This window comes from Bos grunniens, chromosome 15, assembly GCF_055505025.1.
Source record: "Bos grunniens cultivar Pamir isolate PY7600 chromosome 15, Bosgru_T2T1.0, whole genome shotgun sequence".
In the NCBI taxonomy this organism is placed as follows: domain Eukaryota; kingdom Metazoa; phylum Chordata; class Mammalia; order Artiodactyla; family Bovidae; genus Bos; species Bos grunniens.
Window position 1 is genome coordinate 43,894,558 of NC_141179.1, and position 144,179 is coordinate 44,038,736.

Genomic DNA, 144,179 nt, shown 5'->3' on the forward strand with positions numbered 1-144,179 from the left:
TAGAATAGCTAACACAATCTCAAAAAAGGAGAATAAAGTAGGAGGACTCACTCTGTCCCATTTCAAGACTTATTATATAGCTACAATAATCAAGACTGTGATATTGGCAGAGGGACAGATACATAGATCAGTGGAACAGAATAGAGAATACAGGAGGAGAACCACACAAACATGCCCAACTGATTTTTGACAAAGGTGTAAAATCAACTCAATGGAAGAAAGATAACCTTTTAAACAAATGATGTTGGAGCAATTTGGACATTCATGGGCAAAAAAAAAAAAAACACCTCTAAATAAACCTCAAAACAGAAATTAACTCTAATTAAATAACTTGAATGTAAAATGTAACATTAAAACTTAGAAAAGAATATAAGAAAGTCTTTGTTGCCCAAAACTAGGCAAGATTCTTAGACTTGAGAGCAGAAGCATGATACATAAAAAGAAGAACTGATAGATTGTAGTTCAATTTTTTAAATGTTTACAAAAGATCTTTGTATGAGGATGACAAGACAAGCTACAGAATTGGAGAAAAATTTGCACGCCACATATCCGAAATAGCCTTGATATCTAGAATGTATGCTGCTGCTGCTGCTCCTGCTGCTTCTAAGTTGCTTCAGTTGTGTCCGACTCTGTGTGACCCCATAGACGGCAGCCCACCAGGCTCCCCCGTCCCTGGGATTCTCCAGGCAAGAACACTGGAGTGGGTTGCCATTTCCTTCACCAATGCATGAAAGTGAAAAGTGAAAGTGGAGTCACTCAGTCGTCTCCAACTCTTAGCGACCCCATGGACTGCAGCCTACCAGGCTCCTCCATCCATGGGATTTTCCATGCCAGAGTACTGGAGTGGGAAGCAAACCCAAAAATCCAATTAGAAAATGGGTGAAAGATATGAACTAATATTTGGTCAGAAATGATATACAGATGACAAATAAGCACATGAAAAGATATTCAACAGTGCTCGCTTAGCCAGCGCATATACTAAAATTGGAACGATACAGAGAAGATTAGCATGGCCCCTGTGCAAGGATGTGCAAATTTGTGAGGCGTTCCATATTTTTGTAAAGTAATTAGCCTCCAATTAAAATAAATAAATTAATATTTAAAAAGATATTCAACACAGTCAATCATTAGAGGACTACAAATTGAGCCACAATGAGGTATTCTTACACAACTATCTGAGTGACTAAATGAAAAATAGTGGTGATACTAAATATTGACAGGGATGTGGAGAAGCTAGATCATTTGTTTATACATTGCTGGTGGAACTGTTAAACAGTATACTAATCTGGAAAACAGTTTTGGAATTTCTTAAACATGGAACTATCATCAGTTCAGTTCAATCGCTCAGTCATGTCCAACTCTTTACGACCCCATGGACTGCAGCACGCCAGGCTTCCCTGTTCATCACCAACTCCTGGAGCTTGCTCAAACTCATGTCCATCAATTCAGTGATGCCATCCAACCATCTAATCTTCTGTTGTCCACTTCTCCTGCCTTCAATCTTTCCCAGCATCAGGGTCTTTTTCAATGAGTCAGTTTTTTGCATCAGGTGGCCAAAGTATTAGAGCTTCAGCTTCAGCATCAGTCCTTCCAATGAATATTCAGGACTGATTTCCTTCAGGATTGACTGGTTGGATCTCCTTGCTGCCCAAGGGACTCTTAAGAGTCTTCTCTGACACCACAGTTCAAAAACATAAATTCTTTGGCGCTGAGCTTTCTTTATGGTCCAACTCTCATATCTGTATGTGACTACGGGAAAAACCATAGCTTTGACTAGATGGACCTTTGTCAGCAAAATAATGTCTCTGCTGTTTATGTTGGTCATAGCTTTTCTTCCAAGGAGCAAGTGCCTTATAATTTCATGGCAGCAGTCATCATCTACAGTGATTTTGGAGCCCCCAATAATAGTCTCTCACTGTTTCCATTGTCTCCCCATCTATTTGCCATGAAGTAACAGGACCAGTTGCCATGATCTTAGTTTTTGAATGCTGAGTTTTAAACCAGCTTTTTCACTCTGGTCTATCATTTTCATCATGAGGCTCTTCAGTTCCTCTTCACTTTCTGCCATAAGGGTGGTGTCATCTGCGTATCTGAGATTATTGATATTTCTCTTGGCAATCTTGAGTGCAGCTTGTGCTTCATCCAGCCTGGCATTTTGCATGGTGCATATAAGTTAAATAAGCAGGGTGACCATATACAGCCTTGACATATTCTTTTCCCAATTTGGAATCAGTCTGTTTCATTTCCAGTTCTAACTGTTGCTTCTTGACCTGCATATAGATTTCTCACCAGGCAGGTAAGATGGTCTGGTATTTCCCTCTCTTGAGGAATTTTCCCGTTTGTTGTAATCTACATAGTCAAACGATGGTTTGTGATCTACACAGTCACACAATGGTGTGATCACTCACCCAGAGCCAGACATCCTGGAAGTAGAAGTCAAGTGGGCCTTATGAAGCATTACTATGAACAAAGCTAGTGGAGGTGATGGAATTCCAGATGAGCTATTTCAAATCCTAAAAGATGATGCTGTGAAAGTGCTGCACTCAATATACCAGCAAATTTGGAAAACTCAGCAGTGGCCACAGGACCGGAAAAGGTCAGTTTTCATTCCAATCCCAAAGAAGTGCAATGCTAGAGATTGTTCAAGCTACCGCACAATTGCACTCATCTCACATGCTAGCAAAGTAATACTCAAAATTCTCCAATCCAGGCTTCAATAGTATGTGAACCGAGGACTTCCAGATGTTCAAGCTGGATTTAGAAAAGGCAAAGAAACTAGAGATCAAATTGCCACCATCTGTTGGCAATTTGCAAGAGATTTCCAGTAAAACATCTACTTCTGCTGTATTGATTACACCAAAGCGTTTGATTGTAGATCACAACAAACTGTGGAAAATTCTTTAAGGGATGGGAATATCAAACCACCTTACCTGCCTCCTGAGAAATCTGTATGCAGGTCAAGAAGCAACAATTAGAACTGGAAATGAAACAGACTGATTCCAAATTGGGAAAAGAATATGTCAAGGCTGTATATGGTCACCCTGCTTATTTAACTAATATGCAGAGTACATCATGCAAAATGCCGGGCTGGATGAAGCACAAGCTGGAATCAAGATTTCCAGGAGAAATATCAATAAACTCAGAAAAGCAGATGACACCACCCTTATGGCAGAAAGTGAAGAGGAACTGATGAGCCTCTTGATGAAAGTGAAAGACCAGAGTGAAAGATCTGGCTTAAAACTCAACATTCAAAAAACTAAGATCATGGCAACTGGTCCCATTCTTCATGGCAAATAGATGGGGAGACAATGGGAACAGTTTAATTTTCTTAATTTTCTTGGACTCCAAAATCACTGCAGATGGCGACTGCAGCCATGAAATTAAGACACTTGCTCCTTGGAAGAAAAGCTATGACCAACATAGACAGCATATTAAAAAGCAGAGACATTACTTTGCCAGCAAAGGTCCATCTAGTCAAAGCTATGGTTTTTCCAGTAGTCATGTATAGATATGAGAGTTGGACCATAAAGAAAACTGGGTGCCGAAGAATTGATGCTTTTGAACTATGGTGTCAGAGAAGACTCGAGAATCCCTTGGGCAGCAAGGAGATCCAACCAGTCAATCCTGAAGGAAATCAGTCCTGAATATTCACTGGAAGGACTGATGCTGAAGCTGAAGCTCTAATACTTTGGCCACCTGATGCGAAAAACTGACTCATTGGAAAAGACCTTGATGCTGGGAAAGATTGAAGGCAGGAGGAGAAGGGGATGACAGAGGATGAGATGGTCGGATGGCATCACTGAGTCAATGGACATGAGTTTGTGCAAGCTCTGGGAGTTGGTGATGGACAGGGAAACCTGGCATGGTGCAGTCCATTGGGTCACAAAGGGTTGGACATGAGTGAGCAACTGAGCTGAACATAGTCAAAGGCTTTGGCATAATCAATAATGCAGAAGTAGATGTTTTTCTGGAATTTTCTTGCTTTTTCAATGATCCAGTGGATGTTGGCTATTTGATCTCTAGTTCCTCTGCCTTTTCTAAATCCAGCTTGAGCATCTGGAAGCTCTTGGTTCACGTACTATTGAAGCCTGGCTTGGAGAATTTTGAGGATTACTTTGCTAGCATGTGAGATAAATGTAATTGTGCAGTAGTTTGAACATTCTTTGGCATTGCCTTTCTTTGGGATTGGAATGAATACTGGCCTTTTCCAGTCCTGTGGCCATTGCTGAGTTTTCCAAATTTTCTGGCATATTGAGTGCAGCACTTTAACAGCATCATCTTTTAGGATTTGAAATAGCTTTTAGGATTGGAATATCATATAATCCAATAACTGAGCTCCTAGGCCTTTTTCCCAGAGAAATGCAGACTGTTCACAAAGAAATTTGCATATGAATGTTTATAACAGCTTTTTTCATAATAAAATTGTTTCCTAACTGGAAACAATGCAAATGTCCTTTAATGGGTGAACTATTAAACTGTGTCCCATCTATACCATGGAATATTTCTTGGCAATAATAAAGAATGAGTTATTGATTCATGAATCACCTGAATTAATCTCCAGAGAGCTATACTAAGTGAAAGAAAGCCAGTCACAATATAATAGATATGATACATCTCTGTAACATCCTAAAAATGACAAAATTATAGACATGGATAGATACTAGTGGTTGCCAGAGACTAAGGAAAGGGTAGATGTAGGACAGGAATGGGTGTGGCTATAAAAGGATCATATTAGAAATTGCTGTAGCATGAAAGTGTTCTGTGTCTTGACAGTAACAATGTTGATATTCTGGTTGTGGTATTGCTTTGCAAGGTACTGCCTTTGGAGGGAACTGGGTAAAAAGTAAATGAAATCTCTCCATATTATTTTTTAAGTGAAAGGTGCTCAGTTATGTCCGACTTTTTGCGACCCCATGGACTGTAGCTGGCTGGGCTTCTCTGTCCATGAAATTCTCCAGGCAAGAATACTGGAGTGGATTGCCGTTCCCTTCTTCAGGGGATCTTCCCAACCCAGGGATCAAACCCAGGTCTGCCGCATTGCAGGCAGATTCTTTACCATCTGAGCCACCAGGAAAGCCCCATTATTTTTTAAAGCAACACATAAATCTACAATTATCTCAGAAAAAATGCTTAATTAAAAAACAAACAAAATGCAGTACATTGTTAAAAAACCAAAACCAAAATGATGGAACTTTCATGGTGGTCCAGCGCTTAGGATTCCATGCTTTCACTGCCAAGGGCTGAGGTTCAATCCCTGGTCCACAAACTAAGATCCCATAAGCCACACAGCTTGGCCAAAAAAAAAACAAAAACAAAACCTAACAAGCAAATTATATAAATGTGTTGGAAACAGAAAAAAGTCAAAGGCCAAAAGAAAACAAACAAAAAACAAAAAAGAATAACAGTACAAATTAATGAAATAAAGAACAAAAAGGCAATAGAGAAGATTAACAAAATAAAAATTAGTACTTTGAAGATTAAGTTACACGTTTGACAAGACTGATCAAAGCAAAAAAGGAAAATGTGCAAATAAATAAAATACAGACAAGAAAAATGGCTGTATGTACAACAGAAACTTTTTATATTTCTGAATTAAATATATATTGAAAAATCTAGATGAAATGGATAGATTCTTGGAAAAACTTCAAAAATATACAATGGGGACTTCCCTGGTGGTCCAGTGGTAAAGAATTGCCTTTCAATGTGTGGGACATGGGTTCAATCCCTGGTCGGGGAACTTAGAGCCCATATGCCATGGGGCAACTAAGCTGGCATGAAACTCAACTAAAAAAAATACAGTGCCACAACTGGCAGAAGAAAAGACAGAAAACCATACAGACCAAAATGTATTAAAAGAAATTTCAAAGAGAATCAGACACATAGGTCTCAAAACCCAGGTGTTTCTCAGATAAGTTCTAACAAATTTTGAAGGAACAGTTTATTCCTATCTTATACAAGCTTTTCTAGAGGGTAGAAAAAGATAGAAAACCTTCCAGTTCAATGTGCAAGCCTTTTATAATTTTGATTCCCAAACCTGGTGAGACTAATTCAGGTAAAACAAAATTATAGACATTTTTTATGAACACAGATGCAAAAATTCTAAATATTGTATATCTAAATCCAACTCTTATATTTAAAAAATACATTGAGAATGAATAGAATTTATTCTCAGAGTATAGTGATAGTTCAACATAGGAAAAATTTATCAGGGTAATTTGCTATATTAAGAGGAGAAAACTATATATTATCTTGATAGCTACAGAAAATTTTTTTTATAAAGTTCAATATCTATATATGATAAAATTATAATTTTTATAATTACAAATCAGTAATAAAAGATTATTTCTTTAATTTGATAAATTGTTTACCAAAACCTTATAACAAATGCTATTCTTTTTTTTTAAGATTTTTTTTTGATGTGGACCATCCTTAAAGTCTTTATTGAATTTGTTACAATATTGCTTTAGTTTTATGCTTTGGTTTTTGTCCTCAAAGCATGTGGGATCCTAGCTCCACACCAGGGATTGAACTTACACCTCCTGCATTGGAGAACAAAGTCCTAACCACTGGACTACCAGGGAAGTCCTCCAAATGTCATTCTTAATAGAAAATTTTAGATGCGTTCTCTTTAAGACTTTATTTGGGAACCAAAATAAAGATTCCCACTATGATTGCTACAATTTGATGTGGTACTGAAAGTCTTGGCCTAATGCTATAAGGAAAGACTAAGAAATATTAGGTGTAAAGAAGGGAAAGATATAACTGTCATTATTTGGAATTGCTACAATCATTGACTTTAAAACAGCAGAATAAACAAAACAACTGAAGCTAAAATGAGGCTGTAGCTGGCTTGTCAGACACAAGTAAATGGCATACTGGTTAATAGAATCTGCCCTGTTAAAAGATTATCTTTGGACTCTCAGCCTTAAACCACAAGACAGCCTCCTCCATGAGGAAATTTTGTACAGCTGCTAAAGGAATAAATATTCTCAATGTGCTGCTGCTGCTGCTGGGTCGCTTCAGCCGTGTCCGACTCTGTGCGACCCCATAGACAGCAGCCCACCAGGCTCCCCCGTCCCTGGGATTCTCCAGGCAAGAACACTGGAGTGGGTTGCCATTTCCTTCTCCAATTCTCAATGTAGTTAGGTCTATTTACTCCTAACTAACCATGAGTATTTTGAGGACAAGAACTTTGCTGTTGAGAGGGAAAGTTGATGAAGTCCCAATCAACTGGTATTCCTTCAAGAATGGAGATATAAACTTCCAGCTGGAAAATAAATGAGTCATCTGCCAGGAGGAAATATATAGCATGCGGAACACAGTCAATAATATTGTAAAAATGTTGTATATGGCAAAAAGTAATTAGACTGATCACATTGGTCATTTTGCAATGTATGGAAATATTGAATCACTATGTTGTACACCTGGAACTGACATAGTGTTGTAGGACAATTATACTTGAGTTAAAAAAAATAACCATGATCAAATGGATGTGGAGGCAGGGAAGTCTGCCAAATTCCTGTTAGCAGCATCCTGTTCCTAAACATAATTAGATAAAGTTGTGGGAAAAAGTTGCATTGAAGTCTCACTCAGCTATAGTGTCTGTATTCCAGATCCCAAGTCCAGCTCAAATGCCATCAGACAAGACAGAAATCACCAAAGCATAACAAAAATGTGATGCTATCTCTGAGGGTGGAATTGTGGGTCATTTTGTTTTCTTCCTTATACTCTTATGTATGAATTACTTGTATAATAAAGAATGGCATTAAAAAAAACAACAACAACAAAAATGAAAACAGAGTCATCGATATGGAGATAAAAACAGGTGGTTGCCTAAGGAGAGCAGGGCTTGTAGAGGCAAAATAGTGGAAGGGGATTAACAGGTACAAACCTCCCATTATAAAATATAAGCCACAGGGATGTAATACATAGCATAAAGAATATGATCAATAACATTTTAATAACTATGTTTGGGGAAAGATGGGTACTAAACTTATCATGGTAATTATTTCATAATGCACACAAATGTCAAATCCTGTGTAGTACACCTGAAACTTACATAGTATTGTACATCAGCTATATTTCCATAAAAAAGAAAACAAAATGCAGAACTCCTTTTTCAAAAAGCAGAAAAGAAATAGTGCTATTAAAAGTACTAAAATGTAGAGGTTTTTCCTTCCTTCCAGGATCTTCTTGATGTGTCCTGGCGTTTTTATTTAATGTTGGTCTGCTGCTGCTGCTAAGTTGCTTCAGTCGTGTCCGACTCTGTGCGACCCCATAGACTTCAGCCTACCAGGCTCCTCCGTCCATGGGATTTTCCAGGCAAGAGTACTGAAGGCAACTGGAGTTGCCTTCTCCCAATGTTGGTCTAAGCAAAGAAAAATTAAAATAGTAAATTATGAGCTTGAATTTTATATTTGATTTTATATTGTGCAGTGGCAGTTTTAAATGCAAATATCAGAGGGTTTTACTGCATGTAGAATTGCCGAAATTATATAGTTCTGCTTTGAAACTCACATACGCGTATGCATTTCATTCTTACATGAATAGTGGAAATACTGCAAAAAGTAACTCAACAGATTTTATTTCACTTCTTGATGAGCACATGTTCTACCAATATTCTTTGACTTACTGATAAATGAGAAAGGCCTGAAAGGAAAAGAATTATGGGTTGCCCTGTTTTTCCCTTTCCTTTTATGTCGCCAGTTTTGGCAAGTCATCAGTTACTACAAGGAAGTCACATAAATAAGAATATGCTAGGGTTCTTCCATTGTCTGCATTTTTTTATCTTGTTTTAAGTATTGTTTTATTTTCTTAACTAATAAACAAAAATTAGATTTTGAATATAAATTAAAATTCTTGTTTTTCCAAGTGAAAATGCTGATGCTAGCTAAAGTTGATAATATAAGAAAGCAGTAGAAGTAGATTGCTTAGAATTATGGTAGCAACCACCAGAGGAAATAGCAATCAGGAGGACTAGGAATGAGACGGTAGACTTTTCCTTACGTAGAACTAGGCAGCAGAGTCTCTTAAGATGACTTGGGCTTACATACAGTATGATATGTAAAGCACATCAGGATTTTAAATGCCTTCAAGAGTTTAGTAAATCATCTTAAGTAAAGCCAGGCACATAAAACAAAAACCCAGAAGAACCAATTGTATATATTAGCTGGGTACCCAGTAACTGAAAATTGTTTGTTTGTTTGTTTTTAAACAAACAACTTTTATCCTCAAGTGGAAAGTTCGGTTCAGTTCAGTCACTCAGTCGTGTCTGACTCTTTGTGACCCCATGAACCGCAGCACGCCAGGCCTCCCTGTTCATCACCAACTCCAAGAGTCCACCCAAACCCATGTCCATTGAGTCGGAGATGCCATCCAACCATCTCATCCTTTGTCGTCCCTTTCTTCTCCTGCCCTCAATCTTTCCCAGCATCAGAGTCTTTTCCAATGAGTCAGCTCTTTGGATCAGGTGGCCAAAGTATTGGAGTTTCAGCTTCAACATCAGTCCTTCCAAAGTGGAAAGTAGCCACGTTCAAATGAGTGAAGAGATAAGTAAAAAGGAATAAAACTGTATTAAAAGTAAATGAATGTAGCATATAACACGCACAGATGGCACATGGTGCCAGTTTTATTTGCAGATAGTATTCCAAAGTTCACAAGTTACACCGTTGCCACAGCCTTGGCTAAATCTTGAACTAGTGCAGAATTCAGCTGTGCTGATCATGCTTAGATGTGGCATACTTGTTCTTAATAGTCATGTGCTTTGTAAGCCCACGATTCACCATGACCGTATTTTTGCCAGGTGTTGCATAACAACAAGAAGGGATTCTTCAGTGTATGACAGGTAATGCTGTAGAGATGGTGTCCATTCACCATTATCAAGAATTTTCAGTGCTAAGCAAAAAGCTCCTGCTGCAATCAGAGGAGGAAAGTACTCCATATCACAGTCCAGCATAGTTAGTTCCATCAGATATTTGGCCAGAGTATGTAGCTCAACATTAACCTCTCCAATCTTAGATGCTCTCTGAAGGAAATGCAGGGGTAGATGGTGACCCTGACTAAAATTTACAGCTCTTAGAATCTTCATTTCTATCTGTCTGATTTGGAACTTGGTGTAAGTGTTGTCAGTCACAAAGGCAAAGTCACCGATTTCTGGAGGGTACGTTTCCTCACATTTGCTTGGAACAAACATGACAGTGACTCCAGCCAGCTGCAGCATCTTCTTGGGCACACAATTATCCTGCATGAACCGATCAATTTTGGAACAGTCATGTACCTGTTCTCCTGCAGTAACCTGAATTTCATTTGAACATGCACTAGCCAGTCAATTAGGATGGCTCTCATGTTTCCAGTGACTTCACGACCCATTGGGTATTTTGGTTTGACTGCTTGCTCTTCCTCAAGTTGTCTCAGATAACCATAGATGTCTTTTACATATTCACTACAGAGGTTTGGATCCACTCCGTCTTCTGCATCCACATCACTCACTGCAAGAATTACATCCAAGGAAGCCTGACACAGATATTCTTCTGCAGGGGCACAGCCAGATGTTTCCATGGGGCTTGGAGACGGAGTATCAACCAAAATGGGCTCAGGGGAAAGTTTCTCTTCCTTAACAGGCTCTGATTCTGTCTCCGGCCTCAGCTGGGGCTCCGGCATATGTACAGGAGCCTTTTCCAGAGGTTTTGCTACTTTTTTAGCAGTAACTTTTCCTGCAGCTAAAATTTTTGCTTCCTTTTTCAAGGGCAGTTTGGCCTGTGGCTGTTTACTGACTTTGTTACGGATGTCTCCAAGAGCTGTTCGGGGCCTCAGCCCAGGCTTAGAGGTTGCAGCAGTAGCCACAGACAAGCGCTTTGCCCCTGCCATATTGATTTTCAGCTTATTTTCAGCATTAGTCTTTGTGTTCCTGGTGATCCGAAGCACCATGGCTTCTTCTGCAACAGGCAGCACTCAGTGAGGGGAAGGAGAGCACTGGAGCCCCAGACCAGCCTGGAACTTGATGGTTGCACCACAGGCCAACCCACTGTCTGCATTTTAAAAGGTTTTTTGTATTTTGCTATGGTGTGTCTTCATTGTCACACGTGGGCTTTCTCTTGTTGCGGTGTGCAGGCTTCTCATTGCAGTGGTTTCTCTAGTTGGGGAAGAAGGATTCTAGGCATGACGGTTTCAGTGGCTGCAGTAGGTGGACTCAGTAGTTGGCGGCACATGGGCTTAGCAGCTCCTCAGCATGTGGGATCTTCCCAGACCAGGGATGGAACCTGTGTCCCTTGCATTGCAAGGGGGATTCTTAACCACTGGGCCATCAGAGAAGCCCTGCATTTCTTAGAATGCCATTGCCTTCTTTCTGTGTTAGAAGCAAGTTCCGGTTTGAACAGAAAGCACACCCTGTCAGGACAGTCAGCACTCCTGCTTATGCAGTTGTAGACATCATGAGTTTGCCTTGTACTGGCTTTGAGTCTCGTGAAGTAAGGGGCATCATAGGTCCATCGGAATTCACCACCTGTGTAGTACTGCAGAGGTTGTACAGGAGTGAGACAGCAAGGAACACCATCTGCTCATAAAGTTACTAAGAATTTTAAGGCAATTCTCTGGCGGTCCAGTGACTTGGCGCACTCACTTCTAGGACCCAATTCCATCCCTGGTCCTGGAATTAAAACACCAATACAGTATACTAACACATATATATGGAATTTAGAATGATGGTAACAATAACCCTGTATATGAGACAGCAAAAGAGACACTGATGTATAGAACAGTCTTTTGGACTCTCTGGGAGAGGGAGAGAGTGGGATGATTTGGGAGAATGGCATTGAAACATGTATAATATTATATATGAAACAAGTCGCCAGTCCGGGTTTGATGCACGATACTGGATGCTTGGGGCTGGTGCACTGGGACGACCCAGAGGGATGGTATGGGGAGGGAGGAGGGTTCAGGATGGGGAACACGTGTATACCTGTGGCGGATTCATGTTAATATATGGCAAAATCAATACAATATTGTAAAGTTAAATAATAAAATAAAATAAAAAAAAAAAGATCTAGCAAGCTCCTTGGAACAACTAAATAAATAAATAAATAAAAATTTAATGCTGGCAACAACCCAGCATTAAATCAAGTTCTCAATACAGAGTCCTGTGCATAGGACGTACATACACCCATGGAGGTGGCCCTGGGTATAATAGAAGGTGGTAAGAATGGTTGTAGACTCCAATTACTACATCCAGTATAGTGCACTTGTAAACAGGTGAGTAAGGAATGTGGATGGAAGGTGAGGGGGAAGAAAGAGCAGAGGAACGGAAAGAAGCCAAGAGAGACACAGAGAGAGAGAGAAAAAGAGAGAGAAACTGGTGTTGACTTTCTAGTTCTGTGAGGCCCAGTTCTACTTCGTGTATCCTGCTGTTTACCAGCACTACATTGGGCAATGCAAAGAAAATGGAGCCCCACTGGTAGTTCATGCATGATTTGGGGTGAACTAGAAAAAGATGCCCCTTTCTTAAGATACTTTACTGCCATCTGTTGGGAAACTGTCATAATAACTATGTGAATGAATAGTGACCACAATGAATCCTATCTCTTGGGCAGAGCTCAGTCTGTGTACTTGTGAATGGTAGCCCTGCCTGTTACCCTCAGGGTCCCCAGGAGTCAGAGGCACGAATGGGGATAACTTACAACCTGAGCTTGGCAAACTTAGTGGGTAGCAGGCAGCAGGCCTGCCCACACGTGGGTTGAGACAACAGGCCAAGTGGTGGCCCAGGCACACCTCTGAATAGCAGCTTCAGAGACATTCAGTTGAGAATCAAAACCGGTTCTTCACTTTATATCACCTTGCCCCTAGGAGCTTATGAAAATTATCTTGGTGAGGGCTTTTGGCCAATTCCAACATTTGAGAAAGTTTAATGGAGGAGATTGGAGAAGGAAATGGCAACCCACTCCAGTACTCTTGCCTGGAAAGTCCCATGGATGGAAGAGCCTGGTAGGCTGCAGTCCATGGGGTCGCTAAGAGTCAGACACGACTGAGCAACTTCCCTTTCACTTATCATTTTCATGCACTAGAGAAGGAAATGGCAACCCACTCCAGTGTTCTTGCCTGGAGAATCCCAGGGATGGGGGAGCCTGGTGGGCTGCCGTCTATGGGATCACACAGAGTCGGACATGACTGAAGTGACTTAGCAGCAGCAGTGGAGGAGAATAATATTTTTATTTAGGAGAAGCCTGTGCAGGCTAAAAAACCCCACCAAGCTTCCTTTTCTTTTGCTTTTGGCTAGAATTACATTAACTTGTTGTGGTCTACACATCTTGTGTTAATTAAAAGGTCTGAAATAAGATTAATGTATCTTTTATTAATAAAAAATGGGAAAACTATCTAGGCAGTTTTTTTCAGAGGTATCTTTCTAATTATAGGGTATCTGAGGTGGGAAGGCAATAAAAGGACTCTGAAAGTTGCAGCTATTAGAAACTGTATTTCTCTGTAAAACTGGGTAAGCCAAAGACTTGAGAGAATGAGAAATCTGCCGAGGTCACTTCATCCGAGCACATTGTATAGTGGGGATTCTAACCTGGGTTTCCTGGTTCCTGAGTGTCGTTCACTGAGTATTTCCAGTCCCCAGGAGCGGCATCTGCATCTTTCTTTCTCCTCCTCCTCTTCCTGAAATTTCATGAACTTTTATTCAGGCTCAGAAAAAATCCAAACCATTTCTTTAACATTTGCTAAAATCTATTGAACATTGTGAGTGTATTGCATTGAATAGTAATTATTAATAATTCTTTTGCAAGCTCCACAGTTACCAGCAACCCAATAATATCTCTTCTTTGTCCACAGAGTACATTAAACTGTACTCTTAAAAGAGAACATCTCGGAAATTCCCTGGCCATCCAGTGGTTAGGACTCAGCGCTTCCACTGCAAGGGGCATGGGTTCGATCCCTGGTTGGGGAACTAAGACCTGGTATACTATGTGGGACAGCCAAAAAAAAAAAAAGGAACATTTTCTTATGTGTGAATAAAAACAAAGAGGTTCCCAAATATAACCTAGGACATAATTCTGTGAACTTTTTTAGAAATTCAGTTTGATTATAGTTAATACTTGATGTGTTAAAAAGTTTTGTGCTGTTTAAGTCTGTCAATTCATTATTATAAATTTGATCATTTCAACAATTAAATTTCATTAATTTTTCTATATGTAATTACTCTTTTTTGTCTGCCATACTAAAGACAAATTGATATAAACTAGCAAATTAATACTGTGACACTGGTTTTGATCATAGCTGAAAAAATACTAAATTATTCAATTGTCAATTGTACAGACTTTTTCCTATTTTTTAATTAAGATATGATTTAAAGTAAAATTCACTTTTTTGGTGTACAATTCTGTAAGTTTTGACAAACATACACAATTATGTAACCACCATCACAATTAAGATATATAACAATTTCACCACCTCCCCCTCCAAAATCTTTGCGAGCTCAGCCAGTTAAATATATCTTCCTCGTGGGATCTGGTCCAAAGGCCTTTCACTTCCCCTCAGCAGACCATCTGGCCTTTCTCAGAAAGCTCTTGGCTCTCGAGTTGATGGGAATAGTAAGGGGCTGTGTTCACAGCCAGGGGATGCAGCACATATAAGGTCATCTACCCAGACTCTCAGGCTTTCCTGGTGGCTCAGATGGTAAAGAATCTGCCCGCAGTGCAGGAGACCCGGGTTTGACCCCTGGGTCAGGAAGATCCCCTGGAGTAAGGAATGGCTACCCACTCCAGTATTCTTGCCTGGAGAATTCCATGGGCTGAGGAGACACATGGGCTAAAGTCTATGGGATTGCAGCTGGACACGACTGAATGACTAACACTTAGACGTTTACCCAGGCTCTCAAAAGATTCTCAACCCAGGAGGATAGAAGGGACAAGGGGACAGAAGGGACCACCAGTGAATCACTCCTAGGTTTGTCAAGAGCCTCTGCTTATCTGGTCTAGCAACTCGTTCAGCCTTCTCAGATATACACAACACACACACACACGCACATACTCACACACTACACACACATACAATTATTGATGCATGCAAATATGAAGATACATCTAAAATATTTAAGTGCCTATATATACATGGTCAACTCTGTATACAAATGTTCACTCACATATAAGTAAACAGACACATACATAGATAAACACATGCACACGATCATGCACAACTTCTGGGAATGTTGCACCATTGTGAACATTATCGGCAATTTGCTCTTCCTGTTGCTCAACTTTATACCTCCTCAGGCCATGGGGCAGGAGATGCTGCTTGCTGCTGACTCTTCTTTGGGGCTTCTTGGTTGCTGTGAGTTATAGTGGCTAAATGTGATATCTGGTTTTCAACCAATTTAGAGCTCTTGCGTCAACAAGTGACATGAGGAGCCTGATGCTGGTCATGAATGAAGTACTGGGGGCTGGTGGGACAGCAGGGCATGGATCAGTGTACAGAGGGACCTGACTGCCTGAGATGTTGTGAGTCTGTCACTCTATACCCAGCAGTGTTTGCATTTTCTTGTGTTAAGAAAGCCTGTATTGGGACTTCCCTGGTGGTCCAGGGCCTAAGACTCTGAGCTCCCAACACAGGAGATCCAGGTTCGATCCCTGGTCCAGGGAACTAGATCCCACATGCAGCAACGGAGAGTTCACAGACCACAACTAAAGACCCGATAGGGCACAGTGAAAATTGAAGATCCTGCGTGCTGCAACTAAAAGCCAGCATAGCCAAATACATAACGTTTTTTTTAAGGAAGAAAGCCTGTATTATGAAGCTTGCATTTTTTTGTATAATCAGTGGGATTCATTTCAGTTTGTACATGGTGAACTCTTCATTGAACATTGCAGAGGAGGGGTTTTGAGCACCTGTGAGTTCACCCGAAGGCCTTTCTTGAATGCTGTACTGTGAACTGGGAGTGGGCAGGTTCAAGCCACCCCTCAAGCCCAACCCACTGATCTGCCCCTACCCTCATCCCATTTAAGGGATCAACTCATTCCCCTTAGGGAGTGAGCAAGGGCCCCTATTACCTTGTACTACAGCAGGAGTCCCAATAAAGCCTTGCCTGAATATCTCATCTGGCTTCTTATCAACTTCTATCTGTTAAAGCGTCCAAGGGTCTGTTACCCTGGGTGGGTAACAGAGGAGGAGCCACAAATGAGTGATTAACTCTGGGCTTTCCAAATGAGGATTGGTTATGGGTACTTCATCCCAAGTGGGGTGACTGCTGGGAATGTAGTGAGTAGTAAATCTTGACTGGAGATAGATGGTGTGAAGGGGGATGCTGGAAGAATAATAAGGTGGGTGGGTTGAGCCTGGATCATACAAAGCCTTAGCAGTCACACTAGAAAGACTTTGTGCCCTACCAAGGATTCTGACTGGACGGGTGTAGCATGACCAGAGCCATGTCTCCAGAGGATTAATCTTGCTGTGTGAGTAGGGGGCAGTGGAGGAAGGGGATAGCATTTTTAAAAGTTTTAATATTGTCTGTTTTTGAGTAAATAATGCATTCTTATGGTTCAAAAGTCAAAAAGTAAAAAACAATGTATAATGAAATATTTCCCCTCTAGATCCCTGTGAGTTTCCATTTCTAGAACAATACATTTTAACAAAATTATTTATTCTTCCAAAAATAGTATATGCATATACAAGAAAGAATAAAGTACATATTTCTTTTATTCTTTTTACACAGATGATAGCACAATACACACACATTCTTTTTTATGTGTATCACTTTAATTCACACAACAAACATATGAGACAAATAACATTATTGTTTTCCTTTTACAGATGAAAAAAATTAAGGCTCAGAGAGGTTAAGAAATTTACCTAAAAATACAGATTTCATAAATGGTAAAGCTGAGATTTGAACCTTGGGTGTCTGACTTCAGAGATCTGTTTAGAGCTCCTCTCAAAGCTCTTCTTTAATAAGTCAGTTTGCTTCTTCTACATTTTATTTATTTTTATTTTTTGAAGAAGAGTTAATGTAAAAATCATGAAAGTTATAAGTGTACAATATAGTGATTCACAATTTTTCACATTCTCATGTCATTTATATTTATATTAAATATTAGCTGTATTCCCTTGCACAATATATCCTTGTAGAGTATTTTCTTGGAGAAGGCAATGGCACCCCACTCCAGTACTCTTGCCTGGAAAACCTCATTAACGGAAGGGCCTGGTAGGCTGCAGTCCATGGGGTCGCTAGGAGTCGGACACGACTGAGCGACTTCACTTTCACTTTTCACTTTCATGCATTGGAGAAGGAAATGGCAACCCACTCCAGTGTTCTTGCCTGGAGAATCCCAGGGATGGGGGAGCCTGGTGGGCTGCTGTCTACGGGGTGGCACAGAGTCGGACACGACTGAAGCGACCCAGCAGCAGCAGCAGCAGCGTATTTTCTACCTAATATTTTGTGTCTTTTAATCCTCTACCTGTATATTGTTTTCTTCCACATTTTAATTGTATCTTTAGCTCATATCTACCTTTTCATTTTTAAAAACCAGTGTCCAAGAAATAAGTTCAGAATAACTGAAGAATTGTGCGTTACTTTGAAATTATTTATTTATTTTTGGCTGCTCTAGGTCTTCGTTGCTTTGCTGGGGCTTTCTCTAGTTTCAGCGAGCAGGGGCTACTCTTTGTTGAGTGCACAGGCTTTTCACTATGGTGGCTTCTCTTGCTGCGGAGCACAGGCTCTAGGCCTAGCGGTTCAGTAGCTGTGGCTTGGGTGCTCTAGGGGCTTTGTTGCTCCGCAGCAGGTGGAATTTTCTTGTACTAGGGATTGAACCTGTGTTTCATGCATTGGCAGGCAGATTCCTATCCACTGTACCACCAGAGAAGTCTACCTTGAAGTTTTATTTTATTTTTACTGTGTAATTTTTTTCTTAATTTCAGAAATTGTGATAAAATACACATAAAATTTATCATTTTAATCATGTTTAAGTGTACAGTTCAAAGGCATTAAGTGCATTCATAATGTTGTGCCACCACCATCATCATCCATGACTCTTTTCATGTGCAAAATAGGTACTCTATGCCAATTAAGCAAAAACTCCTCATTCCTCTCCCCCTGCCTCAGCCCCTGACAACCACCATTCTTTTTCTGTGTCTATGACTTTGACTCTTCTAGGTACTAAATAAGTGGAATCACACAGTACTTGTCTTTTTGTGACTGGCTTATTTCACTCAGCATGATGTCCTCAAGCCTCACTTGTGTTGTAGCATATGTCAAAATTTCCTTCCTTCTTCAAGCTGAATAATATTCCACTGTATCTATATACCACATTTTCCTTATCTAGTCACCTACTGAGAGACACTTATGTTACTTCCATGTTTTAACTACTATACGCAGTTTTGCACCTTGCTTTTTACATTAGCAAAGCAACTTGTATTTTTTTCTGTATCAGTATCTAATGAGTCTCCTTTTTTTCTTGTCTTTTCTTTTATCCTTTCTTCTTGTTTTGTTTTACAGGTGCATATTTCAGTATTTGTACAAGCTGTAGTTTCTTTAACCTGTTCCCTAAAGCTGCATATTAAGATTGTTTCCAGTTGGTTTTGTTTGTTTTCTTTTGTCTTGTTTTGCTCTTACAAACAATCAGATCAGATCAGATCAGATCAGTCGCTCAGTTGCGTCCGACTCCTTGTGACCCCATGAATCGCAGCACGCCAGGCCTCCCTGTCCATCACCAACTCCCGGAGTTCACCCAGACCCACGTCCATCGAGTGCGCCATCCAGCCATCTCATCCTCTGTCGTCCCCTTCTCCTCCTGCCCCCAATCCCTCCCAGCATCAGAGTCTTTTCCAATGAGTCAACTCTTCGCATGAGGTGGCCAAAGTACTGGAGTTTCAGCTTTAGCATCATTCCTTCCAAAGAAATCCCAGGGCTGATCTCCTTTAGAATGGACTGGTTGGATCTCCTTGCAGTCCAAGGGACTCTCAAGAGTCTTCTCCAACACCACAGTTCAAAAGCATCAATTCTTCAGTGCTCAGCCTTCTTCACAGTCCAACTCTCACATCCATACATGACCACAGGAAAAACCATAGCCTTGACTAGACAAACCTTTGTTGGCAAAGTAACGTCTCTGCTTTTGAATATGCTATCTAGGTTGGTCATAACTTTCCTTCCAAGGAGTAAGCGTCTTTTAATTTCATGGCTGCAGTCACCATCCACAGTGATTTTGGAGCCCAGAAAAATAAAGTCTGACACTGTTTCCACTGTTTCCCCATCTATTTCCCATGAAGCGGTGGGACCGGATGCCATGATCTTCGTTTTCTGAATGTTGAGCTTTAAGCCAACTTTTTCACTCTCCACTTTCACTTTCATCAAGAGGCTTTTGAGTTCCTCTTCACTTTCTGCCATAAGGGTGGTGTCATCTGCATATCTGAGGTTATTGATATTTCTCCCAGCAATCTTGATTCCAGTTTGTGTTTCTTCCAGTCCAGCGTTTCTCATGATGTACTCTGCATATAAGTTAAATAAACAGGGTGACAATATACAGCCTTGACGAACTCCTTTTCCTATTTGGAACCAGTCTGTTGTTCCATGTCCAGTTCTAACTGTTGCTTCCTGACCTGCATATAAATTTCTCAAGAGGCAGATCAGGTGGTCTGGTATTCCCATCTCTTGAAGAATTTTCCACAGTTTATTGTGATCCACACAGTCAAAGGCTTTGGCATAGTCAATAAAGCAGAAATAGATGTTTTTCTGGAACTCTCTTGCTTTTTCTATGATCCAGCGGATGTTGGCAATTTGATCTCTGGTTCCTCTGCCTTTTCTAAAACCAGCTTGCACATCAGGAAGTTCACAGTTCACATATTGTTGAAGCCTGGCTTGGAGAATTTTGAGCATTACTTCACTAGCGTGTGAGATGAGTGCAATTGTGTGGTAGTTTGAGCATTCTTTGGCATTGCCTTTCTTTGGGATTGGAATGAAAACTGACCTTTTCCAGTCCTGTGGCCACTGCTGAGTTTTCCAAATTTGCTGGCATATTGAGTGCAGCACTTTCACAGCATCATCTTTCAGGATTTGGAATAGCTCAACTGGAATTCCATCACCTCCACTAGCTTTGTTCGTAGTGATGCTTTCTAAGGCCCACTTGACTTCACATTCCAGGATGTCTGGCTCTAGGTGAGTGCTCACACCATCGTGATTATCTGGGTCATAAAGATCTTTTTTGTACAGTTCTTCTGTGTATTCTTGCCATCTCTTCTTAATATCTTCTGCTTCTGTTAGGTCCATACCATTTCTGTCCTTTATCGAGCTCATCTTTAAATGAAATGTTCCTTTGGTATCTCTGATTTTCTTGAAGAGATCCCTAGTCTTTCCCATTCTGTTGTTTTCCTCTATTTCTTTGCATTGATCGCTGAAGAAGGCTTTCTTATCTCTTCTTGCTATTCTTTGGAACTCTGCATTCAGATGTTTATATCTTTCCTTTTCTCCTTTGCTTTTCGCTTCTCTTCTTTTCACAGCAATTTGTAAGGCCTCCCCAGACAGCCATTTTGCTTTTTTGCATTTCTTTTCCATGGGGATGGTCTTGATCCCTGTCTCCTGTACAATGTCACGAACCTCATTCCATAGTTCATCAGGCACTCTGCCTATCAGATCTAGGCCCTTAAATCTATTTCTCACTTCCACTGTATAATCATAATACTGCAATGCAAATATATATAATTTTGCAGTTAGTGTTGATCCAAGATATACCAATGACCTCATTCCAGCTTTTGAAGGAAGGTTCGTGTCTGTAAGCGGACCTGTGTGGACCATTCCTAGGGGCTCACTTCTCTGCTCTTGAACTGATCTATTGGGATCACATCCTCCTTCCCTCTCTTTACTTTGGTGCTTCTATGTAAGGTACAAACTTGCAAGATTAGTTCTGCTATTCCTACATTTCTCTAGGGAAGAACTGACACCCATGGGAGTTATAAGGCAAGTAACCCTGTGTATTTCAAACTGATATTTTGGAAATGTTTATTGACTATGTATTAAGCAAAGGGAAATAAACTGACTTAATAAAATTACTTACTTTTTTCTTTATATTAAAAATAATGGATTTATTATCGTAGCTATCATTATATTTTATACAGTATGAATTTGTGTTTTTCCTCAGTTTTTCCACTATTGATATCATTATCCAGCAATACTAACTAAACGTATGGGTAACTTATAAGATATAGTTACAAAGTGTTGGATCGGTCAAAATGTTCATTCAGATTTTCCCAATAGATGTTATTGAAAACTCAAATAAACTTTTTGACTAACCCAATATTTTTCAAACCATGCTTAGTGATTTTCTGGAATTCACATAACCAAGACGTTTCACACTTTCAGAAACCTGTTCTTTCTCCAGCTTCCTTTGATAACTTTCTGAACCAAACAAGGGTTAAAAGTAGACAACTTTCTATGCTTTACTTTGTTAAAATTTTCAAAAGCAATAGATTTTCTAATGGATATGATGTGGTATGTGTGCATATGTGTGTGTCTGTGTGTTTGTGTGCATGTGGTATAAGTGTGAGGAGGGAGGGAAAGAGAGAGAGAGAGGAACGAGTGTGAAGTTTTTGAAATGAACTGAAAGCATGAGGTTGCCAATTACTGAGATAGGGAAAGCGTATGGAAGGGGCATCGTATTATGGGTGTAAATTAGAAATTTGATTTGGAATATGTTAACTTTGAGATGTCTCTTAGCAACTTTCAGATTTATATGATAGAAATCGGTTGGATATACAAATCTTGAGTTCAGGACAAGTTCTAGACAGAGTTAATGTATATAAAATGCTTAAAATGGTACCTTTTGTTGTTCAGTGGCCTAGCCGTATCCAACTCTTTGCAACCTCGTGGACTGCAGCATGCCAAGCTCCTCTGTCTCTCACTATTTCCTGGCATTTGCTCAAACTCATGTCTATTGATGATATCAATATTGATACATTTAATAGCATAAATGATGCTATCTAACTATCTCATCCTCTGCCGCCCCCTTCCCCTTATGCCTTCAATCTTTCCCAGTATAAAGGCCTCTTCCAATGAATTGGCTCTTCGCCTCAGATGGCCAAAGTATTGGACCTTCAGCTTCAGCATCAGTCCTTCCAGTGAATATTCAGGGTGGAGTTCCTTTAGGATTGGCTAGTTTGATCTCCTTGCTATCCAAAGGACTCTCAGGAGTCTCTCCAACAGCACAATTCCAAAGCATCAGTTCTTCGGTGCTCAGTCTTCTTTATGATCCAACTCTCACATTCATACATGACTACTGGGAAAACTATAGCTTTGACTATACCTTTGTCAGCAAAGTGATGTCTCTGCTTTTTAATACACTGTTTAGATTTGTCATAGCTTCCTTCCAAAGAGCAAGTATCTTTTAATTTCATGGCTGCAGTCACCATCCACAGTGATTTTGGAAAGTGAAAGTGTAGTCGCTCAGTCATGTCCTACTCTTTGCTACCCCATGGACAAGAGCCCACTAGGCTCCTCTGTCCATGGAATTCTCCAGGCAAGAATACTGGAGTGGGTTGCCATTCCCTTCTCCAGGGGATCTTCCTAACCCAGAGATTGAACCCAGGTCTCCCACATTGCAGGCAGATTCTTTACCATCTGAGCCACCAGGGAAGCACAAGCAAAAGTGATTTTGGAGCCCAAGAAAATAAAGTCTATCACTGTTTCAATTGTTTCCCCATCTATTTGCCATTAAATGATGGGACCGGATGCTATGATCTTAGTTTTACGAATGTTGACTTTTAAGCCAGCTTTTTCATTCTCCACTTTCACCTTCATCAAGAGGCTCTTTACTTCCTCTTCACTTTATGCCATTAGAGTGGTATCATCTGCATATTTGAGATTGTTGATATTTCTCCTGGCAATCTTAATTCCAGCTTGTGAGTCATCAGCTCAGCATTTCGAATGATGTACTCTGCATTTAAGTTAAATAAACAGGGTGACAATATACAGCCTTGATGTATTCCTTTCCCAAATTGGAACCAGTCTGTTGTTCCATGTCTGGTTCTCACTGTTGCTTCTTTACTTGCATGCATCAGGAGGCAGGTGGTCTGGTATTTCCATCTCTTTAAGAATTTTCCACAGTTTATTGTGATCCACATTGTGGATCTCCAGTGATTTTTCATTTTATTCAGAGACAAAGGTAAAATGTTTACAATGTGCCTACAAGGCTCTCTGTAATCTGTTTCCCCCACCCCAATGTCTTCTACTTGAGTGATGGTAATGCTGGTTGCCATAACAAAAAACAACACATTACCAGTGGCTTAACACAACTGAAGTCTATTTTCTGTTCACCAAACAGTCCTATGGGGGTATTCTTGGTCAGCGAGAGCCTTTCCTCCATGTAGTTGATTCAGAGATCCAGGTTTCTCTGTCTTCTGTTTTGCCATTCCTTAGAACCTCCAAATTCTTTACTTCTAGCTGGTGGAAGGCAAAAAAGAGAGACAGAAAAAGTCTCATTTGTTTCTTAAAATTTTAATTAATTAGTTAATCTCATTTGCTTCTTTTTAAAAATTTTTTTTTTTGACATATAGTTGATTTACAATGTTCTGCCAATGTCTTCTATACAGCAAAGTGACTCAGTTATACGCCATGTAGACATTCTTTTTAAAAATATTATTATTCTTTTTTAGTATAGTTTATCACAAGCTGGAATCAAGATTGCTGGGAGAAATATCAAGAACCTCAGATATGCAGATGATACCACCCTTATGGCAGAAAACGAAGAGGAACTAAAAAGCCTCTTGATGAAAGAGGAGACTGAAAAAGTTGGCTTAAAGCTCAACATTCAGAAAACGAAGATCATGGCATCCCGTCCCATCACTTCATGGGAAATAGATGGGGAAACAGTGGAAACAGTGTCAGACTTTATTTTTCTGGGCTCCAAAATCACTGTGGATGGTGACTGCAGCCATGAATTTAAAAGACGCTTACTCCTTGGAAGGAAAGTTATGACCAACCTCCTGCTGCTGCAGCTAAGTCGCTTCAGTCGTGTCCGACTCTGTGCGACCCCATAGACTGCAGCCTACCAGGCTCCTCCGTCCATGGGATTCTCCAGGCAAGAACACTGGAGTGGGTTGCCATGCCCTTCTCCAGGGGATCTTCTCAACCCAGGGATCGAACCCAGGTCTCCTGCATTGCAGAATGCTTTCCCATCTGAGTCACCAGAGAAGTCTAGGAGTATTTCCTGTATTTACCTTCCCTCAGATGTTGACTTGCTCTCTCCCAGATCCTTGGTGCTGAAATGGGGGCTCCAAGTTGCTGCTTATTAAGAGTATGTTATGAGGACTTCCCTGGTGGTCCAGTGGTTAAGAATCCATCTTGCAATGCAGGGGACATGGGTCAGATCCCTGATCAGGGAACTAAGATCTCACATGCCATGGACCAACTAAGCCCGAGCCACAACTACTGAGCCTATGTGTCACGAAGATCCTGTATGCTATGACTAAGACCCAGTGCAGCCAAATACATAAATAAATATTAGAAAGAAACATTGGTTTAAGAAGAAAAGAGTATATTATGTTCCAGACATTTAAATTCCTTTCTTCCTTCATTAAAAAAATTAAGAATCTTGAAAGCAATCTTGTGGGGGTAAGAATGATTATTCCCATTTCAGAGAAGTTAACTGATGTACCTCTGCTCACATAACTAGCAAGAGTGGAAGTGAGGATTTAATCTAAAACAAGAGCACACAGCTCTGTTGTTTTCCTCTGAATCTGGAAGAAGCAATCACTCTGCCAAACATATTTCCTACTGGAAGGAGATCACTTTACAGTTGAATATTCTGGGCCTCTGAGCAGTTACATTTCCCAGGGCAAATTAATATAGTCTTTTGTTTCTAACTTGTTTTATGAGTTCAGTTAGTGTGAGAGGTCTCCTAGCACCTGATCACCCTGGACACATTGAATAAAAAGTTTCTGGACTTCAAACTGAGAATAATCAAGGCCTTTTTAAGTCTCTTCTTCCACATGACTCCCAGAGTGAACATTCTAAGATGTAAATCAGATCTTGTCACGCCTCAGCTTAAACTCCTCCAGTTTACCATTCCTCTGACACAGGGTAAATTCTTTAGCCTGGCATTTGAAGCCTTTCCTGCTTTGTTCCTCCTCTCTCCCTGGTTTCATCTTTTAATTCTGTCTTCCAGAGAAATGAATTACAACTTGTTGCTCCTATGTAACCATTTCAACCTGTCACTCCCTGTGTGTTGTTGCACATGCTATCTGAAACATCTTTCTCTCCCTGTTTCACTTGAGATATTTCTTTTGGTCCTTTGGAACTCAGGTCGGATTATATCTCCTCCTGGAAGCCTTTCCTGACCATCACCCATCCTGGAAGGATGCCCCTTTTCCATGCATTGTAACCATTTAGCTCTCTGAGCCTCCTCTCCTGTCTCTGTGTCCCCAGCATGCAAGACAGGGTGAGGCACCACCCTCAATGCACTTTGTAAAGCTATCTTTTCTGCACTTTTTTTCTTACTGGTTCAGGCAGGTTACATACAAAGAGGATCAGGTGCTATGGTTCCAAGTGATGTTGGCTGTGACCTCCAAGTCACCCTGCCCGCAGGAACCAATACTTGAGAGAGGTACCCAGGAGAGAACTCAGGGTGAGCCTTTGGGGAAGCCAGCTGCCTTCTCAGGCCTTTAGCAGCAGCCTGTCAGAACAGTCCCTAGGCACACCTCTTGTTGGAATAATAATATAATCTCTAATATTTATTGAGTGCCTTCTACTTCCAGACACTATTCTGATCACTTAACCCGTATGAGCATTCATTTTATGTAATCACAAGAAACACGATTGCTGGCACCTGGAAACTGCCCAAGGTCACACAGTAAATGATAAAGTCAGGTTTCAAATCTGAGCACTGTTTCTAGAGCCTACTAGAAGTAACCACTATACACATTGCCTTCTTGATTTCTGATCTCCTGTTTTCTGCTTAGATTCTGTGGGAAATCAAATCGGAGGGTCCCAATCCAAGTACCAGGAAGCAAGTTTCTCTCCTGGTCCCCCACTTCTCTCAGGAGAACTTGCTTAGGGATGGAACTGAGAATTGTCAGAAGCAGAAGGGGAGCTCGCAGTAACAGGGGCCTCTGGAGGCTCTAGGAGAGAGAAGGGCACAACCATGTGCAAGGGAAAAGGCCTGCTTGGAATCGGGGTGAGAGGGCAGGGACTGATCAGAAGCTCAGGATTCAACTCCAGGCTTTGTCTTTCAGAGTAACCTTGGGGAAAGGCCTCGCTTCTTTCTGAGCCTCAGTTTCCCCATTTATAAGCCAAGTGTAAATACAGAGCAGGCTGATTCACATCTGGCGAAGGAGGAGACATCACCAGCTCTACTAGAGAAAAAGCCAGCCATGGACGTCAGGGAGCGGGGCTGGGGAGAAGGCTATCTGCGGTTTAGGCCGGTGGGCTTCCTAGAGTTAGGATGAGCTGGGCTTCCTAGCTCAATCTTAAAACCTATTCCCATGACAGCTCGTCGGGCCTTTAGTGGGAGGCGGGGGTGGGGGCGGAGCATGGGCCAGGGGCCAGGCTCTGAAGGATGCGTCCACTCATCCCGCACCTCCGCTGCCCTTCCTAACGGAGTCGCAGCCCCGAGGGGGTGGCGGATGCGGGCGATCCAGCAGTTGCCTGCCGCGCTGCGGCGACAGCCTTGGAAGCCGCAGCCCGCCAGGCCAGAAGAGCATCACGTCATCCTTTCGGCGAGGAGCCCGCCCCCTCCCCAACGGCGCCTGCGCAGGCGGGAGGGAGCCGCGGTAGGGGTTCTCCTCAGCGCTTTCCGCCCTTCGAGCTCGCTCCGGCCGCGGCGCTCTCGGCTGGCGACAGCGGCCGCGAAGCGGAGGGGAAGGAGTCCAGGATGCGGCGCGGGGCGGCCCGGTGCCCCCCTGCCCCGTCACGGCAGCCGCGGCGGCCGCGGGGACCGGGCCAAGGCCGGGGGCGGCGGCCGGAGCCGCGGTAGCGGCGGCGGCGGCGGGAGGGGCGGCCTGAGGGCGGGCGGGCGCCCGGGTGCGGGGGCTCGACGCTCCGCACGGCCCGGCCCGGCTCGGCCCCGGCGCCATGAGCGGCGGCGGCGGCGGCGGCGGAGGGGGCTCGGCGCCCAGTCGCTTCGCCGACTACTTTGTCATCTGCGGGCTGGACACCGAGACCGGGCTGGAGCCGGACGAGCTGTCGGGTGAGTGAGCGCTGAGTCCGGGGCCGCTTCCCCGCGTCCGCGTCCGCGTCCGCGGCCGCCGGCGACCCCCGAGAAATCCTCCCTCACCCTGGCTTTGTCCCGGGAGACGGGCGAGGGGCGAGCGCGGGGAAGGGGGCGTGGGGCTGAGGAGGGGAAACGGGCAGAGGGGCCCTGAGCCATAACGGGTCCGAACGGTCCCTGCTCCCCGCCGCTCTTGTGGCCAGGTCCTCGCGGCTGAGGGAAGGATTGTGTTCTCAGTTCGGTGAAGGTTGACTGACTTAGTGTAAAATAAAAGGGAAGCTTGTTCTCGAACACCCGTTAGGGAGGGAAGAAGGCATCCCACTCCTGGTGAAAGTAAGTTCCACCCAGACTTTAAAAAAGAAAGGAAAACAAAAACTTGGTGAGTTTTATTTGGCCTCCTCCCAGGAAACCTGTGATCGCAGTTCTTCAAAACATTTCTAACCCAGCCCTGGGCTAGGCCCCCTGAGTTGATGGGACGTGAAGTAATAAAGTGAACTTGGGCCACACCAAGGAGGGCGAGAACTCCCTTCGTTCTGGAAAGGGTTCGTAACCCGGGGCCGTGCCGTTTTTTTTTTTAAATTGAAAATAATTTATGCCCTTTATGAGACCAGCGTCATCGGTGAATAAGAGGGCAGCAGCCTACTTGGAGAGCCTGGGTTGCGTAGTGATGCTTCTCAAGTCATCTTTCAAAGGGAAGTGGTGGGGAAGTGAAGATAAGGCCCAGATCAGATCTGGCACTAATTGCACATGAGTGTCAGAATTGTAAAATCCCGTGAATTCCACTGCACCGGTGTCAGAGTTGTAAAGTCCCCGCGAATTCACCACTGCACCGTCATTGGTTTTGGAAAAGTTTTCGTCTGGAGTGTCCAGTTTGCAGGTTTTATGTAGGTGGAGGTTTGTTGAATCATCCTGATTTGGATGAGGGAGATTCCTTTTTACTGTTCTGTCATGATGTGTTTAGAGTTTTTCTCCTGAAAGCGAATATCCTGTTGACTAATTTTCCTTTGCTTCAGAGATGACAGGACAAGTTTTGTGTGTCCCCCCACCAACCAGAAAAATTTCAGTGTTTCTTATGAAAAAAAATTAGATGCATGCATCAAAATGGACTGTCTTTTTAAAAAATGATAAATCGATGACCTTTAACAAGGTCAGAGCAAATACACTACTTCCTCAAATTAATAGCAGGTGGAGAAAAAAATCATGAAGCAGTAATACAATTAGTACTTGGTTGGGGTAGTTTTAAGTTCTCTTTTTTAGGTCTTTGAATTCCTGTAATCTGAGGCTAACTTTTCATCTGTGTTTCCTATTTGTTAAATTTATGACTTTGAGATATAGTTGTTGGAATTCAGTTCATGGTACTGGAGCTGGAAGGATCTCAGAGAAGAAAATGAGCCCACGAAGGACAGTAAATTGCCTCACTTTGATCCAGTGCCCCTCTTGTACCATAAACTGCATTTCATTGCTTGGCTGGGATTTTAGAAAACACTAACATGTTGACAAAAAGACTTAAAATGATACAGTTCTCCTCAGTAAAAGAAACTTTAAATTGGTGAAATAAACCAGTGTTATTTTTATGCTGTGCTTTTGAGTGTCTATTTGATTTTCAAAAATAAAGAAAATGATTTGCAGATGATAAAGCTTATGAGTCGAATTGGGAATGATTTGATTTGTTAGAACATGGGTTTTGGGGTTAAACATTCTCACTCTGCTATTGACTATCTCTGTGACTGGAGGCCAAGTTATATAACTGCTGGGGTCCTCATCTCTAAAAAAGAGAATTTAAATAAAAAGTGTCTTATCAAGTAGACTCTCAAAAGTGTTAGTTCTCTTTTAGTGAATATCTGTTAATTATCTGGCTTTTCAGGAAGCTAAAATTGTATCCTTGTGAAAGCTTATTGAGAGAATAAAGAGGGGGATGAGATGTATAAAATGTGTAAAGAGGGGTATTTTTCTTTTTAAATATGGTTGCAGTAGTGGAATGCCAAGGCTGTTTATTCAGTAGGTGGCCTTTGCTAGAATAAGCACTGATTGAAGGAATTTTTTTTTTTCTTCATTTCATTTCTGGTAGGTTCATAGGGGAATCTGGACCCCAAAGGGAATCTTTAAGGAAAACAAAACAATACAAATAGCTCTATGCGGGTCAGTGTTGAAGCTCTCCAGGGTGTATTTTCTCTCTGCCTTATAGCTCCCAAACTGATGATGTCATAGTAAAGGAAACTACAGAAAATTGTGAGTTGCACCCAGATTCCCTAGGGAGGTACTGAGGAGTCTATGTTATCTTCAAAACTTCAGATAGATTCTATACTCTTAGTAAGTGAATCCAGAACAAACAGATCAAAGATGCTGTATTCTTCTAGCTTTATGGAGAAAGATTAACATTCCTTCTTTTCTGTTTACAGCAATAACCATAGAACTTGCACTGTCAAAAAAACACTTTGATCATTTAATTTTATATGAAGTTTCTCCCTGTCACCTCTTCCCCTTTCTTGTGGACTTAAGCATTTAGGCAAGTTATGTAGTCACCTGTTGTGCAGGAACTGAAGAAGATATGAAAATTTATTTTGTTTCTCTTTGAGTTCGTTGAGGAATTACTTTGGGCAGAAGGAAAGAAAGGTAATCTGTTGGTGAAGCACAGGTCTAGCCAACTGGAAGAAATGGTATCTGCTTGTTTGGGTTTTGAGTTTGTCAAGGAGATAAGGAATTCTGGAAGGAACATTTTTGATTTTGATTTTACGAAACGTTGACCCATTTTGTTGGCCTGTTCTAAGTGGGGAGGCAGATGGTCGTAGATTCCAGTCTCTCTTTCTACCTGTTTGATAGATGGGTGTTCTGGACATCTTCATTTTTGCTTTTTCTTCTATGATCACCACCAGGTGACAGCAGCAGCAGGTTTACCAGGATATGGGACTCTTGAGTTAACTTTCCCTATCTCTGTCTTAGAGTTAAGTTTCCTATATGCTTATAACCTATTTCTTTCTTTGGAATCCTTATATTCCTTTTCACTGACCTGCACCCAGCATTGAGATATGAGTATCCTAGGTTCATGAATCTGCTACTCCAGTTTCTTAGGCTCTGAGTAGTGGGTCTTGCCAAGAATTAAAGAGAGGGCTTGGGAACATAGATGGGATACTAGCCAGTGTCCTGTATGAACCTACTTAGAATACAGACAGTACCCTGAAATCATCTTTTAATATCATCATTAAAAGAGAAAAAATGGCTCACTGTCCAGGAAAGCCAGAGGACTGGACAGATCTTACTGCTCCTTAACTGTATTGGGCAGTGAAGTTAGAACAACAGAATCATGGAATGTCAAACATGGAAGCACCTTTTTTTTTTTTTTTTTAATATGTATTTATTTGGCTGCATCAGGTTAGTTGTGGCATGCAGGATCATCATTGCATTATGTGAGATTTTTGTTGCTGTGCTGTGCAGACTCTCTAGTTGTGGCACGTGGGCTCAGTAGTTGTGGTGCATGGGCTTAGTTGCTCCAAGGCATGTGGGACTTTAGTATTGAATGGCGAATGCATAACCACTGGACCACCAGAGAAGTCCTTGGAAGCACTCTTAGAGATTATATAACCTGATTTTTACTGATGAGGAAACAGGTCCTGAGAAAGTTGGGGAATATTTATCTCACTTGCTACATTTTATCCTTTTTTCTTCTCTTAGAGTGGTGTTTTGTATGCTTTGCAGGAATTTGATGGGTGGTAGGGAGACAGTAAAACGTTTGGCAGGAGCAGACATATGATTGTTTTTTTCTAGGGCAGGTTTCTGTTTCATGTTAAGCAAGGATACTGTGTGATTAACAAGAAAGAGATGTTTTTTTTTTTGTTTTTTTTTTTTTAGTTTTTTCTTTTGATGTAACTTCACACCAAACGTTGTCATTCAGTACCAAGAACTTTAGTGCATCCTTTTTCCGGACTCAGTGTTAACATTTTGCTCCATTTGCCTTATCACTTAGTATGCATCACCTTTCTCTTTCTAATATATAATAATGTCTTTATTGAGATATGTCTTCTATTTAAAATACACAATTCTGTGTTTTTTAGTATATTCACAGAGTTTTACAATCATTACTACAATCAATTTTAGAATATTTTCATCACTTGCCCTTCAAACCTATATCCACTAGCAGTTACTACCTGTATCCTTCCAACTCCCTAACACCCTAGCTGTAAACACCCACTATTCTACTATTTTTTTGTGGGGGGAAACCTTTTATTTTTTTTTATCACCAAATCAGTACTAGTTCACATCATTATTCACGTCCATAGTATAAGAAAGATATAATCTCTTCTTGTAAAAATAGTAGTTAACATTTTAATATAGATTCTTCTAGACCTTTTATTAAAATGAAAGGTACTCTTATTATTGTAATTATAATTTTGTAAAAACAAGTGCTGATGAGTTTGAGAAAGAAGAGAGTTTGAGGGCCGTAGGTTGTTGGACAGGGAGGCCTGGTGTGCTGGGATTCATGGGGTCGCAAAGAGTCGGACACGACTGAGCGACTGATCTGATCTGATCTGAATCTATCTTTGATCTTTATGGATTTGTCTATTTTGGACATTTCATACTATGGAATCATATAATATATGGTCTTTTGTGACTGGCTTCTTTCACTTAGCATGTTTTCAAGGTTCATCTATGTTGTAACATGTATCCATACATTGTTTCTTTTTATGGCAGAATGATATTGTATAGATACACCACCTTTTGCTTATCATAAGTTGATGTACATTTGGGTTATTTATATACTTTTCATTTATTACAGATAATGGTATTGTGAACGTTTGTGTATGTATATTTTCATTTCTCTTAGGTATATGCCTAGGAGTGGAATGGCTGGGTTAATGGCCAGTGTTTAACCTTTTGAGAAATTGCGGACTGTTTTCTAAAACAGCTGCACTATTTTACATTCCCACTAGTGGTGTTTGAGGGTTACACTCTCTGTATCCTCACCAGCACTTACTATCTTTTTGATCATGGGTGGCCTAAGGGGTGTGAAGTGGTACCACAGTGTGGTTTTGATTTGCATATTCCTGGATGACTCAAGGATATTTTACTTAGAAGAAAAAAAAAAAGCTTATCTCTTCTCAGAGATGGAGTATAAAAACTTTGATGAGCCAGTTTCAAACAGGTAGTCGGTTTGAACTAACCTTAGATTTTATTTTCCTCTACCAGTCTGGTCAGTTCTGGGCAGATTCTCTCAGATTCTCTTTATAAAATGGTCATTCTTCTGAAGCTCAGACTCTTAGCTGAAGCAAAACTCAAATCCTGATGGCTTACTTCAGGGATTTGTGGATACTTTCAGGGGTAAGGGTAGGAGGAGGAGAGTTCTTAAGTTGGTTCATGTGTTTCCTTTTATAAGGTAGAGCAAATAAGTCAGGAGGAGAGAGGAACGCACAGAAAACAATTACACAGCCCCAAGGCAATTTAGAATTATATGCTAAATTTAGTTGGAGAGACTGTGTTCTTAACAGAAGAGCACCTACTTCACACACCCTTAGGTAGGGAGGATCACATTGAAGGTAAGTGGGTTTCACTTTAATAACACTAGGGCTCTGCTCCTCTTTTCTTAGGAGGAAATCCTGAGTAACTGTCTGGTGTTTAAACCAAATTCGTAGACTCTGTTTAGCCCTTCCTTCCTTTCATAGTAGATTATAGATAAAGTTTTTCTAGCCTCGGTCCTCCTTTGGTAATGCCATTTCCAGTCCTGTATCCTTTTATAAGTCTAGTCCTATATCCTTTTTTATATCCTTGTTTTTTTTTGGCTGACTGGTGGAAGATGGATTTGACTCAGCTCCTCAATTCCTATTGCCATCCTTGGGTTTGAATTATTGTCAGGTAGTCTTAGAAGTCTCCCAGGAACCTGGGTACACAGGAGGGGAGCTATACTTGACATGTTTTAGGTTACTGCTGGATAGGCATAGGACCTAGTCGAAGAGAGAAAGCCTTGCCTTTTGGAAGCTGGTGTCTTCTTGTGGAATTCATTGATAATACATAGGCTATTGCTACTAAATTTTTAGATTTAGTTCTCAAAAGTTTTTAGGTGAGGCAGTGGTTAAATGTCTGTGTTCCACATGTTTTGTGATGACTGATTTTAGTTTGGAGTATGTAACCCTGGATGTTGGAGTCCTGTCATGGTGGAAAATGAGGGCCTGCGCTGGCTCTCAAGCTATTTTCAGTGTGCTTCCTAGGAGTCGGCTATGGCTCCAGGAAGTTAGATGAGAGTGGCTATTGTTTAGACCATCAAGTTTTCAAATATTACACTTAGGATATTTGCTTGATTGTCATCCATGGGATCTATCATAGTTTCCTGTTAAAGAAAGCCAGGTTAGTAATTTGTTTGCTTTGTTCATTAGTGTGATGGGCATTTCAGGTCAAAACTTTGCTAGGCCATCTGTGATATACTCAATGGACTGACCTAGCTGCATTAATCTAAAATGTTTTCATGGAGTGCTGAGGGGCCTTGAGCAGGGAGAATATGTGTGGAGGTTCCTCTTATTAAGCTTCATCCCTCTGTGAGTGTGAGTCCAATTCCTTGTTTTCTAAACTACTCCTAGTTGGCAAAACATAATATGAGTATGAATTCGTTTATCTCGGTCATAGAATCAAAAACTGTCAGAGCCAGATCTGAGGTAGTCCGGCTCCCACTTTTGACATATGGTAATGATTAATATTTATAAATGACATAATAGTTTTTAAACACTTTTTAATGTTTTCAGCCCCATTTGAGAATATATTTTTTGGTCCACTGTTCCCCAGCAGTTTAGAAAGAACTGTTAGAATCCAGGTCTTTTTTCTGCTTCTCACCATTGATGAGATTACTCCTTTTTTTTTTGCCATGCCAAGTGGCTTGTAGGATCTTACCTGGGGTTTGACCAGGGATCAAACCTCCCGCCTTGGCAGTGAAAGTACAGGGTCCTTACCACTGGACCATCAAGGAATTCCTGAGATTATTATTTTGAAATGATAGATTTGTCAATACTTAAGAAATGACTTAAGTATTAATACTAGACCACCTTACCTGCCTCCTGAGAAATCTGTATGCAGGTCAAGAAGCAACAGTTAGAACTGTGCATGGAACAACAGACTGGTTCCAAATTGAGAAAGAAGTATGTCAAGGCTGTATATTGTTACCCTACTTACTTAACTTATATGCAGAGTATATCTTGCAAAATGCTGGGCTGGATGAAGCACAAGCTGGAATCAAAATTGCCGGGAGAAATACCAATAACCTCAGACGTGCAGTTGATACCACCCTTATGGCAGAAAGGAAAGAACTAAAGAGCCTTTTGATGAAAGTGAGAGAGGAGAGTGAAAAAGTTGGCTTAAAACTCAACATTCAGAAAACTAAGATCATAGCATCTGGTCCCATCACTTCATGGCAAATAGATGGGGAAACATGGAAACAGTGACAGACTTTATTTTCTTGGACTCCAAAATCACTACAGATGCCATGAAATTAAAAGACGCTTGCTCCTTGGAAGAAAAGCTGTGACCAACCTGGACAGCACATTCAAAAGCAGAGACATTACTTTGCCAACAAAAGTCTGTCTAGTCAAAGCTATGGTTTTTCCAGTAGTCATGTATGGATGTGAGAGTTGGACTATAACGCAAGCTGAGTTCCTGAGAACTGATGCTTTGGAACTGTGGTGTTGGAGAAGACTCTTGAGAGTCCCTTGGACTGCAAGGAAATCCAACCAGTCCATCCTAACGGAAATTGGTCCTGACTATTCATTGGAAGGACTGATGCTGAAGCTGAAACTCCAATACTTTGGCCACCTGATGCGAAGAGCTGCTTCACAGGAAAAGACCCTGATGCTGGGAAAGATAAAAGGCAGGAGGAGAAGGGGATGACAGAGGATGAGGTGGTTGAATGGTATCACTGACTCGATGGACATGAGTTTGAGCAAGCTCCGGGAGTTGGTGATGGACAGGGAGGCCTGGCGTGCTGCAGTCCATGGGGTCACAAAGAGTTGGACACAACTAAGTGACTGATGTACTCCTTTTCCTATTTGGAACCAGTCTGGTGTTCCATGTCTGGTATTCCCATCTCTTTCAGAATTTTCCACAGTTTATTGTGATCCACACAGTCAAAGGCTTTGGCATAGTCAATAAAGCAGAAATAGATGTTTTTCTGGAACTCTCTTGCTTTTTCCATGATTCAGCGGATATTGGCAATTTGATCTCTGGTTCCTCTGCCTTTTGTAAAACCAGCTTGAACATCAGGAAGTTCACGGTTTACGTATTGCTAAAGCCTGGCTTGGAGAATTTTGAGCATTACATTACTAGCATGTGAGATGAGTGCAATTGTGCGGTAGTTTGAGCATTCTTTGGCATTGCCTTTCTTTGGGATTGGAATGAAAACTGACCTTTTCCAGTCCTGTGGCCACTGCTGAGTTTTCCAAATTTGCTGGCATATTGAGCGTAGCACTTTCACAGCATCATCTTTCAGGATTTGAAAGAGCTCAACTGGAGTTCTATCAGCTCCAATAGCTTTGTTCGTAGTGATGCTTTCTAAGGCCCACTTGACTTCACATTCCAGGATATCTGGCTCTAGGTGAGCGCTCACACCATCGTGATTATCTGGGTCGTGAAAATCTTTTTTGTACAGTTCTTCTGTGTATTCTTGCCACCTCTTCTTAATATCTTCTGCTTCTGTTAGGTCCATACCATTTCTGCCCTTCATCGAGCCCATCTTTGCTTGAAATGTTCCCTTGGTATCTCTAATTTTCTTGAAGAGATCTCTAGTCTTTCCCATTCTGTTGTTTTCCTCTATTTCTTTGCATTGATCGCTGAGGAAGGTTTTCTTATCTCTTCTTGCTGTTCTTTGGAACTCTGCATTCAGATGCTTATATCTTTCCTTTTCCCCTTTGCTTTTCACTTCTCTTCTTTTCACAGCTATTTGTAAGGCCTCCTCAGACAGCCATTTTACTTTTTTGCATTTCTTTTCCATGAAGATGGTCTTGATCCCTGTCCCCTGTACAATGTCATGAACCTCCGTCCATAGTTCATCAGGCACTCTATCTATCAGATCTAGTCCCTTAAATCTATTTCTCACTTCCACTGTATAATCATAAGGGATTTGATTTAGGTCAGGCTATGGTTTTTCCAGTGGTCACGTATGGATGTGAGAGTTGGACTGTGAAGAAAGCTGAGCGCTGAAGAATTGATGCTTTTGAACTGTGGTGTTGGAGAAGACTCTTGAGAGTCCCTTGGACTGCAAGGAGATCCAACCAGTCCATTCTAAAGGAGATCAGCTCTGGGTGTTCTTTGGAAGGAATGATGCTAAAGCTGAAACTCCAGTACTTTGGCCAACCTCATGCAAAGAGTTGACTCATTGGAGAGGACTCTGATGCTGGGAGGGATCAGGGGCAGGAGGAGAAGGGGACGACAGAGGATGAGATGGCTGTATGGCATCACCGGCTCGATGGACGTGTTCTGAATGAACTCTGGGAGATGGTGATGGACAGGGAGGCCTGGCGTGCTGCGATTCATGGGGTCTCAAAGAGCCAGATATGACTGAGTGACTGAACTGAACTGAACTGAGTGACTGAACTGAACTGACTGAAGCAATAACTTAATCATTGACTGGCAGAACTGTTGTGTGGCCTCTTTGATTCAGTCCCCAAACCACAATGCAGTAGAGGAGCTCTGTTAGGAGAGGAGTCAGGTCACTTGTTTTTTGAATTGTTGTGGCTGGTTGGTATTTTATATGTATATATTTTTTCCTATCTCTCCATTCTTATCAGTTCTGGAAATGTTTTTTTTTTTAAGACCAAATAGTTATTGGGGCTTTGTTTCTAAGAAGCTCTCTTTTGTAAGTCTGTTTCAGGATGTTTTATGCTTTTTGTCTGAAGTTAGTTTTCTTTGAAAAGAAAAAAAAAAAAAGTTTTCATTTGCTAACCTCAGAAATCCTTCCCTGTAGCCTGCAGTTTGCATCTTTTTCTGGTTGTCGTTGGGTGCTATCTGTGACTTCTTTTTTTAAAAAATAATTTTGTTTATTTTTGGTTGTGCTGGGTCTTTGTTGCTGCGAGGGCTTTTCTTCAGTTGTGGCGAGTGGGGGGGCTACTCTAGTTGCAGTCCATGGGCTTCTCATTGCAGTGGCTTCTGTGTTGAGGATCTTGGGCTCTCGGGTGCACGGGCTTCAGTAGTTGTGGCACATGGACTCCATAGTTGTGGCTCCCGGGCTCTAGAGTACAGGCTCAATAGTTGCAGTGCAGGGGCTTAGCTGGTCTCCACAGCATGTGGCATCTTCCCCGATCTTGGTTCAATCCCGTGTCCCGTGCATTGGCAGACAGATTCTTTACCACTGAACCACCAGGGAATCCCTGGACTTCTGATTTACCATATTCTTTATAATGAAAGGATATGGAAAGCAACTAAGAAACTTTTAGGATTTTTAAAGTCAGAAAGACAGAAGAAAATGATTTAGAAATAACAATCATAAACCACATGGATAAACCCAATTTACAACAACTTTGAATCTACATTAGAATTACTTTTCCAGGAATGTCAGAAGAATTCCTTTCTCAGTTGTGTCATCTCTGGTGTCCTTTTCCCCCTTGTTTTTTGTAGTTGTAAAATAGCTTTTTAACAGTGTCATGAAGATAGGTATTAATTATTGCTATACTGTTGAAGAAAACCAAAGGTTTTATTGTGAGTATGTTAGATGTCTCTTTTCTTCTTTCCCCAGAGTCTTTATTTGACAATGACCATTACATTAAAATTTTTTCCTGATTATAAAGACCATAGGTCTTTATACAAATTAAAACATGTTATAACTTCACTTGTCCTAGAGTCAGGTAGACAAATTTCTTAGCTTTGCTAGAAGACCATGCTTTATCTAGTAGGTATTTGGTAAATATTTGTATTAATTATGAAAAGATAAAGCCTGCTTATTCAGGCTTTCAAAGAATTGTATGTAACCATGCTTTTTTTTTCCTGATAAGGCATAGTACTTAACTTTTTAAAACTTAAATAAGTCAGACTTCCACAGCTTTTCCAAGTGCTGAGTAATAAAAATGTGGAGGTTTGTAGAAGAGTAGCAATGATTGTTTTCCCATACTCAAAAAGCTAAGGGTCAGTGGCAGATTTGGAGTTAAAATGCTGATAGGAGAGGTGTTTTGTATTGCTGCTGCTGCTGCTGCTAAGTTGCTTCAGTTGTGTCAGACCCTGTGCGACCCCATGGATGGCAGCCCACCAGGCTCCCCCATTCCTGGGATTCTCCAGGCAAGGGTACTGGAGTGGGTTGCCATTTCCTTCTCCAGTTTTGTATTGCACTGTGATTATTTTGTAATTTTTAATAGAGCTAAATTTTATAATAGTTTGGATGAACTTTTTTTTTTTTTTTTTTAAGTGAATCCGTACAGTTTTAGTTATTTAACCAGTCCTATTGACAAGTTGACTTAGGATCACAGTCTCTTCTTGGGAAAAACAAAACAAAAACCTTGAAGTATCACCTGCCAAATTAACCAGTTGTGCTTAATTCTAAGATTCTGTATGTTCAAATGGTTTTTAATCCTTTTCTTTGCTAAATAATTATCTAGGATTCATCCTTTACGCCCACTGTGAAACATTCTTTTTGGTGCAGTTTTATTGTTTGAAAAGTTGATATTTAAGCATTTGTAGTTTTATCTTCTAGAAGTATGTTCAGTGTTTTGTGGAGGATTGTTGATCTGCTGGTCTAGCTCTGTTGGTTGCTCAGCTCAGTTGGTAGTGAATGTGATGAATTTAATGAGGCCAGGGTCATTGAATCAATCTTCCTAAGGACCAGTTAGCTTTGTTCTACCCATTTTTATGCTACCTTCTGCTGATCATCCCACTCACAAGTACACTGGGTCATGGGGAACACAGTCAGCTCCATGCCTAATAATTAAATTAACAGATATTATTTATTGAATAGATTTCATTGCTATGTACCACAAGACATTATCCTCGCTTTACAGTTTACGAAAGCACTGGTAAGTACTGAGCCCACACTTCAGAGCCCAGGAGCCTCAACTACTGAGCCAGTGTGCCGCAGTTGCTGGAGCTGGTCCGCCTACAGCTCTGGGTCTGCTACAGGAGAAGTCACTGGAGTGAGAATCTCCTGCACCACAACTAGAGAACCCCATGTGCAGCAACGAAGACCCAGTGCAGCCAAAAATAGCTAACTAAGTAAATAAACAAGTGTGTTAAAAATGAAGTGAAAGTAAAAGAGATATTGCCAAATCACCTTCCTCAAAAGGTTAGACTCTGTGCTCAAGTCACTCAGTCATGTCAGACTCTTTGTGACCCTACAGTTTTTAAGATGCTACCCATTTTTTTCTCTACATCTGTAATGGAATATTAGCTGCTTTTCTAAAGTGTTTTCAATCTTCTAGGAAGAAAATGTCTGCTTTAATCTAAATTTAATTATTTGTGAGGCTGAACATCTTTTCATATAGTTCATGTACATTTGTATATTTCTTCAGTGAATTACCTGTTTAGTCCTTTGTTCATGATTTCTGTTGTGTTTTTTTCTCATTGACTTGCATAAACTGTCTTTTGGAATATGTTGATTGTTAGGAAATATTTCAAAAACACTTGCAGTGAAAAAATATATGGACACTAATATAGATTTATAAAATTGAGATCATAAGAGAAAAAAATGTTTCCTGCTTTTTAAATTTACTATTATATGTTGATCGTTTTTCCATATTTTTAAGTGTGTCTTGAATATTTTTCCATGTCATTAAATATTCTTCTTAAACATGATTTTAATTATTATTTGTTTTTAACAAATGAAATTGTTACTTGGTTTTATTTTTAATTTGTTATCCAGAGTATGAGTGAACTATACAATTTTTAATGATTAACTGGAACTTGGGTGGTTTGTTTCAGAGAAGGCAATGGCACCCCACTCCAGTACTCTTGCCTGGAAAATCCCATGGACGGAGGAGCCTGGTAGGCTCCAGTCTATGGGGTCGCTAAGAGTCAGGCACGACTGAGCGACTTCACTTTCACTTTTCACTTTCATGCATTGGAGAAGGAAATGGCAACCCACTCCAGTGTTCTTGCCTGGAGAATCCCAGGGACGGGGGAGCCTGGTGGGCTGCCATCTATGAGGTCGCACAGAGTCGGACACGACTGAAGCGACTTAGCAGCAGCAGCACTTAGCCTAGAGCTGGGTGCCACACAGTGGGAAGGAACTCAGTGAAGATTGAGAAATTGCTTGAGTATGGAATAATGTAGTAGTGTCACATAATAGGCAAGTGTGGGGTAGACAGTGTCTCTGTCCCATGGTGGCTGAGTGGAGAAAACATCATTCTCTGCCTATGTTTATAGCTTGGATTTTTTGAGAGGGTGTGAGTATGATGTTAGGTTTTGAATGAGTAGTTTTGATTAAATACCCTGCACGTTTAGTAAATATCTGTTTATATGTTGACGAATTATGGGGATATTTTCACCTTGAGGGACAACTAAAATTTTTGGCTTGACACATTTTCTTCCCTGTCTGTGGCAGCAGTATATTCATTTTCAGAATTCTTCCTTAGCCTGATTTTGTAATACATTGACTAGTTTGGTGTTGGCTGCTGTGGTAAGAAGAACTGTGCTATAATTAGCATTTCTGCTTCCTCTAACAGTTTTATGGATTTGCTTTGAAGAATCGTAAAAAAAAGAGAAAGTTTTATTGTGATAAATATTTCTTCAGGAAGGATGTTTTATACAGGGTGATATTCTAAATGTGAAATCCCAAATAACCACATTTGAAAAAAATATATCCACAAGACTGAAATGGCCCCAGAAGCCCTCCCCACAATGCCCATTGTCAGGGTAAATTATCAGTAGATTGGCAAGGATAGAACTGAATTGGTAAGAGGAGACTGAAACATGAGATCATTAAGCATTTACATAGAAGCATTTAATTTCTCTGAATAAATTCAAGTCTCATGACCCAGACAAATTACACCTTAGTGTTCTGAAAGAATTTTGGGATGATTATAATGATGATTAGTCACTGTCAGTAATCTTTAAGGAATGATAGAATTACCACAGTAGACATATTTTTAAGTCTGAGAAGAAGGTAAGAGCTTGGCATATTCCTAGTCAAAATCTCAGATGGTTTATTAAGGATGTATTATGAGGATTTAGAAAAGAAAGCTGTGATTATTAGGAGCCAACATGGACCCACTAGGAATGTGTTAGTGACTTAATAACTACCTTTTCTTTATTAAGGGAGTAGACTTCTAGAGGAGGGGAATACCGTCAGCTATCATTTTTTGATTCAAGAATGTTTTGAAGGGAATGATTAGAATATAGTTGGGGTTAACAGATTTGAGTTGTGTGGTGAAATAGGTGATGCAAGGAGTTCCCAGGCGATTCAGTGGTTAGAACTCTGTGCTTTTACTGTCATGGCCCTGTGTTTAGTCTCTGGTCAGGGAACTAAGATCCTGCAAGCCGCCGAGGGGGGGAAAACCTAAGGAGGGGGAAAAGAAATAGGTGATGCAGAAGTATGGTGTGATAGAAGGGAGGACTTAATAGCAACACAAAAATGTAAGGCTTGTAGTTGTCTGTAAATTGGATTTATGGCAAAAATGTGGTTTGGTTGACAAAAAGTTTTGGTTTTAGCCAGCATTAATAGCTACTGTTGAGTGAGTGAGTGGATAGTGTTGTTTTAAACGATGTTAGACCACTCCAGTGGTCATGTATGGATGTGAGAGTTGGACTGTGAAGAAGGCTGAGCGCTGAAGAATTGATGCTTTTGAAAAACTGTGGTGTTGGAGAAGACTCTTGAGAGTCCCTTGGACTGCAAGGAGATCCAGCCAGTCCATTCTAAAGTAGATCAGCCCTGGGATTTCTTTGGAAGGAATGATGCTAAAGCTGAAACTCCAATACTTTGGCCACCTCATGCGAAGAGTTGACTCATTGGAAAAGACTCTGATGCTGGGAGGGATTGGGGGCAGGAGGAGAAGGGGACGACAGAGGATGAGATGGCTGGATGGCATCACTGACTCGATGGACGTGAGTCTGAGTGAACTCCAGGAGTTGGTGATGGACAGGGAGGTCTGGCGTGCTGCGATTCATGGGGTCGCAAAGAGTCAGACACGACTGAGCGACTGAACTGAACTGAACTGAGACCACATCTATCTAGATAGATTTTAGTTCTAGGAGCTCGGATGGTGAGGGACCTGAAAATATGATATGAACTACTTTCAAAGGAGCAGATTTGTTTTTTGACTAGTTAATATCTCTGACAATAGCTTCCACAGAAGAGTTCCAGAAGAACTTGGAGAAATGGCAACATTGTTGGAATACCGTAGATTTTGATAGCATTCATTTGAAAAAATGTAAATTTTGGCTAATCAGGCAAAGAAAGGTATGAAGGTCATGCTAGGCAGGGAATAGCATCTACAAAAAGAATGAAGGCATGAAAAAGCATGCCACATTTGAGGAACAAGTGAGTTAGTACAGATGCTGTGTAAAGAGGGAGAGGTGGGCTATAAGAGGTGAAAGTGGGGAAATTGGCAGGTGTTGTATATGAAGGTGGAGAAACTGGAATCCAGGAAGATAAAGTGATTTGCGTAAGTCTTGATTGTGTATTGAACCAGGTCTAGAATTCCAGGCTTTCTTGTGTCCTTTCAGGAGTTCGTTCCATCTTTATTTTCTTTAGGTATGTTCTACATTTACTTTAAAATGGCCAGGGCATGCCCTATGTTTATGAAAGGATTCTAAATAATCATGTAAGACTATCTTTTACATTCTTTAATAAACTAAAAGAACTTAAGTAGCTGTGATCTATAAGCAGTATAACTTTCCCAGTTATCAGTGCCAGATATTATGGTTTTAACTTTTAGAGACCAGCAGCCTATATGTCTGGGTCATGCTAGAATCAAGAACTCTTTCTACTTTCCCATGCTATTTGTTTAAAAGAGGATTCTTTCTTTGCCTACTTCAAATGATAGATGCTTGGATTAACAGTTGCAGCTATAATGATCAGTTACAGTGTTGTAGCCACACGTTCTGGGAAACAAACTCACTCAGAAGGACAATGCAGATAGTGGAGTGCAGTTTATTACACCAGTGGGCCCAAGGCAGAGTCTCCTCTTAGCCAAGGACCCCGACCAGCATTTGTGAAAATCTTTTATACCCCGTGTGTACATGCCTGAACCCACCACTCCAAATTCCTTGAGACTTACATAAACCAAGGAAAATACAATCCCAATAACCCCATCATTCACGTGCTGTGTGCTCAAACAGTCAAACAATTAGCCAATAATCAATAAACCTGAGGTTATACTCTGATATATACAGAAAAATTTATGGCCTGTCTGGAGGAAGGGGTGATTAGTGTATGTTTTCTCTTAGGCGATGAGTAACCTAGATACGATCTTCAAGGTTCCCCTGTCTGGTGGGGGTCTTATCCTTCTGTTGTTGTTTTCATAGGCACTAAACACAGAGTTCAGAGTCCATTGGAAAGGTGGCTGAGCATGATCAGCATGAACAGGCCTAAGATGGATCCAGGCCCTATGAATTCCTTCTTCAACAGCTGTGCAAAGTAGAAGATAAGTTTATCAAGACCTTGTGGCAACTTTGCTTGTGACTGCTGTGGTTGTAACTTGTTGTTCCACTGCAGACAGGGGTGAATTTCACATGGGAAGCAATTTCCTGAGGCCTCTCTGTTTGTTCCTTAGTCACAGTTCTATCCAGGTTTGATGCCCAGTCTGTATACCATATGTGAATATGTATATGGCCAGCATTTGTCCTGACTGGTTGGTGCCCATATTGTATTGATTGTTAACTATTTTGAGAATCATGTCTAACTCTCACCATCCATCTTTCCTCATTTTATGCCAGATCAGAAGTTTCTCTAATTTGTTTGTGGTTTATTCATACAGAGAAATTGCTACCTTTTCTTCTCAGGCTCTTAAATAATTTTATTAAAAAAAATTCCTGGAAAGACTTACCTGACAGTCCATTGGTTAAGAATCTGCCTTCTTAACCACTTAACCAGTCTTCAAGTGGACACAGGTTCAATCTCTGATCTAGGAGCTAAAAGTCCCACATGCCCTGGAGATAGCATGTGATCTGGAGTTGCAGATCTGACGCTGTAATGTTGTGTGCTGCAACGAAGAACCCATGTGCCATAACTAAGACCTGATGCAGCCAAATAAATTAATGTTAAAAAAATTCCTGGAAACAAAATTTTTTAAATTATGAAGACCACTATGTTCTATTTTCCTTTAGGTCCACTTAATGATTGGAAAGCTAGTTTCAAACATTTATGCGACAGTTAAGGAAATCTGAACACTGATTAGATATTTAGCTTTAAGTATTCTTTTGGTCAAATTTTTTTAGGTGTATTAATAGAATTGTGGTTATGTTAAAAGAAAAAGAAGTCTTATTTTTAGAGACACATGGTGAAATATTGTAGATATGTCTGGATTTGCTTTAAAATAATTTGGTATGAGGGTGTACAGATATAAAGTAAGATTGGATATGCATTGATATTTGTTGAAATTGAGTGAAGGATACAAGATAATTCATTGTACTTTTTATAAAAAAAAATTAGAAATAGTTTATTTTTAACCCCCCAAATTTATAAAATCATAATTGGATTTAAAAATTTTTCAAAGGTATATTATTGGCAATTATAACTTCTGATTGCCTTGAAATAATTAGAAGTACAACTTGGGGTTAATATTGGCATACCTCATTTATGCGCTTCCCTTTATTGGACTTCACAGATACTTCATTTTTACAAAGTCAAGATTTATGGCAACCCTGCATCAAACCAGTCTATCAGCACCATTTTTTCAACTGTATTTGCTCACTTCATATCGCTGTGTCACATTTTGGTAATTCTGGTAGTATTTCAGACTTTTTTTCATTATTATTATATTTGCTCTGGTGATCTGTGATTAGTGATCTTTGTCTTGCTGAAGGCTTCAGTGATGGTTAGCATTTTTTAGCAGTGAAGTATTTTTAATTTAGATCTTCATATTAATTTTTTAGACATAATACTGTTATACACTTACTAGACTACTGCGTAGTGTAAACATAACTTTTATATGCATTGGGAAACCAAAAAATTCGTGTGACTTACTCTTGCTTTATTGTGATAATTTGCTTTACTGAGGTGGTCTGGAACCAAACCCACAGTCTGTCTCAGGTTTATCTTTGTACGTGCATGCTAAGTCACTTCAGTCATGTCTGACTCTTCGGCCTGCCAGGCTACTCTGTCCATGGGATTCTCTAGCCAAGATGACGGGTGGGTTGCCATGCCCTCCTTCAGGGAATTGTCCAACCTAGGATTGAACTCATGTCTCTTAATGTGTCCTGCATTGAAAGGTGGGTTCTTTACCACTAGTGCTACCTGGGAAGCCCAGGTATGTCTGTACTTCCAGCCACAGGCAAAGAAATTTGACCTTTTAATTTATGTAATATTTAAAAATATGTTTTAGTGTAGCTTTTCGAAATATTTAAAGTGGTGCCCCTATCATTACCATTTCATTTATGAGCCTCTAGTTGGGAGCCATTAACTCTAAAATTTTTTTTTTCTATCTTTTGGCCATATCATATGGCATGTGGGATCTTCTTTCCCTGACCAGGGATCATACCCTTGTCCCCCTCAGTGGAAGGGCAGAATCTTAGCCACTGGATTGCCAGGGAAGTTCCCTGGCTCTAAAAATTTTGATCAGCCTTGTTTGTATTTAGACTTCTTAACTCAATTGTATTAATATTGTAATTAATAAGGAATTTTTTCTTTTCCTGTGTATATTGCTTTAATGGATAGATTGTATCCCTTTACCTTAATGTACCTAACTTTTTTTAAAGCATTTGCTTTTCTTCTTTTTCCTGCAGTTATAAATATCTTTACCATGAGAAATAGCTTTTCTAAAAAATGCTCCTTGAGTGCTATTTTAGTGGGGGCTAGTTTTTTTCTTGGTGCCTTTTAGGTGGTATTTTAGTGGATTTAGCAGATCAAAGGGTATTTTTTTTTTTTTTTTTTTTTTACAGTTTTTGTGATGTGCTACTTTGGTTGAGCTTCTTTTCAAAGGTGTCACTTTGTGGGTTGGAACCATTTCAGTGTTTAAATCTCGACTGCTGAACCAAAATTTTAAGGCATGTTAACAGTCTCGAAAAAATGATAAATTGGATCTATTCAAAACTGAGCTTTCATTGGAAACAGGTGGAAGGATGGAAATGCATTAACTGTAAGTCTTGAAGTCAGTTTATTAAGATACTGCTGTTTAGCTTAATTAGAGAGCTGTATAACAGAGGTGGCATTTGAATGAAGTATTGAAGGATAGGAACGACTTAAACTTGAGGATGTGAGTTGTTGTTTAGTTGCTAAGTTGTGTCTGACTCTTTTGCAACCCCATGGACCATAACCTGCCAGGCTCCTCTGTCCATGGGATTTCCCAGGCAAGAATACTGGAGTCGGTTGCCATTTCCTTCTTCAGAGGATCTTCCTGACCCAGGGATCAAACCTGCATCTCCTTCATTGAAGGTGGATTCTTTACTGCTGAGCCACTGGGGAAGCCTGACGATGGTGGGGATGGGTAAAAGGTGGGTGAACGTGGAACTCTGGGGCATGTTTAGGCAATCTTGAGTCATACTATTTGGCTATAACATATGCTATTTAGAGTATAGTAATGGAAGCTAGGATTAAAGAGTTAGTTAGGGGAACAAGTAAAATAAATAAGAATATACCAGGTAGATTATGAAAAAATAATAGTGGGAAAAAAGAAATGATGGTAATTGATTGTAATAGCTTGAAGACTATTGAGAGGCTAACAGGCAGGAAGGCCTGGGGATCAAATCTATTCCCAGTTTTTCAGGGTACAGTTCAAAGGAGTGAGGCTGGAATTGTTAGCTCCCATCTGTAAGAGAGAAAAAAAGTCACCAGCGCCATCTTTCTGCCGGAGGTGTCCCTCGCTGCTCTAGATGGGGGCGTAGACAGACTGTACACCAAAGCTTTTCTTTCCTGGTTAGACTTAGTCTGTCCCTTACCGACGCAGGCGTCATACTCATCCCTCCTGGTTCTACCACCGAGACGGGGTGGGGATACACTAGGGGTAGACCTGATGGCATCCCTGACCGATGTCCACCTCCTCACCATTAAAACCTTACTTGCCTCATGTCATCCGGGTGCAATCAGAGTAACCTTCCAGAATGTCTCCCAAGCTGAGACCGCTGGGGGAAACATTTGTCAGCTGAGTGTCTGTGCACGACCCTGAGTATATTCCTGACCACGATAAGACCAATACCAACATAAAACTGAGATGTTCCTTCCAAGCATCACCACACCAGTATAAGAGCCTCCTCTGGTCCACTAAGAGCCAGTGTTACTAAAGGGAACCCATTGTAGTTCCAATCCGAGTAACCTTTAACTTCAGAGATGTTCTTGGAGCTAGAGCTCCATCTAGCTTCCGAACTTCCGATTCCTAGCGAGGCTAGGTGCTTCCTGACTACCAATCCAAGTTTGGGACCTAAATCACAGTACACAGTAACAGCATAGATTACAAGTCCCTTGAAAGTCTATGATCCAATAGATTAGGTTAGTACTTCTAATTCCCAAGGAGTTATGAAATGGTCAAAGAGACCGAAAAGTTTGACCGAGAAAGGAGAGTTCGGTCCACACACTTTGCCCATTTCTGGTCGGTCCCCAAAGGAGACATTGGGTGCCTCTTGGGATTGGCAGGTCGGTATAAACTCCCGACAGGTTTCTGCCATAAGCCATATGAGATCACCGTGGAACCACAGAGCAGGGCTCCTCACTTGCTTCGTGCAGGGCATTTCATTCATTCACACAAGCACACCGTAGAGTTAGTAGAGTACAGCAGAAAATGTGTACGCTAGGAGAACAAAGAACTAGAGCTCCAAGCATCCTTACCTTGTCCTGAAGGATCCCGGACGAGCCCCCAAGATGAAAGGTTGTTGTTGACCCACGAAAAGATGCCGTGATTCTTGGCCTCCGGAGGAGAAAAATTCAATTTGGGGCCAGAGACAAGGCTTGATCGCTCAGAGCTTTTGTGTAATAAAGGTTTATTAAAGTATAAAGGAGATAGGGAAAGCTTCTGACACAGGCATCAGAAGGGGGCAGAAAGAGTACCCCCCTGCTAGTCTTCAGCTGGATGTTATATAGTCACTAGCAGTCTGTTGGGAGAAAGCAATGGCACCCCACTCCAGTACTCTTGCCTGGAAAATCCCAAGGGCGGAGGACCCTGGAAGGCTGCAGTCTATGGGGTCGCTAAGAGTCAGACGTGACTGAGCGACTTCACTTTCACTTTTCACTTTCATGCATTAGAGAAGGAAATGGCAACCCACTCCAGTGTTCTTGCCTGGAGAATCCCAGGGACGGGGGAGCCTGGTGGGCTGCCATCTATGGGGTCGCACAGAATCAGACACGACTGAATCGACTTAGCAGCAGCAGTAGCAGCAGTCTGTTAGTGAAAGAAAGGAATGTCTTAAAACTCAGAATGGCACTAGGCCCCTCATCCATAAGATGTATTTTGGGATAATCTTGGCACCAGACGATTCGTCCCAGACCATAAAACGGTTGACTTGAATCTTGTAGAAGGGCAGATTACCATACAAATAGTTTCGTTTACATAGATTAGGGGAACAATGTCTGAGTATAACATATTGATTTGTCAAGTAGGTTCTGAGCCATTAGGCACAACTGACTTGAAGACAGAGTTTGGGGTAAATGCATAGTACATTAACATAGCTTAAGACAAACATTTCCATAAGAAAAATGCATTGGTTAACTCAAGGTTTGAGAATAGTTAACTTCAGGTGAAACCAAGAGTCTTTATGGCAACACAGAATTTTAAGAGAAACCTCCTTTTAAATTTGTATCTAGATAGCATATTCAAAAGCAGAGACATTACTTTGCCAACAAAGGTCCATCTAGTCAAGGCTATGGTTTTTCCTGTGGTCATGTCTGGATGTGAGAGTTGGACTGTGAAGAAGGCTGAGCACCGAAGAATTGATGCTTTTGACCTGTGTTGTTGGAGAAGACTCTTGAGAGTCCCTTGGACTGCAAGGAGATCCAACCAGTCCATTCTGAAGGAGATCAGCCCTGGGATTTCTTTGGAAGGAATGATACTAAAGCTGAAACTCCAGTACTTTGGCCACCTCATGTGAAGAGTTGACTCATTGGAAAAGACTCTGATGCTGGGAGGGATTGGGGGCAGGAGGAGAAGGGGATGACAGAGGATGAGATGGCTGGATGGCATCACTGACTCGATGGATGTGAGTCTGAGTGAACTCCAGGAGTTGGTGATGGACAGGGAGGCCTGGCGTGCTGCGATTCATGGGGTCGCAGAGTCGGACACGACTGAGCGACTGATCTGATCTGATCTGAGAGAAGAGAAAAAATATCGCTAGTTTGTTTCCTCCTGCCGCTTCCCAGAGATAAAATGTCTGACACTTGCAGACTATTTCCTCCTTTGGAGACCCCTGGCCTTCCTGCCCTTACCCTCTCACTATGGGCTGCCACTATTGCTACTATAAATAACTCTTGCAGGAAAATTACTACTCTGTTAGTCATTCTGCTAGGGTCCTCATTTTAGCAGACCTGTAATTTTCTAGGAAAAGAAGGATCAGTGTTTGTAGGATTGTTGATATAGGTGGAACTGATTCATTTTCATAGTCTGATCAGATAAGAGACTATGAGAGATACAGAAGACAATGGACATTGAGAAGGTGGAGAGGAAAAAAAAAGTGAAATAACGTTTGCTTCTTGGGCCCTTTCTAAGAAGCTTTTCATCTAAAGCTTCAGCAACAATGGTGGCTTTTAGTCTTGGTTTTCTTCCAAGGACTGATAGAAGGCCCTAGTCTCAGGTGTTCGTGTTACTCTTACTAAACTCAGTTACTGGCAGGTTGGGCCCCCAGTTTAGCCTCATTTATTACTCTCTCTGGATCTCTAGTGCCAAGAGAAGAGTCTGAGGGGCCATCTTTGTCGTAACTGCAACTTGAAGATTGATGGTACTTGGAGCAGTGAAAGGATCCAGGAGACTTGGGTTGCTTTAGTTGGGGAGGAACCCCTCCTATGACCTGTGGGTTGAGGATACTGCTTTGTATCACAGTGTGGAACTTGAGGTTTTAATGGCTTTTTAACCTTCTGATGAAGATTACTTACTCTTAACATCGAGATGTACTTCGTAACAGCTCTAAATTCTAAAGTTTTAAGAGACATCCGCACTCATGCAGTAGGTGTAAAGAACATTGGATGGGATGTCTGGAGGGGTTTCTAACCCCATTTTGCCTTATACTCATTGGTGACTTACTGTCTCTGAGCCAGTTTCCTTATCTGTAAAAGCCCTCTGAGGGTTGTGATGAAGCTTAATGAAATAATATACAATATGAAAATGTTTTCAGTGGATTTCAGGTGGTATATGTTTTTTCCTTTTTCTTCTTCAAGGTTTCTCATTCCATATCTTGCCAAGAGAGTAGGAAATATGCAGAAGTAATGTGTAGATAATTATGAAAAAATTTGGGTTCATGTAATTGACCTTTTGAAAAGGAGTGCTTTTCACTTAAAAAGATATGTAGAAAACTGTGTCCTTACTGCAAAATTCAGGCTTAAGAAAGTAGGGAAAGAAGAAAGTAGGGAAAACCACTAGGCCATTCAGACCACTAGATTTAAATCAAATTCCTTATGATTGTACAGTGGAGGTGATGAATAGATTTAAGGGATTAGATATGGTAGATAGAGTACCTGAAGAACTATGGACAAAGGTTCATAACATTGTAAAGGAAGCAGTGACCAAAATTATCCCCAAGAAAAAGGAATGCAAGAAGGCAAAGTGGTTGTCTGAGGAGGCCTTACAAATAGCTGAGGAAAGTGAAAAGCAAGGGAGAAAGGTAAAGATGTACCCAGCTGAATGCTGAATTCCAGAGAACAGCAAGGAGAGATAAGAAGGCCTTCTTCAATGAACAATGCTAAGAAGTAGAGGAAAACAATAGAATGGGAAAGACTAGAGATTTCTTCAAGAAAATTTGAAATATCAAGGGAACATTTCATGCAAGGATGGGCACAATAAAGGACAGAAACGGTAAGGACCTAACACAGGCAGAAGAGATTAAGAAGAGGTGACAAGAACACAGAAAAACTACAAAAAAGGTCTTAATGACCTGGATAACCACAATGGTGTGGTCACTCACATAGAGCCAGATATTGTGGAGTGTGAAGTGGGCTTTAGGAAGCATTACTATGAACAAAGTTAGTGGAGGTCATGGAATTCCAGCTGAGCTATTTCAAATCCTAAAAGATGGTGCTGTTAAAGTACTACACTCAGTATGTTAGCGAATTTGGAAAACTCAACAGTGGCCACAGGACTGGAAAAGAAGGACAATGCCAAAGAATATTCAGACTGCTGTACAGTTGCACCCATTTTGAATACTAGTAAGGTTATGCTCAAAATACTTCAAGCTAGACTTCAGCAATATGTGACACAGAGAAATTCCAGATGTACAAAATGGGCTTAGAAGGCAGAAGAGGGTCAGGATGGGGAACACATGTATACCCATGGCTGATCCATGTGAATGTATGGCAAAACCACCACAATATTGTAAAGTAATTAGCCTCCAATTAAAAGAAAAAGAAGAAAAGGGCGGGGGGAGAGCAGAGGAACCAGAGACTAAATTGCCAACATTTGGTGGATCATAGAGAAAGCAAGGGAATTCAAGAAAAACATCTACTTCTGCTTCATTGACTGGGCTAAAGCCTTTGACTGTGGATCAGGACAAACAGTGGAAAATCCTTAAAGAGATGGGAATACCTGAACATATTACCTGTTAGCAACAGGTAGAACCAAGCAACAGTTAGAACCAAACATGAAACAAAGGACTGGTTCAATATTGGGAAAAGAGTACAGCAAGGTGATAAATTGTCACCCTGCTTATTTAACTTTGATGCAGAGTACATCATGAGAAATTCTGGGCTGGATGAATCACAGCTGGAATCAAGATTGCCAGGAGAGAAATAACAACTTCAGATATGCAGATGATACCACCCTAATGGCAGAAAGTGAAGAGGAAGTAAAGAGCCTCTTAATGAAGGTGATAGAGGAGAGTGAAAAAGCTGGCTTAAAACTCAGCATTCAAAAAACTAAGATCATGGCATTCAGTCCCATCACTTCATGACAAATAGAAGGGGAAAAAGTAGAAGCAGTGACAGATTTTATTTTCTTGGGTTTCAAAATTACTGTGGATGGTGAATGCAGTCATAAAATTAAAAGACACTTGCACCTTGGAAGGAAAGCTATGACAAGAACCTAGACAGCATATTAAAAACCAGAGACATCATCTTGCCAACAAAAGTCTGTATAGTCAAAGCTATGGTTTTTCCAGGGGTCATGTTCAGCTGTAAAGATGGCTGAATGCTGAAGAATTGATGATTTCAAATTGTGGTGATGGAGAAGACTCTTGAGAGTTCCTGGGACTGCAGGGAGATCAGACCAGTCAATCTTAAAGGAGATCAACCCTGAATATTCACTGGAAGGACTGATGTTGAAGCTGAAGCTCCAGTACTTGGCCACCAGATTCGAAGAGCTGACTCATTGGAAAAGACCCTGTTGCTGAGAAAGATTGAAGGCAAAAGGAGAAGGGGACCACAGAGGACAAGGTAGCTGGATGGCATCACCGACTTAGTGGACATGAATTTGACCAGCTCTGGGAGATAATGAAGGGCAAGGAAGCCTGGTATGCTGTTTCATGCTTTATTCATTTGTGGTAATCTGGGAAGGGAGAACCACGCTGAGTCTAGTTGGAAACTGAACCTAATTGGAAACTGAACTTAGAGTCTCGGTAGAGTTTTCACTATAAGGTAGTATTGGTCATGAATTTCAGATATTTTTTTCCTCCTAAGAGGAATTTTAGTAACAAGGCAGAAAGTGATGTTTCTTCCCCCTTTTGCAGTCAGTGAGTAATAATAGCTATGCAAGTCCCTTTTGTAGGTGATGAGTCAGGACTCCTACAATTATTTTGGCTTTGAGTTAAATTTTAAGTTTTATTCATTTCAGTTTTCAAATACTGTGTTAATATTGTGGAACTATTTTAATACATGTTTCTTTGGTTTAAAATAAATAATTTCATTGGAAATAGATGGGGAAACAGTGGAAACAGTGTCAGACTTAATTTTTTTGGGCTCAAAAATCACTGCAGATGGTGATTGCAGCCATGAAATTAAAAGACCCTTACTCCTTGGAAGGAAAGTTATGACCAACCTAGATAGCATATTCAAAAGCAGATTACTTTGCCAACAAAGGTCGATCTAGTCAAGGCTGTGGTTTTTCCAGTGGTCATGTCTGGATGTGAGAGTTGGATTGTCAAGAAAGCTGAGTGCCGAGGAATTGATGCTTTTGAACTGTGGTGTTGGAGAAGACTCTTGAAGAGTCCCTTGGACTGCAAGGAGATCCAACCAGTCCTTTCTAAAGGAGATCAGTCCTGGGTGTTCTTTGAAAGAACTGATGCTGAAGCTGAAACTCCAATACTTTGGCCACCTCATGTGAAGAGTTGACTCATTGGAAAAGACCCTGATGCTGGGAGGGATTGGGGGCAGGAGGAGAAGGGGATGACAGAGGAAGAGATGGCTGGATGGCATCACCAACTCGATGGACATGAGTTTGAGTAAACTCCCGGAGTTGGTGATGGACAGGGAGGCCTGGCGTGCTGCGATTCATGGGGTCACAAAGAGTCGGACATGACTGAGCAACTGAACTGAACATGATATATTAGTCTTCTAATATTCACCCTTAAATTGGTATATATAAATAGGAAGAGTTTCTCTTTGTTTTTTTAATTTTTTTATTTATTTAGCTGTGCTGGGTCTTAGTAGTGGCATGTGGGATCTGGTTCCCTGACCAGGGATCAAACCTAGGCCCCCTGCCTTGGGAGCACAGAGTCTTAACCACTGAACCACCAGGGGAATCCCGAATGTTTATTTTAATCCTGTACTTTAATATTATTAAGACATGTAAGTTTTGCAATATAGAAAGTAGGAATAAGTTAGTATTATAAATCCAAGTTGAAAAGAATTCTCTTACCAACTGGAGAGAAATGTGCTATTATGCATATATATATATTTTTTTTTACTATAATCTCTTTATCTTGGGATCATATGTGCTCAAAGTAGGAAATTTAGAAAGTACATAAAAAGCATAACGAAAAAATAGCAATCACCCATAGTCCAGCCTTCTAAAAGTAACTTGAAAGTGAAAGTCTCTCAGTTGTGTCCGACTCTTTCCGACCCCATGAATTATAAAGTCCATGGAATTCTCCATGCCAGAATACTGGAGTGGGTAGTCTTTCCCTTCTCCAGGGGATCTTCCCAAACCAGGGATTGAACCCAGGTCTCCCACATTGCAGGTGGATTCTTTACCAGCTGAGCCACAAGGGGAGCCCAGAAGTAACTTAGCCATGTTTAATATTTTGTGTATTTCTTTCCATAGTTGTTTCTGTGTTGAATTAAAAATACATTGTAATTCACCTCAGTGTTTACAGCAGCATTATTTACAGTAGCCAAGACATGGAAGCAACCTAAATGTCTCTTGAGAAGTGAATGGACAAAGAAGATGTGGCATATATACACAATAGAATAGTACTCAGCCATAAAATGGAGAAGGCAATGGCAACCCACTCCAGTACTCTTGCCTGGAAAATCCCATGGACGGAGGAGCCTGGTAGGCTACAGTCCATGGGTCGCTAAGAGTCAGACATGACTGAGCGACTTCACTTTCACTTTTCACTTTCATGCATTGAAGAAGGAAATGGCAACCCACTCCAATGTTCTTGCCTGGAGAATCCCAGGGACGGGGGAGCCTGGTGAGCTGCCATCTATGGGGTCGCACAGAGTCGGACACGACTGAAGCGACTTAGCAGCAGCAGCGGCAGCAGCCATAAAAAGAATGAATTAATGCCATTTGCAGCAACATGGTCAGAAAACTAAGATCATGGCATCTGGTTCCATCACTTCATGGCAAATAGATGGGGAAACAATGGAAACAGTGGCAGACTTGGGCTCCAAAATCACTGCAGATGGTGATTGCAGCCATGAAATTAAAAGACACTTACTCCTTGGAAGAAAAGCTATGACCAACCCAGACAGCATATTAAAAAGCAAAGACATTACTTTGCCAACAACGGTCTGTCTAGTCAAGGCTATGGTTTTTCCAGTGGTCATGTATGGATGTGAGAGTTGGACCATAAAGCAAGCTGAGCGCTGAAGAATTGATGCTTTTGAACTGTGGTGTTGGAGAAGACTCTTGAGAGTCCCTTGGACTGCAAGGAGATCCAGCCAGTCCATTCTAAAGGAGATTAGTCCTGGGTTTTCATTGGGGGGACTGATGATAAAGCTGAAACTCTGGCCACCTGATGTGGAGAGCTGACTCATATGAAAAGACTCTGATGCTGGGAAAGATTGAGGGCAGGAGGAGAAGGAGACGACAGAGGATGAGATGGTTGGATGGCATTACTGACACAATGGACATGGGTTTGGGTGGACTCTGGGAGTTTGTCCCTGGGTGGACAGGGAGTCCTGGTGTGCTGTGGTTCATGGGGTCGCAAAGAGTCGGATACGACTGAGCGACTGAACTGAACTGAACTCTCTGTATTTCTTCTCTTTGAGATTTGCAGCATCTGAAAGATTCTTTTTGTTATAGGAGTTTGTTGTGGTTTGACTCTTGAGTGAGACCTGTAATGCATACTTTAATTTAAGGTAGTTGTTGGTTCCCAGATCCCTTTGAGAATCTGATACAAACTATGGATCCTTGCTCTAGCTTCCTCAATCTGTTTCATTTGAAATCTTGGCCTGCCTATTGCACAGATAATATTAATACCTTAGGTTGTCCTTTTACTTTATCTTGAAGTTATTCTTGTGACACTTTTCTGTGATAGATTGAGTTTCCTATATCATATATACATCTTTCTTGGTTAATTTAGTTTTGGCAGAGAACCTTTTAAATTTCCACAAAGCTTGCTGTTGTCTCTCTTTTTTTAAGAAACTTTATTGAGATATAATTTACATACCATGAAGTTCATATCTCCTCGATGTAGGCAACTACAAATCTACTTTCTGTCTTTGTAGATTTGCTTATTCTGGACATTTTGTTTAAATGGAATATAATTTTTAAAATCTTTAAAATATGTATTATTTTAGAATAGATTTAAACTTACAGAAAAGTTGTGAAGATAGTACAGAAGTTGCTATATGCCTCACACGCAGTTGCCCCCAATAGTAATATCATTACACTCATTTGTCACAGTTAGTGAGCCAGTATTGACACATTATTAATTAAAGTGTGGATCTGTTTTCATCCACTCTGCTAGATCTTTGAAATGCACTTTCAAATTTGGGAATTCATGGCACTTAACTTCTGGAAGATTTTGTTGAATTATTTTTTTGATCTTCCCCTTAATTTTCTCTTTATGGGATTCTGTTATTTGGGTATTAGACTTCCTGGACTGACTAGATACTTTATTCATGTTTTCTTAGTTTTTGCATAACTCTACTTCTGTTCTAGTATTCCCGTTCAGGATACCGTATTATAAATAGTAGCTATGTTTGCTTAGGCTTCTTTTAGCTAAATCGTTCAGCTGGCTAATTTTCTTTTTGATGACTTCAGCAGTTTTTAAGAATATTGGTCAACTGTTTTGTAGACTGTTCCTCAATTAGGGTCTGTGTGACATTTTTCTTCTTGATTAGACTGGGATTATGGTGTTTTGAGAGGAAGATTACAGAGGTATGTATATCAGGAGTACACACATATTCTGAACATGACTTATCATTGTTGACGTTTATCTTAATCTCCTGGTAGCATTTATCAGGTTTTTCCAATGTTTATCAGGTTTGTCACATTTGGTAGTGTTTGTCAGATTTTTCCTATGAGCAGCCCATACTTAAGGAGTGGGGAGTTATTTTCCACCTCTTTGAGAGCAGAGTATTTATTTACATAAATTATTTGGAACTTTTCTGCACATGAGATTTGTCTCTTCTCCCTTTATTTAATGACTTATTTATATTAGTATCACTCATCACTCATGGATATTGATTTTATTCCTTGGGTTATAATTCAACTTCTTTATTATTACTGTTGTTATTGGCCGTGCTGAGCAGCTGGCAGGATTCTGGTTCCCAGACCAGGGATCAAACCCGCCGCCCTCAGCACTGAAAGCATGGTGTCCTGATTATTAGCACGCCAGGAAATTCCCTCAGCTTATTTATTTTGTTGTTCAAATTATTCTAGCTTTGGCCCTTGGAAGATGGTTCAGTGGGCTCTTGTGTCTGATGTGCCTGAATCATTGTGGGACTTTTTTGAATACTTCCTTACTTTTTGGCACTACAAGATGTTCCAGGCTCCTCCTTTATATTTCCTGCTCAGTTAAAGAACCAGCTGTTTCTCTAAGTAGCCTTAAGTCATTTTATTGGAGAATAATATTAGAAACCAAGATCTCGGTATTAGTTGTGCTCATTGTTAATGGGGTACTCTTGCCTCTAAGCCTGATCAATAGTATTTTTGAAACTTTTTTTTCTATATAGTTTTCTGTTTCTTCAGAGTTGCATTAATTGATCGATTGGGTGTGCTGTGCTTGGTGGCTCAGTCACGTCTGACTCTTTGCCACCCATGGACTCTGTAGCCTGCCAGGCTTCTCTGTCCATGGGGATTCTCTGGGCAAGAATACTGGAGTGGGTTGCTATGCCCTCCTCCAGGGAATCTTCCCAACCCAGGGATCAAACCCAGGTCTTCTGCATTGCAGGTTAATTCTTTACCATCTGAGCCAAGAGGGAAGCCCTTGATGTCTTTCTTTAATTGTAGTCTTTCCCCAAATGCCTCATGATCTCTGGCTATGCATTCACATCTAAGAATAGTGCACCAGGAAGCTGATTGGGAAGCTCTGTGTTTGTAGGTGGGGTTTGGTTACTGAGAGGTTAACTACAGAATTGATTTGGCTACATAGTTTTTTTCCTGGGCCACCAGTATCTCTGGGTCTTTTTTCTTGTGCTGGTCAGGTTCATGTAAAAGGCTCCTTAGATCTCCGCCTTGAAGTCATAATCCTTGCTGCCAGTTTTCTTGAGAGCCAAGGGTTTCTTGAAGAGAGGCCAAGGGAAGAGCTCTGGGGGGCTCAATGTTCAGTATGTAAATGTTCTATTTTCCTATTTTTATTTTTTAAAATAATTTTATTTGTTCGTTTATTTTTGGCTGTGCTGGTTCATTGCTGCACAGGCTTTCTCTGGTTGTGGAGAGCAGGGGCTGCTTTTTAGTTGTGGTGTGTGGGCTTCTCATTGTGGTGGTTTCTCTTGTTGCCGAGCAGGGGCTCTAGGGCATGTGGGCTTCAGTAGTTGTGGCACGTGCCCTCAGTATTTGAAGCTTCCAGGCTCTAGAGCACAGGCTCAGTAGTTATGGTACATGGGTTTACCTGCCAGGTGGCATGTGGGATCTTCCCTGACCAGGGTTGAACCCATGTCTTCTGCATTGGCAGGCAGATTCTTTATCACTGAGCCACCAGGGTGGCTCAGACCCTCCTTATATTTATATTGTGAAATGATCACATAAGTCTAGTTAATATCTATCACCAGACATAGTTACAAGTTTTCTTCCTTGTGATGAGAACTTTTACCCTTGAACAGCTTTTAGATATATAGTATATTACTGTTAACTATTGGAAGGACTGATGCTGAAAATGAAACTCCAATACTTTGGCCACCTGATGGGAAGAACTGACTTATAAGAAAAGAACTTGATGCTGGGAAAGATTGAAGGCAGGAGGAGAAGGGGACGACAGAGGATGAGATGGTTGGATGGCATCACCAACTCAATGGACATGAGTGTGAGCAAAACTCTGGGAGTTGGTGATGGACAGGGAAGCCTAGCGTGCTACAGTCCATGGGACCGCAAAAAGTCAGACACAATTGAGTGACTGAACTGAATTGTTAACTATGGTTCAGTTCAGTTCATTCATTCAGTCGTGTCTGACTCCTTGTGACCCCATGAATCGCAGCACGCCAGGCCTCTCTGTCCATCACCAACTCCCTGAGTTTACCCAAACTCATGTCCGTTGAGTTGGTGACGCCATCCAGCCATCTCGTCCTCTGTCGTCCCCTTCTCCTCCTGCCCCCAATCCCTCCCAGCATCAGGGTCTTTTCCAATGAGTCAACTCTTCGCACGAGGTGGCCAAAGTATTGGAGTTTCAGCTTTAGCATCAGTCCTTCCAGTGAACACCCAGGACTGATCTCCTGGTTGGATCTCCTTGCAGTCCAGGGGACTCTTCAAGAGTCTTCTCCAACACCACAGTTCAAAAGCATCAATTCTTCAGCACTCAGCTTTCTTCACAGTCCAGCTCTCGCATCCATACATGACCATTGGAAAAACCATAGCCTTGACTAGACAGACCTTTGTTGGCAAAGTAATGTCTCTTCTTTTTAATATGCTATCTAGGTTGGTCATAACATTCCTTCCAAGTAGTAAGCATCTTTTAATTTCATGGCTGCAGTCACCATCTGCAGTGATTTTGGAGCCCCAGAAAATAAAGTCTGACACTGTTTCCCCATCTATTTACCATGAAGTGATGGGACCGGATGCCATGATCTTAGTTTTCTGAATGTTGAGCTTTAAACCAACTTCTTCACTCTCCTCTTTCACTTTCATCAAGAGGCTTTTTAGTTCCTCTTCACTTTCTGCCATAAGGGTGGTGTCATCTGCATATCTGAGGTTATTAATATATCTCCCAGCAATCTTGATTCCAGCTTGTGCTTCTTCCAGCCCAGTGTTTCTCATGATGTACTCTGCATATAAGTTAAATAAGCAGGGTGACAATATGCAGCCTTGATGCACTCCTTTTCCTATTTGGAACCAGTCTGTTGTTCCATGTCCGGTTCTAACTGTTGCTTCCTGACCTGCATACAGGTTTCTCAAGAGGCAGGTCAGGTGGTCTGGTATTCCCATGTGTTTCAGAATTTTCCACAGTTTATTGTGATCCACACAGTCAAAGGCTTTGACATAGTCAATAAAGCAGAAATAGATGTTTTTCTGGAACTCTCTTGTTTTTTTGATGATCCAGCGGATGTTGGCAATTTGATCTCTGGTTCCTCTGCCTTTTCTAAAACCAGCTTGAACATCAGAAAGTTCATGGTTCACGTGTTGCTGAAGCCTGGCTTGGAGAATTTTGAGCATTACTTTACTAGCGTGTGAGATGAGTGCAATTGTGTGGTAGTTTGAGCAGTCTTGGCATTGCCTTTCTTTGGGATTGGAATGAAAACTGACCTTTTCCAGTTCTGTGGCCACTGCTGAGTTTTCCAAATTTGCTGCCATACTGAGTGCAGCACTTTCACAGCATCATCTTTCAGGATTTGAAATAGCTCAAATGGAATTCTGTCAGCTCCACTAGCTTTGTTCGTAGTGATGCTTTCTAAGTCCCACTTGACTTTACATTCCAGGATGTCTGGCTCTAGGTGAGTGCTCACACCATTGTGATTATCTGGGTCATGAAGACCTTTTTTGTACAGTTCTTCCATGTATTCTTGCCACCTCTTCTTAATATTTTCTGCTTCTGTTAGGTCCATACCATTTCTGTCCTTTATCGAGCCCATCTTTGTATGAAATGTTCCCTTGGTATCTCTAATTTTCTTGAAGAGATCTCTAGTGTTTCCCACTCTGTTGTTTTCTCTATTTTTTTGCATTGATCACTGAGGAAGGCTTTCTTATCTCTGAATTACATCTCCAGGACTTACTTATCTTATAACTGGAAGTTTGTAGCTTCTGACCACAGTCACCCATTTTGCCTTGCCCACTCATTGTTTTATTTACTCATTGTAAAGGATAAACTTTCCTTTTTCTTCTGCAATGGAGGAGCTAGGTGGAGTGGGAAAGGTGTGAGGTCGGGTGGGGTGGGATGGGATGGGGTCCAGCTGGTTGTTTTCTTTTTTAATTGAGATATAATTCATGTAACATAAATGTGTCATTCCGAAGTGTAGACTTTAGTGGTTTTTAGTGTATTCACTGTGTTGTGCAGCCATCACACTATCTAGTTCCAGAACATTTCCATCGTCCCCAAAAGAAACTACATAGCTATTAGCAGTCTGTCCCTTGGTACTACTTTTTGTTTCTACGAATATGCCTATTCTAAACATTTCATATACGTGAAATTGCACAACATGTGGCCTTTTGTGTCTGGCTTCTTTCACTTAGCATAATGTTTTCAAGATTCATTTGTATTGCAGCATATAACAGTACTTCATTTATTTTTATAGCCAAATAATGTTCCATTGTGTAGTTATACAACGTTTTGTATTATCTGTTCATGAGTTGATGCCATCTGGTTCTTAAATAGACTTTCAATTAGTCCTTCTGTTTTTAGCCCCATCTTAATCCCTACTTCCATAAGTACCTGATGCTACAAGTTCTTGAGCTTTTTGGAGAATATCTTCAATTTTTCGTTCTGTAGGTTTATGCTTCCCTAATTCTGGTATTGTTTCAGTGGGATTTGGGGAAGAGAAAGGCAGCAGAGGAATAACCAGTGCTCACAATTTGAGAGGTAGGATTTCTGTGCTTGGTCAGACCCAGTAGTCATTAAGTCATGGAATGATCAAGCTGGAAAAACCTTTACAGATCACCAGTGAGTTCTCCACTTTTTAAAAAAAATCTTTTGTTGAGGAAAGTAAGACCCACAAACTCAGTAAATTGTTAAGGGTCGTACATCTGGTAGTCAAGGTAGGACCTTGACCCTCTCTCCTGCCTTCTACCCTAGTTTCTTACACTCAGTTTAGACTGCTTATTTTAAAATTTGGTATTGAGAGCATGGGAACTGTTGCTCAGATTTGTCCTTTGCTACTTCTTTCTTAGAGATTCTAGTCCAGTGGGTTTACCTAAGCCTGGTCTTCTGGACAGCCCAGCTTTCTAAGTACCCCAGTGTATGCATATGTATAGCCTCTGAGAGCCCTCACTGTGTTAAGAACAGTATGTGTGTTTCCAGCTCACAGGACTGGGTTTGTTAGACTGGCCTGAAATGCCATGAATTTGAGAGCTTTTTACTTCCCCCGCTAAACACCAGCAAATTACATGTCTTAGTTCAATATGTTAGCTCAACAGATGTGTCCTCTGCAGGGTATTCAGCTGGGCTGAAAAGGAGGCAGTCTGCACCTGATAGCTTGCTACTTAAATTCTGTCTTATCTGTGGTTTGGGGCAGTCCTCTTTAGATAGGTACTTGTTAAAATTGGGTCAGTCTCTTGTTAAAATTGGGTACGTGAGAAGTTCAGCCATTTTAAGAATACTAATTGCATGAATTGGACTAGGTGTGGTGCCCTGATGATATCAAGTTGGAGGCAAAGCATCAATAAAGGTAGTGGCCATATGTACAAATCTAGTTAGTCTGACAAAGAAAATACATTGAGAAAGAAAGTGAACAAATTTGCCCCAGGGGAACACGTAGGGGTAACAGATGGTTTCTGTTGCTCTTTCTTTGAAAGCCTGGTAAACAGCTTTCCTGGGTTAATAGTGCCTTGGAAGAGGCCTGTGGCTTGTCCAGATGGGGGGCAGCTCACTATCTGCATTGTGGATATTTGTGAGTGTCTGTCTCCTGAGCACCACAGTCATCTAGTGATGGGGGGCCAAGGTACAGGCTGTCTCTTCGAGTGGTTGTCTTCTTCACTTTATGTGGGAGCTGTGAATTTACCTCAACTTTGTGTGTACAAGAGAGAAAGAAGACAGTGATGAGAGCAGTGTAAGATGGTTTTCTTTAGGTACCAAAACTCTGTTGTTAGTCTGTGTTATTTTAAAGCTGTCTCTTATTTAAAAAGTGCTGATAGTAATGAAGTTGTCATCTAAAAGTAATAACAGGTTAATTTAGTTAGAAATTTGCATTTCCTTCTCTTTCTACATTGTGCCCTGTTAGAGTTGACAGAAGGTGATCTCTGATTCCTGCACAAGTTGAGAAATTATCTAGAAGACAAGGAAAATTGAAATGCTGGGGCAGGAAGTGAATCGAAGATACAATAGTTGGTTTTCAACATGCACTGAAAATCTAAATTGAGTTGGGCAGTCAATTTCAGAAATGTTTATAACAGGAAAAATATAGTGAAATCTTTTAATGCAGGAAAGAAATTGATTATAGCATGAGTAGCACTGAATTGGTGACCAGTGTCACTAACAGGATCAGTTCTAGGACATCCCAGGTTGTCATTATGCAAAAGATAGCATAATCATCTGATTATATCCATTCCTAAGGGCTTCTCCGGTGGCTCAGTCGTAAAGAACCCACCTGCCAATGCAGGAGAATCAGGTTCAATCCCTGGGTCAGAAAGATCCCCTGGAGAAGGAAATTGCAACCTACTCCAGTATTCTTGCCTGAGAAATCCCATGGACAGAGGAGCCTTGCGGGCAGCTGAGCATGCTCATACGCATGCATGCATAAATTCCTAGGGAAAAAAAATTTCATCACTCTTGCTGTAGATAATGTGAACTAGACTTTATAGGATTGGTGGTGTTGTGGTGAGAAGAGGCAGTTTATATGACGCTTCTGTCTTAGAGAGGGAGAACATAGCTGTCTTCAAAGAACTCTGTCCCAGGTATAGCTTTGAATGCTGGATTTGTGTTGCCTGCAGCTTCGGCTTTAAAACCTTGGCCGGTTGTTTAAAACATTAAAACACTTTTTTAAAATTAAAAATACACTTTTTAAATACATTAAACTTTTTATTTGAGGTAATTGTAGAATCAGTTATGCTGCTGTAAGAAATAATACAGGGAGATTATTTTCCTTTACCCAATGGTAACATCTTGAAAAACTGTAGTATACTGTTACAACCAGTATATTAACATTGATACATGTTAATATCAGGACATTAACATCCTGATATAGTCAGGATACAGGATAGTTCCATCACCACAAGAATTCTTGGAGTTGTGCTTTTATAGCCTCCCTCCACCCATCCCTGACTTCTGATCATTCATTTCTGTGATGAATGAATGAATACCACTATTGATCTGTTCATTTCTATAATTTTGTCATTACAAGAATGTTATAAAATGGAATCATACAGTATATAACCTCTTCTCATTCTTGTAAGTGCAGGTCTGCAGCAGTGAATTCTCTCAGCTTTGTTTTACCTGAAATGTGTTAATTTTTGCCTTCAATTTTGAAGAATTTTTGTTTGTAAAGTTCTAGATTGACAAGGCTTTTTTTTTCTTTTAGTATATGTAGAATGTTTTCCATGTCTTCTAATCCCTACTGTTTCTGATAAAAAGCAGTAGTAATTTCAATCATTTTTCTACTTAATGTATTCTTTTTCTTTGCTCCACTCAATCTTTTCTCTTAAAATTTTGTTTTTTCAACAATTTAATTGCATATCATTTTCTTGGTATTTATTCTGCTTGGAATTCTTGACTGAGCTTCTTGACTCTGTAAATTTATATCTTTTACCAAATTTGGGAAATTTTTGATCATTATTTCTTCAAATATTCTTTTTAACCGCATTTGCTCTTCTTTCCTTTGGGGCTCCAATTATATGTATGTTAGACTTGCTGTCTCCCATATCTCTGGTTTCCCTCCCTTGGCCCCCCTTTTCTCTCTAATCTTTTTTCTTTCTGTTTTACAGTTTGGTTACTTTGTGGTTGTGGTTGATTTGTTTTTCAGTTCACTAACTCTTCTGCATCTCCATTCTACTTTTCCCATCCATTTAATTATAGTATCTATTTCTTTGCTGAGATTTACTGGCTTTTCATTCATTATGAACACCCCTCTTTTAAATCCTTGACTGCTAAACCAAACATTTGGGTCAATGCAAAGTCAGTTTCTTTTGACTCTTCTCTTGAGAATGGGTCATGTTTCTTGTTTCTTTATATGCTAAACAATTTTAGATTGTGTCCTTGACATTGTATATGGTATGTTATAGAGACTCTGAATTCTGTCACTTTCCTTCAGAGAACATTGAATTTTGTTCGTTTCCCAGCAGTGAGCAGCAGCTTAAATCTCAGTTCAGTTCTTTTAGCCCTAATTTAGCTGTTTGGGGTCTGTTCCATGCACTTATGGTTCAGGGATCAGTCAGAGACTTGAGCAGCATTTATACAGTTAGTGGTACCCCCTCTCTGGCTCTCCTTGGAATTTCCCTCCCTCACTTCTCAGCTGTTATGGTTGCCTTTAAAGTCTGTTCTCTGGTTCTTCAAGCTAATAAGACTGGATTTTTATCTGAATTTTAGCCACCTCTCATGGCACAGACTCGGACCTGCCTAGCCAAAAGGGGACTCTTTTCCAGTGTTATTACCTTTTCCCCAGAGTTGACCCTCCATCTCCTTTCACAATCTGCCTGTTTTTTGTTCTCTATTACCTTTGGATGGGCTTTCATAGTGGCTCAGACTGTAGAGAATCTGCCTGTAGTGCAGGAGACCCGGATTTGGTCCCTGGATGGGAAGATGCACTGGAGAAGGGAATGGCAACCCACTCCAGTATTCTCGCCTGGGAAATTGCATGGACAGAGGAGCCTGGTGGGCTATGGTCCATGGGGTTGCAAAGAGTCAGACAAGACTGAACTACTAACACACACACACACACCTTTGGGTAGTTGTTTTTTATATTTTATCTGGAGTTCATAGTTTATCTGCAAGAGTGTCATAGGAGACTTTCTGCCATGGCTGTAAGTAGAACTTCCATCAAACTAGATATAAATTACTCTTTTGACAAAGTCATTTTTTTGTTGTTGTTTATTTATTCTTTTAGTTTCACCGATACTTATATTATCCTCCCTGTGTCTTCCAAGGGACCAGATATAAAAATGTTCTCAGCTTTTTAAAAAAAAAAACACTTCAAATTTTATATAAAGCTCCTTTAGTGTGTCCCAACTCTGACTACTGATAGTTTAGAAATTGAATTTATTCATTTTATTTGGTGTATCTAATCTAAGATGTAGGTATAACAGATATATTCTATAAACAGTTTCCCAACTCTGACTACTGATAGTTTAGAAATTGAATTTATTCATTTTATTTGGTGTATCTAATCCAAGATGTAGGTATAACAGATGTATTCTATAAACAGTTTCCCAGGAAATAACGGTTACTTTTATTTTGCTTGAATCTAAGCTAACACTATAATCTGGAGAAGTTAGGTGGTTCAGCATAAACCAGGTTGAGATTTAACTATACTGGGTCTTCCTCAGGTAGACCTACCTTTTCATATCTGCTCTACCACTTAAAACCACAAACATAATAAGTTTAATATAAATGTGGAGGTCTTGATGAACATTTTCTGATGACCTGGACTTCAGACAGAAGTTTTGAGGTATTTTCTATTTTAACTTGCTCACATGAAGCAATCAACATAGGCTTTTCATGGTAAGAATGGAGAAAATAATGTCCTAATTTGGGTCATTATCAACCTGGAAAGCAGTTATTTAGTAGTATGTGTATTTCATTTTAGACTCTGTGAAAACCTGCTCATTTAGGTTAACTTTTAAGTGGTCAAAATATTTTCTGCCCAAATGAGAAATATTTGGAGCTGTGGTTTTAACTTTTTTGAGTCATGAAATCCTTTGAGATCTGATAGAAATTGTGTTTTCTCCCCAGAAAAATGCAGACGTCTTCCTACAAAAATTTGTAAAGCATTGCAGAGTTTAGGGGTTCCTTTGAAGCTTCTCAGCATCAGCATCCCTCATTCAGGGTTATTCAAATCAAGCTAGTACTAAGAAGCTAATAGCAATACAAATGTCAGTTTGTTTCTGGCTTGGCCAAAGCAGGACAAGTAAACAAAGAACCTATTAGAAGTCCTTGTAAGGCATGCAGGCTTTTAAAGAAAATCTGTTGTGATTTTATCTGAACTGTACTTTCCAGAGGGCAGATTCACAAAGATAGATTGATACCTAGTTGACTAATTTTTCAGTTGTTGTTAGAAATGGGCCTTAGTTTTGATGTTCAGACCTGCTGACATTTGTGTTGGGCAAATAATTAGTTATTGTTTATAGAACAATGGAACAGCTGTGGTTGTGATGTCATATTCCTGGTATTGTTTGAATTTCCAGAGGTCTAAATAACTGAGGATTTAAGGGACCTGTGACATGTGTAGGTTTGAGGAGATAGGGCTATCTAGATGTTCCTGAGGCAATATGTGTGTGTTGCTTATTCTCTGAAAAACTCAGCCCTCAGTAAATGAACAGTGATTAAGTTGTTTTTAATAAAAAGATCTTAGGTTTGTGATCTCCTTTCTCTGTTACTTTATGACACTTCATATGGTGTCTATAATGAACATGATTTGGTCTCAGGGCCCTTATACCTATTCTTTACACATTATCTTTCCCCTTGCAGTGAAAATACTATGCTCCTGCTACTGGTTCAGTCTAATACACAGCAGGACTTTTGTCTAAGAGGCACTGTCTGCTGTGCGTTTACTCAGAAACTGACTATTTAACAAGACTTCTGTACTCAGCTTGTTTAAAGAAGGAGTAGGAACTGGAGAGGTGGTGGTGGGGACTGAGGATCTGAAGACCACTTCTGTGATCGTAGCTTTCCTCCTCCTCTTTGTCTACATTCCAGGTCAGCTCATCATGTTCACTTTTGGCTCCATTCTTCATCTCACTGCTTTGAAATTCTCCCCCTAAATAGTCCCCTGTTTGATCTTTTGGATGCTCTTCAGGTCTTAGCGAGTACCTCATAGCCATCTGAGGAAAATGTCTTTCTCTGAAGGCTTTCATATAGGACATTGCTAACCGCCCTGACTCCTGTGTATGTTCAGATGTTTTGTGGTTTTTACTGAGGGGATTTTTTAGCCTACTAAGAAAGAAATGAGAAAACTGACAATTAAAAGTAAAGAAGCTTATGAGGAAGAAATAGTTTATCTTCTCTCAGAATTGGATACAGTTTAAAAATACATTCTGAGACTGTCAGAATGTAGACAAGATCTTTTGTCAGCTGCTTGCAGTTTAATTACTTTGTACAGTGAGTGCAGGCTTGCATGGGTGGGCTCTTTGCACTCTGCAGGTGTTAGTGAAAGCTCTGAGACTCTCTTGACATAGCTGTAGGGCTTTGTTGCATTGCTTCCAATATCACCAGCTGCCTGCTGATTTTGCAAGTTTTCTTCAGTGAACATTACCAAATGTATTTTGAGAAATGAAACTTGCTAGATACGAGTTTCAGAAAAATCAGTTTGAAAGAAGGGATTGGATGTGAGAGAAATTGAAATTGTAGAACTTGCTTTATTAACAGAAAGAAGGTTGGGCCTTGTCAGAAGTTGAAGATTATGAATAAGTGGGCTTATGATGACAATGATGGACAGAACCTGACAGAAAATGGATGTGAAGGTTTTAATTATAAAAGCAGTAACTTTCTGACTGGAATGATTATTAGTTTCTGGAACAGGTGCCTTAGAATTAATATAAACTTTTTTTCTCCCAGAAGCTTTCAAGATGCCTCTCAGTTCAGTTCAGTTCAGTCGCTCAGTTGTGTCCGACTCTTTGCGACCCCATGAATCCCAGCATGCCAGGCCTCCCTGTCCATCACCAACTCCTGGAGTTCACTCAGACTCACGTCCATCGAGTCAGTGATGCCATCCAGCCATCTCATCCTCTGTCGTCCCCTTCTCCTACTGCCCCCAATCCCTCCCAGCATCAGGCTGATTTAAAGTGAAGGACTGTCTGACTTTAGGTTCATCCCAATCTTGTGTTGGTGAGAAGTGCATCTTCCTTAATAATCACCAGCCTCCTGGGGTTCTAAGCCAACTTAGAAAAACTTTAGTTTGAGCAGAATTTATTCTGGCAACTGGAACACATGAACAGGATCCTGTGCAAGTGTGCTCTGAATGGATAGATCACATAAGCTGGAGCCTCCCACCTAATAACCTCCCTGCAAAATTGTTATTTGTATATGTTCTTTTTCCTATAGAATGTTTCATATACGTTTGATGGAACGGTTCTTGAGGATAGGTGGTTCATCTCTATCCTCCACAGTACCTAAGGCCCTTGTATAACACGATTACTCAGTAAATAGATATGTAATTTAATTGAATTGTCCTTGGTCATGTTTCCCACATATTTTTCCATGATTACTAGTAAATTTATATGTTTGAAATATTTAGGTGCATTTAATTTGTCCCCTTCTCCCTCATTCCTTGGGAAAAACAATATTTGGTGGTATACTTTCAGAGAAAGCACTACTGGCTTTATAGTACTTTAATCTATTGAGCTCTTTATCCCATTATACTATATTGTAATGTTTTTCAAGCTGTGAATCGTGGCCATTAGTAGGTCTGCAGGTAGCATTTTGGTTTTAAATGATGTAGAGTAGAAATTATGAAAAGATATCTCATGTAGTAAGGGTAAGTATTTTTTGGGTGAAATTTTTGTTTTAAGTGAATTTATGTATACGTAATATGTATGTGTTTATTGCTTCATGATGTAAACTTTGTTTCATACTGGAGTCATGGTCAAAAAAGTTTGAATAACATTGCATTATTGTAATCCTGTGTTATTTTATTTATCATATAGCATTATGCCAGTACATACAGGCTTCTAAAGCCAGGGATGGTGCCAGCTCTTTCATTTCAAGTACAACTGAAGGTAAAAACAAACTTGAAAACACCCGTAGCGTTCTGGTGGCTCTTATATAAGTCTCTCCGGTGGCATTTTGTACCCTTTGACATTCTAACTTTCTTATGCCTTTTCCGACCAATACATTTTTCATATTCCTATCCTTCTAGGTGGTGGGTTCTTTGATTCTTCCTCTTTTCTCCTTAATGTCCTTATTTCTGTGTATTCTTAATGCTTTTAGGAGGGGACGGAGGAAACAAAGGAGAATTTCAGAAATTTCAAATGATTCTCAACTGACAAATAACTCATTTATCCTGAAAAATCCGCCTTGTATTTTTTCAGAGATCATAGAAATGCATACTTTATTTTGAATTTAAAATAATTTATGCTTCTGTCATGTTTTCAGTTGACTTTTACCAAAGTAAATGTTGCTTTTAGGGAAAAAAAATGATACAGTCTTTCATCTTTCCTTGTGTTTTCTCCCCTCTTCTCCCAGTAAGATTAACTATTGGATTTGTAGTAATGATTTCATTTTAAAGAAAAGCCAAGGTATCTAGCAGTATCCAGTATTAACCATGCTAAACTTTTCCAGCTTCTTTACTGATCTATAATCTAATAACTATAATGCCTTTCCTGTTCTTAGATGGTTGACATACTAACCTTTTGCCTTCATTTCTGTACCTTGCTGGACTGCCAAGCTCAGATATTCATAACCCTGTGTTTCAAGGGACTTTGTGGAGATGATTTGCTTCGTTCTTTTTCTTGCAGGAGAAAATTTTGAGCAGACACCGTTGAGACGAACATTCAAGTCTAAGGTCCTTGCACGATATCCTGAGAATGTGGACTGGAATCCCTTTGACCAAGATGCAGTGGGAATGGTTAGTATTTGTTAGCTACAAGTGTGAGATAATTTACAGAGTAATTTACAGTAGGATTGTAAGTCCAGACTATGGTAGCTGTGATTCCACCTAGTATCAGTAACTTCTGAAGATGGGGTAATATGCATGTTGTTCATGATTCTGCATTTTGATCACTGTATCAAATACTCAGAATATATCAGCTATACCAAAAGTCACAGTGTGCTTCTGTTGAGTCAGACAAGTACTTAGTATTGGGTTAGTGAACTTTTTTGTGAGATTGAGCTGTTAGTTGCTTATAGCACTGATACTGTATGATGAGATTTAAAGCAGTTTCCTCTTAATTTGTACTGTATATATCTGAGTGATATGGCGAAAATGAATCTTTTTGTTTTAGTATAATTTTAGCACCCAGCTGGTGCCAGTGGTAAAGAACCTGCCTGCCAGTGCAGGAGACCAAAGAAACATGGGTTCAATCCCTGGGTTGGGAAGATCCTCTGGAGGAGGAAATGGCAACACACTCCACTGTTCTACTTGGAAAATCCCATGAACAAAGAAGCCTGGTGGGCTACAGGCCATGGAGTCGCAAAGAGTCAGACACGACGGAAGTGACTTAATACACAGATAGGGCAGCATTTTTAATCTCTAGAAGAATACTACCATGAATAACGTTTATTGAGTATTCAACTTATGCTAGGTACTGTGATAAGTACTTTACATGAATTAACTCATTTAATCCTCATAGTACCCCTTAATGTGGTCTACCCTGGTGGCTCAGTGGTAAAGAACGCATGTGCCAATGCAGGAGATGTGATTTTGATCCCTGAGTTGGAAAGATCCCCTGGAGAAGGAAATGGCAACCCACTCCAGTGTTCTTGCCTTGGAAATCCCATGGATAGAGAAGCCTGATGGGCTACAGTCCATGGGGTCACAGTGAGTTGGACGCGACCTACTGACTAAACAGCAAAAAATGAAATCCTTCATGTAGATAATATTAAATAAACACAGACACACGTATTTTATGGGTAAAGAAACTAAGATCCAGAGAGGTTAGGTAATGTGTTCAAGTCACATGGTTAAGGAGCTGTTTGAGTAAGCTTAAATACTAGTTCCAGAACTCTGCCCTTGACCACATCTTTGTACTTCATTATTTTTTAATAGCTTTGTGTGGATGATCTTGTTTAATGGACACAATAAGCCTGTGAAGTAGGCAGAGTAAACAGTATTATCTTCATTTTACAGGGGAGGAATTTGAGTCTAGAGAGCCTCAAGTGTTTTGACTCCTAGCAATGGCACCCCTCTCCAGTACTCTTGCCTGGAAAACCCCATGGACAGAGGAGCCTGGTGGGCTGCAGTCCATGGGGTTGCTAAGAGTCAGACATGACTGAGCCACTTCCCTTTCACTTTTCACTTTCATGCATTGGAGAAGGAAATGGCAACCCATTCCAGTGTTCTTGCCTGGAGAATCCCAGGGACGGGGGAGCCTGGTGGGCTGCCGTCTATGGGGTCGCACAGAGTCGGACATGACTGAAGCGACTTAGCAGCAGCAGCAGCAGCTGGTGCTTATTTCCTTTTAACATGGTATATTCTAGAAACATTTAGGCTTTAAGAAGTCAAGTTCAAGAATAATGGGAATACTATAATGTAGCTCCTTGTACTTGTTAACCCAGGCTCCTCAAAGTCCATTTGTATGACTAGGTTGGTGGAAAAGTAGAAAATGAAAACTGATTGATTCAGGTCAGTTTGATTAGCTGTTCAGTTTCTTTATATAACCCATCTGAGTTAAAGTGAAAAAAGTACATCTTTATCCTGATTATGTCATCTCTTTGCATTGTATGAAATGAACATCTCCCCCTTCCCCCTTTTTTTCCCTCTGAAAAGAGAAGATTTTGTTGACAGAATCTTGTGAACTGGATAGAGTTTAAAACTTGGTTTGTTTTTAGGTATGAAGTTGCATCTATCTGGTTTTTAGATACGTTTCAAGCATCATCTCCTAATACATGCTGTCATGCTTGACCACCTACCTAAATTCTCCAAGCTTTCTTTAACCTCCTTTATGCACTTTTTTTTTGTGCCCATTAAATACCCTTCTTTCTCTTGTCTGCCAAATGAGTTCAGGCATAAGCTCATCTCTGAAGCCTTTTCTGATGAAGACTGAGACTGAGTTGTTTTGTGTTCCTTGTGTTCCTCTGGTACTTTGTGTATACTTCTATATAGCCTTGATAACTACATTATAATTTTAGTTATGTGTGTGTCTTAGAATGGGAGTTCTTTAGGGCAAATAGTTTGCTGTGTTGGACTTGATATTCCAGACACATAGCATAGTAGGTGCTCTTTAAGTGTTAATAAATAAGTAGTGATGGTGTTCTGAGAAGAGGAATAGCAGTGTGTTCTCACTTGTTATTTTCTTGTTGTCTTTTACAGCTATGCATGCCCAAAGGGCTGGCATTCAAGACTCAGGCTGATCCCAGGGAGCCTCAGTTCCATGCCTTTATTATCACTAGGGAGGATGGCTCTCGGACCTTTGGGTTTGCTCTCACGTTTTATGAGGAGGTGACTAGCAAGCAGATCTGCAGTGCAATGCAGACCCTCTACCACATGCATAATGCAGAGTATGATGTCCTCCATGCTCCACTTGCTGATAGCCGAGACCTCAGTGGCATGGAGGATGGTGATGGCACTCCTGGGACCAAGCTGCAGCGCTTCAACTCCTACGACATTAGCAGAGATACACTCTACGTCTCTAAGTGCATCTGCCTCATCACGCCCATGTCCTTCATGAAAGCATGTCGGAGTGTGCTGGAACAGCTTCACCAGGCAGTCACTTCGCCTCAGCCCCCTCCACTGCCCCTTGAGAGCTACATATACAATGTACTATATGAGGTGCCACTCCCACCTCCTGGCCGGTCCTTGAAGTTTTCTGGTGTCTATGGGCCAATCGTCTGCCAGAGACCAAGTACCAATGAGCTTCCCCTGTTCGACTTTCCTGTCAAAGAGGTCTTTGAACTGCTTGGGGTGGAGAATGTGTTTCAACTTTTTACTTGTGCCCTTCTGGAGTTTCAAATCCTGCTCTACTCACAGCGTAAGTCAGTGCTTACTAGAGCTCTCTTCCTGACTAGGGCCTCTCTTTTTTTCCAATTCAGGTAACTGGGGGTGACTGTAAAGGCCAAGGGCTGTTAGAGTTTGAGCAGAATCCACATCTTTTGCTTTCCATGACTCATCAGCTTTTGTAAATTCCAAGTATGTGAATTGTCAACCAATTGCAAAGAACAAATACAGAATTCCCTATTTAGCATTAACTAAATTAACTTGTGGCGCTAGTGGTAAAGAACCCAGCTTCCAAGGCAGGAGACAGAAGTGATGTGGGTTTGATCCCTGGGTTGGGAAGACCCCCTGGAGGAGGAAATGGCAACCCACTCCAGTATTCTTGCCTAGAGAATCCCATGGACAGAGGAGCCTGGTGGCCTATGGTCCATACAGTTCCAAAGAGCCAGATATGACTGAGATGACTTAGTATGCACACGTGCTGGATGGCAAACTAATGGAACATGAGAGGTCTACCATTTCTTATTGACTATCATCATGGCCTTTTGCTGGACTCTCCAGTCTGGGAGGAGAACCCTGTCTCCTAAGTCTGGCTGATGGCTGAAAAGAGGAGGCAGGAGTTGATGTTTGTGGGACACACTTTTACCAGTTTGTCCTATCACTCTGCAGAGTTGTTTCTGCCCCTTCCTCAGCCTGACGGTAGTGATGACCCTTCATATATTTGAAAAAATGAAGATGTGTTGCTTTTTTCTGTTGTTTGTTATAACTGAATTGTTTTTATAAATGAGATGTTAAGTGATTTTGAGCAGTGGATTTGGACAAAACAATAAAGTAGAGCAGAAGGAAAAAATATTTATTAAGGGAGTGAATTAAGTAACATGAAATTTGTTCATTCGGAACATATTTACTGAGAGTATGTTGTGTGCCAGGCGTTATTCTAGGGGCTAGAGATTCAGGGTGGACAAAATAGATAAACATTCCTGCTATAATAGAACTTACATTTCAGTGGGAAAGAGGTGATTTTTGCTTGCTTGGCTTGTGAGCTCTTAGTTCCCCAACCCCAACCCAAACCCCAAATCTAGGCCCTGGCAGTGGAAGCACCGAGTCTTAATCATTGGACTGATAGGGAATTCCCCCCACCCCTCTCTTTTTTGGAGAGGTGATTAAATAGATAAATGTACAGTATGTCAGGTGCTAATAAAAATAATATAGTAATTTTAATAAAAAGTTAAACAGTAAAGAGGATAGTATTGGGGGAAGGGAAATTCCAGTTTTTGATAGAGTGATTAGATTAGACCTCTCTGAGTGATCCATGTTAATGTTTGTAGGAAAAGTTTTCCAGGCAAAGAGCACAAGAAATAGAAAGGTTCTGAGACAAAAATGTAGTTAGTATGTCCAGGAACAGTGAGGGTGCTTGATGGATAAAATGGTGTGAGAGAGCAGGCGCTTAATAGCAGATGGTGTTAGAGACTTAACAGGAGGCCAAATTGTAGAGTCCTGTAGGCCACTGTAAGGACTTTGTTACTCTGAGATGTTTAGTCATTGGAGGTTTTAAGATTTTTGACTTTTTATTTTGAAATCATTCCCAGCTTATAGAAGAGTTGTAAGAAATATTCAAAGAACTCTTGTATACTCTGCCACAATTCACCAATTGTTAACATTTGGGTGCATTGTTTTATCATTCCCTCTGTATCTCTGTATGTGTGTGAACATAAATGAACCATTGAGAGTCACTGTAGATTCCATGTTCCTTGATTCCTTAGTACTTCAGCTTTTATTTTGTAAGAACAAGAACATTTTTTAACATAGCCATAATATGATTAATAAATTTAGGAAATTTAACATTGACAAAATAATAATACTGTATTCAGCTTTTATTTACCATTGTTCAATAATGTCCTTTATGATAAATTTTTAAAAATTGAGGGATAGTTGATACACTGTTATGTAAGTTTCAGGCATACACCATAGTGATTCATGATTTTTAAGGGTTATATTTCAGTTGTAGTTGTTATAAAATATTGTCAGAGAATACAGACAATATTCCCTGTGTTCCCTGCATTGTACAATAGGTCCTTGTAGCTTATTTTATACATAATAGTTTTTACCTCTCATTTGTTTGTTCTCTATATCTATGAGTCTGTTTCTTTTTTGTTATAACCTAGTTTAATTTCTTAGACTCTACATAAAAGTGAATGATAATTAAAAAATTCCTGGTTCAGAATTTTAGTCCAGTAACATATGCAGTATGCATATTGCTTTTAGTAGTCAATTCTTCATGTCTCTCATGACTGACGTTTTTGTAGAGTACAGGCAAGGTATTTTGTAGAATGAACGTCCATTTAGGTTTTTCTTCTGATGTTTCCTTCTGGCTAGATTCAGGTTATACATTTTTGGCTGTGATATCACAGAAGTGATGTAGTGGTTCTCTCAGTGCATTATATCAAGAGGCACATCATGTCTGTTTTTATCACAGGAGGCACATGATGTTCACTTGTCCCATTTTTGATAATGTTAATTTGATCACTTGGTTAAGATGACGTCTGCTGAATTTCTTAACTGAACATTATCATTTTTTCCCTTTGTAATTAATAACTAATTTGTGAGTTGATACTTTGAAACTCTGTAAATTTATTGTTGCTCTTCAGAGTTTTACCTAATAGCTTTAGCATTCTTTGATAATTCTAGTCTGAATTAGTTACCAGGCTGGTTGCTTTTTACTGTGAGGAAGAACATTTCATTCTCCCTTGTTTATTATTGTATGGACTCATATTTTTATTTTATTCAGTAGGTTATATGGTCCATTACTATAATTAATTTTTTTTATTTTGAGGTCAAATTGTTCCAGATATGGTCCATGGGCCAAGTCTGAATAATGTTAGTTAGGAGGCCATTGTAATAATCGCAGTGAGACTCTATGTTGTCTCTTCACTAAGGAGGTAACAGCAAAGTGGTGTGAAATGATTGGATTCTGGATATGATTTGAAGTAATAGAGACTGTGTTGAATTGAATAGTGTCCATCTAAAATGGACAGCCAGTAGTTAGCTCCAGTTAATTCCTTTGGAAATCCTGGCCTGATGTTTCTAGATCTTCCAGTTTTTCACGAGGACCCAGATTTTTTATGTGAAATTTTTGATTTTTAAACATTCGTAACAATGTTCTTGTTAAACACTGCAGAACAAATAAGAAAAGCCTCTGTTGACTGAGTGTGGTTCCTGAGGCTTCACTTTGCAACTTGTTTTAAGTAATGATGTTTCAGACTCCTGTCTCCTGGGTGATGTATAGACTTGTGTAAGTCTTGTTGCTTTTTTAGTTACTGTTTCTTGACTGTGCTCAGTCACTCAGTCGTGTCACACTCTGCGGTCCCATGGACTGTAGCCCGCCAGGGTACTCTGTCCATGGGATTCTCTAGGCAAGAATACTGGAGTGGGTTGCCATACCCTCCTCTAGGGGATCTTCTTGACCTAGGGATGGAACCCGTGTCTTCTGCATTGGCAGGCAGATTCTTTACCACTAGTGCCACCTGGGAAGCCCATGTTTCTTGAAACAGCTGACACTGAAAAACATGGGTTTTAATTACATGGATCCACTTTTGTGTGGATTTTTTTCAATAAATATGTACTATAAGAATGAACAATCCATGGTTGTTTGAATCCTTGAATGTGGAACTGTGGATAGAGAGTGGAGTGAAGTGAAGTGAAAGTTGCTCAGTCGTCTCTGACTCTTTGCAACCCCATGGCCTGTAGAGTCCATGGGATTCTCCAGACCTTGAAGTGGGTAGCTATTCCCTTCTCCAGGGGATCTTCCCTGCCCAGGGATTGAACCCAGGTCTCCCTCATTGCAGGCAGCTTCTGTACCGGCTGAGCCACCAGGGAAGCAGAGGGCCACCTGTAAATGTTTGAGATGATGAAGTTTTAGTCATCAGCTTTTAATTATTGCATTACTAGTTAAACAAAAAAACCAAAAACTATTTCCAGGTCATGTTTAGTCAGGAACAACGTGTAAGCTGCTCCAGAGTTTTATTGGTGACCACACAGGATGCTTTGCTAAAACTTCTCTATCTAGTTGATGCATATCAGCTTCTGCTCACTTCCTACTCATTTGTCTTCATTTTCTGGAAAGCTTTTTGTTACTTATAACTCCTTTAAGCTGGGATTTGCTTAAATAGTGGGCTGAGTTTTTAGTGAATAAAGCTGTTTAACCCCTGTGAAAACTCACTCATTTGAAATCAACCATTCCAAGAGGATATTACTCATATGGTTTTAAAATTTTTGTTCCTACTTTGTCCTTAAGTATCAAACCATCATACCATTTGTAAATAGTAACTTGTTAAATTTTGATTTTAATAAATCTATTGTATTGGCTTTGCTTATTTTAAAAACAAAACTCCAAAAACAAAAAGAAAAAAAAGTCTAGAAATTGCATCCTAAAGAAAAGCTAAACTTTGAACATAAGCCTTCTCTTCCAAGCTATGCTCCCTGACCTAGAATAGGCTTTTGAGTAATGAAAATCAGTCTTCTGAGTCTGTCAAGTTCTAGGGAAGGTTTTTATCAAACTGTTAAAATGACACTAGGTTGTCAGGTTGGGGGCAGACTTAGCTAAGGGTAGAAAACCAGCTTCTGCTTGGTTGGTGGTTCTTTGGTCTTGATCTTGACTGCAGAGTTCACATCAGCTCTTTATAGAATGCAGACTCATTTAAGTGGTAAATGAGGTGTTTGGCATTCATGCTGAATAGAAACCAGACCACAGTTCCTTTTCTTTTTGTTCTAGTTCTCTACCCTCTTTCTACCTAAGAGAATCTACTTAGCATTCTCATTTAGTATTTAGAGCAAGTTGCCATTTATGAATTCTGTTGTATTTCTATTAAATGTTATAATGAGAATGGACCTGTGTATGTGTTGGGGGAGGGGGTATACTTCAGCATGTGATCCACTGAGGTTTCTGCGTTGTCTCTCTGATACCCATAAGAGAATCATGCTCTGAGCATACCCTTGCTGAAGTTTACACTGTTCTTTCTACATGTGGAATTGTATTAAACATTTTAAATTACCATTGGAGAAGCAAATGCCTTGTTTTTGACTGGTTTGTGTGTATGTGTTTATTTTTTTGACCTAGATTACCAGCGACTGATGACTGTGGCGGAGACAATTACAGCTCTCATGTTTCCTTTCCAGTGGCAGCATGTCTATGTTCCTATTCTCCCGGCTTCTCTCCTACATTTCTTAGATGCTCCTGTGCCATACTTGATGGGCTTGCATTCCAATGGCTTGGATGACCGGTCAAAACTGGAGCTGCCTCAAGAGGTAAGAGAAATGTGGAGCTTAGGTGCTGGTGCCTGTGGCCCTGATACAAGATTTGGGAGACAAGAGCTTTGGGATGAGTCCAGGGTGGTATTGCCAAGTTTGTTTTCTTTTATTTTGGAGAACATAAATAACTTTCCAGGAAAAAAGTAAAAATAATGAACATTTAGCTCAATTTATATCATTCCGGAAACACTTATCACCTGACATACATTTATTGTAATCTCTGTGTTTCTACTATTATGAACTGCCTTTTTCATGCACATTTTTTTAAACACAGGATTTTATGTATTTTTAAGACATTTATTAGAAAATCTTATTATGTAAAATTTTAAATTTACATGGAAGAGAGTAGCATATTTCAATACTTAGCTTCAACAGTTATCATACATTTAAATTGTATTTTATTTATATACTATTTCATATTATTTAAAGAAATTCCACATAATATGATTTTATAGCTACTTTAGTAGCCAGACTTATGTTAATAAATCATTGGTTTTCTTTTACAGGCCACAGTTGCTCTGTAAAAGTTGACCAGATCATGGTGATTCTTGTAGTACTGAGACATCTTTGAAAATTTTCCTTGCTCAAGATAATTTAGGCCTTGAGATAATGCATTTCCTCTCTTGCTGTGAGAATGGCCTGTTCAAAGTCTTTTCTATTGTTTTAAATACTAACATAACTGATTAAAAATAAGAATTTATTTATTTAGTACTTCATTCTAAAATAAATTTAAAGCACCCTTAGAAATAAGATTGTTTACTGTTTATTTTCCTAGAACTACAGGTAAAACTCGTCTACCTCTTTTGGTCATTTGGTGGCTGGTATGAAACTAGCTGGGGGAATTGGGCTTTACTACTCTGAATTTCATAGTCAGTGGAAAGGCCTGGGAAGAACACTTTGGAGTATTCACACAATGGTCTCATCCCTCTACCAGTGATTTTTTGGGGGAAGATTTTTATGTATAACTGAGGAATATGAGTAAAAGGACCTCCAAAGAAGAAGCCATTCTCATGGAATTGGGTCTGAGCAGCCTCATGTTTTTGGGCATGTCTGGGTAGCCACAGTGATGAACAATCCTGATAATTAGATCATACCTCCAATATTTAAATTATATTCAGATGCATCTCTTTTTCTCTGTCCTTTGGTTTTAGAATCAAAATGTCTTCTTTGTAGTTTTTGCTTTTTTACTTCCTTGCTTCTTTGATTTTATAGTGCTTTGTGCTTTTTGGGGTGGGACAAGGTGAATTAAGAAAGAAAAGATCTAAATGATGTCAGCTAAAAAAAAAATTCAGAAGTCTGCAAAAAGAACAGAGTTTATTTGGGGACTTAAGATTTGCAATTGGGGAGAATCAGATTTGGTAACCCCTGAAAGAGTGTTCCAAGGAAGAGAAAGAATCGGGGCCTTATAAGGACAAAAAACCATCAAGTTGTTAAAAGTTGCCCTGTGAGAGTTGGGATCGACTCTAACCTAAGTCAGAATATTTGTCCTTAAGAAATCACAAGTTATTTTATGGTAGGGGTCCTATAAATATATAGACTGTCACAAATTGTTTAAGGGTAAGGGCCTTTTAGTATCTTGAGTTTTTGGAGGTGTTCTAGGTGATTTCATCAGGCCAAAAGGTCTAAATCCGTCCAGACTGAGTCGTGCAAACATGATACCTCCTTAGTGGCCTCCTGACTCCATTTTAGAGATCTCTTTTAGCAATACTGACTCCATTTTGATTTTCACAATGATGGAGAATACCATTGCATTTTGGGGTATTGGGTTTTTCTATGTATTTGTCTACTGATAAATATGCCTGAAGAGTAGATATCAAAGATTGGAGTGTGGAGAGCTTTTTGTTGTTGCTTTAAATGATTGCATATTTAATATTGGCACTTCTTACTGGTAAACCTAACTATAATTTTGTAGAAGTCAAATGAGAATAACAGTAGAAATGATTCAAGGTAGAAAGGCAAAGAGGCATGCATAATCTGATAAATAGGTCACTAGGCAAGAAGCCAGATTTCTGTTTTATTTTCATCTTTGGCATCAGCTGGCTGTACACTTGCGGTCAAGTTCTATTTCCTGTAGGGTCTCTCAGTATCATTCTGTGTGTGCTTCGGGTATGTGGGTGTGTGAAGAGGCTGCTGGGAGACCAGCAGTTTTCTTAACAGGACTGTTTGAGAGACTGTGGGTTGTTTGAGAAACCCAGAATCTCACTCTGTTCTGGGATGTTGGAGCTTCCACTTTGCAGCCGCCACTGTTGCTGCATCTTTTGTACTCTGCCTCTCCTTGTGGTCCCCTTGAGAAGGAGTGGTAGGTTGGAGAATACCTGTGTGTAGTTTATAAGCAGTTCTAGGGTTCAGAGTCCCACTTCATCCAGCCAGTCCCTCTGAAGATCATGTGTTTGTGGGGATAGTTACACAGCTGGATATTTTCTACCTTAATTTTTAGCAGATGACCTCTGGGATAGCTGAGTCTGTGTAGTCCCCCTGGTAAACTTTAGGCTAGTAAGGAACGAGGGGGTTTCTCAAGGAGTAAAGCATCATCAAAGGTACACATAATGAATGGAGAGTGATAATATTTTTGAAAGATAATTTTAAGATGTCTCAGAGATGATACATTTATAGTTTCAAATTCTAACTGCACAGAAGTATAAAGTAAAAAATTACCTCAGATTTTACCACCCAGAGATAACTAAGGCTGGGAAATTCACTTAGGCCTTTGCAAGTGGACATCATTAGGGTATTGGGGTCGGGCACACTCGATCTATAAAAGGGACTTTATCCAGAGGCATAAAGAGTGTACATTCCCTAACCCCCCCAAGTCAGAATTCATCAGTTGCTGCCCCATCTTTGGGTATCAGAAGTCTGTGAAAAGCTCTTTGTTTCTTTTTACACCAACACATGAGCTCAGCTGGCTCTGAGCAAGTGAGAGTGCTGTGCTGCTTTTGTGAAGCTTTCTTTGTCCTGTGCTTCTCTTTTGGGTTTCATTGTCTGAGCACAGGAAGGAGGCAGTTCCTCCACAACTGTGTTGGGGGAGGGGGTGTTCCTTCTTTCTGTCTTGGGCCCCTCTTTCTTTCCTTCTTTTTCAGGATACTTTGTCAGTAGCTTTTCCCTAGTAATCTGTTGAGACTAACCAGTGAGGCTGTCTGTGATTTGGTGCTAGGAACTCAGGGCTGGGAAAGACCATTGTGATCTTTTGCAGGAAGGGATTTGGGAAACTTCTGTGGTTTGGGATATCTCTGTGATCACTGCCCCAGAGTAGCTAAGTCTTCCCATGGCCTCTCCTGATGAGATAGAAGGTTAACTGAAGAAAACTGATCACTTGGGTTCAGTGCCTCTTCCAGGCTTCTTCTTGTCCCTCAAGCTATTTGCAGGAGTTGGCCTCTTTTCAGATAAGGAAAGGGGTTTGAGGTAGATTTCAAGTTATTTCTATTTGTCAGAGCCCTCTGTGTCCTGACAGGAAAGAGCATGAAGCTGTTGTGCTGGTAGCTGAATGGCGTTCTTTTCATTTTGCCTTCTTATCCCTACCGGCCTCAGCCCAACTCTGAAGAATGGCTAGTAGTTTTGTCTCAGAGGCTCCTGTCTTAACCTCTGAAGTGCACCTGAGCTGCTTTCTTTTCTCCAGCCGCCCCTGTCCAGGAGTATCTGCAATATGTGGATACAGCATTTGGAGTTTATCAGATTCTTCACAGATGTTCTGTGTTTGGTCAAGAGCAGTGGGAGAAACGGCAGCCAAGCATTGTTGAGTGGATGTAGTTGTGTTTAGCTGCCTCTATGTTTCCTATTGAACAAACTGTTTTTTCCCCCCTCTAAAAAGAGGAGAACCAAGAAGATAAATAATTGCACTGTGTGCCTCTGGGGGGAGGGGTCACAGTGCTTTCTTCCGTTAGCTGTATGGACAGGGCTTGTGAGGCAGGTGATTTTCAAGACTAGATGATTTAATTCTGTCTTTACTATATTTTTTAATTGCTTGATCCAAAGGCATTTATGATTTTAAAATCTTAAAGGAATAAAAGTAAAAGTAGGTGTTATTTTTAGGTGTTAAACATGTATTAGCTCTTTAACAAGGAAGCATTTAACAAGGATGGAAGGGTTCAAAGTTGTTTTCTAGTGGAGGAACTCTGGAAAGTGGACTTTAAAGTGATTCTTCTAATTTTTGAATCTTGGTTATGGGAAAGTTCTCTTTAGTTATGGATTTGTTAATGGAGTAATTTATGCAGTCAGCAAATGTGTATTGAACGAATGCATACATGGCACATGGACATGTTAAAACATGAAATTTTCATAGATTGAGAGTCTGTGGAATAGTTAGATAAAGCTGGACTTACTATATGGTCCTCCTGCCTCCTAGAATATAAGACTTACTGATACAGGGATAAATAGCAGAAACAGTGGAACAGCATTTTGATATATAATAATACATACCATGTCAAAGAACTTTTTAGTAATGGAGCGGGAAAAATTGCTTGTCCATAGGAAAAAAAGGATTCTTACCTTAATCACATAACAAAGTGAACTTGAGGTGGAATAAGCATTTAAATGTCAAAAGCAAAAATTTAAATCATCTAGAAGAAAACATTAGTACAGTCTTGATCTCGGGGTAGGAACTTTGTGAACAAGATGAAGAAAACACTTTCCATAAAATAAAAGATTGACAAATTTGATTTTTTTAATTAAGAAAAAGACATTTTAAAATGAAAAGATAAAAGCTAGGAGAAGATATGTATAGGACACATACAACCTATAAAGAGTTATCATCAGGAGATTATAAAGAACTTTTGCAAATAGGTAAGAAGATGAGCAACCCAATAGATAAATAGGCTAAACATATGAAGAGAGATTGCATAAAAAATACACATTTCTTGTAATCAGGAAAGTGTAAATTAAATGTACCCAGTCAAGTGGAAACAGTATCTGACTTTATTTTCTTGTGCTCCAAAATCACTGCAAGTGGTGACTGCAGCCATGAAATTAAAAGATGCTCCTTGGAAGAAAAGCTATGACCAACCTAGAGAGCATATTAGAAAGCAGAGGCATTACTTTGTCAACAAAGGTCCATCTAGTCAAAGCTGTGGTTTTTCCAGTAGTCATGTATGGATATGAGAGTTGAACCATAAAGAAAGGTGAGCACCGAAGGATGGATGTTTTTGATCTATGGTGCTAAGGAAGACTGGAGAGTCCCTTGGACTGCAAAGAGGTCAAACCCTAAAACCCTAAAGGAAGTCAGTCCTAAATATTCATTGGAAGGACTGATGCTGAAGCTCCAATACTTTGGCCACCTGATGCAAATAACTGACTTATTGGAAAAGACCCTGATGCAGGGAAAGATTGAAGGCAGGAGGAGATGGGGACAACAGAGGATGAAATGGTTGGATGGCATCCCTGACTTGATTGATATAAGTTTGAGCAAGCTCTGGGAGTTGATGATGGACAGGGAAGCCTGGCTTGCTGCAGCCCATAGGGTTGCAAAGAGTTGGACACGACTGAGCGACTAAACTGAACTCAAGTGGGTATATTAAGAAATCTGATGATACCAAGTTTTGGAAAATACTTGGATTATTAGTAGGATCACTTTAGATTGTTGGCAAAAATGTAAATTGTTATAACCATTTTGGAATGCAGCTAGGACTTATCTTGTAAAATTGAATATTTGCATACATTATGACATAGCAGTTTCACTCCTAGGATATAACCAAGAGAAAATCTTGTACTTGTGTCCAAGAAAACATGTATGAAAGTGTAAAAGCAATACACAGGAAGCTAATTGAAGGCCTTTTGATGAGAAGATTGATAAATTGTTATATATACACACAGTGGGATATTGTATAAGAGTGAAAATGAATAATGGATAGTTAAATAAAACAAAACGGCTGATTGTTAGTAACTCAATGTTGAGTGAAGAAAAGTAGTACCACAAGACTACTTAAAGAGCAGTGATCCTTTTACAGAATTTAAAAACAAGCAAAGAATCTAAAGGCATGTATACATATGTGATAAATGAAAAAAGGCAAAAAGATAACATAGAATTCAAGATAGTGATTACCTGGGGGTAAAACTGTGTAGGTTGGGGAGAAGTACATTGGTAGATAAAAATATTGGTAATTTCTAGTTTCTGGGTTGGACTGGTTTAAAAAAATAACGTCTTTAAGATTGTTCCCAGAAAGTTGTCAACTCACATTCCCAGTAACAGTCTTTGTTTCCTAGTAACTTTGCCAGGGTTGGACACTGTAAATCTTTTACATTTTTGCTAACTTAGTAGGTAAAAATATTTTGTTTGCATTTCTTGGTTTATTAGTGAAACTGAACATCTTTTCATATATTCGAAATTAACAGAAACTTCTTCTGTTTGCCTTTCATAGCCATTTTCCAGCTGGATGAATTAGCTTTATCTCAATACTTTCTTTGAATATTAATCTTTTACATGTTATGTATGACAATTATTGTTTGCCAGATTATTAAAAAAAAATTTTTAATGGCAGTATTTATACAAGGTTTTTAACCTTGAATAAAGTTTAAAGCTTCCCTCGTAGCTCATTTGGTAAAGAATCTGCCTGCAATGCAGGAGACCCGGGTTTGATTCCTGGGTTGGAAAGATCCCCTGGAGAAGGAAATGGCAACCCACTCCAGTATTCTTGCCTGGAGAATCCCATGGACAGAGGAGCCTTGTAGGCTACAGTCCATGGGGTTGCAAGAGTCAGACACGACTTAGCAACTAAACCACCATCACCACCACCACCACCACCACCACCAAAGTTTAGAAAGCCCAACTCTCTACCCTAAGGCTTAATAGTAATCATTTATATTTTCTTTTAATACTTTTGTGAATGTTTTTATATTTTTTCACTTTTTGTTATGGAAAATGTTGAACATACGTAAAAATAGAGAGGCTAACATCCATCATTGCACAGTAATCATCAACTCATGGCCAACTCTTCTTTCTGTATCCTCCACCCTTTCCCCATTTACCCTACTGGATGAACCCTACTGGATTATTCTGAAGCAGATCTCACCCAACATTATTATGTCATCATGTATTTCATATGTGTCTCTAAAAGGTAGAAATTTTTTTTAATGACAAAGTGGCTTTATTTATATTTAAATCTTCAGTCTATCTCAAATTTATTTTTGAGTATGGTATTATACTTTTAACATTTCTAAATGTCCATTTGTCCCCAAAACATTTATTGACTGATCCATCCACAATAGATTGGTCTGTTCAAGACTATTCTTTTCCAACAGATTGTTGTTTTACATTTGTATTAGAATCCAGCAAGGCAGTTCAGTTCAGTTGCACAGTTATGTCTGACTCTTTGTGACCCCATGGACTGCAGCACGCCAGGCCTCCCTGTCCATCACCAACTCTTGGAGCTTGCTTAAACTCAGTCAGTAATGCCATCCAACCATCTCATCCTCTGTTGTCCCTTCTCCTCCTGCCTTTAGTCATTCCTAGCATTAGGGTCTTTTCAAATGAGTCAGCTCTTCGCATAGGTGGCCAAAGTACTGGAGCTTCAGCTTCAGCATCAGTCCTTCCAATGAATATTCAGGACTGATTCTCTTTAGTGTTGACTGGTTGGATCTCCTTGTTGTCCAAGGGACTCTCAAGAGTCTTCTCCAGCACCAAAATTCAAAAGCATCAATTCTTTGGCACTTCGCTTTCTTTATAGTCCAACTCTCACATCCATACATGACTATTGGAAAAACCAAAGCTTTGACTAGATGGACCTTTGTTGGCAAACTAATGTCTCTGCTTTTGAATATGCTATCTGGGTTGGTCATAACTTTTCTTCCAAGGAGTAAGCGTCTTTTAATTTCATGACTGCAGTCACCATCTGCAGTGATTTTGGAGCCCAAGAAAAGAAAAGAAAGTCTGTCACTGTTTCCGTTGTTGCCCCATCTATTTGCCATGAAGTGATGGGATCAGATGCCATGACCTTAGTTTTTTGAATGTTGAGTTTTAAACCAACTTTTTCACTCTCCTCTTTCACTTTCATCAAGAGGCTCTTTAGTTCTTCTTCGCCTTCTAAGTGTGGCCTCAGAATTTTCTTGGGAGAAGGAAATGGCAATCCACTCCAGTATTCTTGCCTAGAGAATCCCATGGACATAGGAGCCTGGTGGGCTGCTGTCCATAGGGTCGCACAAAGTTGGACACGACTGAAGCGACTTAGCATGCATGCATGCATTGGAGAAGGAAATGGCAACCCACTCCAGTATTCTTGCCTGGAGAATCCCAGGGACAGGGGAGCCTGGTGGGCTGCCATCTATGGGGTCACACAGAGTCGGACACGACTGAAGTGACTTAGCAGCAGATGCAGCAGAATTTTCTTGGCTATTTTTTTCTTTTATTTTTATAGGTAAGATTCAGTGAGTTCATCAGATATGCCCTTCAAAAAAGTAAAAATCTTTCTGGAAATTAAAACCATTTTACATTAAATTTACAAATGTGGGGATAATTAGCATCTTTTCATTATGGAATTTTCCTATATAATAATATATAGTGTGTACTTGTGTATATATTCATTTATTGAAATTTTATATTCCACAGTGATAATAACAGTGTCGATTGACATTTATTGTATACTAACACTGTCCTAAATCCTTGATGTTGGTTGTCTCTTTATCCTTGTTATAACAAATGCTTAATTAAGCACATGATAATACTCTGCAGTGAAGCAAATGACAATTGTCTTGGCAATTGGTTCATGGTTATAAGATAAATATACAAAGATACTTGGCAACAGGTTCATGGTTATAAATATACAAAGATAGACGACTTTTCTAATTTATAGCAGCATTACTTGAAAATTCCAACATGGTTGAGAACTATGAAATATTTAAGTTAAACTGAACAAGAAACATACTAAGACCTCTCAGGAGAAGAGTGGATGGTTACGAGCTTGAGGATATGACTGAAGTCAGGCTAGCTGAGTTCAAATCCCGGATGTACTACTTACTAGCTGTGTGACTTTGGACAAGTTACTTAACCTCTCTATGTCAGTTTGTCTGTAAAATAAGGATAACTATTGCCAGGTTGCTTTTTGTTTATCCAGATTACCTGCCTCCCCAGCAGTGTATGAAAGTACTGTCTCACTGTATCCTCTCAGAAGCAGTCTTAAAGCCAGAAGGAAGCACAGAAATCAAGACCAGCCACCAAATCTTACAAATCAGGAATGAGGCTCAGAAAGGAATACTGGCATGCTCAGGGCCATATAGGGAGATAGTGACAGAGTCAGATCTGGTACCCAGACTTTCTGACACTCTCCTAGTACTCTTTCTACTGTTGTAAGAATTTGTGAGTTCAGTAAATATTCTATGAGCATTTACTATGTGAGAATTTGGTGCTAGATTCTAAGCATCTATGTACTTATTATATAATCCTTATCACTAAGGTAAATATTTTTATCTTCATTTTATAACTGAGGAAACAGAGTTTCATAACTTTCCCAAGATACCAAGACTGGAAAGCATCAGGGCAGTATTGGAACTCAGGTCAACCTCTTCCACCCCATCTTTATGCCACACCTAATTTATCCCCATTGCGGATGTTTGCTCTTTCCTCTCTTGTTGATTATTCCTCTAAATAACTCTGGAGTTGTTCACAGTCCTCCTCCTGTTTTTACTACCAGGCTAACCTCTGCTTTGTGGACATTGACAACCACTTCATTGAGTTACCAGAGGACTTGCCTCAGTTTCCCAACAAATTGGAGTTTGTCCAGGAAGTCTCTGAGATTCTCATGGCATTTGGCATTCCCCCTGAAGGAAGCCTTCACTGTAGCGAGAGTGCTTCCAAGCTGAAGAGGCTCCGGGCCTCTGAACTCGTCTCTGACAAGAGGAATGGAAACATCGCAGGCTCCCCTTTACACTCCTATGAGTTCCTCAAGGAGAATGAAACTATCGCCCGCCTGCAGGCCTTGGTCAAGAGGACTGGGGTGAGCCTGGAGAAGGTAAGATGTTGTATATGGGTCTGAGCTAAGGTGATGACCTGGTCAAATAAAGTATAGGGTAAGAAAGTACCCAGTGCATACCTGTGAGTAGTGAAAGGATGCTCTGTATGGGAGACTCTGGATTTGGCCCTGGCAAACATGATCCTATGTGAATGCTACTTGAATCTAAATCTGGGTAGCTTTTCACTTGGACATCAAGGAGAATCTGCTGTCATTCTCTAAACACTGCAGCAGAGACTTAGAGGGATGATGGTGGCAGTCTGAGTTTGGACCTCTTTCAGATCCATTGCCATGTGAATGTCACAGCAACCTAGAGCACATAGAGCAGGAATTGTTGACTTAGAGAGCCTGAGTGTTTTGCTTAAGATTAAATGCCTCTATGTGGTTGATTTGAAGTTAGAACCTGGCCCTCTTGAATTCTAGTCCTCTGTTCTTCCCGGGGATGTATTAGCTTTCCATTGCCTGACTTTGATGAGACTGTCTGCTTTCCGTAGTTGTTTACTCATCTCTTCACCCTCTCCATTCTCACTGTTATATCACTTTCTTAAATTACATATAAACAAAATAGGGTAATCATTTTGTTGGGCTTTTTTTTTTAGTGCAGTGTGAAGCGTGTCATTTTCCTGGTTTGTTAGTAGTGCAGATATTAAAAAAGAAAAATAATGGCCAGTTAAAGAAGAGCAGAGAAATATTTAGAGAGATTTAAGAGGTTAAAAGAGACCAGTAAGGAGAAAATTTTAGGGAGAAAGGGAACGTTAATATGGGGGAGAAAAAGAGATGAAGGGAGAATGAGAGTCTGACCTTGGTGCTTTGCATTATCATTTTCTTGTTGCCTTCCCAAATTCCTTCTTTCCTGACCCTTGGGATAACTAGTGCCTTTTCTTCTATTGCTGTTTCTCTGCCTGTAATGAGTTTCTCTCCACTTTCATTGAGTTGCTGGATTCCTGCAAGTGGAACACCCTCATTTATCTCTTCTTCATGTCAGAATTCCTTTCTTTTTTTTCCCCCCATTTTTTCTCTTTTGAATGACTCTTGTGGGGAAAAAAGGATGAGTTGCCTTTCTTTGGGATAAAAAGAAAAACTTGGGTGTTCTCAACTGTTTTGTTTTGTTTTGTTTTTGTAGTTGGAAGTGCGTGAAGACCCCAGTAGCAATAAGGATCTCAAAGTTCAGTGTGATGAAGAAGAACTCAGGATTTACCAGCTAAACATTCAGATCCGGGAAGTTTTTGCAAATCGTTTCACTCAGATGTTTGCAGATTATGAGGTGTTTGTCATTCAGCCCAACCAGGATAAGGAGTCCTGGTTTACCAACAGAGAGCAGATGCAAAATTTTGATAAAGTAAGTATTAATATAGTCCTGCTGGGGAGGTGGTAAGAAATGAGAACATTTAAAGATGTGACTGAAGATGAGTTTTTCTTCCATAAAATGTGCTGGAAACAAGTTCTCGGTCCTTCTGATGTTGGTAAAGTGTTTGGTTGCTTTAGAGCAGGGTGCGGGTTAGTGCTATCAGGTGATTTACCTTCAGTCGGAGCTCTCTCAGGCACAGATGCACATGCAGGTTGAACACCAGGATTCTGGGAACGTTGATTGCCACAGTAGGTTACCTGAGTAAGTTTAGGCCGGTGTGTCAAAGTTTCAGGATATTTGAAATACATAAATTTTTTAAAATGATGAGGTTTTGCGCTTTGCTTTTTATAAAGACCTAGGAAGCTTCAGAGAACAATTAACCTATATGTAGGCTTGGTTGATTGAGGCTGACATGACCTCTTCCCTCTCGATGACTCTCTCTTTCCTTTTGGTCCCACCAGGCATCTTTTCTGTCAGATCAGCCTGAACCCTACCTGCCTTTCCTCTCAAGATTCTTGGAGACTCAGATGTTTGCTTCTTTCATTGACAACAAAATCATGTGTCATGACGATGATGATAAAGATCCTGTGCTCCGGGTGTTTGACTCCCGAGTAGACAAGATCAGGCTGTTGAATGTTCGGACACCTACTCTGCGCACATCCATGTACCAGAAGTGTACCACAGTGGATGAAGCAAGTGAGGCCTCCTTGTTGCTAGCTTTCTAGCCTCTTGGATTATATCACTAACATGTCCTTATTCCTAAATATGCCAGCTTCTTTCTCTTGTTTCCTGCTTTTGCATAAGTTGTTTCCATTGCCTGCAATGCTTTCCTCTATCTTTTTTGCCTGGCAAACTTTTTCTCATCGTTTAACACTGTGTCAGTTAAGAATGGGTCCTGCTATAAGTACTAGAGAATCTAATTAGCAGCGCATTAAATAAATGGGGCTTATTGTTCTCAAATTATCAAGAGGGGCAAAATTGGTGGTGGTTCGGCTGCTCAGCAGTGTAATCAGGAAATGAAATTCTATCTTTTCATTCTGATATTTTTAACATGTTGACTTTTATTATATTCATGCTTATTGCCTCATTGTTACAAGAGGCCTTCTATGTTCAAATTCAGGGCCAAGGGGAAAGTTGATGCCAGCTGTATCGTCCCTCTTATATCAGAAAGCAAAAGCTTTCCCAGAAATTCCCAATAGCTTCTATTGTCTCATAAAAGCATATTATGTGACTACTGTTAAGTGCAAGGGAAGCTATGAAAGTGAGTATTGACCTGGTATAATGTTAACCCAAACTGTATTGAGATTCTATTAGCAAGAAAGAAGGGGTGAGTGAGTTATGGGTAAGTAAGCTGCTAACAGAAATCCAGCTGATGTTTCTCTTCCTCTGAAGCCTTCTCTGATGCTGTCAGGCTGAGTTGATTTCTTTGCTAAGCTCTTTTGTACCTTGTTCTTGTCTCCCCTTTATAATCTCTGTTCTGAGGTATCATTATTGGGGAGCAATTTAAGATCTGAGACTGTATTTACTCATTGTCTTACTCCCACTCCTCTAACATTATACCTTGAACATATAGATGTTAAAAGTTGTTTGCTACTTGCATGGTGGAGTACACCTTTTTGTTCACAGAGATTCTGTCTGGATCGGTTTAGCTAGAGAATAGTCTCAGCCTGAGGTGTCAAATTAAGTAGTGCGCTCACTTCGTGAGTGATATTCAGTGTCCTTGTGGCTTATTGGTATGTTTTGTTTGTTCATTTACTAAACGTAAATATTTCATGCCCAGTGTATGGTAAGTGCTCACCAAGTATTTACTAAATGAATGAATGAATGTGCCATGCATTTTTTTAGGTTTTGAAGATACAAGTGGTGACAGTTTGGACAATGTCCTGGCTTCCTCAACCTTATGCTTGGTAGCCTTCTGACTTTATCTTTCAGCTCATGCTCTAGGCCTTTCATTAAGGTGATAGTCCTCTTGGTCAAGACTTGAGGACATGTTGCCCATGCAGGTGGAGTACTCTGACATAGTCATCTTTGCCTCCTAGAGCACACATCCAGTTTCAGATTCCAGAACCCTGCCTAAGGTTTTGGTCCTGGGGAGCAAAATGATCTCCTAAACCATCACTTTAAAGCAGGACTTCCCAATGTTTTCATGTTGTGTTACACTTGAAAATGACAATATTTATATATGGCTTTGAAAGTCCAGGTCTACCACTTAAGTCCAGGAAGCCTTGAATTTGGGCCTGCTTGGTCAGGATGCATGTCCTCTCCCCAGGAGACCCACATCCTGAAGTGTTCTCCAGGTCTGCCCATTAGAGCTGGTCAGGCTGGTCCCCCACAGAGCAGGGATTGCATGCCCGCACACGTGTGGCCTTGGCACTGTGTGCAGAGCTGGCCTGCCTGGGTGTGTGTTTTCTGCAGCCAAGAGTGTCCAGAGCAGGAGCCTGCTTTTGTAGATAGCTCTGTGGGGTCAGAGGGCTTCCCAGGTGGCGCTAGTGGTAAAGAGCCTGTCTGCTAATACAGGAGGCATAAAAGATGCAGGTTTGATCCCTGTGTCGTGAAGATCCCCTGGAGGAGGAAATGGCAACCCACTCCAGTATTCTTGCCTGGAGAATCCCATGGACAGAGGAGCCTGGCAAGCTATATAGTTCATAGAGTCACAAAGCGTCAGACACAACTGAAGCGACTTAACCTTAACATTGTGGGGCTAAAGGGAGGAGTCTGCTTATACTGGAGACTAAAATGAGAGGCTGTGGTGACTTGAGGCCTTGTTCTCCTGCCCAGAGGTTGAGGCAGTCAGTCCTCAGCCCATCTGTAATCCATTTGTTGAATACCAAATACTGATATGAATTACGCTGGTCTCATTTGTGGCCAGGACATGAATTCTTGTGGCTTGTTAGAATGTGGGGTTTGGGATATGGAAGGAGAGCTAACTAACTCTCATTTCTGTGACTCCTTTCAGAAAAATGAGTATCAAAGACCCTCCACGCAACTACACAGTCTGTTCCCAGGAGTAATGCCATTGGTATATTCCTGAGATATGTAATCCAATAATGCTTGTTCAGGGTTCTTCCCGCTGGGTTCAGATTTCTAGCCTAGAGTAGCTCAGCTACCTCATCTCATTCTGCATGGACAGCTCAGTTTCTTGAATCAGTGTGATTGGAAAATGGTAAAAACATAGCTAATGGTGACTTTTTAGAGATTCTTTAAAATGTGACATTTAGAGGAGATCTTGGAAATTCTTTTTTAAAGAATGAAGTTTCACAAATTTTGGTATCTTGTGTTTTCCTTTTTATTCAGCTCAAAATACTTTATTTCCTTTTTTGATTTCTTTTTCGACCGCTGGTTTATTTAGAAATGTGTTATTTAGTGTTAAGGTATTAATGATTATTGTTGGTCACAGGACTTAACTGTCTGATTCAAGTTATTTCAGATTTATTGAGACTTGTTATATGGCCCAGAATTTGATATATTTTTTAAAGTACTGCACTTTTTTTTTCATTCTTATCCAGAGAAAGCAATTGAGCTGCGATTGGCAAAAATTGATCATACTGCGGTTCATCCCCATTTACTTGACATGAAGATTGGACAAGGGAAGTATGAACCAGGCTTCTTCCCTAAGCTACAGTCTGACGTGCTTTCCACTGGGCCAGCCAGCAACAAGTGAGTCAACCCCAGAGATTCCCTGGTGCAGCTCCCAGGTCACAGTGATAATATAGTATCTGGACCTAGACTGTCATTTCCAGAAGACCTTGACTTTTATAAAGCAAATGTGGAGAAGATACAAACTGTCCAGGTTGTTCACTTGTTTAAACAAGGAAACAGGTGACAGAGCATCATCAGCTCCCGTCTCCACTGTGCAAATTGGGATAGCTCCATGTATCAGGACCTGTAAAAGGCCAGACTGCAGATGGGTTGAAATCATCTGCAAATCTCATAACTGGACAGCACCTAGCTAGCACTGTAAGTGGTGGGGTAGAGTAAGTAGTGGTTGAAATAATTGGAGTCTGACCTGAAACTCAGTAACTTGGCAGAATTGTTTTTCCTTTGTTAACTTTTGGAGATGAGTTTATCGAAGGCCAGGCAGAGATGAGTGAAAATAGTTTTGGATCTGCAGGTGAAGTTTCTGTAGATGTTTCAAGAGAGAGAACGTCTTGGTTCCCTGGAAAAATATCTCTTTATTGCCCAGTCACTGATCTTTAACCTGCCCTTATATCAAGGTTTCTGAGCTACCTCTGATGACTTCTTGGTAGCTTACCATTGGTCCCTAGATGTTTAAGTTTTCTCCTATAAGTTGACCTTACTTTCTTAGCAGAATATTCTTAATTGTCTGCTTTGATTCTGTCAGGTGGACAAAAAGAAATGCTCCTGCCCAGTGGAGGCGTAAAGACCGGCAGAAGCAGCACACAGAACACCTGCGCTTAGACAATGACCAGAGAGAGGTAAGACACCTTGAGAATCATAAGAAATGACCCTGTTACCATGCTGTACCCTCCTTCTCTTTCGTATATCCTTGGTCTCTGATCTGATTCAAACATCCTTCCCACAGGGAAGGGTTAATAATGAGTTAGTTCCTGATATGTGATATGGGCCTGGCTTGTGACAAGGATGTACAGTGGTTCACAAGTGGCAGCAGCCACTAACCACATGCATCCTCTCCTGAGCCAGACTTGCACTTGTGTTTAGTGATGCTCCCAGTACTTGGAAGAAAGCCTTTCACTATTGTTTCAGTAGTCACTCATGCATGATACTCACTCTCTCCCAGGTGTAGTGAGAGTGGTAGGGGTGACAGGAACATCAGGGAGTAAGATTCTACAACTTGGAAAAATTCCTTTGAAAATTCTTGAGGCTTTTGTGTGTGTTTGGTATGATAGAAAAGAAGTTAATTTGTTAGAATGAGATGGAGGAAAAGCTGAACTTGGGTTAATGCTGTGAATCTCTGAACCTGGGGAGGAGAAGCCTTTTTTACCTGTTTTTTTCTTCATCTTAATTTAAAAGAGGTAATCTTGACTTTTTTCTTGGAGGAGCCAAGGGAATATTATTATCAGGTGCCTGGGGATTGAGGATTCTTCAATTGACCTGAGTCCTCATTGCTTGTAAGCAGAGTTTCTCAGCACTGCTGTAACCTCAAGTTATAAACCTCAAGTTGCAGACCCTGCCTTACTGAGTTGCAATGAAGTTGTGAAAATGGAGCTTAAGCTTCAGAAACGTATTTCAGCAACTTCTCTTTAAGAAAAGACCCTGCAGTTTGCATTTTATACAAAGTCAAGTAAAGCATATTATTTTCATATGTGTCTAGCACCTCAGTGGATGGGAAAATATTTTGCTTTTGCTGTTTTTTAAATGAATAAATTAAAATTGCAAAGTATGGTCATGAATTTTTAACTGCTGGTTTATAGGGTACAGTTGCACTTAATGTTTTTGTGAGGATGGCATAATGGGTGTAGGGTGTGGGTGTTATTTTTAAAGTTCTCCTCTAGGTCTTCCATCTAACCTCCATAATATTTCTTTCAGCAGGGTTTATTGAGCACGCTTTCTTGGTCAAAATCACTGTAGTAAACACTTTGAAATATAAAAATGACAAGGAGATAGCCTTGTCCTCAGGGAATGCCAGTTTACTAAGGGAGCAAAGGCAGGTATGCAACTGTCTTTAGTAGAAGAATCTTTTGAAAGAGCTGTATGGGAGGCATACCAGTGTTTGATTACTGATTAAAGAAAACAGAGTTCCATTGTGTCTGGGATAATCTCAAACAAGACTGCTTAGAGGAACTAACATCTGTTTTAGTCTTGGATGATAGGATTATTAGGAACAGAGATGCGCATTGCAAGTAGAGGAGATGGCAGGACCTAAAGTGTGGTGGTGGATTGTGTAAAGGAGACTGTGGGCAGAATATTTTGGAAGCAAGAGGTACTGGAGGTAGCTAGCAAGTTAGAAAGCAGATAGCAGTAGTACAGGTGATAATAACTGAAGCCTAATCTTGAGGGTTGATAGTAGGGGCAGAATGAGGGGGCAGAAAGTAGAATGGACAGAATTGTACTTCTGGAATAAACATGGGCAAGAAAGAAGTTGGGTACAAATGTTGGTTGTGAAACTGGGATACTGAGAAGGTGTCAGTGTACAGTTTATTGCATTGATGTGGGTTCTGTGTTAAAACAGACAGCATGTGGGGAATCACCAGCAAATTATAGAAAAGCAGAAAATGCATTTGTTTTGAGTGTGCACACATGCAAGAGTACTTCATGTGAGATGCCGAACTGGGTGAATCACAAGCTGGAATCAAGATTGCCAGGAGAAATAACAGCAACCTCAGATATGCGGATGATACTACTCTAATGGCAGAAAGTGAAGAGGAACTAAAAAGCTTCTTGATGAAAGTGAAAGAGGAGACTGAAAAAGCTGGCTTAAAACTCAACATTTAAAAAACTAAGATCATGGCATCTGGTCCTATCAGTTTATGGCAAATAGATGGGGAAAAAGTGGAAGCAGTGACAGATTTTATTTTCTTGGGCTCCCAAATCACTGCAGATGGTGATTGCAGCCATGAAATTAAAAGATGCTTACTCCTTGGAAGAAAAGCTATGACTAACCTAGATAGCATATTAGAAAGCAGAGACATCACTTTGCCAACAAAGGTCTGTCTAGTCAAAGCTATGGTTTTTCCAGTAGTAGTGTACGAATGTGAGTGTTGGACCATAAGGAAGGCTGAGTGTTAAAGAATTGATGCTTTTAAATGGGGGTGCTGGAGAAGACTCTTGAGAGTCCCTTGGACAGCTAGGAGATCAGACCAGTTAATCCTAAAGGAAGTCAGCCCTGAATATTCATTGGAAGGACTCATGCTGAAACTCCACTGCTTTGATCACTTGATGCAAAGAGTGGACTCATTGGAAAAGACCCTGATACTGGGAAAGATTAAAGGTAAAAGGTAAAGGGAGTGGCAGACAATGAGATGATTAGCATCACTGACTCAATGAATATGAATCTGAGCAAACTCCAGGAGATAGTGAAGAACAGGGGAGGTTGGCGTGCTGCAGTCCATGGGGTCACAAAAAGTCTGAGACAACTTTACAACAGTTTAGCAAAGATGGATATCTTTGATATGAGCAGAGGGATTAAATTCCTCCCAACTTGGTGGGGAAAATGATTTTTCTCAATAGTACTCTGAGATTATAGTTGGTTTGTCCACGCATAGGAGTTTGCACATACGTGTTACAGCTGTGTGTTTTTTACCTTTTGTATCATTAAAGCCAAGATAATTCCAGCACTCATGGAGTGCTTTACCTCAGAAGAAGAATTAATTCACCCTTTTCTCTTAGTTTTCCCTAAGATACAGTTGCTTTTTAAACTTTGTCCTGAGCCTAAGAATGATTCAGTAAGATAGTGCAGGGTGATAGTGCCCTCTTCAGGCACCCATCTGTACTGGTTGCCTGTGATTTGTATTCATGGGCACAAAGTCTTTGATTTTTCCTTTTGCTTTAGAAGTACATCCAGGAAGCCAGGAATATGGGCAGCACCATCCGCCAGCCCAAACTGTCCAACCTCTCCCCGTCAGTGATTGCCCAGACCAACTGGAAGTTTGTGGAAGGTCTGCTGAAGGAATGCCGCAACAAGGTGAGCTGTGGGCTCTTCTGAATGTGTATTTTCCTTGGCAGCCAAGGTGAGACCAAGGCTTAGCTCTGACCATTCTTCTCTTGATTTTTAAAATATTGTTAATATAATGAGATAGTTCTAATGTTAAGATCCTGTTAACTTGGAATTAGATGTATTTGTTTTACATAACATGTAACATTGATTGAGAGCAAGCATAGTTTGCTTGATAAAAATTTAATATGTATTCTTTAAAGCTGAGAGGCAGTGGTAGTTTTTAATTTTAGACATCTTGTGTTACTTACTTAAAATCATTAGTTTTAATATAGTTAAATTGTCAACAGATTCATTTTACACATATGCAAATATTTTGGCCCTCTAGTGTACTGATAACACTGATTTCATGTATCTAGAAACAAAAGATTTCACTGAGTGCCTGCTGTGTGTCAAAGTGTGTTACTCAGTTTGTTTGCTGTTGGCATGTTTTTTTGCCATTCTATAAGAATCTTAATTTTTTTAAAGGTATTTTATTGAGGTGTAATTGATACATAAAAAATGGCACACATTTATGTATATGTCTTGATCATTTTTTTTTTTTGGAGGGATCTATAGATGATTAAAAATTTTTTTAAAATTTTTTTTAAATGGAGAATAATTGCTTTACAATATTGGTTTCTGCCATATAGCAACACAAATTGGCCAAAGGTATACGTATATCCATGTGCATACACTGGTGATACCACTAGTACAATCAGGATGTCTGTCACTTCCCAGAATTTCCTTATATTCTTTTGCAGTTTTTTTGTATGTGTGCAAATGAAGCATATTTATAACCTTAACATATTTTAAATTGCACAACAGATCTGTTCAGTGTATATGAATTTCACAGACATAAAGTGAAAAAGAAAAGAAAATAAACTATATTGTTAATCATTTTCTTGCTTTTCTGTAGTTTTATTGTGTAAGTCAGGACAGTGATCACTTCTAGAGTGGGAAGGTGATTGGAGAAGGCATATAGGGTTCTTCAAAGGTATAGATGGGCATTATTGTTTTTCTTAACCTTAGGTCATGTTAGTCTAATAGTATACACTCACATAAACACATACATGTGTATGTATATGAGATATATTTCACAATAAAAATGTTAAAAATAGTAGTACCGGAAAAGAAATATGCCAGAATGTTAAGAGTTGTTGCTTCTTCAAGGTAGAGTATGGGGTGATTTTTTTCCTTGCTCAGATTTTTATATGTCACACATTTATAACACAAATCTTCCTTAAGAACTTGAATTCAATATTCAAGCAGCTTTAGATTCAAAGACCAGATCTGCTACTACTTTGCTGTGTGAATTTGGGCAAGTTACTTAAGTTCTCTGACCTCAATTTCATTATCAATAAATTGTGAAAAATAATAACTTCTTACAGAGCTATTTGGCTTAACTGAGATAATGTTATACTTAGTACAGTGCCTGGCACATAGTGATGAAACCTGCAATTATCATTATACAGTTTTTGTTTTACAGTGAGCACATGAAAATTTTTTTACCTAAAAGTAAATTACTTCTCAACTTTTTATCCCCTTGGCAGGTACTTCAGATATATTTCTGGGATTAAATGTTTTTAAAGATTTGTTTAAAAGGTCAGTTAGGCAATGAGAATCAGAGAATGTCTGAGATGAGCATGACCAAAGGGTTTTATTCAACTCTTTTCATCTCATAAGTAAAAGCACTGAATCCCGAGTGATGAAATGACATGTCCACGGTCAGTGATTTCTGTGTTTTTATCTTCTTTAAAGAAAGCACTTTACTATATAACCTGACCGATATGGTGAAAAATAAATACACTCTTTACCTGTGGGTCTTCCTCTCAGTCCAACAGATGTACCTGGCAGGTGGCCACAAGCCTGTCTAGTTGAATGTCATCTGGCTAATGTGGGTGTCTAATCTTACCGACTGATTTCTTATAGACCAAGAGGATGCTGGTGGAGAAGATGGGGCGAGAGGCTGTGGAACTAGGCCATGGGGAAGTGAACATCACGGGGGTGGAAGAGAACACCTTGATTGCCAGTCTTTGTGACCTACTGGAAAGGATTTGGAGTCATGGGCTACAGGTGAAACAGGTAATGAATGTCTGGCCTCTCCCTTTTGAGCAGACTATCTTCCTCTTTTTGCATACTAGTTTCCCCACTTTTCCAGCTGGCTGGCTTTAAAGAATAGCATATGGTGCTTGTGGAGTGAGACTTGAAATTGATTTTTTTTTTTGGTATAGAAAATTGTACACCTAATAAGTGTGAATTTTATGGTAATATGAATTATGTCTCAATAAAGTTCTTTTTTTTTTTTTTCAATTCAAATAGGATCATCCTGTACATAATATTTTGGAACTTGCTTTTTCTTGCCTCAGAATGTCTTCTCCATGTTCTTAACTAATTTAGGTGATAGTATGGTAAGTATTTAAGAGCTGAGACTATAAGTCAGATAGTCCTGGGTTTAACTCCTGCTTTCAGTCTGTGAAACTGAGCACGGTACCTAGCTTCTGTAAGATTCTTTTTCCTCGTGTCCATGATGGAATTGTAAAAGAACACACCTCCATAGGACTCTTATGAAGATTTGAAAAGATAATTTGTGTGAAGCACTAAGTTCAGAGCTTGTTATAACTGGGAGGTTCTCTAAAAATGTTTGTGGTTATTCTTCTAAAAGTTCAGTTTTAATTACTCTTTTCACTGTATAGATGTACAGTACTTAAATTAAGCCTTTATTATTGGTTATCTAATTTATTTCTGATTTATCAGTATTAAGAACAGCACTATTATTATAAGCTTTTAAAAATGTTAGTAATTGTATATCACATTCCTAAAATGTTGAGAGTTTTGTAGTAGAGCAGCAACACTATAGGCATTGAAATCAGAAAGACCTGGTTTTTAATCCTAGCTCTTCTTGATAACTTTAAGTGACTTAGAATTTCTGAGTCTCATCTTCCTTATCTATACTACAGAGTTAATAAAACCTAGCTTTCAGGGTTGTTATGATAATTAGATATGGTTAAAAAAAAAAAGTACCTGGCCTGTGGTAGGTATGCACCATACAATAACTCTTATTATGCCAGGTTCTATGTGATGGATTTATATTTCTTTCCTTTTCTCTGTAATAAATGAGTAGACTATATATGATCATTTTATCATTTTCTTTTAAGTTTAGCAAGCCTGGCAATATAGTTGAGCTCTTTCAGTTTTTTAGTAAAATATATGCTCCCCCCAAACTTATTATTCTCCATAAAAATCTTTAGGGAGTTAGGTATTAAAAAATAGTAATACCATATCATCACAGGTGTCTTAAACTTGTCCTCTGAGGCTTTGCAACCATATCCTTTAGGAGTTCCCACAGCCTGGGGAATTTTGTTTGGAGCCCGTTTGATCCCCCTCTCAGTCTGGATAGACAGAGGCTACTTACTGGTGAGCAACCAGTACAGAATAGTGGGAACTTTTCAGTTGAGCTTCCATTTTATCCTGAGTTCTGATTTTGGAGCTCTACATGTGAAGCACTGACAGTGTCAAAGAAGGAATTGAAGATCTCTGTTTTCTAGCAGGGACACATGTTCAGCTGGGGATTGAAATCCCTACAGCGTGTTCTCCTTAGGCCTCCATTTTGTTAACCTTCGTTTAGACCACTTTTCTCTCCTGCTGAGAAATTCCTCAGTTATGTTTCAGTCCAGGGATTATACCTGGCTCCCTGGTCCCCTCAATCATGTACCCAACTGTGACCAAATTCACTCTCAAAGAGTGATCATCTCAGTCCCCTCTGGGGGCACCTTGTTGAACAACTACTTACTTGCTTAGAAAGTCAAAGAGAACCCAAACCACAGTTTTTGCTGCTAGTCTCAGTTTGTTACCAGCTGCCTGCCTGAAAGGCTGCCAACAGCAGGTCCTCATAAGAACCTGTGTTAACCTCACCACTCTCTTTGGCTTCTGGTGACATCTTCCAAGGATATGGACTTCCTTTAGTATATTTTTCTGAGGTTTGGTTTTCTCATACTGGTTTAGTAACTGTTGCCATTTCAGGACTGATCAGTGAAAAGGGGTTGTTTCTCATCTTTCATGCATGTGACATTCTTGGAGAATCTGGTGCTGTATATTGTTTGGCCACATTCCCAAATGTGTAGTTGGGCAATATTGAATCTTGAAGTCCCAGTCAGCCCCTTTGCAGTCACTGAGCACCTGGGTGTCCTTCTGGCACCGTGGCTGGTGTTGCTCTTGCCTTTGGCTCTTTGGCATCATTACATGTGAGGACTCTGGTGACCAGCTGTATTTCTGTGTCACATCCAGACCGTTGTGTTAAAGGAGCCTGCCTTCTTAGTCTGCCTATATTTAGGGGATACAGTGATGAATAAGGCAGTCTCTGCTTTTTCAAGAGTTAATAATGGTTTTGGTAAATGGATGGATATATGGGTTTCTAGAAGTTGAATTAACTAAATCAAAGACCGTGAATATTTTGAGCTCTCATATTGTCTTTTTCTTTATAGTATTAATAAACCAGTTCGTAACAGTATAAGAATTGTAAGTCTCATTGATTTTGTTGAACATCTGTTTTCTCAAACATTTGGTATTTCAGTGAATTTAAAAAATGGTCTTTTCTAATTGTGTGTTTTTTTAAAAACTGCCATTAAGGTTGTTGGGTTTTAAGTTGGTTAAATCTTGTAGGAAATCCAAACCTACAGAAAGTTCATGTCAACAGCTTAGTGATCTGTAGATGGGGGATTTTTCCCATTCACATGCTTGATTCACCCCCCTCCCCAAATCAGGTTAATTGGTGGATAAAAATAAAATAGAGCTTCCATATTCTCATGGGAAAAATCTTGAGACTTAATTCCCCACATTCATTCCCAAATATAAAATTTTCTTCAGAAAATACAGCTTCAGAAGTTAAATGCTGTCTTCCAGAAGCTCCCCATATAGCATCATTATTAACAGTAATGGTTCTAATATTAGCTGTACTTAAACTTGCATCCCAATACCCTACTTACTAGTTATATGATCTTTTACAAGTTACTTAGTTGATTCTCAGTTTGTTCTTTTCTAAAGAAAATGAAGGTAGAGGTACCTACATTGTAGAATTGTTAGAAGCATTAAGTAAAATATTGTATTTTAAACTTTTAACATAGTGCTTAGTTCATAGAAAATGTCAAGACATGGTAGTTTCTGTCATTATTACTCTTGTAAAATATAGGACTAAATCACTTGTAAAATGACCATAATAAATCCTACTATTAAAATTACACTACATTTATATCTGCTATGTGAGAATATTTATCATGAATCTGAAGTAAAATTTTTAATCCTATAACAAGTTAACATAGAGACAAGGGTCTCTATGTATACAAGGATAACTAGACTAAGGAAACAAAGCAGTTGCTAGGTGGCCAGCTAGGCTCACTTACTTTATAGGCAAATTGCTCCCTTAACATCAGGCTTGAAAATACTATTCAGATTTGTGTCTTGGTAAAACGCAAAATGGAAAAGTAGGAAGTCAAGAAACACCTGGAGTAACAGGCAAATTTGGCCTTGGAGTACAGAATGAAGCAGGGCAAAGGCTAATAGAGCTTTGCCAAAAGAACACACTGTTCATGGCAAACACCCTCTTCCAACAACACTAGAGAAGACTCTACACATGGACATCACCAGGTGGTCAGCACCAAAATCAGATTGATTAATTCTTTGCAGCCAAAGGTGGAGAAGCTCTATACAGTCAGCAAAAACAAGACCAGGAGCTGACTGTGGCTCAGATCATGAACTCCTAATTGCCAAATTCAGACTTAAATTGAAGAAAGTAGGAAAAACCACTAGACCATTCAGGTATGACTTAAATCCCTTACAAATATACAGTGGAAATGAGAAATAGATTTAAGGGACTAGATCTGATAGACAGAGTGCTTGATGAACTATGGCCAGAGGTTTGTGTTCTTAATTCGAGAACAGGAATCAAGACCATCCCCAAGAAAAAGAAATGCAAAAAAACAAAATGGTTGTCTGAAGAGGCCTTACAAGTAGCTTTGAGAAGAAGGGAAGTGAAAAGCAACGGAGAAAAGGAAAGATATACCCATTTGAATGCAGAGTTCCAAAGAATAGCAAGGAGAGAGACAAAAGCCTTCCTCAGTGATCAGTGCAAAGAAATAGAGGAAAACAATAGAATGGGAAAGACTAGAGAGCTCTTCAAGAAAATTAGAGATACCAGGGGAACATTTCATGCAAAGATGGGCACAATACAGGACAGAAATGGTAAGGAACTAACAGAAGTAGAAGATATTAAGAAGAGGTGGCAAGAATACACAGAAGAACTGTACAAAAAAGATCTTCATGACCCAGATAATCACGATGGTGTGATCACTTACCTAGAGCCAGACATCCTGTAATGTGAAGTCAGATGGGCCTTAAGAAGCATCACTACAAACAAAGCTAGTGGAGGTGATGGAATTCCAGCTGAGCTATTCCAAATCCTGAAAGATGATGCTGTGAAAGTGCTGCACTCAATATGCCAGCAAATTTGAAAAACTCAGCAGTGGCCACAGGACTGAAAAAGGTCAGTTTTCATTCCAATTCCAAAGAAAGGCAATGTCAAAGAATGCTCAAACTACCGCACAATTGCACTCATCTCACAGGCTAGTTATGAAATGCTCAAAATTCTCCAAGCCAGGCTTCAACAATATGTGAACTATGAACTTCCAGATGTTCAAGCTGGTTTTAGAAAAGGCAGAAGAACCAGAGAGCAAATTGCCAGCATCCGCTGGATCATCAAAAAAGCAAGAGAGTTCCAGAAAAACATCTATTTCTGCTTTATTTGACTATGTCAAAGCTTTTGACTGTGTGGATCACCACAAACTGTGGAAAATTTTGAAGGAGTTGGGAATACCAGACCATCTGACCTGCCTCTTGAAAAATCTGTATGCAGGTCAGGAAGCAACAGTTAGAACTGGACATGGAACAACAGACTGGTTCCAAATAGGAAAAGGAATATGTCAAGGCTGTATATTGTCACCCTGTTTATTTAACTTATATGCAGAAGTACATCATTCAGCCCTGAGAAATGCTGGGCTGAATGAAGTACAAGCTGGAATCAAGATTGCCGGGAGAAATATCAATAACCTCAGATATGCAGATGACACCACCTTTATGGCAGAAAGTGAAGAAGAACTAAAGAGCCTCTTGATGGAAGAGAAAGAGGAGAGTGAAAAAGTTGGCTTAAAGCTGAACATTCAGAAAACTAAGATCATAACATCTGGTCCCATCACTTCATTGCAAGTAGATAGGGAAACAGTGAAAACAGTGGCAGACATTATTTTATTGGGCTCCAGAATCACTGCAGATGGTGACTGCAGCCATGAAATTAAAAGACGCTTACTCCTTGGAAGAAAAGTTATGACCAACCTAGACAGAATATTAAAAAGCAGAGACACTACTTTGCCAACAAAGGTCCGTCTAGTCAAAGCTTTGGTTTTTCGAGTAGTCATGTATGGATGTGAGAGTTGGACTATAAAGAAAGCTGAGTGCCGAAGAATTGATGCTTTTGAACTGTGATGTTGGAGAAGACTCTTGAGAGACCCTTGGACAGCAGGAAGATCAAATAGGTCAATCCTAAAAGAAATCAATCTTGAATATTCATTGGAAGGAATGATGCTGAAGCTGAGGCACCAGTACTTTGGCCTTCTGATGCAAAGAGCTGACTCATTGGAAAAGACCCTGATGCTGGGAAAGATTGAGGGCGGGAGGAGAAGGGGACGACAGAGGATGAGATGGTTGGATGGCATCACCATCTTGATGGACATGAGTTTGAGTAAACTCTGGGAGTTGGTGATGGACAGGAAGGCCTGGTGTGCTGCAGTTCATGGGGTCGCAAAGAGTCAGACACAACTGAGTGTCTGTACTGAACTGAAAATGACAAACTACTACATGTCTCCCGCAGTTTAAACTGCAGCTTTTACATTTTCAAGTGCCGAGGTTCTGCTTTGTTGACAGTAGTATATCTTAGACGTGCAGTTAAGTACCAGCTGCCTCTTCTGCAGGCTTCTTCAAAATATCTTTCACAGTAAATCCTCATCCTTGTGATGATGTACTCTCCCTAGGCTGCAGAGGGCAGGAATGCTTTTAACTACTTTAGGAAATTTGGGAGCTGTTATAGAATCTTGTAGGCTGGGTATCTGTTCCTCTGCAAAAGCCATCATGCACTACCCAAGCTGACCTTCAACCAACAGACCATTTAGAGATTGATAGATTATTTGCTTTTTTTCTTTCTTATCCACTGGTCTATTCTCAGGCTCTTTTTTTGACCATGTCCTTCCTATTCCCAGTGGGGGACCATTTCCTTTTTCTGTTCCCTTCTGTTCTTTGTATTTCTCCTTAATTTTAGGTAGGGGATATATATTTATATACATTGCATCTGGGTATATATTGAGATAAAAAATAGGACAGATTAAAAAAAAAAAATAGGACAGATACTTTTTAGCAAAAGCCCACATCTGTATGTTCAAATTATCTCTGACTTTGCTCACTAGATGACTTACCCTTAGAAATCTAAACTGATAGATATTTCTCCCTTGCATTGGTTCCAGGGGAAATCAGCCTTGTGGTCCCACCTGTTACATTATCAGGAAAACCGGCAGAGAAAACTCACATCAGGAAGCCTCAGTACCTCAGGTAAGATGGTCTTAGCACCATTGGGCAAGCTCCCTCCACTCACTTTCCCTTCCCCCACTGAAGTGATCCTCTTTAGCAGACTGTTCCACGTCAATGAAGCCTTCACTCTGTAGTGTTTAAGCCACAGGGCTCTCTGGACCACAGAACATGCCAAGGTTGTGGGGTTTGCTTTTATTATGTGTTTCTATACACTTTTGACAGAGAAGGCAATGGCACCCCACTCCAGTACTCGTGCCTGGAAAATCCCACGGACGGAGGAGCCTGGTGGGCTGCAGTCCATGGGGTCGCTAAGAGTCGGACACAACTAAAGCGACTTAGCAGCAGCAGCAGCAGCATACACTTTTGATCAGTGAGATAGAAGATTTATATCAGCAAGAGGCCACCCTTAGAATAAATTTGGATTTTAAATGAATTTGGATTGATACTGATGTCCTGTGTTTGGAGCAAGTGTTTTCAGACTCTTTTGTTTTATTTCTCTGAGATGAGCATTGAGATGATTTCCCATCACTTAAGAGAGCCTTTTTGTCAGTGTCCTGCCTTGGAACTTCTCAAAGTCCAGGCCTGGTATGCATGATCCCTTGAAGTTGCTTTCTGTTTCTGTTTAATAAAAAATATCAAAGTTGGCAAGGACCCCAGAAATCATCTAGTCCAGTCCCCTTATTTTACAAGAGACAGAAACTGGGATCCAGAGAGGAATTGAATTTACTTAAGATCACACAGTGAATTGATAGAAGAGGCCAGATCAGGAGTCAGGCCTCTCGTTTCCTGGTCTGCTGTTCTTTATAACCTCGTGCAGTGTCTTTTCCAGGACTGTCTCCCTTCTTCCTTTTCTTCTTGGCAGCATCTCCTCTTCATACCATCCCTCATTCTCGTCTCTCTGCCAGGGAGTTTGTTTACTTTTCTTAAATGTTCTTGTCCTAATGGTAAAAATCAGTTTAAGTGGAGGTGAAAAGGTAGTCATGAACTCAATGTTTGTTGTCTTTGCCCTTGAACTAGTTGATCTCAACAAGCACTCACTGCACATGGGGAAAATATCAATAGTTGGCAAAAAACCAGATTCAAAAGCTCCCTGAGTAACCTCATAAGGAGTTTTTGAGTCCACTTGCTGGGTATGAGAACAGAATCTTCTTAGGAAGGCCATGGAAGTTATTGCCAAGGGATAAAGTGTAGCCGCAAAGTCTCAGCAGCTGAATAATGAGGATACTAATTTTAAACATTGGGCTAGACATGGGGATATACAGGTATTGTGTCTAGAAGTCCTAAGCATTCCTTACACATTCCCTTGGTCTTTCTGTAGTCCATTTTGAGGCAGGAGTAGGACATGAGTATAGCTCTGAGCAGAAGCACTGCTTTCAAGGATTATGATGAGAACATGTTGGATTAGGAGCCAGAGGATCTGTGTTCCTTCCAGTCCCAACTTTGCTACTTGCTGACTGGGGGCAAAGCAGCCCACCCCTCTGAATTTCAGTTTTCTCCTCTGTGATACTGTCCATGGCTATTTTATAAGTTGTTAGAGAATTAAGTGATACAACATGCATAAAAGTATAGAATCTGGTACCTAATAGGTACTTAATGTTCATGAAATGGTTGATTAAAGTGTTTTCAAAGTAACCAGCTTTTTTTCTGTAGAGATTTGTGGTTTGAGATAAGAAGAGTACTTAGCTATTTTGGTAGTCAGATCTCTTTGGACTTAAGCAACGTTTTTTTTTCCCTAGGAATATTTCTTGATTCAGAGCGGAGGAAGTCTGATGCCAGCTCCGTCATGTCTCCCCTGAGAATCTCCCTCATTCAGGATATGAGGTCAGTCTGGGCTCATTTGTAATTAGCCACTCAAATTCTGTTTTCAGTTGCTGCTTAGGAGTCCACTTTAAATAGCAGAGTCTCAGTGACCTGGGCTTCTACAACCTCTCATTTAACCAGGAGGCCTCCTCATTGGTCCTGTGTTTCATGATGCATTTGTAGAGCTGTACAAGCAGTTGTGTTTCCATACATTTTTGGAGAATTACACCAGAGTGTTTCAAGGCCTAAGAGCTCTGGGGTTAGCCTTGCTTTTTGAAAGCTGTACTGTCTTCCTCACCAACTCCCTAAATTATGGTGAGCCTATCTTTCAAAGCTTCATGGAAGCTCAGGATTTTGAGAACAAGAGAGATGGAGTCTCTCAGGACGGGGTGGGACTGCCTCACCAGACTTCCTTTGGCATTACAGGGGAGGTGTTGGTAGTGAGTTCATTCCCCACCCCACCCTCCACTTCACTTTCCCCATTTGTCCTTCAGGCACATCCAGAACATTGGGGAAATCAAGACTGATGTGGGAAAAGCCAGAGCGTGGGTGCGTCTGTCCATGGAAAAAAAGTTACTTTCTAGACACCTGAAGCAGCTTCTCTCAGACCATGAGCTCACCAAGTAAGGCCATTCCACTTGGAGTAGAACCAGCTCCTGGGAGTGGCGGGAGGGATTGGAAACCCACGGGAAAGGAGAGTATGTGGTGTATCATTGCTGCTGAATTCACCTAAACTCAAATTGCATGTGAAGGTTTTGCAGCATTTCTTCTTTTTCTTTATTCCTTTCTGTGTAGAACACTATTGTGCACTTATGCTGCAAAATGTTTTCTGTTTTCCTGTTGTTGAATAATAACTCTTTGGCAGCGCTCAACACAGCATGCTTGTTTTAGTAGGAACATTCAGACAAGCAGTTGACTGGGTGCTCTCTGAACTGAGTTCTGAAGGCCTGGATTCTTGAGACTAAGCCACAACCACTACAGGAAGCACTGATCCTCCCTTTTGGCTGTTGGTTCCTTTTATGGGACCTCCTATGGTCTATTCTGGCTCCTTCAGCTGCTGGTCAGCCAGTGAGCTCTTGTTGAGTTCTACCTTGGGTCAGTTCCCATAAAGATGGGAGGACTTTTCTTGTTTGGGTGATTTTTGTGATGCAGCATTTCTTCTTCTTCTTTATCTGTAGAAGAATAATTCTATTATTATCTGTTATCTATTCTTCCTATCTTCTCAACCTGCATCTCTCACCTCCCCAAATAGCTTTCTTGCAGAGGTAATGAGAAGAATGGAATCCTCATTGGGTACCTCAGAGTTTTGGGGGTCCTCCTCTCTGTGGCACTCAAATGACCTGCATACTTCCTGGGCATAGGATGTTTTATTGGTCTCTTTCTTGTCTTCAGGGAGAAAGGATTGGAGAATTAAAAAGAAACTTCTAATATATCCGCTTATCTTTTTTGTTCTCTCCTGAGCCTAGGGCCAGCCCAAAGTAGCTAGGTTCTCACTTTTCCTTGCTCCTAGAACCACTAACCCTACAGTTCCCTTCTCTTGATTTTATGTTTGTGTTCATTCTGTACCCAGGTTACTAGAGCAGGAGGGAGAAGAAGGCTGTCCCCCTTCTCTGATTACCATCTCTCAGTCTTTTCCTATATATAATACGTTTGATTCTTTCATCATCAGCAAATCTATTGGGCATTTTTCTTTTTGGCATTTCCTTGGGCATCTTTTAATGGTATCCTTTAGTATGTGACTTGCCTGTTGATGATAAAGCAGAGAAGCAGACCTTGGGGAAATTTTGTGTAAGTGAATTGATTAAAACTGCAGACTCTGTTTTTATTTAAAGTGAAACTGTGATTTTTTTTTAAGACTTTATTGTATGTTTAAACCACAGCAAGAGACTAGTTTCAAAAGCTTGATAGGTTAGGGAGCTCATTTTGAGAGGTTATGAAATAGCATTTCTTAAAGTTATTGAATTTGATTCCCTTTAAGGATGAAAAGGTATAGGAATAAAATTTGAAGATTGGGAGACAACTAAAAGAAAACAAGTGAACATTTAAGCCTGGAGTTTGGGAGGGAGTCAGTTGCATACCAGTGTCTAGAGGCCAGTTGTGTGTCCTGGAAAAATCTGTGGCTGTGTGGGCACTGGGGTCTGACAGGACAGGAGAGATTCCTGTGGGGTAGGGTGGGCATTGTCTGTTAGGAGATGGCTGCAGGTTGGCAGGAGGACAGGGTACAGAGGTAGCTGAAAGGGGGCCCAGTCCAGGAACTGTATGATAGACTCCAAGGCAGTAGGTAGGTCTAGGGCTGTGAACTTAGGGGTCTAGGCAGGAGCAGACAGGGCCCAGACCTTGGTGAGGAGGCTAATTTTGGTTTTTTAAAACTATGGCCCTGTTGGAGGACAGCTCAGAATTAATTTACTACATAGTAACTTCTCACATGATATTCTGACCCCTGTGCTACTTCAGTGACTAGAAAAATGAGGAGAGTTTTGCTGCCACAGACTGCATTTTGGGTGGGGTATAGGGAGAGAGAAAGAGGTACTTCATCAAAACCTACCTACTCCTCCATCCTACCCCTCTCATCTTTTTTCTCAGTTTGCTTACAGCTCCAGCCACTTCAGACCCCTCATACTTCTCAGGATGTGTTAAGCTCTTTCAGGGCCTAGTCACAAGTTTTCTTTGCTGAAGTCTGCCCAGACACCCCAGCGACCTGGTCCATTCCTCCCCAGGCACCCATAGCATTTGTTACAGACTTGTTCATTCCTTTTTTTTAAACCACAGGTGGGGTGTGTTATCATTATTGTTACTTGTTTGCCACTTATTAAAATTTGCTTTCTTTGCAGCAAAAGAGACACAGATGTATAGAACAGTCTTGTGGACTCTGGGAGAGGGCGAGGATGGGATGATTTGGGAGACTGGCATTGAAACATGTATATTATCATATGTGAAATGAATCGCCAGTCCAGGTTCAATGCATGATACAGGGTGCTCGGGGCTGGTGCACTGGGATGACCCAGAGGGACGGTACAGGGAAGGAGGTGGGAGGGGGGGTTCAGGATGGGGAATACATGTACACCTGTGGTGGATTCATGTTGATGTATGGCAAAACCCATACAATATTGTAAAGTAATTAGCTTCCAATTAAAATAAATAAATTTATATTTAAAAAAGTATAAATTAAAAAAAAAAAAAAGAAACTGATGCTGGGAAAGATGGAAGGTAAAAGGAGAAGGGGTGAGAGAGTCAATTCCTAGGTGGGTTGATAAGAAGTCCAGGGTACCGGAGGAGGAGAAAGGGGTCTGTGGCTCTCAAAGCAGAGGTGGGGGTCTGAAATTCTTCAGAAGGAAAGGACAAACATCTTTTTTCTTTTTTTTTCCCTCTACATTCCTTAGTCTTAGTCACATAAAACATTTTTTTCTTTAAGCCAGGAACTGATGATTACACAACAAACAATTCAGTTTAAACTCCTACTAATGATTATATAACAACAGTGTATCCTGATTGAGGACAGTTTCTCCTTCCTGAAACCTTCTGGCTAATCCTATTATCTTAAAATATAAATTATGCGAGTGGGTCTAGTAAGATCTTTACAAACTTGAGACATTCTTTTGATTTATAACTAATTTAAAAAGTATGTAATTTCCTTGCATAGACTAGTGAGGGGGGCATTCTCTGCCCCCTTCTGATGTCTATGTCAGAAGCTTTCTCTGTCCCTTTTTATACTTTAATACAAAAAAATAAAATAAACAAAATTTGCTTTCTTTGAAGGTGTGAACCATACACCTCTCCCTGTACGTATTTTCCCTGCTTAGGTTCCTGGTTTTGAGTCCGTGTGACTCCTTGCTTAGCTTTACTTCCCACGTACACATTTTAGGTCCTTAGCTGCTGTTCCATCTGTCTCCTTATTTATTGCCACTCCCTGGGTTTCACTTTCATGCCACTTTCACCCTTCAGCTGTGCTAAATTTAAATTTCTTGAAGTTGGTCATGTCTTTCCCTTTATCCCTAAGAAAACTATTATTTCTAGGGCAGATTGCAAACTCTTTAGCCTGAATATTTAGGCCTGCCTTCATTTTACCCTGGCCAGACTTTTCAGTCTCTTGCTGTTTACTTCCCCGAGCCCCCAACTCTAGCCAAACTGGCTTTTATACCCTGTCCTTCTCCTTCTGCAACCCCTGTCTGAATGTGTACTGTCCTTCAGGCCCCTTCTGTTCTAGAACCATCAAAGCTTATGGCTCTTTCAATTTCCAGAGAGAACCTTTTAGAGCCTTTTATTTGGCAACTTGTTATGTTATATATTGTGGCCTTGAGCAGGTTTATTCATCTAGACTGTATTTGAGGATAGGCTTCCCTCTCTGGCTCCTGGGTTGGTGAATTATCTGTGTGAAGAACTGTATAAACTGTCTAGGTAGACCCTCACAGGTCTGCTGAATCCCACACTTCTCTGGCATGGTGACGGCAGTCTGGACAGGCAGGACAGGGACCTTGCTTTGTTCTCTGTGTGTTTCTCTGTGCTGTGCTCCTCTGCATTGGGCTTTTTGTGTCCCTGATACTTGGGAAAGACAGGCCCTCTGTGCCTGCAGTGTCCAGCAGAGGACTGAGCAATGGACGGATAGGGATGGGAGGAGGTTTGAAAAGAGGGTAAGAACATTCTCTGTACAGCTTTTCCTTATCTGTGACCTGGATCATTCCATTCCTTGCCTCTGACATGTTCAGAGCAGTGTTCCGACCTCTGGGTCTCAGGCCTGCTGAGGGTCTGAGACTAGCCCTAGTAGGAATGCTGACCACGACCTCCTGCCAGTGCTACGTGCACGATACACACTAGGATGATGCCCTGTAGAAGCCTTCAGGTTAGGAAAGAGGTCCCACAACCTCTGACACTTTATAATAACGTCAGCTCTCGGACACGAGTAGAGCTTGGCTTGTGTTGTTCCTCTGTAGGTTAAGCCACTTTCGCTCTAGCCCTCAGATGGAGTTGCTGGCTTTGTTCCTTTTTTAGGTGGCTACAGAACTTTGAGGCTCGCCCTCATGTTCTTTCCTTAGCCATCTCCCTCCAGAACTGAATACTTCTAGCCTCTTTCCCCCGCTTTGGGCTGAGAGACTGATGTGTTACCTCCTCTCCGACAGAAAACTCTACAAGCGCTACGCCTTCCTGCGCTGTGACGACGAGAAGGAGCAGTTCCTCTATCACCTCCTCTCTTTCAATGCCGTCGATTACTTCTGCTTCACCAATGTCTTCACGACTATCCGTGAGTGGCCCTGTGCTCCCCACTAGCCTTCCCATTGCCAGTCTTCGTGAACCTGTCCAAGGCTAACTTACTATCCCCTTTTTAGATAAAGAAGAGGATCACTTGTCCTTTCTTCTGTGGGGAGAGAGGTCTTTACTAGCCCTCCTTGGAGGTTGTTTTTTCTCTGAAGTTTCTTCTTGTTTTGAACTAGGATGCTCATACTTTTGGCCATTGTGTTATCACTGTGGTTTTGCTCACAGCTCTGGGGGCCTAAGATGGAATGGGGTGGGGATGGTGAAGTTCACTGCCCGCTCTGCACACCTGTAAAGAAATCTCCCTTTTGTTTTGGGTTGAGAAAGTCATTCAATATCAGAGAAAGTTTCAGACTGGCCCTCAGGGAAAAACAGCTCCTGAAGTAGCAGGAAGAACTCCAGACAACTCTGGGAGGTTTGGGTCTGGGCCTTGTTCTGCCCTAACTCACTATGGATCTGTGAGCAGTGTCTGCCCCTGCAGTGGGCCTTCATCTCCCTATTTGCAGAGTGAGGAAAAAGGTTTGAAATGGTCTCAGAAAGGCCCCTGGAGCCTCTTTGTTCTTTGGTGCCAGGATGCTCTGTTAGGTAAACAGTTGCTGCAGTCCATAGGGTCGCAAAGAATCAGACATGACTGAGCGACTGAACTGAAGTGAGTCTGAATTTGCCCATGGTTGGTTGTTTGGCTCTGAGAAGGCAATGGCAACCCACTCCAGTACTCTTACCTGGAAATCCATGGGGTCGCTAAGAGTCAGACACAACTGAGCGACTTCACTTTCACTTTTCACTTTCATGCATTGGAGAAGGAAATGGCAACCCACTCTAGTGTACTTGCCTGGAGAATCCCAGGGACGGGGGAGCCTGGTGGGCTGCTGTCTATGGGGTCACACAGAGTCGGACCTGACTGAAGCGACTTAGCAGCAGCAGCAGCAGCAGTTGTTTGGCTAGTGACTCAGCATTGTGGACTCTTGTTTTCATATGACACTCATTCTCCTCCCCAGGGAAGAGGGTCATAGGCTTTGGTGGGAGCAGCACTGGACTGGAAAGTAGGAGGCCTGAGGGAAACTGTTTCCCTCTTGGTGCCTCAGGAGAGGATTGTGATACCTGCCTGGCCTCTCTGGAGATTATTACCAGAGTCCTTGGGATGACAGATAGAAAAGTGCTCTGAAAAGCCATTTAGTACATTGTTGAGTTGGCGATCATGTTTAAGGGACAGTATTTCTTAGCTCTCAGCTCACAGATGGGCTTGTGTGTGGATGTTTGGGTGATAACCCTGGGAGGAGTGAGATTGAGAAGATTGGCTAATACTCTAAACTGGCCTCAGGCCCTGCTGCTCCAGGCGCCACAGGCATGCCAGCACACCTGGGGCAGGTCAGGGTCAGGTACGGGAGGGATTCCTGATCCCCTGCAATGCCTTATGCCTTCCCCTGAACAGTGATTCCTTACCACATCCTGATCGTACCAAGCAAGAAGCTGGGGGGCTCTATGTTCACCGCCAACCCATGGATCTGCATCTCAGGAGAACTGGGTGAGACACAGATCCTGCAGATTCCCAGGAACCTGTTAGAGATGACCTTCGAGGTATGTGTTACCCAGGGACCACATCCCCAGGCTCTGGGGGTCTGAGTTTCAGCTGGCAGGACTACTTTGGCACCTTCCTCCAGGGTTTTATGGAGGCCTTGCTCTATACAGTATTATGTTTCAGCACAGCTGACCTGTCCCAGGATGACCAGAGGCCAGAGTCAAGGGTTGACCTAAGGAGAGGGAGCCTGCCCTGTGTAAATGGTCTCTGGCTGGAAGGTACCCATCGGGACTTGCAAACCTCTCTGCCCATGGTGTGTTGAGGAATTCTCAAGAATTCTTTCAGCTGCTGAACCCAAGGATTCACAGAGACCTCAGACTGCTCTGCCACTTTCAGAGCTTTCTGTTCCCTGGCCCTAGTTCTTCCTCTAGGTTGTAGTATCTTTCTTTCTCAGCATCATTCCTCATGAGATAGTACTGTACTGCCAGCTTTGGTGGCAGGTGGAGCTCTGACCTCTGCCTCTGCAGATAGTGGGGCAGCTTGCAGGCAGCCAGTCAGATCTGTGCCTCTGAGCAGTGTGGCACTTTTCTCCTATTTCTTGACCTTCCTGTCATCCCTGTTTCTCTGTTCTCTTACAGTGCCAAAACTTGGGGAAACTCACTACTGTGCAGATAGGCCATGATAACTCTGGACTCTACGCCAAATGGTTGGTGGAATATGTGATGGTTAGGAATGAGATCACCGGACATACCTACAAGTAAGTGTTCTTCAGCTTTGTCCTGAGACAGTGGGGCCTGGTGTACTACCAGAGGCTGTGTTTGATGCCTGGGTATGTGGACTTCTCAGGGAGACCTTTTAGGTGTGATAGGCTGAGGCTTCTTGTTGGAAGAGAAAAAAAGGAGGGTTTTCCAAGTGGAAGTGTCTGCTACCACTGTCCAGGCCACCCATCACTCAGGTGGCTTCCCTGATGCGACACAGTGGGATGAGGAGCTGGGCCACAAGGGGTCCCAGGCCAGTTTCAGAGCCTGTCCCCAGGGATTGGCTTTGTTGATGGCCTTTGTAGATCGACAAAGGGAAAGACACTGAAGGAGCTGACAGCTCTGACAGGCTATTGCCTGAACCTCAGGTTTCCATGTGGCCGCTGGCTGGGGAAGGGCATGGATGACGGGAGCCTGGAGCGGGTTCTGGTCGGGGAGCTGCTCACATGCCAGCCTGAGGTGGATGAGAGGCCGTGCCGGACCCCACCCCTGCAGCAGTCTCCCAGTGTCATCCGGAGGCTTGTTACCATCTCACCCAACAACAGACCCAGTAAGTGGAAGGTGGGGCTGGGCCCTCACGCTGCCCAGCCTGGAGAGTGGGCAGATTTCTGGGAGCCCTGATGAGGGAGCCCAGATCCGCGCCTACACAGCTGCCTCAGGAACCACCTCTGCAAAGCAGCATCAGGTGTTGCCACCCTCCTCTCATGAAGCAGTGCAGGGATTTGGCACTCCCGTTAGAGGACTGGGAGGAGAGGGGAGAGCTCCTGGAGCCAGGCCCGATCATCTGTGCTATTTGTATGTGACCCTATGGAGGAGAGGGGTCTGCTTTCTGGCCTTCCCTGTTTTCACTATCAAGTTCCTGGCTTCACTGTCAAGGCTTGGCACTCTTTTGGTTGCTAGAATTCCAGGGCAAAGAATAAATTTTACTAGCATCTATTAGAGACTAGACTCCAAGGTATTAGCTGTTACTTTTTGTCCTAAGATTTTAAGAAGAGCTAGCTCCACAAAGTTGGGTAAGCCAAGAGCAACACAACTCTTCCCAGGGTCCAGGCTGCCCCACCTCTCCTGTGGGCCTTCCCTATGTCCTGAGTCTTTTGCTCTGTTAACCAAGCACTATTAAGCTCTGAGATTGGATATCTGCTTAATTTTTAATCAGAGCTGAACACTGGGCAGATCCAAGAGTCCATCGGTGAGGCAGTCAATGGCATCGTGAAGCACTTCCATAAGCCTGAAAAAGAGGTGAGCCTCCCTACCTTCTAGTCCAGGGCCTTATATTGAATAAGAGAGAATAACCTTGTTCCAGGCTCAAAGATGTGCCTCAGTTAGAGATAGCATATTCCTTCCTTCGGGGACCTGTGCCTAGGGTTACCCTGTTTTCCTTACATTTTGACAACATAGCAGAGTCCAGTGAGCTGTGTGTATTTCTCTTGTCTTATGAATCTGTCTGTGTCTCCTTAATAGTGGCCACATTGGCTTTGTCCCCTGCTGGGGACCCAGAACCATCATCTGTTCACTCAACAGCTTTTCACTGAGACCTGCTCTGAGTTGGGCCCTTCCAGGTGCTGGGAGACTAGACAAGGTCCCTGCCTGTGTGTTGCTGCCCTCCCAGGTTTGGGAGGTGGGCTTGGGGTGTAGTGGTTGGAGGACATCTTGACGAAGGCTAGCCTGGCACTCTCCCCTGTTTCCTTATACAGCGAGGTAGTCTGACGCTGTTGCTTTGTGGAGAATGTGGCCTTGTCTCGGCCCTGGAACAGGCTTTCCAGCATGGATTTAAGTCACCACGGCTCTTCAAAAATGTCTTCATTTGGGATTTTTTGGGTGAGTTGGGCTAGGATTTGAGGTCGGGAAAAGCATGCAGACATGAGGGGATCATCAGCCTAATGTGTGGGTACTGACCACCGGGGTCTGAGATCTAGAAGCCAAATCAAGTGAGTCTCAGGTTAGATCTGTTGTTTGGTGGCCCTGGCTTTTCTTGAATGTAATGAGACAACACCCCTACCCCCACCCTACCCCACCATTCACCCCTCATCTCCTGTGAACTGGATTGGAAAGACTCTTTCCAGGCATCTGTTGCATATAATACGGGCCTAGTCATGACCCCTCACACTTCCTGCTTGTAGGTCTGAGATGCCAGTTGATAGCACTGAAGTCCAAGCCCTTTGTTAGATCCACTTGGAGAAATTGATGCAAGAAGCTTCTTCCTCAGGAGTTTTGTTGAGAAAGGACCATCCTTATATCAAGGGTCACATTAAGGAATTTAGAACACAGAGCTAGGGAACAGAAGGATCATTTTGAACTGTGACCAGGGACATCAGAACACCCTTGTTCTCACCTGCATTGACATGGAGGGGCCTGAGGTAGGACAGTCAGGGATAGGTTCGTTTTGAAGGCCTCTGTCGCTGGCAAGCTTTTCTCTTGTTCACAGAAAAAGCACAAACCTATTATGAGACTTTGGAGCAGAACGAACTTGTCCCTGAGGAAAACTGGCATATGAGGGCCCGGAACTTCTGCCGATTTGTCACGGCAATCAACAATAATCCCCGGAACATTGGCAAGGATGGCAAGTTTCAGATGCTTGTGTGCTTGGGAGCCAGGTACTGCAGCCCCGTGGCCCAGCGTGCAGGCAGCCAGCCTTGCAGGAACCCAGGGGAGGTGCCGGGGGTGGGGAGTATCCTATGAACAGGTGCCCTTGGGTGGGTAAAGCCTTGTGGGCTTGGTGAAAGCCCTTAATTTCCTTCATGTACCATGTGTGTGTGGGGTATGGGGATGAGAGTGTATGTCTGGTTGGGGAGGAAGGGCCACATTTTGATGGGAAGGAATAAAACTGCCCCCCTGGTAAAATCTGAAGCAGAGTATATGTATCTAGTCACTCCTTCAACAAACATTTGAATATGGTAGGTCTCATGGAAGGTGTGGGAATAAAGCTAAATAAAACATGGTTCCTACCATTTAGAAGTTCACTTGTCCTAATTAAGTACAGTACAAAGCAGAAGTTTGGGAGAGTTTGAAAAAGTACTCATTGATAAGGTTTGCTGAAAACATAGAGGAGAAAGACCAGAGGAGGCTTCGAGGAAGAGGTGGCATTTGAGGTGAGCCTTAACAAAAGGATAGAAGTCAGGAGGGAGCTTGAAGCAGACGAAACTAGCAGAGGGGCCCTAAACAAAGCAGAGGATGTGGGGTTAGGAATTAGCAGGCAGAATGTGGGAAGGGAGGCAGTAGGATGGGGGCCTTGAGGAGCTGGGACAGAGTTGATGAATCAGGGGACTGAAATGATAGTCATTTGATATCAGGGATGGTACACCTCAGAGTGGACAAGATTGTTGAGGGTTATTCCAGGGGTCAGGTGAGAGCACAAAGACCAGATAAACAGGGTGGTTTATGTAGGCCATGGAAGGGAGGAGTTGGCATAGTGGTTAAAGACAGACTCTGGAACCAGAGTCACAAGGTTCACATCGCAGATCAGCCACTTATTGGCGGTGTGCTCTTGAATAAACTGCTTATCTCCATCAACCAGTAGATGTTTCTTCATCTCTACTGTGGGGATAATAATAGCACTGATAGCAGCTCCCTCACATCATAGGGTTGTCATGAAGGTTGTCTCTTACAAAGGGGCCGGGCACATGCTAGGTGCTATTTGTGTGTCAGTTTGTTGTGTATTTTTGGTGGTGGTGGCTGTGGAGAGGAGTGAGGTTCTAGGAGATGGAGGATGTGATGCAGAGGGGACGTAGTATCTGGTTGATGGTGTGTCTGGAGGGAAGAGGGGGCAGCAGGGGAGGAGGAGCAGGCCTTGTGTGGATGACAGGGTCTGTTTGGATCGGCATTCCTGGGGCTGGGTAGCCCCCACGCAGATCCTGACTGTGCTTGTGCTCAGTCGTGTCTGACTCTTTGTGACCCTATGGACTACCTGGTCAGGCTCCTCTGTCCATAGAGTTTCCCAGGCAAGAATACTGGAATGGGTAGCCATTCCCTTCTCCAAGGATCTTCCGATCCTGGGATTGAACCCAAGGCTCCTGCAGTGGCAGGTGGGTTCTTTACTACTGAACCACCTGGGAAGCTGGGTACCTCCCAGTAGGAGCCTTTTAAAGCCTTATAAGGCATCTTCACCAGGTGATCTTAGGGGAGGGGGAGGGGGCGGGGATTGTGGGGAGAGACCTGCTTCTCCTGCTTCATACTTGGTTCAGGAGGTGATGGGGCAGGTTTCCCCTTGGGCTTTCGCTAACTGTCTCCTGTCCTTCTGACCCATCGGAATGGATCCTTCCCTGCCAGAGACCACCTCCTGCACCACTGGATCGCCCTGCTGGCCGACTGCCCCATCACCGCACACATGTATGAGGATGTGGCACTGATCAAAGACCACACACTTGTCAATTCCTTGATCCGCGTGCTGCAGACACTGCAGGAGTTCAACATCACGCTGGAGACATCTCTGGTCAAGGGCATCGATATCTGACCTCCCAGCACCAGCCAGCAGCAGGACCCAGAGACTCGCCTGCAACTTCGCCCCTTCTTCCCAGAGGGACCTAAGCGAGCTGTGCAGGAGATGAGAGGAGATGTACACTCACTGTAAAAAGAAAAGTAGAGGATTTTTGGAATAAATAATCTATTTTAGAGTTTATTTGCTGATTTGCTTTTTACACACTTTCATGTGAAAGAGTGATAGGGAGAGGGAGATGAGGTTGGTGCCGCTTATTTTGAAGCTGGTGCCCTCCCTCGCCGTGGCCACACTGGAGCCTGCGGCCTCCCTGGACTGAGCCTGCAGCACGTGGGGCAGTTCTGCCTCCTCGCCCTGCCGAGTTAATGAGGCCATTCCACATCGTTTTTAAACTAATGTTTTCTATATTAACATTATTATAGATATTTGGCTTTCACGGGCCACACAGGTGTGCTGAGCAGGAATCCCCACACTCCAATCAAAGGGATTTTTAGTAGTGCCTCTGTAAGCACTGATGAGTCAGCTCTACGTCTTTTCTGTTTTGTCAGTATTATTTGGGAAGGTGACATGCCGGGATATATCATCGTGCAGAGAATCACGTTTCCTCTTGGCACACAGTTGCACAGAAGTAAATATAAGCATGTTTTAACAGGTTTTCCTTTTTTTAAAAAATGTATTATTTATTTAACCCTCCATTGTATGTTTTAAGTCTTTTTCTTTTCTTTTTTCTATTTTTTTTTAAGGAAAGAAAAATCTGTCCCAGTCTAACTGGCTATGTTATTACTGTTAAATTTATGTTGTTTTGCAACTTACAAACCAGCTGCAGTATGGCCCACTTAATAAAACACCTGAAACAAAACTGTGTGGGCCCCTGACTTTGGCATGGGGGCTGTGAGGAGTGGTGGTGGAGAGCACAGTTTGATCTGAGAGGAAGGGGCTGTAGCACTGCCTGCCCCACCAGGCCTGCCCAGAGAGGTGAGGGGCTTTGGGTCCTGGGTCCTACCCGCTGTGGTGCCAGGAGCTTCCATGGCTGTTTGCGAGGAATGCAGACAAGGGTTATTTTCCCACCTTCCAGAGGAGGAGGCTGAGGCGGGGGCGGGGAAAGACCTAAGTTGCAAAGATGGTCACTTGACTGAGACAGGATGGGCCATTTCTTGAGGGTAAGAAAGACCAGATAGGGGAACACTGGACACATGAGATCCTGTCTGCCCTTGGGAAAGAAAGCTTTTTCCCAGTGTGGCAGGTGATAGAGCTTTGCAGGTGTGGTGTGCTCAGTTATGTCTGACTCTTTGCGACCCCATGGACTAGCCCACCAGGCTCCTCTGTCCAAAGGATTCTCCGGGGAAGAATACTGGAGTGGGTTGCCATTTCCTCCTCCAAGGTGTCTTCCTGACCCAGGGATTGAACCTGTGTTTCCTTTGTCTTCTCCATTGGCAAGCGGGTTATTTACCTGCTGAGCCATTGGGGAAGCCCCGTAAGTCAGCTTGATTTGGTTTCATTTTTCAACCAAGCTGCTTTGGCAGGAAGCTCCAGAGGTGTAGCACCATCAATCACGTACAGCCCCTCAAGCCAATCAGTGTCCTCTTGTATGCTTCCCTGACTTGGTACGTTCTGTTCCCTCTGCCTGGTATGCCTACCCTCATGTCCGCTTGAGTTCTTTGTTGAGGGTTTACTTTAGGAATCACCTACTGGCTCCTCCCTGGGCACTGTTAATCATTCTTTCATTGTGCTCCTGTAGTTTCTTAGATGCTAGGACTTCCTTTCTGGGTTGGCATTGTCTGCTTGCACATTAGGCCCACTTCTTAGACTGAGCTTCTAGAGGGTGGAAAGGGTCTATGGTTCATCTCCCTCCCTGGTGACAGACATTCTTCAGGTGAGGCTTTTTGAAGAGGTGAGGAAGCAACTGGAGGTTTCAGGGCAGCTGCAGTGCACCGTCCTGCCAGCAGGGGGTATGAGTGGGTCGCTGGAGTCCAGGTGTTTTTGGAAGTTGGGGCTGGGGGGAGTGGGAGGGAAAGTGCCTCAGAGCATACGTGTGTTGTGGGCGGTCGGCCAGAGATGACCTTAAGCCAAATGCTTTGGACACACACCTCTCCCTTTTCCTCACAACTTGCAAGGCAAATTTAGATTATTCTCTGTTTATAGGTGAGGAAATTGAAGCTTGGAGAAGTTTAGTCACTTGCCCAAGGCCACACATCACTTCGGCAGTTACCGTTAAGTGAGTTAAGTCGTTGGCAGTTACCAAAACTGTTTACTCCAAGCTTGTGGCTTTAGAGCTGCTCCCTTACTGGATTCAGTAAGGGATGCTCAGATGTCCTTAGAGAGACCTGCCCTGATCACTCTAAAATATCAAGTCACTTTTTATTCCCTGTTCTTTATTTTCCTTCCTAACACCTATAACCTGCAAATACTAGTTATTTGCTAATTTTAAATGTAAGCTTTATGAGGAAGAACCTGAACGACTTTGTTCTTGAAGTACTAACTGGCATCTGTTTTGAACCTAGTAGGTGTCTGTGGAATACGTGAATTCATTGGAAGTTATTAACATCACAAACTGTGGGCCAAAGTCCTTTGGTTGAATCCTTGCTCTGCTACTGGGACTAAGAAAGCAAGCTCTTTACTTACTGTTGATGAAATGGGAATGGTAATAGTGACTGTGTCATAGGCTTGTTGTGAGGACTGAATAACTGTGTATACCTAGAACAGTTCAAGTGTATGTAAATGCTGGTCATGGTTATTACCGTATTGTATCAAGCCCTGTCCTTGTTCTATGACCCAGACCCCCTGTCCTCAGAGAGCTCAGAGGCAAGTATTTCGGGGGGAGTATGACATCGGGAGACATACTGCTCACCATGACTATATCTGCTCAGGATGGAGGATTTTCAGATGAGTGGAGATTGCGTGTAGAGCAAACTGCAAGGGCAAAGGCGTGATGTGAATGTGCCCTCCCAACTGGGATGCTTGGGGAAGCCTTGTACTAGTGTTGAGTCAGACAGGGAGCAGAGCACATGTATGAGCCCACAAAATGGGAGACAAAAGGCTGACAGGTATCCCAGGGCCTTGAACGTTGCTGGTGATCAGTAGATGTGGACTGAATGAACAAATGAATGCACGCTGCAGATACCAAAAACCAAAGCCATGCCACCTGTATGTGGCCCTCCTTGTGCACACGTACACCTGTGAAGAATGCTGCTGCTCCAAGCCCACCTTGTCTGATTGTGGAATGGAAACCTGGGGTCAGAGCGTAACTACTGGGCATGACAACTGCGTGTCCCCAATGCAGCATGCAGTCTGAACAGGTCACCTGGAGTATGTGCTTATAACCACGTATATGGTCTCACTGAGGGCAGACTCACCCATGACAGGACCCCATCTCAGAGCAGCAAGAGGGGGCAGTATTGTATAGGTAACCTGGGAGTATCTCTCCTCTGCCTCCTTCCAGCTTGTGGGTGCTGATTACCTGAGCCAGTGCTCAGGCCAGTTGGAGATAAATGACCTTCCTGGATGTGGTGATGTGACTGACTTGTGAAACAGTCCAGTGGGTCTTTGCTATGTGTGGTGGATGCACGGCACCCTGCTCTTGGTTATGTGCTTAAGCGAAGGATGCTGGTGGCCTCAATAAGCCAAAAGCAGTGGAGAAACAACGCCCTTTCTAGCAGATGCTGCTGAGAAGGTAAGTGCATCACGTTTTACAAATCAGGGCTCTCCTGGAACCATCCAGCTCTCTGCCCCTTCTAACAGCTGATTGTGCTGTGTCTCATTTTCTACTGTGTTTTGTTTTATAATCTTCTACAAATCCTTGTTTGAATGACATGGTAGAGAAGAACAGACACGCTTGGTAGCTCAGTGTTTCAAGGACACTCAAGTCAACCACCTCTCCAGCAGCTCTGGGGAGGTCAGATGCTTTCAGTTTGCTCAGCAAGCAGCCCTTCCTGCCTCGGCTTCTGCGCTTGTGCTAAATCAGTGCTTCCCAGACTCTGAGATTTCAGGGACTGGTCAATAAACAAGCAGATGAACTCAGTGAATTGTTAGAAAGTGAGCACCCTTGTAACCCTGGCCCCCACCACCAGGCCAGGAATAGAGCTTTACCCACATTCCCAGGTTCCCCACTCCCCTCCTTCCAACTTCTTGACCTTCACCGAAACCACTTCCTTGAGTTTCTTTTATCACTCACGTGTGCATCCCTATGCTCTATAGGGTAGTTTTACTATTTTTTAAAAACAGAAACCCACTTTATTATTTATTTATATTTTTGGCCTCACCTCTCGGCTTAAGGGATCTTAATTCTCCAACTAGGCAGTAAACCTGGGCCCCCGGCAGTGAAATCGCCAGGTCCTAACCACTAGACCACCAGGGAACTCCGTAGTTTTACTGTTTTTTTTTGTTTTTTAACTTGATGCATCTCTTTTAATCTGAAGAGTCTCCTCTATCCCTGTCTTTTCCTTACAGTTTATCTGTTGAGGATCTTGGGCTGTTTGATCTGTAGTTTTTCCACAGCCTGGATTTTGCTACTTTTACCCTGAGGGTGCAGTTCAGTTTGCTCTTTTATTCTCTGCATTTCCTGCAAATCAGCAGCTAGAGCCAGAAACCTGATTCACCACAGGTTGGATCCCTCTTGAGAAACCTGTATGCAGGTCAGGAAGCAACAGTTAGAACTGGACATGTAACAAGACTGGTTCCAAATAGGAAAAGGAGTACATCAAGGCTGTATATTGTCATCCTGCTTATTTAACTTATATGCAGAGTACATCATGAGAAACGCTGGGCTGGAAGAAGCACAAGCTGAAATCAAGATTGCTGGGAGAAATATAAATAACCTCAGATATGCAAATGACACCACCCTTATAGCAGAAAGTGAAGAGGAACTAAAGAGCCTCTTGATGAAAGTGAAAGAGGAGCATGAAAAAGTTGGCTTAAAGCTCAACATTCAGAAAGCTAAGATCATGGCATCCGGTTGCGTCACTTCATGGCAAATAGACAGGGAAACAGTGGAAAGTGTCAGACTATTTTGGGGGGCTCCAAAATCACTGCAGATGGTGACTGCAGCCATGAAATTAAAAGACACTTACTCCTTGGATGGAAAGTTATGACCAACCTAGACAGCATGTTAAAAAGCAGAGACATTACTTTGTCAACAAAGGTCCATCTAATCAAGGCTATGGTTTTTTGAGTAGTCATGTATGGATGTGAGAGTTGGACTATAAAGAAAGCTGAGCACAGAAGAATTGATGCTTTTGAACTGTGGTGTTGGACAAGACTCTTGAGAGTCCCTTGGACTGCAAGGAGATCCAACCAGTCCACCCTAAAGGAGATCAGTCCTGGGTGTTCATTGGAAGGACTGATGTTGAAGCTGAAACTCCAATACTTTGGCCACCTGATGTGAAGAGCTGAGTCATTTGAAAAGACCCTGATGCTGGGAAAGATTGAGGGCAGGAGAAGGGGATGACAGAGGATGAGATGGTTGGATGGCATCACTGACTCAATGGACATGAGTTTGGGTGGACTCCGGGAGTTGGTGATGGACAGGGAGGCCTGGCATGCTGAAGTTCATGGGGTCGCAAAGAGTTGGACACGACTGAACTGCACTGCACTGATGAGACTCTAGGCATGTGCTCATTTACCAAGTGCTACATCATGTCTGGTGTTCACTTCTATTGGTGTTGGCAGCCACTGATGTTCAACACCTACATCTGGTAACCAGTGCACTGGAGGTTGCAATATGGATATATTCTAAGCTATTATTTTGTTTTCATTTATTAGAGGGAGTAATTTTATAAGGAGATGCTACCCTCTCATCTATTTGATTTCTGAATAGAGTTTGTATAGGAAAGGTAGGATAAATATTTAATTCTTTCCTTTTATTTACTCAACTTTTAAGATAATGAACTGGACTGGTTCCCTGTTATCCTCAGAAGGTGGCTATTTAAAACAATTGTTAGGAACTTAGAAATTAAAACCTACCTGATGGGTTTCATTTCATGACAATTATTGTCTTTATTGTCTCATCTTGGCTGTTGGGAGTCCCTTCAAGTTGGCTCCTGAGTTGTTTGCCATGACTCTTGTGGTTGCTCTCTGGCATTTGCTAAGTTCCTCTTGTATGTTTTCTATCCTAAACTTGGAATCAGCTATTTCTCTAAGAAGCCCTGGGTTTCACGTGTGCTTTGCCCCTATGTATAAAGGCAGTCCTGCCGCACCCTGCTGTTCAGGCTCAGTTATCTCCACCAAGATAATGACTCCTTGTCTATGGGTCTTCAGACACATGGAATGCAAAGTGCCCTGGTGGCAGCTGGGACCTGTAGTTCCATGGACTGGGACCTGTAGAATGTAGTTCTGTGTCCCCTGGAAAGCATGTGCTCCCTTTGGAGAACAGTGCTTCCAACCACACAGAACCCAGAACCACAGAAACAGGAAGCACAGTGGCCCTCGGTGGACTCTTGGAAGTGAGAAGTGTGGCCACTTCTTATGCCCTTTTGTTCCTGGAACCAGGTATTCTTCCATAGGGACAGAGCAGCACTTGAACTTCTCTGATTTAATGCATATTCTGGATCCTGAAGGATGACATACCATTCTTGCAGATTGTTGCCTCAGATGCCTTCAGAAGGCTATTCCAGGGCTCTTTGGGGCTGGTATCTTCTGGATGGCACAAAAAAAAAACCCCAAAAAACTATGAATGTGTATCTGTCAATCACCAGTAGATCCTAACGTCATGGGCCCACTTCCTAACTTCCTTCCCTGCGAACTGGGTGTGCTGGTTGGATGCAATGGAATTCCATACCTGGGGATCAGGTATTCTCTAAGCTTCTGGATATTGGTGCTGACTGGCTCTGGGCAGGAAAGGCAAACTTATTTCAAGAGTAGATCTCTCTCCCTGCGAGGATGAACTGCTGACCCTCCCTGGATGGAAGGGACCTGAGATAGTTGACTTGCCACCAAGGGATTTGTTGATCTCCTCAAGGAATAATGCCATATCTGGGGCTCAGTATTTGTTTCTTTCACTGGCAGAAGGCAGCAGCAGCTAGATGAGCTTTGGTACTTGGGCATCCGTGCTGGTGGGCCTATGCATAGCCTCCATGTCTATCTTGTGATAGACAACTGCATTCATCTGCTTATTGTGCCGGTTCCAGGATGGCCAGTGACAAAGTGGCTGAGTCATTTAATCTACTTAGTTCAGTCCTCTTCTGTGATGGATGCTCTCTGGTGAGTGGTGATGAAATGACACCAAAATCTTCATACTGCCTGCCTCCTTCTAAATGTCCAATCACATGTCTACCCCAAACCTTCTTGTCCCCAGTCTTCCAGACCCTTCCAGTCCCTTGACAAGGCTGTTATACTACTGACCACTGCTGAAGAATGTGTATCTAGCCTCCTGTGTACACTTCTTCGTCCATTACCAGGGGCAGCTAATTGGGAAGACTTAATGCTTGATCATTACCATTTGCAGCTCTTTGGCAAGACTTTCCCTTTCTTCCCACTGTCTTTCAAGGCACCTCCTGGATGTGACTATCACACAGGCCCTGTTCTTTTTGACTTCCACCCACATACCAAGCTGACCCATCTGCAAACCAAATGAGGTTACCATTTCCATCTTACAATAAACTACTGCTGGCTGCACTTGACTTTGTCTTGGCCAGCTTGATGGAACCCAGTTTATAACAGGAAGTTCATGATGTATTTTTCACTTGATGCTCAGGGATAAGCATTTCATCTAAACCAGGGCCCAGTCACATGTCAGGAGCTGCTTCTCAAAAGGTGTGTAATTCTCTGCTATAGATGACATGACTTTGCTCCAGACTCTCAGGGGCCAACTTTATGATTCTTTTGCTGGGTTTTGCAGTGAGCTCTAGATTGCATCTTTCCCCATCATTGCCACTTCCAACAATATAGAGTCTGCTGGATCTTTACCCCCCCCACACACACACCCCTAAATGCTCAAAAGATTTTTTTCCTTTTCTTTAAAGTTGAGTAATTTTACTAAAATACATCTTGGTGTTGGTCGCCCTAGGTAGTGGTCTCAGGTACATGATGTGACTTCCAACGTGAGGGGCCTTGGGTAGCTTTCCTTTCACTGTGACTGTAACACCCATCTTGGAGGAAACAAGCACTCTGACCCAGGTCATACCTTTCATGGTTTGAATCCAACTTAAAATTTTAGACACCATCTTGGCATCTTCTCTGCTGATCAGAATTCCTGTAGTTCATATGGGCCTGCTGCCACTCTGCACACTGCAAGGTCTTGTTCACAGGTGGTCCAGTAGGTCAGCATAGTCCAGTCTTCTAGCTTGACTGTTAAAACACCAAGAGTATTTTAACTCACTTTTCCAACAAATATTTATTAGATGTGTCAGCCACTGTTTGAGGCACTTAGGAAGAAACTGTGAGCAGATACTATATAGTGAAATACATTTCTTCAAAATCATCCAAGGTAACCCCTTGGTGGGTGAGAGTATAGGGAAAATAAAGCTGCCAGGAGTTTCTAATTGTTGAAGCTGGGTGAGGAACATGGAGGTTCATTATACCAATGGGTGTCTCTACTTCTGTATGTTTGAAACTTTCCATAATAAAAAGATTAAAAAATACATATGGTTCTTGCCTTTAGGCAGTTTGCAATCTAATGAAGAGTTAGATAATAATTTTTAAAAATCACATAAATGTCAAGTTGCAACTCTGATAATTTCCTTGAAGATATCCAGTGCTATAAGAGGCTACATGAGGGGTCAGGAGGACTTCCCTGAGGGTGAAGGTCAAAGTTAATTAGGCAGATGGGCAAGGAGGGGAGAAACTTCTAGGGAGAAGGAGCAACCTTCTGCCAAGTGTCTCCTTCTGTGGTGGGAAGGAGCACAGAGCACACAGGACTCAAAAGGAGGTTTGCTCAGTTCAAGCAGAGGCTGGTGGGGAACGTGGTGGGAATGAGGCTGAGTGACTGCTGGAGCCCAGCTGTGCGGGGCCTTCGAGACCACCTTGAGGGGGTTTTGTTTTTACCATTGAAAAGAATTGATGCTTTTGAACTGTGGTGTTGGAGAAGACTCAGAGTCCCTTGGACTGTAAGGAGATCAAACCCAGTCAACCCTAAAGGAAATCAGTCCTGAATACTCATTGGAAGGACTGATGCTGAAGCTGAGGTGGCAATACTTTGGCCACCTGATGCGAAGAACGGACTCATTGGAAAAGACCTTGATCCTGGGAAAAACTGAAGGCAGGAGAAGAAGGGGACAACAGAGGATGAGATGGCTGGATGGCATCACTGACTCGATGGACATGAGTTTGAGCAAGCTCTGGGAGTTGGTGATGGACAACTGGCATGCTGCAGTCCATGGGGTCACAAAGAGTCGGACACGACTGAGATACTGAATGAACTGAACTGATTGGAGCTCTGAGAGGTCATGCAAGGGTTTCCTGGAGGTGGATGATGCATTCAGATTTGCATTTTTCACCTCCCAGCTAGTGGCCAAAGGGAAGATGAGAGAGATGAAAACAGCTTGAACTAATGGTGGTAGAATTAAAGGGAAAGGAAAGGATTTTACAGTTGCCTCAAGAGGCAAGGCTGACAGGACTTGGCCACTGACAGATGAGGAGTTATCCAGGTTGTCTCCTAGGCGTTAGGGGTGCATCGCCTACACCCAGACTTGTGTTGTTAGCCAAGCTAAAATGTGTGGGGTGATGCTGAGCACATCTGTGCCTCATTCACCTGTGGGACACCTTGATCTGTTTTGGGCTTCCTTTACTCGTACTGACTCTGTAGGAGGTGGGACTGCCTGGGCACAACAGAATCTTTGAGCTTGAGGTTCCTTCCTGCCCTCTCCTTGACTCTGCTGTTTCCTCCGGGCTGGGGCAGCCCCTGAACACTTCTGTTTAGATTTGGGTCTCAGTGATCTCAACTTCCGAAAGAGGCTTATTATAGGGTCTGACCTTTAACTTGAGCTTCACAAGCTGGACAGTTCCAGCAATCTTGGAACTACAGGATTAATTGCTGAGAACCTGGTTTTGATAGCTTAAATGCTGACCCCAGAGCTAGTCCAAGCTGGACCAAACTGTTATTTCCTATCTTGGTTCAAACTCTTGATTCCTGATCTCTTGCTCTGCCTTAGTAAGTTCTGGCCTCGGGGGACAGGCAACACCACCCCTACCTCTAAAGGCAGCCACGGGCCAGGCAGCTCTTTGAATCATGATGCTTGACTTGTCGAAAATGTTAGTTACACCCGAGAACCATAACACAGAACACGGTAGGCTCAAGCTTTCCAGTAAAGAAACCTTTAGCCCAGATCGAGTAAGATTCTGTAAAAGCTTCCTGGTTTTGTGGTTGTACTTCATTATTTAGGTTTTGGTGTTTGGAGGCACCTCTGGCAAGAGCTGGAATTCTGTGACCTCAGCCCACCGTTGTTACTCAGCAAGCTGTATAATTTGCTAAGCTTAACCCTCTAGTATCATGAGAACACATGGGTTTATATACCTTTGTAGGAAAAAGTAATCATAAAATTGAATTAAAATTGGTGCTTGGTTTTATTTGCAACAGATTCAATGTACTGATTTCACAATTGTGGGCGATGCTCATGGATAATGCTTTACTTTGAATAAGGTTGCTGAACCCCAAAGGCAGGCTTTAATTTGGGAAGCTGAAGAAGCTAGATTTTAGTCTTAGAATACTGTGGGTTCCACATACCCAGATTGTGTGCCTTTCCTTAGGAAGGAGCCTTTCCTTAGGAGCCTTCCTGCTCCTGTGTGCTAAAGAGGAAAGGATCTAGCAAATAAATGCCTTTTGAAAACAAGTCCATAGCAATTAAGAAAGTAAATGCAATAAAAAGCATTCATATCAGAAATTGGAATTAAAAACTGTCTCTATTTGCAGATGACATAATCTTGTATACAAAAAATTCTAAGGAGTCTACTAAATCTATGAAAACTAATAAATGAGCTTAGCAAGGTTTCAGGATACAAGATCAATATAAAAATCAATTTTGTTTCTCTACAGGAGCAATGAACAAACTAAAAGTAAATTATTAAAACAATTCATAACAGTATCAAACAGAATAAAATACTTAAGAATCTTTAACAAAAGATGTATATTCTGCAAAATACCAGACATCACTAAAGGAAATTAAAGAAGATGGAAATAAATAGAATATGTTCATGAATCAGAAGACTTAATATTGGTAAGATGGCAATACTCCCTAAACTGATGTATAGTTGAACATGTGCATGCCTGTGAAGTCGTTTCAGTCGTGTCTGACTGTGTGCGACCCTGTGGACTGACCCTGTGGACTGGAGCCCACCAGCCTCTTCTGTCCATGGGATTCTCTAGGCAAGAATACTGGAGTGGGTTGCCTTGCCCTGTCCTCCTCCAGGGGATCTTCTGACGCAGGGTTGAACCCGCATCTCTTATGTCTGCTGCACTGGCAGGTGGGTTTTTTTTTACCACTAGCAACACCTGGGAAGCTCCACAGTTGAATGCAGTTCCTACCGAAATTCCACCTGACTTCACAGAAACTGATAAACTTATCCTAACTGAAAATTCATGTGGAAATTCAAGAGACCTAGAATAGCCAAAACAAGCTTGAAAAAGAAGAACTAAGTTGGAGGACTCACACTTCCTGATTTCAAAACTTATTACAAAGCTACGGTAATCAAGACTGTGGTACTGGCATAAAGATAGATGTAGTGGAACAGAATTGAATTCAGAGATAAATTCTCACATTTACAGTCAATTAAGTTTTGACATGGCTGCCAAAATAATTCAAAGGGGAAAGAATAGTCTTTTTCAACACATGTGCTGGGATAACTGGATAGCCACATGCAGAATAAAGTTGGACCCCGCTACCTAGCACCACATACAAAAATGAACTCAAAATGGGCTTCAGGGAAGATAACGCTCATGTGTGGTTTCTCGGCTGGGCTGTTTCTTCTCTCCAAAGTTTTAGTCAAATAGGCATTGAGCATAAATCCCATCTGGTGCTTGTGCTGGCTCTGATAACAGAGATAAATCACAACCAGGCTCTCCCCGGGGCAGCCTCCCACACCTGCCCATATGCTGTCTTCATCGAGGGCAGAGTCTGTAGACATGGTGACAAGAATGATGATGGTGATGATCGCTAGCACTCTGAGTCAAGCACCATTCCAACCATTTTACAAGTACACTCATTTGATTCTTACAAATATTAACCCCATTTCATAGATGAGGAAATTGAGGCAGAGATGGACTAACTTGCCACACAGCTGATAAACAGCAGGGCTTCTGAGAGAGTGGGGAAAACTTGCAGGGGAAGGGCTGTACCTATGCCAGGACTCGGCTGATGATATCAACAGAGAGAAAAGGGGCTGGCATCATAGTCGGCTGGGGCAAGCTGACCTTGACTACAGTGGCCACGGGTCTCCTTGGAATCCTGTTGCTGACCTGCCCAAACTGGATTCAGCAGCCCCATGGAACTCGGGGCCTGCTATGGCCTCCAAGTCCCACACCGCCCTAATGAGCATCTCCTCAGCCTAGCACAGAGCAGGAGCTTGCGAGTAGTTGCTGAGGTCCAAGAACTTGACATTTCCACTTGCTCATGGCCTGAACTCCTAACTTCCATGGTGCTTCTCCTCCTGAAAATGTGATTACAAAAGCAATAGAGTCATTATAGAAAATGCACAGCCATTACACAAGTAATGGAAAGACAAGCAGAAGAGCTGGTTCTGGCGTCTAATTCAGCCTGGACGAGGGGACTTTTTAAAGGGTTCTTGATGGTCTTTAGGATATGAAAGCTCAGGATATTCCAGCTGGAAAAAGCACATTCCACAATGGAGGCCTCATACTCCGTATAGGAAAACAAAGGACTTGAAAATTTTAGTGGCTCGGTGAAAGGTTAAGGACACAAACTGGGACCCTGGGGACAGAAGTGAGGGTATCCAGAGAGGGACCCAGCCACCTGTGAGAAGCAGGGGTCAGAGAAGAAGGATGTCCGGTGAGAACCCCCCAGAAGCAGGATCAGCCTGGACACACTGGAACACAGACACTTCTGCTGATTTTAAGTTGTCTACCACACCATGCAGAACAGTAGCCCCTCAGCAGTGCCTCGTGCAAGATATTCTTTGGAGAAATCAAGGAGAAGGGGCAATGTTTCATATTTGTGTTAATTATGGACAGAGAAAGGAACAGCTGTGGAAAGTGAGATGCCAGGGAAACTGAGACTGGCAGGAAGAGGAAATGGGAGTAAACAGAACTTGTTGTGGTTCTTGAGTTGCTCAGTTGTGTCTGACTCTTCTCCAACTCCATGGACTGTAGCCTTCCAGGCTCTTCTGTCCATGGGATTTCTCAGGCAAGAATACTGGAGGGGGTTGCCGTTTCTTTCTCCAGGGGATCTTCTTGACCCAGGGATTGAACCCATGTCTTCTGCATTGGAAGGCAGATTCTTTACCACTAAACCACCAGGGAAACCCAAACAGGAGAACTAGGCATCTGGAAATTCACACCAGTGTGGAGGAGGGCATTGGAATTTGCACATATGTATACTTGCTTACATACATTTGCTATATACTTTCCTTAGTATAGAGGATGATGGTTTCAGCCATTTTTATTTAAATGTGAAAAGAAGGGATGATCCTGTGAGGCTGGAAGACTGCAGGATACAGAGATAAACAAGATAAACAAGTGGAGGAAAATAAAAATCCCTCTCTACCAGGTAAAGAGAATAACTCCAAACATTTTGGCATATATATTTCAGACTTTTTTCTATGCACATATATAGTTCTGTTGTTCGGTTGCTCAGTCTCATCTGATTCTTTGCAACCTCATAGACTACACAACTCCAGGCTTTACTGTCCTTCACTTCTCTCGGAGCTTGCTCAAACTCACGTCCATCAAGATGGTGATGCCATCCAACCATCTCATCCTCTGTCATCCCCTTCTCCTCCTGCCTTCAATCTTTCCCAGCATCAGGGTCTCTTCCAATGAGTCAGCTCTTTGCATCAGGTGGCCAAAGTATTGGCACCTCAGGTTCAGCATCAGTCCTTCCAATGAATATTCAAGGTTGATTTCCTTTAGGATTGGCCGATTTGATCTCCTTTTAGTTATGAATCTAATTTTAAAAGTCGACTGAATGTGCACATCATTTTGAAGTCTGCTTTTTTCCTCTTAATGTAGTATTATGAACATCCTTCTGTTTCAATAAATATTCATCTTGTATCTTTTCTAGGGGCTGGGTGATATCGTGTATGAAGATACTAGAGTTGACAATCAAGCCTTAAAGTTTTGATTTTAGTTGTATTTTTATGAAAGTAGAAATGCTCATAGTTTGAAGAGTCAAATAATTCTATAAATCTTGCTATGAAAGATAGCAATCCCTTACACATTCTCCCTCTTTGTCCAGGAGCAGAAGCAACCACTTTCACGTCCATCCTATTAAGCTAATTACTTTGGTATTTACTTCTGCACCTCTGAACAACAGCCTCGAATTGCTATTTGTTGATTTTTCATCTTAGGTATGATTGCTTCACTTCTTGATATGGAAATTGAGGACTTATCTCACGTTCCTCCTATATTCCCCGGACACATCTCCCTATGTCCTCCTGATACAATGATACGGTAGTTTTGGCCAGATCAGTGTGTACAGTTTACATTATTATGGTTACGTAAACACTGTTGATGGCTGCATGGTGTAGTAAAATATGATGAATTGTCCTTTCCCCCATAGATTTTCTTTTCTTTGGATTGCCTTGTGTTGCAGGTTGGTGTTTCCAGAGACAAAACTCTGAGATGGATCTCGGTGTAGGATGTTTATTACAAGAATACCCTGAGGATCCACACCTGTGGATAGAGGGCGAGCAGACAGAATTGAGGAGCGAAAGAAGTCAGACTGCCATGCAGGCTGAGCACAGCCTTGACTGATGCCCTGGGAGCTCTGGAGCCAGAGGGTAACTTAGGAATAGTCCCTTCAGTGTTCATTTACATGCATTAGTCACTCATTTAACCCCTAACCCTTGGTCAGTTGGCAAAATCTCCTCTCAAGGCATTAGTTTGCACCAGATTTTCAATGTATTCCTATCTTCTCGAAGAAGTCTCTCCTGGACCCTTGCACCTACTCCAGGTACTCGAGGCTGCACTGCACTGCACTCCAGCCCCTACTCCTGGGGCTTTTGTCGCTCCGGGCTCTTGTGTCAACATCACTCTGGGCTTCAGGGCAGCCCATTGTACAGAGGTCTCTGGTTCACTGTACTCCCCTGTATTGGATATTCTGTTTTCCTGTGTTCCATGCCATCTTCTTTCTTATTCTGTTGTTTTAGTGGAGCATATCTTCCAGTCACATCCACAGAAAGCAGAATAATGGGCTACATTTTTTTTTTTGAGATCTTAATATATGAAAATGTTGTCATTCTTTGTTTACAGATTCCTAGTTTGGAAAAAGACTTCTAGCTTGGAAATACTTTTTTTTTTCCAGTTTAAAATGCATTGCCTTGTGCCTTCTAGCTTCCAGCATTGCTACTGAGAAGTCCAAAACCACTCTGATGTCTGACCTTTTTCTGAGCCCTGTTTTTCCTTTCTGAGAACTTGTAGAATCTTTTCTGTTTATGATGATAAAATTTGCCTCTGTGTGGGTATTTTCTTTCATTCATTGTAGGCACATGAGGGACCCTTTCAATTTATTTGGAAATTCATGGGCTCATTCCCACGAAATTTTCTTAAATTCTTTTTCTTGGATATTTTCCTCTCCTTTCTCTGTTTCATTTTATATTTTTCCTGGAATGTCTATGATTAAGACACTGTATGTTCTGTACTTCATCTTAACCACTCACTCATTTTTCCATCTTTTGCTTTTATTTTTGGAAAATTTCCTCAGTTTTATCATCTAGCACTTCTCTAGTAGAGTTTTAAAAGGAAACCTGATACATAAACAGCAAAGTGTAAAAATCACAAGTGTGCATTTAGCTCAGTGACTCATCAGAAACTGAAGACGCTTGCATAGCTCCCACCCAGGGAAAGAGTAGGTGATGACTATTACCTGCCTCGTGCGTTCATCTCATCACCACTCCCTTTCCTCCCCCAATCATGATCCTAACTTCTAACACCATAAATCAATTTTGTGTTTTCAAGCTTCAGCTTACATCAGAATCACCTGGAAGATTTGTTAAAACAGATTTCTGGCACTCACTTTCAGAGCTTCTGATTCAGTAAGTCTATGTTGGAGTCTAAAAATTTTCATTTCTAACAAGTTACCAGGTGATGCTGATGGTGGTGAGAACTACTGGCCTATTCCTTAACTGAAAACAAGTGAAATCATACAGTGTTTCCTCTTTGGTGTATGGTTTCTTTTGTTCAAAATTAACTTTATCCTTTTTTAAAAAACATGTAGCTGAAGTTCATTCATTTAAACTACTGAATAGTATGACTGTACCCTATAGAATGAAGTTATTTATCCATTTTACTGTTGATGGTCATTTGTGCTATTACCAGTGTGCTAGTACCAGTGTTTCTATGATTAATGGCTCTACAAACATTCTTTTGGAGTATTTTGGTGAAAAAGTGCACACATTTCTGTGGGGTATGTGCATGTAGGAGAGGAATTGCTGGTACACAGTATGGGTCAAGCTCTTTTCCAAAGCAGTTGTACCAATTTTTTACTGCCAACAGCAGGGTGTGAGTGCTCTCTGTGCTCTGCATTCTACTCAACACTTGATGTCATCAATCTTTTTATTTCTAGCCATTCTGGTAGGAGTGCAGTGGTATCTTACTGTGGTTTATCTCATGCAAAATGGTTTTGCATTTTCATGATGACTGATATTGTTTTTTCATAAATGTATTAGTTACTTGGATACCCTTTTGGATGAAGTACCCATTCAAGCTTCTTGCTCATGTTTCTCTTGATTTATCTATCTTTTTCTTATTGACTTGTAGTGATACTTTATACATTCTGGATATGACTCTTAGTTGGTAATATATATTGCAATAATTTCTTCCATTCTATGGTTTACTCTATTAATGGTGAATTTTTATAAATACAAACTTCTGAGTTTTGTGTATGTAGTCAGAGCACCTGAAATCTATTTTTAAAAGCAATTTTCCAGTATATTATACAGTATTATATAGCTATAGTCAGCACATTGTACACTAGATTTCCAGACTTATTCATCCTACATCACTGTAACTTTGTACTCTTCGACCAACATCTTCCCACTTCTTCTACATCTCTGCCCTTGGTAACCACCATTCTACTCTCTGCTTCTGTGTATTTAACCTTTGTAGATTCCACATATAAGTGAGATCATGCAGAGAAGTTTTCTTTCCATACCTAGTTTATTTCACTTAGTGTAATATCCTCCAGGTTCACCACCATTTCCATAAATGGCAGGATCTCCTTATTTCTTAAGGCTGAATGATATAGCATTATATACATGTATATAGAAGACACAGAGCAAGACTATGAAGAAGTGGATGTAGGAATGGATTGAGAGTTAGCAAAAGCAAAGAAATCTACAGTTGAAAACGCTGAATTGTAAACTGTGCTCTCACCATTTGGATGCTATGAAGAGGGAATGTGAGAAGAGAGAATGTGAGATTTAAGTCACCTCCTTTTAAGAGACTTGCCTCTGTACCGATGACTATGGCCAAGAAGATGGAATGTGCTAATTTGTCAAAAACAATGAAGGCACACTCCTGGAGATGGGGTAGGGGTCCTTTTTCCAAAGCACACAGAGGGCTTAGGGGAGAAGTGGATACCTGAATGAAAAGAATGAATGAAAGTCCATGCATTGTTAGGAAGAGATCATGGGTAATGGATGTTTGAAGGGCAACAAAAAATATCCACCACATTTTCCAATGACTTTAAGCTTTGAATACTCTTGGAGCCCCTGCAGCACAAATAGGTATTGGCAGGGAAATTAGTTATCAATTTTGCAGGAACTGAATAACTCTGTGATGAATTTGTCTGTTTGATAGTCAGCACTGACTTCCAAATCCTTCTAGAATACCTTTCTGCACTGTGTAAGCTGACAAGCTAAAAAACCTCATCATAAACAGCATTTCTAGGCTCCCTTGCAGCTAGGATCCCGGATATGACTTATGTCCTGCCAGTGAAATGCACTTACATGAGATTGAAAAGTAGGAGTGATTCAGAGGCTATTTTCCAACTGCTTCTGGTTTTGTTTGGCTTTGGTCATGAATAAGTCTATGGAGATAAACCTGACAACCGATTTCCAGGTACTGAGAGGCAGTTGCTATGATGGCAACCTCCTCATCTTGATTCTTGAGAGTTTAACTTGTTAAAGGTACGTAGACAAAAAGTGACAGGGTTCAAGCTCAGGTGTCTGGATTCATAGCTATTTGGAGAGCTCTCAAAGTTTGCCACAGTTGCACAGTTGTTGCTTCCCTGGCGGGTTAGGTCTGGGTTCTGATCCTGAAGACCCAGCCTAGACCTCACCTCATTCACCGCTTCCAAACTTGTTGTAAGGGCTTAGTTTTTTCTTATATGCTTTCAGAGCTACTTCAGTTTGCTGCACTGAAACCTTCTCGCTAACATAATAAGGGAAACACCCTGTCTCCCCAGATTCCAGGTTTCCTAATTACAATCATGCTATGGGTATGGAATAATAGCCAAGTTTCTCCCAACAAGCAGGGGCAAGTACCTGTGCTTTGGCACAGCTGTAGAAGAGCCCTGATAGAGGAAGTCAGGAAATAGGACACCAGCCAGGTGTGGCGTCCATGGGCCCGATGGGTGTGTGGCGGGATGAGGATTGCTTGTAGTATGTGCCCATTCTGCCAGCACTTGTGCTCTGCGCTTCAAAAACCTCATCGCATCCACGATTCGGTGTAGCCCTGCAGGGCAGGCATAATTACTTTCAGTTTACATATGGGGAAACTGAGGATCCGAGAGGTTAACAGGACCTGATCAAGATGCTTGGAGTTGTCTACACACTTGGCATATATACATTTACAGTTTTAAATGTTCTTCTCCTAATTACAAAAGTAATGTATGTTTATCATAGAAACTTTGTCATCATCCCTTTCTGTCATGGTAGCAGGATGGAAGCAGGGGCTACTTTTTCTACATTTGCATTTACATAATTGTAAAGTCTTTGCTTCTTCTATTATATACGCTGATAAGATATATGAGCTCTATTTTCCTTTTTTTTTCTCTTTAAAAAATTGAATGGCATGAAAAATATTTCAGAAATGAGAAATAATTGACAAACTGGCTTGTGTTGACCTCTTAATTAATGAAAGGGCTGAGATAGTTATCTGCAGTAAAATTGCAAAATAGATAATTGAAAGGAATCACAGGTCACATCTTAACTTATTATCTTATTAATAGGCTCTATGAGCTAATTTAAAAGGATTATAGCATCTCTCATATCAGTAATCTTACATGACGATTTTAACGACTCACTAGTGTGTGTGTGTGTGTGTGTGTGTTTTGGTTGCCCATTCTCGTCCCACAGGCTTTAGGCAATAGTTAAAAGTGTGGCCACAAGAATTTAGAAGATGTTATCTGTTGCCTGTCTACCCTAAATTGGTCCAGGATGATAACTCACTATAATCAGGGGTCCACATTTCGCAGGCAGCATAAAAAATGCATGTATACTCTGTGGCTTAAAAATGAACTACAAAGAAGACTCCCATTGAAAAGTCCTATGATCTTCAAAAATGGCTGGGGTCTAGATTTCATTCAATTTTAAGTTACTTTTGTGGTCATGACAATAAAAACTACTTCTGCTCCAGTCCTCCTCTTCCTCCTCCTCCTTCTATTGCAATATATTAATAGTTAAATGGTTCAACAACTAAAAAGTATAAAGACAATCACTGAAACTTCCCTTCCATCCTTTACCTCCACCTACCCAGCCATCTTCCTAATTTCTTATATATCTTTCTATAAATTCTTTATGTATATACAAGAATAAACAAATACAGATTCTTGTCTTTCTGTTTTCCCCCACAAAAGGTAAAAATATATGTACATTGTTCTGTAGTTTGTTTTTGTTTTTTTTTCATTTAAAAGAATATCTTGGAGATCTTTTCATATGCAAACAGATAGATTTTCCTCCTTTCTTTTTATAGCTATGTTAATGTTCTATTTTATATATGTCATATAATTTATATTTCTGCCTGGGATTTTTGGCCATTTAGTTGTTTTTAATCTTTTGCTGCTACAAACAATGCTGTGATGAATAGCTTTGTACATAATATCATTTCATACATGTGAGAATTAACATGTATTAAATGTTTCAGTTCAGTTCAGTCGCTCAGTCGTGTCTGGCCCTTTGTAACCCCATGGACTGCAGCACGCAGGCCTCCCTGTCCATCACCATCTCCCGGAGTTTATTCAAACTCATGTCCATTGAGTCGGTGATGCCATCCATCCATCTCATCTTCTGTGGTCCCCTTCTCCTGCCTTCAATCTTTCCCAGATCAGGGTCTTTTCTAATGAGTCAGTTCTTTGCATCAGGTGGCCAAAGTATTGGAGTTTCAGCTTCAGCATCAGTCCTTCCAATGAATATTCAGTACTGATTTCCTTTAGGATGGACTCATTGGATCTCCTTGCAGTCCAAGGGACTCTCAAGAGTCTTCTCCAACACCACAGTTTAAAAGCATCAATTCTTCAGTGCTCAGCTTTCTTTATAGTCCAACTCTCACATCCATACATGACTACTAGAAAAACCATAGCTTTGACTAGATGGATCTTTATTGGCAAAGTAATGTCTCTGCTTTTTAATATGCTGTCTAGATTGGTCATAACTTTTCTTCCAAGGAGTAAGTGTCTTTTAATTTCATGGCTGCAATCACCATCTGCAGTGATTTTGGAGCCCCCCAAAATAAAGTCTGACACTGTTTGCACTGTTTCCCCATCTATTTGCCATGAAGTGATGGGACCAGATGCCATGATCTTAGTTTTCTGAATGTGAGTTTTAAGCCAACTTTTTCACTCTCCTCTTTCACTTGCATGAAGAAGCTCTCTAGTTCTTCTTAGCTTTCTGCTGTAAGGGTGGTGTCGTCTGCGTATCTGAAGTTATTGATATTTCTCCCAGCAATCTTGATTCCAGCTTGTGCTTCATCCAGCCCAGCATTTCTCATGATGTACTCTGCATATAAGTTAAGTAAGCAGGGTGACAATATACAGCCTTGACATACTCCTTTCCCTATTTGGAACCAGTCTGTTGTTCCATGTCCAGTTTTAACTGTTGCTTCCAGATCTGCATACAGATTTCTCAAGAGGCAGGTACAGAATGAAGAAGGTATACAGTACAGAATGAAGCAGGTCAAAGGCTAACAGAGTTTTGCCAAGAGAATGCACTGGTCATAGCAAACACCCTCTTTGAACAGCACAAGATAAGACTCTAAACATGGACATCACCAGATGGTCAATACCGAAACCAGATTGATTAACTGTTTATTTAATTTAAATAGATATTTTAAGACTGCTTTTTGTAGAGCTTATGTCAGTGTATACCCTCATCACTAACTTTTAAAGTGCCTGTTTCCCTAGACTTGCCATGAGAATGTTGTTGTCAAACTTTGGATTTTTTGTGCAATATGTTTAAGATTTATTTACATTTTTTTAATTGGCCATTTTTCTATTGTGTAACTGGTCTTTACTTATTGACACCTAAGGGCTCTTTACATACGAAAGAGATTATTCTTTTGTGATCTAATATGAAAACATTTCTCCCAGTTTCTTATTTATTCTTTAACTTTGCTTATAATGTTAAACATCAGAGTATTTTTTTTTTTGTATGGTTGATCTTATTAATTGTTTATGGCTTCAGGGTTTGGGGTGACAAAAAGACTTTCCTTACTATAAGATGAAAGGTATTTTCCCATTTTTCTTTTAAAACTGTTGAGGTTTTTTAAAAGTTAACTTTTTTTTTTTTTGGCCACATGTCTTGCTGTATCTCAGTTCCCCAACCAGGGATTGAACCCAGGCCACGGCAGTGAAAGCCCAGAATCCTAACTAGGCCATCAGGAATTCCCCAAAAGTTTAATTTTGTATTCTTTTGAAGTTAACTCAGTGAGGCATGAGGAATGGATTCAACTTCATTTGTCTTAAGTGGCTACCCATTTGTCCCAATACCATTTATTTAGTGGTCCATATTTTTTCCAGTGATTTGAATGTCAGCTTTATTACATTGTGTCTATGTATGATTTTGTGACTATTTCTGCCTGTCTGTCTTTGTATAAGCCAGCATTACACTGTGCTGATTGCTGAGATTTGATGAGATCTTTTACTAGTCCTGGTACTGCTGATCTTCCTTCCCTGCCGTGGCTCTTCCTTTTCACACTTTTTATCACTGTTCTTGCTCCTTTCTTGTTCTATATAGACTTTAGAATCAACTTATCTAATTTTTTAAAAGCCTAAAAGAACACATTAAAATTTTGAATTAAGTTATGGAGAACTGACATTTTTATGATGTTTCATATTCCTGTCCAAGAGCATGTAATATTTCTACTTGTTCAAGTTTTCTTTTGGATAGTGTTTTAAAATTGTTTCTTTACATAGAACTTGAGTATTTCTTATTGTCTTTATTTTCAGGTATTTAATTTTTTGTTGTTGTTGCAATTGTAAATAGTCTTTTCTTCCATCACCTCATTTATATTGAGAAAACTTGATTTCTACACATTAATTTTGTTCCCTACTAGTTTATTGTATTCCCTTACTGCTTGTTAGTAGTTTTTCAGTTGATTTTTTTCAGTTTTTCAGATATCCAACGATATCACCTGCCATATTTCTTCTCTTCCAATTCTTATGCCTCTAATTTATGGTTGTCTACTTGATTTGACCATTATATTCTGTAAGCTATAGTAAATTGAAATGATCATCTTTGTCTTGTTGCAGAGTTCATTGGAAATGCTTCCGGTATTTCACCGTTAAGTCTGATGTTGGCTTTTGAATTGGGATAGATTTTTTTCCTCATGTTTAAGAAGTATCTATTCGTATGTTATTAATTTTTTTTTTAAATCGAGGATGTTTGTTGTTTAAAATCCCTTTACAATCTATGAAGATGATCATCTGATCTTAGTCCTCAAATCTACTTATAAGATTAATTATGTAAATAGATCTCATAATATTAAACCATCCTTGCATCCTGAAATGTATCCCACTTATTTATGATGTTGAATTTTGACTGCTAATTTTTTGTTTATAGAGGTTAATTCATGGTAATAAATAATATTGATCTATAGTTTTCTTTTTTGTGTACAATATTATGAAGCTTGGGTATTAGTGATATACTTCCTTCATAGAAAGAATTTGACCTCTTTTTCTATGCTTTGGAACAATAAAAAAAATTGGAATAATTTGTTGTTTAAAACAACGAATTCTTTGTTAGAATTTTTTCTGTCAAATTATCTGGTTGGTCCTGCCACTTTGTTAAGAGGTAGGGTAGCTCTTTGACAACTCCTCTTTTTTCCCATACAAATTGGTTTCTACCATTTCTCTCTCTTCTGAAGCCAGTTTTGTATGCATGGCTCTTCTGATGTTTAGAAATCTTGGATTTTCTTCTTATAAGTTGCCTTTATAATTACAACCTTTTATGATATCCTTCATCATCCATTTCTTTAGATAGTATCTGTGGCTTCCCTACTATGAAAATAATAAAACTAGTTCATATCCTAATACAAGACCCGTACTGGCAGCTGAGCTGTGGCAGCCGCAAGAAGAGAGCAGGGTCTCTGTATGGGGCACTACTAAGACTCTGTCCATCCACGGAGCATGTCCGCACAGTTATTAACTCCGGCCTGAGCACTGGGACAGGAATTGCCAACACTCAGGCAGTAAACTGTCAGTAAATTATTACGAAGGAAAAGCAAACACATGCACGTGGCAGTCAAACATAGCAGGGAGTTAGAATTCTTTGAGGAGTTCAGAGTCTCTGGTTTTTAAAACTATGACAACATTGTGAGGCAAATGGTCACAAGCCTAGAAATAGAAATCAAATATAAAAATCATTCCACCAGATAAAAAAGAACAATTTTTACATATGAGGCTTCTGCTCAACCAATTATTAACAAGGAAGACACTTTCAAAATTAATTTTCCTTGTAATTAAAGATATAGCAATGGATATATAAACATGTATTTTGAATTGTACACAAATCATG

At 41.1% G+C, this 144,179-nt stretch overlaps 1 protein-coding gene, 1 non-coding gene and 1 pseudogene across 4 annotated transcripts; 2 read left to right on the forward strand and 1 right to left on the reverse strand.

Moving 5' to 3' along the window:
- The first annotated feature begins 954 nt into the window (after positions 1-954).
- On the forward strand, positions 955-1,058 carry LOC147357767 (U6 spliceosomal RNA). The gene has a single exon (XR_015142532.1). It is a non-coding gene; the product is annotated as a U6 spliceosomal RNA (small nuclear RNA).
- Positions 1,059-9,610: 8,552 nt separating this feature from the next.
- LOC147357768 (G2/mitotic-specific cyclin-B1 pseudogene) lies at positions 9,611-10,926 on the reverse strand (annotated as a pseudogene).
- Positions 10,927-26,748: 15,822 nt separating this feature from the next.
- On the forward strand, positions 26,749-120,987 carry DENND5A (DENN domain containing 5A). 3 transcript variants are annotated; one of them, XM_086340116.1, is made up of 23 exons: positions 26,749-27,149; positions 69,605-69,676; positions 70,415-70,524; positions 72,928-73,585; positions 78,665-78,852; positions 88,467-88,784; positions 89,908-90,123; positions 90,594-90,828; positions 93,639-93,789; positions 94,475-94,568; positions 97,604-97,735; positions 99,677-99,829; positions 106,309-106,393; positions 108,109-108,193; positions 108,667-108,795; positions 113,287-113,408; positions 114,852-114,997; positions 115,577-115,695; positions 116,065-116,246; positions 116,853-116,935; positions 117,391-117,514; positions 118,122-118,290; positions 119,963-120,987. In XM_086340116.1, exons 1-23 carry the CDS (start codon positions 27,035-27,037, stop codon positions 120,144-120,146), a joined length of 3,870 nt encoding a protein of 1,289 aa, XP_086196242.1. In that variant the 5' UTR covers positions 26,749-27,034; the 3' UTR covers positions 120,147-120,987. The 3 variants fall into 3 exon arrangements, with proteins under 3 accessions (XP_086196242.1, XP_086196244.1, XP_086196243.1); XM_086340118.1 differs by having other exon boundaries at positions 118,122-118,256; positions 119,963-120,311; XM_086340117.1 differs by lacking the exon at positions 26,749-27,149 and adding an exon at positions 45,894-46,706.
- Positions 120,988-144,179: the final 23,192 nt, after the last annotated feature.

Coding starts and splice junctions, on each gene's coding strand:
- DENND5A (XM_086340116.1), top strand. CDS start 27,035: ATGAGCGGCGGCGGCGGCGGCGGCGGAGGGGGCTCGGCGCCCAGTCGC. Junction 73,586..78,664: donor AATCCTGCTCTACTCACAGC/GTAAGTCAGTGC, acceptor TTTTTGACCTAG/ATTACCAGCGACTGATGACT. Junction 114,998..115,576: donor TGTTAGAGATGACCTTCGAG/GTATGTGTTACC, acceptor GTTCTCTTACAG/TGCCAAAACTTGGGGAAACT.